The following is a 142627-nucleotide window of genomic DNA, read 5'->3' on the forward strand; positions in this document are numbered from 1 at the left end:
ATTGTGTTACCTTATATATTTTGATGTGTAGAAATGTTTTTTATAAGTTCTATAGACAAATGTTGTAAGCTTGCTAATAAATTGTGTCCCATCCTCCACCTCCTTTTCCCGCCAACGTGTGTGTGTGTGTGTGTGTGTGTGTGTGTGTATATGAACAAAGTTATATAACCTGCTGCAAGGGCTGTGCCCGGACACACACATGATTTGGGTCTGCGAATGCCCCATGTTAGTCATATGTGGCCGGCATAGTTAATAAATCTTCTCCTTTAATAAAACTCCTTAAAATTCATCTGGACTTGGTGTCTCTGCGTGAACCCGCGGAATTGAGGTTTGGGTACTTTACAACATAACAAGATTCTCCAGGTTAAGTAACTTCTTGAATTGGTTCTACAACTCATGATGCCAGGGCAAGCCTATCTGTGTTTGTTGCTGTTGTTGCCTCATGATTACAAAATAGCTGCTGCAGCACCAGACATTTTATTTGTGTTCAAGATAACATGCAGGAGAAAGAGAAGGTGCCAGCTGACCACTTTCCTTTAATCAAGAAAAGCAGAAACCTTACCTAATCCCAGGAAATTTTCACTTAAATCCCCTTCTCCAGAGCTATGTCAAATGTCTGCTCAGCTTTAGAGGAGGATAATAAATTACACATTTAACTTTCTCAGGCTTTTTAAGGGAGGCAGCAAGGAATTGAGGGGGGAATCCTGTTGGTTGAGTCCATTGCTGTCTGCCCTGTCTGTGGTCTTGGTGCCCTTCCTTTTTCAGGAGAAAAGTGTTTTTCAACTTTTTAGGGTTGTGTCTATAGTGCACAGGAGAGAAAAGTCAAGGACAGAATTTAGGTCTGGGGGCAGGAACATGTGGCCATCAGCTATTTTTTCACCTCCTTGGACTTTGGGTTCTAGGCTCCTAAATGAGGTGGTTGAACAAGATGGTGTGTGAAAGTCCTTCTAGCTTTTATGACCTAGCATCACGAAATCACTGTGTGAAGGTCAGAGAGGAAGTAAGAGCAGGGTTGAAGGCAACCTATGTACACACATGCACAGATGTGGATACATTTATAGGCAACATGCATTGAAAAACTTTCCCTCCTTCTGGTCAGGTTGGTGGAGTAAATAAACACTGTACCTGCCTCCTCCCACAACCACATCAAAATCACAATTAAATTATAGAATAACCACCATGAAGAATTCCCTGAAGACAAGCTGAATAGAAGTCCTGTGACTAAGGACACACAGAAGAAACCACATTGACACTGGTGGGAGAGGCAGAGATGCGGAACAGGCTTGTCCCATAACCGCCTGTGGTGGCTGAGAATCTGGAGGGATGTCTCTGCTGCAGGCGGAGGTTCCTCTTGAATAACAAGAGGCATCCTGCCCAGGGTTTCCGTGCTGAGAAGGGAAGTCCTCATAACTTCTGGCCATGAAAACCAGTGGGGACCGTGTTCAAGGGGATTATAGCTGAGTGAGATGGAAAGTGCAGGAGACAGGCATTCCTTAAGGGCCTGCAAATGGACTTACCTGGACTCCCTCACTCTGGTTCTAATGTGGGACAGCAGATCAGAAAAAATCACCACCGACATACAAGGAGAAAATATGTTATCTGGCTTTGGGGTGAGGGCTGGAGAGGCAACTTCCTCCAAGGCACAAAGCTGGCAGAAGCTATTGTTCCTTTGTTACCCCCCCCCCACCCGCCCCATCCCAGTCTGCAAGCACAAGTGGGCATCAAGTTTGAGTCTCCATCAACCTGGATAAACCATCTACCAGCCCTGGTGATTCCATGAGATCCTAACCCATTGAACTTGTGGGCCCATTCAAGACACTTCCAATGGCTTTTCCATACAAATGGCCTGTCTTGGTTTATGTTGCAAATTTTCTTCAAAAATCTCTCAAAGGTTCACAATCCCCAAACAAGAAGTGTCTGGCCTTGGCACAAGTGGCAACCATCTGCACATCACTTTGTAGCTCATACCAGGAGGCCCTATGGAAGGTACAAACAGCAGCTGACTTTGACCTGAACCAGAGCCCCTCCAAGAGGCCCCAGAATCAATATTCTTGGTGGCCAGCTTCAGACCACACCTGACCCCACCCAAAGACCTCCATAAATGGCATAGCCAAAAAGCAGACTCAACAAGTACCAGAGCCCTGCTAAAGTGATTACTGTTCTGTGGGGTCAGCCCCTGCTCAACAGCTCCTCCATTGTAGTCATGGCCAGTCCTCATAGCCACTCAGGTGGAGGGTGAATTCCTCCCACTGATATGCCAACAGCAATCAAGGCTCAAGTACAACAGGAGGGCACATACAGCTCTCACAAAGGACAAACCTAGATCACCTGGCACACCTGGACCTGATGACCAGGAAGATGATGCCACTTAACTCCCTAGGACACCTACTACCATGGGCCACTTTACCAAGACCAAGGGACATAGCAGCTCTGCTTAATACATGGAAACAAATACAGGAGGGCAGCCAAAATGAGAAAATAAAAGAACATGTCCCAGATGAAACAACAGAGCAAAAACCCAGAAAGGAACTAAACAAGATCAAGACAAATAATTGAATGCAGAATTCAAAGCACTGGTTATAAGGATGCTTAATTAACTTGCATAAACAATAGAGGAACTCAGTGAGAACTTACAATAGAGAGAGAAAATATAGAAATGTAGACAGAAAACATAAAAAGGAACCAGTTAGAAATGAAGAATACAATAACTGAAATGAAGAAGAAGGAATCAACAACAGATTAAATAAAGAAGTGAATCAGCAACTGGAAATTCAAGGCAGCAGAAACAACCCACTCAAAACAGCAAAAAGAAAAAAGAGTGTAAAAAAAAATGAGAGTAATTTAAAGGGGCCACTTGAACAACACCCAGCATACCAACATTCTCATCCTAGGGATATCAGAAGGAGCACAGAGAGATCAAGGAATTGAAAAACTATTTTGAGAAGTAATGATGCAAAACTTCTCTAACATGGACAAGGGAATAGATGTACCAGTTTAGGAAGCTGAGACTGTCCCAAACAAGATGAACTCAGAGAGGCCCATGCCAAGACACATCACAATTAAAATGACAAAGGTTAAAAACCCAGAGAGAATGTTAAAGGGAGTTGGAGAAAGACAATTAGTTACCTACAAGGGAGCTCCCATAAAACTGATTTCTCAACAGAAACATTTCAGGCCAGAGGAGATTGGCATGACATTTTAAAAGTGATGAAAAACAAGGACCAAGACTACTCTACCCAGCAAGGCTATCAGTTAAAATGGAAAGAGAGATAAGGAGCTTCTCAGACAAGAGAAAGCTAAAGGAATTCATCATCATCAAACCAGCATTACAAGAAATGTTAAAGAGTCCTCTAAAGAGGAAGACAAAGAAGAAAAAAAGATATAAAATATAAATAATACAATGGTGATAACTACATACTTATCAATAATTACTTAAAATATAAATAGATGAAATGCTCCGATCACAAGACATAGGGCAGCTAAATCGATAAGAAAACAAGACTCATACATATGCTATCTACAAGAAGCACACTTCAGATCAAAGGACACACACAGACTGAAATTAAGGGGATGGAAAAAATATTTTATGAAAAACTGGGATAGCAACTCTTACATCAGAAAAAAATAGATTTTAAAACAAGGGCCACAATAAGAGAAGGACTCAGCAATTCTACTTCTGAGTATTTATTTAAAGAAACCCAAAGCACTAATTCAAAAAAGACATCTACATCCATATACAGCAGGGGTCCCCAAACTACGGCCCGCGGGCCGCATGCGGCCCCCTCAGGCCATTTATCCGGCCCCCACCGCACTTCCGGAAGGGGCACCTCTTTCATTGGTGGTCAGTGAGAGGAGCACATTGACCATCTCATTAGCCAAAAGCAGGCCCATAGTTCCCATTGAAATACTGGTCAGTTTGTTGATTTAAATTTACTTGTTCTTTATTTTAAATATTATATTTGTTCCCGTTTTGTTTTTTTACTTTAAAATAAGATATGTGCAGTGTGCATAGGGATTTGTTCATAGTTTTTTTATAGTTCGGCCCTCCAACGGTCTGAGGGACAGTGAACTGGCCCCCTGTGTAAAAAGTTTGGGGACCTCTGATATACAGTATGTTCATTGCAGCATTATTTACAATAGTGAAGATATAGAGGCAACCTAAGTGTCCATCGATGGTTGAACAGATGAAGAAGTAGTATATATTTACAATGGTATATTATTCAGCCACAAAAAAAGAATAAAATTTTTCCATTTGTGACATTATGAATGGACCCAGAGGATATTATACCCAAGTAAAGTGGGTGAGACAGAGAAAGACAAATGCCATGTGATTTCACTTATAATGTGGAATCTAAAATATAAAATCTATAAACGAACCAACAGAACAAACAAACTCATAGAGGCAGAGAACATTTTGATGGTTACCAGATGGGAGGGAGGCTAGTGGGATGGATGAAAAAGTGTGTGGGGTTAAGGTGTACAAATTGCAAGGACAGTACAAATTATAAAAACAATCATGTGAATATAAAGTATAGCGAAGGAATACAGCCAGTAATTTTATACTTGGCATGGAGTCAGATAGGTACAAGACTAATTGGGGTGATCACTTCATAAGTTATACAAATATCTAACCACTATGTTGTATGCCTAAAACTAATATAATATTGTATATCAACTCTAATTGAAAAATTAAAAATTATTATTTTATTTCTTAAAGTGAGAGGAGGGGAGATAGAGAGACAGACTCCTGTGTGTGCCCCGACTGGGATCTAACCCATCTGGGGCTGATGCTCAGTGCCGAACTATTTTTAGTGCCTGAGGCTAATGTGATCCAATGAAGCTATCCTTGGCACCTGGGCCATGATTAAACCGACAGAACCACTGGCTGTGGGAACAGCCAGAGAGAAGGGAGAGAAGCTGATGATTGCTTTTCCTGGGTGCCCTGATTGGGAATCGAACCTAGGATGTCCATATGCTGGGCCATCGCTCTATCCACTGAGCCACTGACCAGGGCCTAAAAATTATTAAAAAAAAAAAAATTGGAATAGCCATATAAAATAATGTGTGGGGGGAAGAGATGACAAAAATATTTAAATAAATATTTTTTAAAAACATTGATAACATTTTAGATACATTTAAATAAAAGAAACAACAACAAAAATTACTCCCTGAACTGAGTCAACCAAGACAGAAGTGAGAAAGCTTTGGGTTAATGTGTGTTGCAGTATCCACTGGATGGGCAGTGGCCCAGCCTTGGAGATGGCTCCAGCTACTATGGCTGGATCAGAGTGGGGGGAGGAGGGCAGCATGGACCAGCCCCTCACTTTCTGCCATAAAATAACAGGTCAGGGTGGTATCTTGAACTTCCTCTGGCCTCATCCTTCTAACAGCAATAGAAAAATCTACCCTTCATTGAATGAGTGTTTGTTGCTTTTTCTAAAAGCCAAGTCTGGGCCTACAGTGGCGTTTGTCATCTCTAAAAAAAGACATTGTCCTATTCCAAGTATGAGCTCAAATAATATTTTTTAAAGTTTTGCTTTTTAAAATTATTTAATAGTTTGAAGGAATAATACAGGCTTATTATAGAAGTTACTCAGTATAAGAAAAATATAAAGTAAGAATTTGTGAATTTTAAAATTAATTTTCTACATCATCTTGCTATTTAAGAAAGATGGACATATGACTGAAATCACAATGACACCTTTACTTGAAATTGTGCCTTAAATTGTTTTAATTATAATATTTCTTAATATGTACATATAATTGAGCTTAAATTTTTTATGTTGATAATTCTAACACTACTATAAGACCAAAACAAATTTAAAAAACATATTTAAAAACACTACAAAATACAGTAATCAAAATTAAAAAATAATATTAATTTAACTTCAGGAATGATAATGTTTTACTAAAAGTAACTTACAGTATGACTGAGAGGCATAAGGCTTTACTTTTCCAAACATTTTATTATCGAAAAATTTTAAAATGACAGTTGATATACAATATTTATTGTACAACATAGAGGGACATTTATATGACTTATAAAGTTATCACTCCAGTACATCTACCTGGCACCATATGTAGTTATTACAATAATAATATTAGCTGTATTCCCTGTACATCCCTGTGACTGTTTTTATAACTGGCAATTTGTACATCTTAATTCCATCACCCCCAAACCCCTCTTCCATCTAGCAACTTATTAATTTGTTCACTGTATCTATGACTTTGTTTCTGTTTTGTTTGTTAATTTTGTTTTTTTAGGTTCCACATGCAAGTGAAATCACATGGGATTTGTTGTTCTGTCTGACTTAATACACTCTAAGTTGTCCATGTTGTTGCAAATACAAGATTTCATTTCATTTTATGACCAAGTAATATTAGTATACATATACCACTTCTTTATATAATCATCTATTGATGGACACTTAGGTTGCTTCCATATCTTGATTATTATAAATAATGCTGAAATGACCATAGGGATACATAAGTCTTTTAGAATTAGTATTTGGGATTTCTTCAGATAAATACCTAGGAGTGGAACTGCTGGATCATATGGTAGTTAAAGTTTTAATTTTTTGAGAAATCTATATACTGTTTTCAGTCAGTAGTAGTTGTTGTGTGTTGATTTATTGATGATAGCCAGACATTCTAATAGGTGTGAGATGATATCTCAATGTGGTTTTCATCTGCATTTCCTGATGATTAGTGATGAACATCTTTTCAAATGTCTATTGGCATCTGCATGTTCCTCTTTGGAGAAATGTCCTCTGCTAATTTGTTTTTATGAGATTGTTTTATTTTGGTGTTGAGTTGTATGAGATCCTTCCATATTTTGATTGTCTTCATTTTGTTGAAAATTTCCTACACTGTGCAAAACCTTTTTTGTTTGACATATTCCCATTTGTTTATTTTTTCCCCTTTCCTGAGGAGACATATCCCCCCAAAATATTACTAAGAGTATTGTCGAAGACTTTACTGCCTGTGTTTTCTTCTAGGAATTTTGTGGTTTCAAGGCTTACATTGAAGTCTTTCATCCATTTTTGTTTATTTCGTATATGGTGTAGGAAAGTGATCTGGATTTATTCTTTTGCATGTACCTGTTCAGTTTTCCCAACACCACTTACTGAAGAGACTGTCGTTACCTTATTGTATATTTTTGTTTCCTTATTTTTTACTTTTTTGCATCTTTTAATTTATTGTTGCTCTATTTCTACTTTTGATTTTTAACCTTTTAACTATCTTTGTAGTTGGCTGTTCTGCTTTTAATGTGTTTTATTTGTTAGTGAGAATTATTTTTCTGTATTTTTTATTTATATTTTTGATATTTTCTACTTAAAGGTCGCTTTAGCATTTTTTGTAATACTAGTTTAATGGTGATGAACTCCTTAAACTCTTTATCTGTCCTTTGATTCTAAATGAGCGCCTTGCTGTGTTGAGTATCTTGGTTGTAGGTTCTTGCTTTTCATCACTTTGAATATTTTATGCCACTCCCTGCTGGCCTGCAAAGTTTCTACTGACAATCAGCTGACAGTCTTGTGGGAGCTCTCTTGTACATAACTAACTGGTTTTCTCTTGCTGCTTTTAAGATTCTATCTTTGTCCTTAACCTTTGACATTTTACTTATGATGTGTCTTTGGGTTCATCTTGTTAAGGATTCTCTGCTCTTCTTGTACTTGTTTGTTTATTTCCTTTGCCAGGTTAGGAAAATATTCAGTCATTGTTTTTTAAAAAGGTTTTTAAGCCCTTTTTCTTTCTCTTTTCCTTCTGGTACCCCGATGATGCTAATATTGGTACATTTGATGTTGCCCTAGAAGTCCCTTAAACTATCCTTATTTTTATAATTCTTTTCCTTTTTTTGCTGTTCTGGGTGGGCATTTTCTACTACCTTGTCTTCTCAATTGATAATTCAAACCTTTATCTAATCTGCTCTTGATTCCCTCCAATGTATTCTTAATTTCCATTATTTATTTTATTTTTGACTGGTTCTATTTTTCTGGTTTCTATATTTTTGTGAGGTTCTCACTGGGTCCATCTATTCTTCTCCTAAGTTCATTGAGCATCCTTATAACTAGTGGTTTAAACTTGGGATAAGGTAGATGGCTTGTTTCCATTTCGTTTAGTTCTTTTTCTGAAGATTTTTCCTGTGTTTATTTTTTGTTTGTTTGTTTGTTTTCATTTGGGACATATTTCTTTGTCTCCCCATTTTTGCTGCCTTTCTGTATTTGTTTCTATGTTTTATGTAGATCTTCTATGTCTCCCAAGTCCTGGCAAGGTGGACTTACGTAGTAGGTGTCCTGGTGGGTCCAATGTTGCAATCCTCTTAGCCATCGGAGCTGGGTGCTCCAGGTGTGTTTCTTATATGGTTTTGCGTGCCTTCTGTTGTAGTTGACCCTTGACTGGTATTGGCACATCAGCTGGAGTATTCCCTTAGGCTGACTGGCAGTGGGGGCTGGCTATGACTACAGTGGATAGCTGTTGTGCAGGGGCTGACTTCACTGAATGGGAATTACTTTAGCAGGCTCTGGTGCCAGCTGAATCTTCTCATTGGGTGAATCATTTGTGGATTTGGATGGTTGGCACTGTAGTCATCTGAATCTGGTCACCCAGTGTGTTGGATCTGGAAGTTGTTGGGAGGGCTTCAGTGTCGGTCCAGTACAGCTGCTGTTTTTCCCTCGCTTGGGGCTGCCTGGTGGGAACTACAGTTTTCTGCAGTTGTTTGCTGCTTGTGTTTAACTTGAAGGTAGTTGGGTGAGGTTATCCCATGAACTGAGACTGGTTACCACTAATGCTATCTTGGTACCTTTTGATGGGCACCACAATGCTGGCTGAGTTCAGTTGCTTCTTGTGGTTTCTTAGTTGAAGCCATGTTTCAGTCCAACACTGGCTTTAGCTTATGCTAGGCTTGGGACCATCTGCTGGTAGTTACAATGTGAGTTGAGACAGGCTGCTGCTTGTGCTGTGCTTGGGGCTGCTTAGTAAGAGGCAGGGTGAGAAGCATCAACCTGCAGTTGCTTTCACTTTAGTTGTGCATTGATTTCTTCTCCTATGTGCCCTGACCAGGGCTGAGTCAGTGTCCCCTTGCTCAAGCTAGCGACCTTTGGGCTCAAGCTGGTGAGCTTTGGGATCATGTGAACATTTTTTTTTTGTTCAAGTCAGTGACCCCTTGCTGACAAGCCCATGCTCAGAGCTGGTGACCTTGAGGCTTTGAACCAGTGACCCCAGTGTTCTATTTTGATGCTTTATCCACCACGCCACCACTGGTTGGGCCCAAATTTTGATTTTTAATACCATTTTCCAATGAAAGAAATTGGAAATCTTAGAGAAATGACTGATTCTAAAAATGGAGAGAAAAAAATATAAGGTGAGTTTTGGAATTTCTTATGCCAGCAAATTAGAAAGCCTTTTGTGATGGTAAATTTTATATGTCAACCTGAAAAGGCTGTGGTCCCCAGTTATTTGGTCAAATATTAGTCTAGATGCTGCTGTGAGTGTATTTATCAATGTGGTTAACATCTACAATCAATTAATTTCAATGAAAGGGGTTGACCCTTGATAACATAGGTGACATTTATCTTAAAGTTGAAGGCTTTAAGAGCAAAAACTGAGGTTTGTTTTCTTTTCTTTTTTTCTTCTTTCTCTTTCTTTTCTTCCTTCCTTCCTTCCTTCCTTCCTTCCTTCCTTCCTTCCTTCCTTCCTTCCTTCCTTCTTTCTTTTCTTTCTTTCTTTCTTTCTTTCTTTCTTTCTTTCTTTCTTTCTTTCTTTCTTTCTTTCTTTCTTTCTTTCTTTCTTTTTCTTTCTGCAGAAAGCAGTCTGCCTAAAAGTAACATAAAAGTCCTGTGGGCTGCCCTGTAGATTTCCAACTTGCTCATCCCCAACAAGTGTGTGAGCCAAATCCTTAAAATTATATATATACAGAACCAGTCTGACACACACACACACTCACACTCACACTGACACATCTTGGTTCTGTTTCTCTGGAGAACCCTTCTGATACACCTTCAAAGACTAACAGGGGTTTATCAAAAGGACAGAAAGCCAGGTGGAAGGGACTCTTATTGGATAAATAAATACTTATAAGTCCCTAAATTTTAAAATTACTGGTTTATAGTGTTTCATAACTGTTACAATTGAGGAAAATTGGGTAGAGGGTACCTGGGATCTCTCTATATACCACCAGGCAACTTCTTGTGAATTTGTCATTATTTCAAAATTAAAAGTAAAGGAAAAATGGTGGCAAAATACAGACTTCTTTAGAAAAAAATTACAGCAGAGTGTATGAACCTCCTCACACACTTCCACAGACCTCATATACCTCTGGGGCCTACAACCCCAATTTGAGAATCACAGAGGTGAGTGGTGGGGGGGGGGCAGTAGGGAAGGGCTGGGATTAAGCATTATTATGTGCAGGCACTATCTAGGTGAGATCCTGATAAAGTCAGTGGTGCTTGTGGCAGAGGAAGGCTCTTGGTCATAAAAGGGACAAGTAATATGACATTCCTTGCTTTCTCCCAAGCATTTGAGTACATTACACATCTGGTTTTGTTGGGCACTGAGGCTGTGTTGATGAATGAACTGGGGCCTGCTCCTTAGAAGGACATATCATAAAGTAAAAGTAGTGCTTGGGGAGGGGGTCTCAAAGCACAGTCACTGACCCAGCAGGCAGAACTGGGGAGGCTTTCTGGATGGCAGGACTCTGGAACTGGGCCTAGGAAGATGAGCTGGCCTCACTCAGACAAAGAAGGTGGTGCTGGTTGGGCAGAGGGAACAGCTTGTGCCAAGGCCTGGCATGGAGGGTCAGCAGGAGAGGACAGGTTGGTTGAGCCCGGGCATGCAGGGAGAAGAAGGTGTAGAGGTGGGTGGGAGTGGGGCCACCTGGTGGCTGTATATTAATCAAAGGTATTTAGGATTTATTCTAAAACCTGGGAGGCAGTGAGAGGCATGGTCAGAACAATTATGAAGAGGGCAGGTTGGAGGGAAGGGGCCAGAATCCAACCAGCAGGGCAAAGCAGATGAAGTGGGAGTCCTGGAGGAGGCTGAGGGGAGAAGGTTCAGAGGCAGGCAGTGTTGGGGGGCAGAGTGAACCAGGGCTGTGTAGATAAAACACAACTATAAAGGTTTTAGAGACCAGATCAGGCCCCTCCAGAAATTATTGGAAAATGCTTCTTTCTGGCTACCAAACTGTCTCTGTCTGGACATTGGGGCATCTTCTAAGCTCCTGGTCAAAAGCCTGCTCACTGCTTGGGACTGTTTTGTTTCTGCTGATGACTGGAACAAAGGTTAGGCTTTTTGAATGCGTATGTCATGATGTCCCTGCAGGGACCTCCCACCCACTGGAGAGCTGCAGCTGCAGACAGTCTAGACCTCAGGTAAAGGTCCCACAGCTATAGGTATGAGGAAGATGCTCTCCTGCAGAGGTGGCTACATTTGTATCTGTAATTCAAAACTAATTGAAAATGTTTATTCGTGCTCAGGTATTTCTCCCATTTGAGGAAGTCTGGGCAAGAGGCAGCCGTTTGCTGTGTTACAGATGATCATTCACTATGGGTTGTTCATAGAGAATCATCTGTCTCCTTCCAGACTGAGGATTGCTGCTGCTGGGGACCTGTTGCATTCTCCCCTGGCCCCCAGAGTTCAGGGCTGCCTGCTTGGCACCTAGTGCATCCTGATGGGGGCTTTCTCTGCCTGGGAGGCAGGTTCACTCTCAACAGTCTTCTTGGACTGTACAAAACACCTCTCTGCTTTATGCTTACCCTGGGATCTGCATAAACTGGTTACATATATAAACCATATATAGTAATGTACACAGGACGGTATTTGGAATGCTAACTAGGGCTTATCTGCTCCAGCATTTTCTATCACCCCCCCTTCTTATTTTTGACAGATGAACTCTCTGCTCTCATTGCTTCAGGAATGGATTTTTTACTTTGAAAAGCGTCGACCTGTTTATTAAACCGATAGACTGGGGACAGTACCTCAAGCGTTAGTCTAAAGCAAGTCTTCCTTTGGTCAGATCCAAGGGCATTTCATTCAGCAGGATTTCGGGGCACCAGAGGCATTGAGAACATTGATGATGCTTCTAGGTTCTTGAGAGATGCTCTGGCCCTGCCTCTGGGATCAATCCCCAGGAACAGGGAGAGTGAGAAAACCCCCAGCTGGGTTTGAGAGAATCTAAGAGCAGAGTACAGCCACCCTGCAGGAGGTAGGAGAAATGCTGCTCTTCTGTGTGGGAGGTGGGCCTCCAGATGCCTTGGACAGGCATACCTGTGACCCCAGTCTGGAGGGCAAAGCCACACGATTCCTTATGTCTGCCTGCTGGCCTGAGAGGCCGCCAGAATTGGGTGTCTTCAGACCCTGTCACCAAGGATGTTTCTCCCTGGACCTGGAACAGACCTGTGATGCAATCGTATGCGTGACACGCAGACCCAGGCTGGAGAGAGGCAGGAAGGAGCACACTGAGGTGGCGAGACATGGCCAGAAGACAGATGTAAGGACCAGAGCTTTCTAACTCTGGAGAAGTGAAAGCAGAGGGTGGTAGAGACCTGGCAGTGACATAAGCATTTGAGAGATGAGAGTGAAGGAAGTCAATTATTTCTTCACAGCTAGAACTGTGCATTGAGATCTTTCCCACTCCCTATGAGTACACATATTTGCATTCTTTTTTGTATTGTTGTTGTTTAAGAAAAGCATTGCTATTTTGGGGGAAGAACCTATTGAATTGGGCATTGTCAGATGTTTACTCAGAATGAACACAGTCATTATGTTCTGTGTCCTGCTCTGCGACATCTAAATGTGAGAAACATGATTTCATCGCGAGAGTCATGCTGGCCACCTGCACACTGTGAATATGTATTTCTGTCTGCTCTGCTGTACCTGACACCCAGAGGCCCAGTAGCTAGAGCTCAGCCACATCCTCAGTGCTTTCCCCAGCTCCCAGGGCCCAGGAATGAGGCTGCTCTGATAGAAGCTAATTTTAGAAGTAATACAGGTTGTCAGGAAATAAGTGGATTAAGCATGGCCAATGACTTATAAAACTGTAGCACCATACTCACGCTTACCAAACCAAATATGAGAGAGGAAGTGACAAGGATGGGATATAAGAGAAAAGACAAAAAGTCAGGAGACTTTGAACAAATGCCGCTTACCCACTAGTGAGATATCAGCTCCAGGTGTCTCACTCTTGGGTCTTGAGCACCTTCCCTGATCTTGGGTAAACTACTCCCAGAATCAGGCACAGTGGTAGCATCCAACACACATTTAACGGGTGCCTGATCTATGCCTGGCCTCGTGGAGGGCATGGGGGTCGGAGCCTATTAGACCTAGTCCCTGCCACCTTGAAGCCTCAGTCAAAGGCTGTGGTTCTGAAACTGAGCATCATGTACATTCAAAGGCAAGCATGGTTCTGTGCAGGCAGCTGTCATGTCTCCAGCTGGGATCTGAGAAAGAAATGATTCTTTTTCCCCAAAGGAACATAAGCTCCTCCCCCAACTCCGGTCAGCACCAGGCCTGGAGGAACACAGTAGATGCATGCTCACTAAATGTCAGTATTAGGGATTGGCTCCCAAAGTGCCTTCCACCAAATATTACAGAATAACTTTTTGGGGTTGGTGGTTGTAGGTGTATCAGAAAGGCAAGTATATAGGATTCTGAGAAGTACAGAGGAGGGCCACTTAGCCCTGCTAAGGGTTGAAGTAGGCTCTGTGGAGCAGGTGACATGTGAGTAGATCTGAAGGATGAGGAGGGATTGTTAGGTTGCCAGGTGAAGAAATGAGGGGAGAGTTGGGTATGTGCATGCATGTGTTTAGGAAGGACATAGTAAAAGCCCAGCGTGCACAGGTCATCTGAGTTGGGTGGTGCATGCTCAGGGAGGGGGGAAACATTCAACAGGCCCACAGTTAGAATTCTGGTACATAGAATGAACTTGAGCAGAACATGTAGGAGGAAAAGATAGAAAAGGAGAAATTCTCATCATGATGAAAGGAGAAGGAATCTGGTACAAGGTATAAATGGCTCTAGGCAGAGTTCCAGCTGCTCTACATCCTCACCAACATTGGATGTTGTCATTCTTTTTAATTTTAGCCATTTGGAGGAAAGTGTGTAGTGTTAGCTCGTTGTGGTTTTAATTTGTGTTTTCCTAAAGACTAATGAAGTTTAGCATCTTTTCATGTGCTATTGCCATCTGCTTATGTGATCTCTTCAAAGCATTTGACATTTTTTTTAGTGGGTTGTTTGCCCTCTTGCAACAATGATTTATTCTGGCACAAGTCACAAGTCCTTTGTTAGTTATAAGTATCACGAGTAGTTTTTAATCTGAGTGAATTACTCTTCATTTTAATAACGATGTCTTTGAAAGAGCAGACTTTTAGGTTTTAAGAAGTTCCACTTAACAACTTTTAATAGTAGCTCAATATTCAAATATCAATATGCCAAAACTTAGAAATTGTAACTTGTCAATGAAGTCTAGTTTCAAGGAAACGGCTAGTCCTCTTAGTAGTACCATAGCTGGTTGTTTATAAATCAATGAAATTTTAGAAATGCTTAAAGAGGCCTTCTTCCTGGAGAAGTGCCCAGCAGGGTTCCTTTCTTCCTTTCAATAAGGCCTGTTACTCTGGTCTTTCGGACTCCCATGGATTCCAACATTTGGTACCGAAACCCGGGACAGGGTTTGGCCGGCAATCTGTCCCTGTCCCGAACCCGTGCCGGACCAGAAGTTCCTGCAGGCTCGAATGAGGGAAATCTCCAGGATTACCTACAATCAAATGCTTTTCCAACCCCTACTCTAACTACTCCAGGGTGGGGTTCACAAAGGAGGCTCCCAATAGGAATAACAGCAGGAAGTAGCTCCAGAAGATGGCCCGTCGAGGACAAACCTCCTTCCTGAACCCCATATTCTCTCCTTCCCCCACCTCTTTTTCTTTTTATCATACCACAGAGTTGAGAAATGATAGATATATGAATTTACCAGAAATTCCAACTGCCCTTTGGTTGTTCCACCTGGCTGCCTGACCTCACCCTTACTTAATGGAAAATCGCCCCTGAGGCAGAAGAGTTCGAGGAATCTAATCAACCACTCCAAGGAGGAGCATTCCAGAAAGCTGAAACCATAAAACTGCAGAAGGGAACATACCAGAACTTCTGACTCAGTACCCCCTCAGGTTCTCCCAAACCCTATAAAATTCACCTCACAGTCTGTAACCAGTGCCTTTCTCCCTGGAGAAGTGCCTGATGGGGTTCCTTTCTTCCTTTCAATAAAGCCTGTTACTGGTAAAAAAAAAAAAAAAAAAAAAAAAAAATAAATAAATAAATAAATGCTTAAAGAACACACATGTGGAACCCTGTCACTGTCCTTTGTTTAGTAAACTGTATCTTTTTTCATAAAGATAATTAAAGTAAATTTCCAATGAGCCATTAAAGAAGCTAGAGTCTCATTTCTGATGGAAGTCAGCGCTGAGTCATTGAAGGCATGCTGGGTAGAGTTTGCTTCTCTGCAACTCTGCTTAACCCATCTGTGGAGCTGACAAAGATCAGCCCACTGGGTTATACCAGCAAGTAGACCACAAACCAGATTAACTAAGAGACATTTCCTAATCTTCAGAACAGGATATCTTAATAGTGCCCACCATTTACCCAGGCCACTGCACCCTGGGTCAGGTACTGCCTGGGTTACCTTCAATCTTAAACAACAGCCTTGCCTGCTCTTACTGTTCCATTGAAAAGGAGCAGGCAGTGACTGGCCCAAGGTCACATGGCTCATAACAACAGAGCCAAAGACTTCTAGTCTGAGGCCTATGTTGTTGTCATCTTCTTGCTCTACTTACCTGTTAGCCATACCAGAGACCACACTCTGGTCACAGAAAGTTTAAGACTGTAAGAGAAACAAAAGAAAGCCATTTATTTATTTATTTATTTATTGGCTCTTGGAGAGAATTCATTTGTCAGTGGCAAAAGAGAATAAGAGAATACCTTTTTTTTTTTTTTTTCCTGGAAGGCTTGGAAACACCCTGGAGCCAGCTAGTGATTCCCTGACTGGCCAGGCCACTCCTGCAGGGCATGGTTCAACTGGGTCAAGACTGGAGCTAAACATGTAGGTCAATTCCAAACAACATTGTAAACCAATAAGGGAAGCCTAGGGGACATGTCCCCTTTCAGAAGGTCCTCTGGAGTGTCACCCACCCCTCTCTGCCAGGATTCCATAAAAGGACGGCTGCACAGGCACGGAGAATGGACGGGTACAGTGGTCTGCATCAGCTTTAGCACCCATCCTTACCTTTACTCTTAACTCGTACCCCACAACCCAGGTGCTCAAACATCTCGATTTATACAAGATGGTCCTGGCTTATGCCTTCTAGCTGGTGTAACTATTTTTACCCCCCTTGTACTCAAAACTATCTGTTTTGGATATTCTCTATTAATTTAGATAGACCAGGTAGAGACACTCTAGAGAAACTCTAACTTAAAGCTTCATTAGGGCTGTGTTTAAGAAGGACATTTTATGATGACTTATATTAGCCATGACCCTTAAATTGCAAGTGTGTCAGGGGCCCTTCTTAGATGCCATAACATACATGTGCTGCCCTGAGAGAATGCTTCTGGGAAGACAAATCTCCTTCTGGTTCTGCCTGTAGAATCTCCTGGATCCTCCCTGTCTCTCCAACATGAAGCCCAAGGGCCCCAAACCAAGGTGTGATGCCTTTCCGTCCTAAAGCTGGAGCTGGCCAGATACTAAGTGATGTGTGCCTGCTGGTGGACTCATGTTCTCCAAGTCTCTGGGTAGAAAAGTCCCGCTGCTGTTGAACACAGGATTGTTCTGACCATCAAAAAGTATATACAAAAAAAAAATTATTGCTCTTGAAGGCAGAATAAGAATGCTGATGTGGTGTTGGCTCAGAGCCTCTTACTCAATTCTTGAAGAATAGGGGAGAAACATAGGGTGGTGCTCTGTCCTTCCGGGGAAGGGAGCACTGCTCTTTGCCTGTCTAAATTCTTCATGGTTTGAAAAAAGTCCCTTTCCCAGATGTCACAGTTCAGATGCACAGGCACCGCACGCACACCTCTATCTGTGCTCTCTCTTCCTACTATGCCACGTTGTGGTTGCCCAACCAGAGTCTTGGGGGACTGTGTCCTCAATAAAAATAATTATATTTTTAATAGCATTTCTCCCTGATTACAAAATTAATATGTGTAAAATTTGGAAAATGAAAAAAAAAGAGGGATAAAAAACCTCCCCCTGAATTGCTCTACCCAGAGATACCAAACACACTTGGACAGCAGTGGGCAGTACATACTGTCATGCAATTTAATATTCCATGTTTTGTCAACAACATATGACAAGCACTTCGCCATCACCAAAAATTTTATGTGCATTATTGTTCTCATAAACATTTCATGTATGTTTATACTGTAGTTAATCACAGGTGGTAATAGGTCTTTTGCAGATGTCTGAGGGTAGATTGGGTATGTGGGGCCAGGGTTCTGTGCTGTGGAGAGCTGGGGTGCTGGAGGGGCAGAAGGAAAGGCAGGCCAATAATGTGCTCGACACTGGCTCATCTGGTCATTTCTTCCAGCCTTAACATTTTTGGGCTCCCCCAGGCACCAGGCTCCCTCCTTGCTTTTATGTCAATACTGACTTCATGTCTTCAATGACTGGCCTTCAAAGAGCCTCTGATCCCTCCCAGACCTCCCTCTCCCCCTCCCCACCCCACATGGGCATGTACCCCTTGGTACGTGGGGTCAGGAATACTATCTCAATGATTTGATTAACTTTCTTTTTCCCTGGTAAAACTGAACCCATTTATTGATCATTTGAATTGTCCATTTCTACTATCTATCTACCCATTTATATATATAATAGAATCTTAATTTTTAAAAAATGAACTGTAAGAGTTCTACTTTATTTTCAAAAATATTTCCCTAGTTTCTTACACTTGAATTCTTTCGTATATCAAAATTCTTGTCAAAATAGTAATATCTTTTCTTTTTAGTTCTGATAGTAAAGACAATGGACTACCAAGGTAAAAAAAAAAAAAAAATCAAACACTATAGAAAATTACACAGAAGTAAAAATCTCCCACATTCTTACCCCTGGACTGCAAAAGTAGGTTCACAGTGTGAGTGCATGGCACAGTTTATTTCTGTATTATTATTTATTATTAGACATTTTTGGAGCATTTCCTTCCAAACTTTTACCCTATGTGTTGATGGTATTTTTTGAACTTTAAAAAATTTTAATTTTTATTTAACACCAAGCTAACATTTAAAAATATATTTCAATATAATCTCTAATGCTTTTGTGCTTGGAAAAGTCTTTCCAATCTAGAGATCAAACAAAGAATTACATTCTTTAAAGACAAAGCTGTGTGTGTGTTTTGTTAGTTACAAAGGCAAAATAGATTATAAAATACTTAGGAAATAAGGGAAAAAATCAGTTATGTCACCTTGACCTTAACACATCTACTTCCTTTGTGCATGGCTCCTTCAAGTCTCCAAAATTATAAATAATGAGCATTTATAATTATTCTTATGTGGTTGCAAGCATAACGCATGCACAATTTATCTTCTTCTTTCACTAGTAATTATACCATAAGCATTATTTCCATGTTGTTACATGGAAATGTAATGATTGTTAAAAATGACCCCCTCTGGTGGCTGCACCATCTAGTTAACCTTATCCTGCTGAAAACCATGAGAGTTGCTTTCAATTTTTCTGTCAAGTGGTATTTTAGGATACCAAAGACCAGTGAAGCAGACTCTCCCGCTATCCCTGGGGCTGACTGCAATGGAGATGACTTCTGCTCATTCCCTCCTTTGCTCAGAGGACTGCTGGAAGAAGCTGCTCTCAGAGAATGGTTAGAGAAATGACAAACACAAAATGAGGAGAGACTGCGAGGTCAGAGTGTGTTGAGCTTTTAGGAAAAAGCTGCCTTAAAACTCAGGCTGCGCTATCTAGGTTTTGTTTCTGTAACTTACACATTGGCCATGAGTTTATAATAGTAATTTTTTTCTTCTTCTTTTTCCAAGTGAGAGTAGGGGAGATACAGTGACAGATGCCCACATGCACCTGTACCAGGATCCACCCAGCAACCCCTGTCTGGGGCCAATGCCCATCTGGGGCCATGCTTATAAACGAGCTATTTTTAGAGTCTGAGGTGAGGCTCCAGGGACTGGAGTGCCTGGGCCAATGTGCTTCAACCAATGAGCCATGGCTGTGGGAGAGGGAGGGAGACAGAGAAAGAGAGAGAGAGAGAGAGAGAGAGAGAGAGGTGGGGGAGGGGTGGAGAAGCAAACGGTTGCTTCTCCTATGTGTTCTGACTGGGAATTGAACCCAGAACATCCACAGGCTGGGCAGAATCTGTACCACTGAGCCAACCAGCCAGGGCCTATAATAGTTTTGACAAAATGCTTTCCATTCATGCAGTGCTCGGTACTTTTTCTGGGAAGCAGTTCATGGTATTAACTCAGGGCTTTAGTGTAGAAGGGCCTGGGTCTGGAACTCTGTTTATCTGTTGTGACTTTCAGCAGCTGCAGAGCCTCTTTCTGCAGAGTCTGTCTTTTGGCCAAGAGAGAGGGCTGATTAAAATTCTCACTTATAGGTGCTGAGCAGTAATGGGGGGAACCAGGAGTATCCAAATAGTGTAAGGGGGCCTGCCAGGCAGAGGGAAGGGAGAACTAGCTGTGGAACTCATACTGGACCTCTTATCCTTGGGCCTTTTTTCCGCTTGTATAAGGGTCTTGGCTTATGGTCTTTAAGAGCCCTTGCTGCTCCTGTCCACAAACTGCACATTCTCATTCTCATCAGGGCCACCTTGACACTTCTCTCCATTCAGCTCCGCCCACTGTTCCTGAGAACCCTTCCAGGGTGGCAAAGAGCTCTGGCATCCTTCACAGCCCTGACGTGACTTGGGGGAGAGGTGTGGGTAAGATACATACAGGGTGGGGCAAAAGTAGGTTTACAGTTGAGTATGTGAAACAGTTTATTCTTGATTATTTATTATCACATTTTTTCCCCATATGGTCAACTGTTACACCTGCTTCTGCCTCCCCAACCCCCGTATTGATTCACGTTGAATAAGTGTCATTGGTCTGTTGGCAAAGCCAGTGAGTGGTACCCTTATTTTCTCTTTGAATAATGGCCATTAATTATTTTTCTTGGAGCAAGGAAGAGGAGATCCAATGTATAGTAGAAAGCCTGAGAGTCAAACATCTGGTTCCAGGACTGTCTCTGTGCCTCATCTGTAAGGTGGGAGTAACACTTTTATTATTATTAATAGAATCATAATTGTTATTAATTAAAATGCATTTTAATAATAGCACCTACCTCCTGGAGCTGTTATCGAGGTTGAATGCAATAATGCCCGTCCAGGAGGCCCCGACAAAGTGTAAGCCCACAGTGTGCGCTCAGTAATGTTAGGTTGTTAATATTATAGAATAAAAGAACTCTCAGCAAACTGGAAGACTGAGTGAGTGGTTGGATGGGACCAGGCGATTGGAACAGAAATGGGAACGTGTCGCGGAGGGGTCGAGAGAACTCAGATGGAAACCGCTGAGTCTGCGGGAAAGTCTGCCAGAGGAGGCTAAGTGCGCAGCGCGGAGTCAGAGAAGCACCGTGAAGGAGCCGCGGACTCCTGGATTCAGGGGACCAGCATCTATCGCCGCACGTTAGCTCTGCTTTTTGAAAGCACCGTGCTACTCCATCTGGCCTCCTTTTCCAGGCTGTGGGAGCTGGCTACTGGTGAGGAGAAACGGCGCGCGGCGGTGCGGTACCCACGGCTGTCTTATTAGTCCCGGTCGGTCCTGGGAATCCCGCACACGTGCGCGCCGCTCCCTCCGCGCCGGCTGAGGGGTCCACACGTGGGAGAGGCCCTTTAAAGGGCCCTGTCTGGTCGGGTCCAGCGAGAGGGCGGCGCTGGGGGAGGTGCTGACCGCCGCCGCAGGCCAAGCCCCTCCTCCCCTCCCCCTGCTGTCCCTCCCTCGGTCCCCGCGTCGCGCGCTCGCTGGCTGCCCCGGCGAACGCTCCGCCTCCGCCAGTCGGCTGGGCTCTCCAGTGCGCGGCGTGGAGCCGGACTGGAACCGGCGGCCGGGGCTGGGAGCTGTGCGCCCGACATCGGGCGAGGCTGGAGGCGCGATGGCGGAGATGGGCAGCAAGGGGGTGACGGCGGGGAAGATTGCCAGCAACGTGCAGAAGAAGCTCACCCGCGCGCAAGAGAAGGTGAGTGAGCCCAGGACCCGGCCGCCGCGCGGTCCAGATCACCTGCCTCCATTCCCGCCTCGGGGGCCGGTCCTCCCCGGAGGTCGCGCGCTGTTACCCCCCGGACGAGCGCGGCAGAAGGCCTTCGGGGGACCGCAGGCTGTGCTGCAGGTGCTCGAATCGCCCTGTCTCGCCCGACTCATCTGTCTTCTCCCACCCCCGCGGCGGGACCAGAGAGGGCGCCGCTGCCCGCCCGCTCGCCCTCCCGCTCGCCCTCCTTCCCTAGCCACTTTGTGTGGTCGCCGCTCGTCCGCGGAGACGCGGCGGCCCGCGCTGACCTCCGTTGCGTGAGGTCCGGGCTGACCGCGCCCTGGAGGCCGAGGGCCGGGAGAATTGGGACGCGGGGCGCCCCGGCCGTGCAGGCCTCTGCCCGTGTCCCTGTCGGCCGTCGGAGGGCTGGGCTTCCTTTCCCAAGGGTGCCTGCGGCCTGGAAGTTCCGGGGATGCAGCGTTGCGCGCCCCTCGGGGGCTCCGCGTTTCCGGTGCCGGGGGCGGAGTGGCAGTCGCTTTAGAGGCCCACTGCCACTGTAGGGAGCGGCCCGGAGCAGGGCGGCGGGCCGGAGGAGCGAGGAGGGCGCCGCGTGAAACCTGAGCCCCGGGGCCAGGAGCAGCTGGCCGTGGGCGGGGGCCGGAGCCTGACCTCCTGCGGCGCCCTGACTGTTCAGGAAACGTAGAACAGGGGGCGGGGGTCCGCGCTCGCGCGGCCTTGTGTCCCAGGCCATCTCTGCTTTATTGCATTGGATCTTGTCAGGTGCTGACGCCACTTCCCCTGCCTACACAGACTCTGAAATCTGAGATTGCAGAATACGGGCTCTTGCCGGGGTGGTCCTCAGCCCCCAGCCTGGGGCTCAGCCCCGCGCCCTCGCATGTGCGGCAGAGTGGGAACCCGGGGACCCCCGGCTTTCCCTTGCTAGGCTTGTGGCTGTTTATAAACAATGACTTTTTTAGCTGGGACCTGCGGGCTCACTAAGGATGCCGCCATGTGATGGAGCGGGTGCAGGGGGTGCAGGGACTAGAGCTTCCCAGCGTTTCCCTCCGAGTCGTGCTGCTCACCCTGGTGGTCCCGGGCTGAGGAGGTAGATGGCTGTGGGTGGAGGTGAAGGCCCACAGCCAAGCTGTAGATCTGGCCTGCTCAGCTGTCTTCTTCTACCCCTCTCCCTACCCCCCAAGCCTAGAGGACAGATTAGAACCCTATAGGTTGCCAAGGGGTGCTGGGAAGGCTTCAGTCTCTCAGGTGGGGGAGGGCAGATGCACCTGCCCTTCCTCACCCTCCTACTCCCCTTCTGTGTATGGGTAATCCTCCTAGGTGCCTGGAGGCCTAAGCCTGCTTCCTGCCCTTAAGGGACCAGGAGTATGAATGGGAAGCTGAGTGTTAGCTGAGACCTGTTCCCTGCCCCCACACCACTGAGGTCCTCCTCCTTCCTGGGTCCCCTTTGCTCTTCCTGTGTCCCTTTTGCTGTGGTTGCCTTGTCCCTGCAAGCAGCATCTTTGAGTAATTCAGAGGCAATAGGACTGGGCTGTGTCCTACGTCATCACTGACCCCATTGAGCTGCCACCCCTTCCTCTTCAGCTCCTGTTCTGTGGCCACAGGCAGTTGGCTTACAGCTGGTCATCTGTGGATGCTGGCCTTGCCCAAGGGCTGTCCCTTACTGAGCCAGCGCTTCATGGGACTGGAGCAGCTTAATGCTACTGGTGGACAATAGTTAGGAGATGGTCCCCTGTCAGACGGTAGAACAACACAACAGGTTTCCTGGCTGAGTCTTGGAGAGTAGACTTCCTTCTCTCCTCTCCCTTGTTAGCCCAGTGAGTACCTCTTCCCAGGAAATTTGATGTCTCAACCTGCAGGGACCTCTCTCCTCACTTCTCCTGCAGCTCAGGGTCTGACAGAGCCTGAGAGCTGTGATCTGGCTGTCTCCTAGCACCTCTGGTGGTGGCAGGACCATATCTACCTCACAATGTCAGTGGTCTCACAGGAGCCCCTGCTGTCCCACTTGCCTCAGTCAAATCAATGATTAATGTGGTTCCAGTGGTCCAGCTGCCACAGGAACGCATTCCCTGAGCAGGGACAAGCAGTAGCTCAGTCCGAAAGTACCCAGAGGGCGATGGTGTGATCAAGGAAAGTTTGCCTTCTGGTGCTTGCAGCCAGGTCTCCTGTCCCCTCAGTTCAGTGTCTTTCTCTGTGGGTCCTGGCTCAGCCAACCCATCGACCAGCCTGCCTCCGCCACTGCTCTGGTGCTTCCTGAGTGACGGAGCCTTCATCTGGGTGCTGAGTGACTGTGTATGAACAAAAACAAGGGCCTTTGGGGGCTTGGCTTGAGAGCCTTGCCCTGCCTGTGGGTGGGCTGGTTTGTGCTGTGTGCTCCAGTCTTTCCTTCTTTAGCAGATCTTGGCTGGACACATGTCCTGTGGCTGATCCTGGGCTGAACCCAGGGACAGTGGGGGCAGGGAGCATGGTGTGTGTGTCTCAGGTTGGTGTGGAGCTATGGTCATAAGTCCTGTGGCCTGCGCCTGGTGGTGGGAGAACCAGAGAATATATGGGGGGGGGGGGAGGGATCAATGCTGCTCACCTTCCAGCCCCTGGCTGTCCCTGAGTGCCTGGGATGCAGACTGCATGCCTGGAGTTCAGGCCCAGGGTGTGAGGTCATCTTCCCATTGTGTTGGCTTCTTGGACCCTCTATAAATGGCACTGTCCATTTTTGGGCTTCAGTAGAGTGGCTGGGCAGAGCTAACTTAGGGTGGAGCTGGGTCAGATGACAGAGGATTAGAGGTTGTCTGGTTTGGCCCCTTGGGGGGAGGGGATGCTTGTGGAGCAGGGACAGCTGGGGTGGAGGTGGAATCTGGCCTGCTCCCCGCCACCCGCCCGCTGAGGTCCACTGCCCAGAAGTCCTCAAAGACCGTGCATAAGGTGGTTGCTGGCCGTGAGCTGGGGAGCTGGTTGGATGATAGGGAAGAAGGCCCTGCCAGGATGAGAGTGTGCATTCTGTCTGGTGGGACGCCCCTCCGAGAGGGGCAGGGCCCAGGGCTGTCCGTGGACAGAAATCCCTGGCACTTGGGAGCAGATGCTTACTGGAGGGAAGGTGTAATGGGAGGTATTTATAGAGCCCTGACACATGGCCAGGACAGCACCGTGCTCATCTGGTGATCAAGGGCTCGGCCCGTGCCCTCAGTTTAACAGCATCCATTTTGGCCACCTCAGTAGGAGTCCAGCCTTTACAACCAACCCTTACCTTCATGGCAGCCTCAAGAGTAGCCTTGCTACACCGAAGGTCAGGCTCTGGGAGCAGGGAGCCCCCCAGGTCTCCTGGAGGGACTCCGAGGCCCGGGGACCCAGCACTTCCCCCTTCCCAGGCTCCAATCCGGAGGGACTCCTCTCCACCCATATTCTCCTTTTCTCTTTCCCCCTGGTGTCCGTCTCTGTCCGTGACCATCTAGAGATGTCCTGTTCCTCCTGCTCGTCAGTCTTCCACCTCCCTTGGCCTTGCTCTTTCTCTGCGTCCCTGGCCTGCGTACTCTTTTCTTCTGAGCTTGGGCAAGCTTTTTTGCACCTCTGCAGTCTTCAGATCAGCTTCTCCCTGAGCTCTAGTTACTGACTGACATGGTTCATCTTGCCTGAGGACAGAAGGCTCCTGAGCAGGGCATTATCTCTGGGTGGGATGTTTATGGGGGCTTGGTGGACATTTGGCTAAGAAATGTGAGTGTGGGGAAGTTGGAAGCCTGGCCTCCAGCCTCCCCTGAGGCCCAATGGGCCCCATGTGGTGGGTTGAGTGTCTACTGAGTCAAGTCTGCTAGTTCAAAGGAGGGCTCAAAGCAAGGCAAAGGCTGTTTTGCAGAGAAAGTGAGTGCATTGTGTTGCATGGGATGTGGAGATGTTCCATCTGGGACCAAGGTATTGACCAAGGTGTGGGGTCAGTGTCAGGACTGCAGAGGTGTCTGTACACCTGAAGAGAAGGGGAGTGGTATGTCAGGAGTGATGAGGGGGTGCCATAGATTTGGGCCAGATTTGATTAAGTCTTGAATTCGGGGGTATCTTTGTACTTTGTAGGTTCTAGAGAAGTTGAAGCTTGCGCTCTTCTACTGCATTCTAACCCTACCAAGGCCCGATCGTACCTGTTCTCTCTGGCCTCTGGGCAGGCCTTGCCCAGGACTCTGCTGTCTCAGCCCAGCCCGTCCTGTGCATGCTGTGTGAGCTGGACACCATGAGGAGAATGCTTCTGCACCCCTTCCTGTCTTGTGTCAAGACCAGGCCTTGCATGGTTCTTTTTCTATGAGGTTCTGGAATTCCTGGGTCCTACCCTTGATGTTAGGACCAAAGGAGAAGAGAGTGTGTGTAGGGGCTTGGCAGGCAGGTGCTCCTGGGTTCCCTGTTAGTCAGGACCTTGGGCAAGTCATAGGACCTTTCTGAGCCCAGTATCTTGATGTATAAGACAGGAATGATAATGGTTCCTCCTCACATGCTGGGGAGGAAAGCCCTGGACACGTGCCCAGACATAGCAAGTGCTCATGGAATATCAGCTCTGGGGGGGTGAGCAGTGTGAGTGAACCCACATTTGAGTCCATTCTTCCTGCACAGGTACCTCTTCCCAGACTCCCTCCCCCCAGTGTCCATCACAGGCCTCTCTGTAGACAGCTAATCCCCGCTGAGCCCTTGGCTGATCAGGGCTTCTGCTGTCGTCCTGGTCCCGGGTGGTGCATGCATACATGTGTGTGAGAATGGAGAGGGGCGGCATGTGGCGGGGGAGTGAGTCAGACAGTTTCCGGGTAATCTTGACTTACCTGCCCATAAACTGTAGGTCTGGCTCAGTTTACCCTGTCTGGGTTTCACTATGGCCATCAGCCAAAGGATGCTGCTGCTTGTTTATTCATTGGTTCATGAAAGTAATATTGCGTGCCCCCTAGGTGATGGGCAATGTTCTAGGGATGGGGGTCCAGGCCAAACAGAACCAAGCCCCAAACTCAGGAAGCAGATGTCCTAGCTGGACAGTAAAAAAAAATCTGTGGTGTCAGGGATAAGGGCAGTGAAGCAGGGCTGGCCTTTAGCTTTTCCTCGGTGGAATTGGGCTGGTTGCTCCAGCTCTGCCATTCCTGAGCACCCCCAGGGCAGGTGCTGAGGATTCAGGTGTGGCTGTGAGTAGGGGTCCTCTTGCAGCACAAGTGATTGTGTGAAGAGAGGCCGAGTGGAAGCTTCTGGTCTCCAGGTGAGAGGGCACCTGGGGAAAGATGGCTTCCTGTCGGATGTCACCCTTGTATACTCCTTCTAAGGCTGCCTCTTTGGCAAATCTCCTTTTGGGATTAAAAGTGCAAAGAAAAGGACACCAATGTTAAAACCACTCATCAGGGCTCCGATAGAAGGCAGATCTGGGTAGCCTTGGTGGGCAGGGGTTCTTGCCCAGGATGTAGGATGGGGAAGTGGGAGAGGAAGGCTGCAGAGACGGCCCAGCCTGGGAGGGCCATGTGTCAGCTTCCACACCAAGCCACACTGCAGTGTGGGGAGACCGCGCGGGCTCAGCTCTGGGGCTCTGGGTTTGGGTCCCTCCCCACCAGTTGCCACCCCGGGAACATCCTGGCAACCTCTCTGAGTTTCAGTGTCCTTAACTGAAATAAATGGCTGTGTAGGTTAATAAATGGCAGGTTAAATATCATGGAGATTAAGTGGACAGGAGCAAAGAGGAGGGGCCCCTGTTTCCCTGAAGGAGCTGTTTTTGTCTGTGAAAGGGGCACACCTTGTGGGAACTAGGTAGTGCCCAGGGTTCCTGGTGCTTCCCCAAAGTGGTGCCACCTCCCAAAGAGGCCACATGGTTCTAGACTGGGCGGGGAACCTGGCTCCATGCCAAGTCTGGGGACTGGAGAAGAGAAAGGCAGGTTCTCCCTGCCTCAAGGGAACCCTTTGTTAAATATTAACTTAATAGTAATGGTCGTGCTTATGTGTAGCTGCTGAGTGCCAGGTGCTTGGTGAAAGTTCTCATTCTTTTTTTTTTCTTTCTGAAGTTGGAAATGGGGAGGCACTCAGACAGACTCCTGCATGCGCCTGACCGGGATCCACCCGGCATGCCCACCAGGGGGTGATGCTCTGCCCATCTGGGGCGTTGCTCTGTTGTAACCAGAGCCATTTTAGCACCTGAGGCAGAGGCCATGGAGCCATCCTCAGCGCCCAGGCCAACTTTGTTCCAATGGAGCCTTGGCTGTGGGAGGGGAAGAGAGAGACAGAGAGGAAGGAGAGGGGGAGGGGTGGAGAAGCAGATGGGTGCTTCTCCTGTGTGCCCTGGCTGGGAATCAAACCCGGGACTTCTGCACGCCAGGCTGATGCTCTACCACGGAGCCAACCGGCCAGGGCCTGAAAGTTCTCATTCTTATTGCCGCCAGAGAGGTTATTGTGATTCCCATTCAGCAGATGAAGAAACTGAAGCTCAGAGCAGTGATGTGCCTTACCCGTGTGCTCTCCTGGTCAACCGTCTGTGTGGCTTGAGGACATGCAACTAAGAAGAGTGAGACCCTCCTGACCAGGAAGTCTATCTATTAGGAGGGGCCATTTGGCAGATTTTGGTCACTGAAGCCTTCTCTCTTTTTCCTATTAAATGAGATTTGGGGCCCAGTTTCTCCTTGGACCCCACCTAGTATCTAGGCTTACACTTTGGGATGTGACTTTCCCCTTTTGAGATATGTGGTGGGTTCTGGGGTCAAGGGATGGCCTGCAGTTTCCTGATGCAGATCTAAGACTGTGTTCCTGTGTACAAATGAGGCCATGTGGTGTGTGTGTCCCAAGTATCAAAGCTGCGTCCAGTTTATTCAATATAAAAGTACACCCTGTCTCTGATATTGTCTGTCTACTTTTGTTTAAATGTTTATTTGATGAGATGGTGGTAAACTACTTGTTTCTTAACATTCTTGGGAAGAAATAGTCATGCTGTGTGCACGCACTCACATGCACACACACACACACACACACACACACACACACACACTGAGAAGACTTTTAGGTATGAAGTCCAAAAGTCTGGAACCTTCTGCTCTGGGAACTTGCTGTTCACCCCTGTGGCCTGACCACGTGCATGGGGAGGTGACTGTCCTGGGTCCAGGCTGGAGGCAGGCCCATGGTGGCCTGGGGCAAACCCCCTAGAATATCTACTCTGTGAAGCTGGGTACTGCTTTCTGCGGTCACAGTAGTGTCCCCAGCTTGGTCCACAGGTGCTCCATGCAGACCTGTTGCACAGATGCATGGATCGTCAGGCAGCGAGGAGATAGGGGTGGGGTGAGGTAGGTTGGGGGGGGGGGATGGCTGACAGAGGCCCAGGAAGCTCCCTGGGTTCCAGGGGACAGAAGGAGGAAGCTGTGACCACAGGATTTAAGGCCTTCAGAGGGCAGGAGAGGCAGTGGTGAGAGCTAAGATCTTGGATCAGATGGAGGGGCAGACTGCACCCCCGCACTGGCCTTCAGAGGGACAGGCATCCCACGCAGCACCTCCTGCCACAGTGGAGTGGCTCAGAGCTGTGGTGGTGCTGGCCTGAGCCAGGGGCTGCAGTGTTTGGAGCTGGGGACCCTCTGGGGAGTCCTACCTGGCTTTAGGTCACATGCTCGGGCCCTCTGCAGGGTACTCTTCCAACCTGAGAGAGCTTTTAGATGACTGAAGTGTCGGGGTCCCTGACCCGGGGGTTTGCTGGATCCGAGAGTTCGCTGCTGCCCTCACAACCCATGTTGCCCTTTGCCTCTGTTCTCTCCTCCCAGGACTTTTCCTTTCACCCAGCTCCTGACTCAGGTGCCCATGCCACTGAAGGCGGTCAGGACCACAGCATGAGCCAAGGGTGGGATTGGAGCCTGGCAGTGGGGCTGTGGTCTCTGAGCATTGAGAGCTGTCCGTGGTGGCCCAGGGAGTGGGTATTGGTGACCCCAAGCTGTACCCAAGCTTGGGGCAATGGGCTGCGTCCCCACTGCTACGTCCGTCCCCTGGAAGGCCAGTGAGCTGCAGAGACCTCCACCTCTGCAGTTTGAGGTCACCGAGCAGCGAGTCTGGGGCTGAGGGTGTCAGGGAGTGGCTGCAGCTACCACAGGGCTGGAGGGAGGGACTCCACACTAGCTTGCTGGGCTGGGCTTCTGGGCAACCCTGGAGCCCCCAAAGCCCCTTTGTAGGGACATTTTCGCTGGCCCTTGTTTTACATGCCTCAGCCTCTTACACTGAATTATCTCTAGTGGCTGTGATGACCATATGCATGGCCAGTGTCATTCTCTCACTTCTGGCCTGCCCACTGCGGGTGAGGATGGCGCTAAGGAGCTTGAGAAGAAGCTGCTCGGCCTGCACACAGTGCCCAGCACAGCACTGGGCAGTCTAGGGCTGGGTCCTTGGGGCCCTGAAGGGCTTCCTATACATCCCGGGCAGCCCAGGAGGGCAGGTTGGGGGTTGGGGAAGGATCCTCTGGAAGCCTATTGCAAGCGGCTGGGACATGTGTGGAGGGGACTGGGTGGGCTGAGCCTGGGCCTGAAAAGACAGCTGAGGGAGATCAGGCCCTGAGCACCGGGAGGGCCAGCAGGCTCTGTCCCTACCTACCACTGGCCCTGGCCTGCTCACCTTCCTTCCTCAGCTTCGTCCCCCAGTCTGGGCTCACTGAAGATCCAGTGTCTTACTGTCTTGGTCCTCGAAGCTTGAGGAAGGGGAGGAGATGGGGTAATGGGTGAGTCCCAAGTCCCCTGAGGGAATGACCTGGGCCTCAGACAGGTTAGTGTGCAGCCTGGACCAGGCTGGTGCCAGGGGGCCTGGGGAGGGCTGCTGTCCCAGTATTCACCCCCAGCTGGGGTCAGGGGAGGGGGCTGGGTGCTGCCTGTTCCCAGGCCTTGCTGGAAAGGCTGTACCTCCCTCCATTACATGGCTACCCATTCATCTCTCTGTTTGGGGGCTCCACGGTGACACTGAGGAGGCGGTGATACTGACGCGCTTAGAGGGCTTCAGAGCTGGGAGGGGCCATCAGTGGGTCAGTTCACCTCTCTTCAAGGCAGGCCATTGACCAGATGGCTCTGTGGGGTCCCCTGGCTCCAGGATCCAAGCGGGGGAGGCTCCTCAGAGGAGGATGGTTCTTACAGGGGAAGGGAGGGCAGGCCAGCTGGTAGGGATCCAGCCTCTGGGTGAGGAATGTTCAGGGAGTGGCAGCAGCCTGGACAGGAGTCTGGATTTCCACCTGTGACTGTGACTGTCCCTGGAGGAGCCTCAGAGAGGCTGCAGGGCTGGAGGGGGTTGGGCTGACAGGAGAGCCTTCACCAGCCTGGCCAGTTTCTCCAACAGCTCCTGCTACTTTCTTTGGACCCTTCACTCAGTCTGGCCTCTCCCCAGGACCATGGCCAACATGCCTGAGCCCGGGGCGAGCCTGGGCCTGCATTGGGCACTAGGGACAGACCTGGTGCAGGCAGACCTAGGCCAGGACAGACTCCTCAGGGGGACCCCTGCTTCCACCCACCCCATCTGTAGCGGCTCCACTATTTCTCTCTCAGAGCACGTCCTCCACCCCATTAATAACTATCTCAGGCCGGACAGGGTTGATGGTAGCTGAGGTGCAAATCCCAGGCCCCGGAGCACCGCAGCCGGCACGGTGGAGGAGAGATTGAACCAGGAAAGGGAAATACAGTTGACGAGGTTTGTGGTTTGTGCTGCAGGAAGACAGACCTGAACAGAGAAAGGAGTGTGGCCCCCGTGATAACTTGACCTCTTCAGGGCGCTGGCAAACCATGCCTTCCCTGGACCCTCAGTTCATGCTCTGTGGGAATGGGAATAGGAGTTGCTCCCCCTGGGCTTGTGCAGAGGGTCCAGGAGAAGGTGAATGTGTTCAGTGCCTGGTTCTTGGTGGGGGCCATCTTGGGGAAGCCTCCAAGAGTCCACGTCTGTGGACCATCCTGACTTTTATGTTTTGAGCCATGTATCTTTGTGTGCGACAGGATTCTTGAAACTGAACAACTGCATGGCACCCCCCCTCCTTTTTCCTGCACAGGCTGAGGAAGCTAAATCAGGAGGTGGTGGCCTCACTTCCCTGGGGTAGGATGTAGGAGCCTGTGATTGGAGAGGCCAGATGACGGGCAGGGATCTGGGGACGGAGGAGAGGGGTATCTTTTCTTTTCTTTTCTTTTCTTTTCTTTTCTTTTCTTTTCTTTTCTTTTCTTTTCTTTTCTTTTCTTTTCTTTTCCTTTCCTTTTCTTTTTCATTCATTCATTCATTCATTCATTCATTCATTCATGGATGGATGGGGCCTGGTATGTATCAAAAGAGTACAGGCTCCAGAGCCTTGTGCTGAACCCTACCTGGGCCCCAGAGCTTGTGTCCACCAGGGAGCTGGGAAGCCTGAGCTCCTGGGCGGTGAGAGACGGTGAGCTCAGTCCTGCTGGGTCCAGGTAGGTCTGGATGGTTCAGAAGGGGAGGACAATCTTAGCATCTCTGCGGCATTTTATAATTTACTGAGTACCCTCACACCCACTATTTTTCATTTGTCTCTGTCATCTGTGAAGTACTGAGCTCAGGTATTCCCTGGGTGTTTCTCTCTGTCATCACCCCAGTTGGCCCCAAGTTGGTCTTTCCCAGGTGCTGCTGTGCCATCTCTGAACCCATCTGGGGATTCTGAGTGAATGCTTAAGTGTTTTCAAGTGAAAATCAAGTGGGGACAGCCTTTGTGGGGTGCACCTATGGGGTGTGTGTGTGTGTGTGTGTGTGTGTGTGTAGCTTGGGACTCTTGGTTGCCTCAGGAGGCTGGCACACTGGAGGAGACCTTGAACCTGCAGAGTGGGTTCACTTTTGGGATCCCCCAAAGACTCCATGAGGGGTGGAGGGCGGTGGTTTTTGGGTGGAGCTGGCCCAGCTCAGCACTCCCCAGGGAGCCTCCAGGTAGGGGAGAGGAAGGTACCGATACCACAGCGCCCACATCCCACGGAGAGAAAGGGGGGGATCTTAAGGGAGACTTAAGACATGTTAATGGTTGGGAATACAAATTGAATCCTGTGATCTAAACCACAAAAAGAATCCACAATTAATCAGATGTGTTTGCTGAACCTGGGATAGGACCCAAGTATTGTTTTGTTTCTGAAACTTGAACGAAGCGGACTGTATTCATTAGTGTCCTCCCTGCCCTCTTCCCTGAGGACTCAGTGTAGCAGTCTGTCCTGGGAGCAGGCCTGGCAGAGCTGGGATGTCACCATCTTCTCCAGGCACAGCCCTCCTGTTTAGACTGTGGGCTTGGTGGAGGCCACAACCCAGGGTGGCCCTAGGTCCCTTCTGAGGATGTGCAGCACGGCCCTGAAACTGCTGGATCTGAGGGGGAGCCATCCTGGGGCCTGATCCTGGCTTTGTTGGTCTGGGCACTGGGGAAGCTGCCCCGAGGGCGGGGCCTGTGGGGAGGGCTGAGTCAGCGCCATGGGAAGCCTGTGTCAGCAGCAGGGCAGAGCCTGATGCCTGTGTCCAGACTCTGTGCCACTGCACTCATGAGTCACCTTGCCTGCTGTGTGCCCTAAGAGACCAAAGGAGGCCACCGCCGTGTTCTGCACAGTGCCACTCCTGAGCAGGGTGGTGGAGGGGGGGGAGGCCTGAGTGGTCAAATGCTCTCAGCACACCTGGAGTCCTGTCTGATCCAGAGCCTGCTCCTCGTCCCCTCTACCTGGGACTAGGACTAGCTATGTCACCCCTGTCACTTTAGTTTGCTCCTCCATAAAGGGGGGGGGACCATATCTCTCCTGCACCTCGAGCCTTTGGGGGTGGAGGTTGTGACTCTGGCACCACACAGAGTAGGCACTTAATGCCCAGTGAATCGGAGTGTGAGCCTCCTGTGCGTGAGGGGCGGGAAAGGTTTTGCGAAGCATCGTATGTAGCATGGCGGGGCGGAAGGCTCAGAGTCCCGTCTCAGCTCCGCTCTTCTCAAGCCCTTGACCTGCGGCCAGTCCCTTGTCTCCCCTGAGCCTTCATTTCCATATCTTTGAGGGTTAAATGGCAGAACAGTGTCTCCATGTCATACACGAGGACACAAGGTTGGGGCAGCAGTGTGTGGGCCTAATTCTTCTGTGGGGTGGGGTGACCGAGGGGCCTGAGGTGAAAGGGAGGTGTTCAGCTGCACCTGTGCCCCCTCAGTGTGTGTCCTGCTGGGCCATCCTGCCCAAGTCCAGGCCAGCTGGGTCCACTGTCAGCAAAGGAGTCCAGGCCCAGCTTGCGATCCAGATGATGGGGTCTGAAGCCTTAGGGAAGGGCATTGCCCAGAAAGGGCCTTTGAAGGCAAGGGTCCAGGTGCCAGGGTAGACCCCTCCATTTCCCACTATTCCAGCCCTCCACCCTGACCCCCTCTCCCTGTAGGCAGCAGGGATCCTTCCAGCTTGTAGATGATCTGGAAGTGTCCAGAGCTACAGGGTGGGGTGGCCAAGGGGTAGCCTCTGGGCACCCAGGACTGACCCCACTCTGCTATTTTCTGTTTTCCTCCTTTGGCATGTTTCTGTGATTTTTTTTCTTTCTTAAAAGGGACTGGTAACTGTGTGGCTGCTCAGCTTTCCCTAACTGTTAAGCTATGTTTCTCCCGGTAAAGAGGGCCCCCTGGGGAGAAAGGGGACAGTAGGCACGAGCCCCCACCCCCCAGCAGGCAGGAAACGTGTGGTGTTAGCTGTGATTTGGAGGAGGGGCCTCTGCCACCCCTTCCTGTCCTCCCTGCTTAGGATGCGGGGTTAGTAGAAGCAAGCCCAGAAAAACCTATCCCGTTCCCTGGACATTCATTCCACCTGTCGGGAGCTGGAGTAGCCACATGACTTCCCTGGTCTGTTCTTGGTCTCCCCTTGCTCTAATGCCCTCCAACCTTGACCCTTCACCTGTAAGCTGAACAAAGACCCCTTCCTCTTCTAGTCCCTTCCCACTCTCTCCCAGCCTTGGCTCCAGAGAAGTGCAAAGGGGTAGCCCTGAGCTGGAAGTGTGGCCTCCCTGGAACCAGCAAGTCCCTGCCTCTGGTTCTCCATTCACAAAGGGAGGAGTCCCTGCGGTGCCCTCACAGGTCCTGGCAACTTGTGGACCAAGCAGGGCTCAGGCAGGAAAGCCATTAGCACAGCTCCCAGGCAGAGGAGGGGCTGGAGTGACTTCAGGGCCTCCCCCAGACAGCCCTCTTCCCTCTGGGCCATGTGTGGTGCACACTTAGGTGGGGAGGACTGGATGGGTGGGAGCTGTTCAAAGCTGACTCCGCACATCGCACATCGATGGACTCTTACGAATAACAAAAATAACAATAACCAAAATAATAGCCATAAGGTGTTCAGAAAAAAAAAATACCGCAAATCTTGTCTCCTTTTGTTACTATTTAATCTTTCCAATTGCACAGACCTGGAAACGGAGAACTATGGTTGGGATAACGAATGAATAACCTGTTTGCAAGTTTAAGTTGAGCTGCTTAGACAGGACCAGACATATGTAAAGGGCTGAGGGCATCTGGAGGGACACGTAAGTCTCTTTGCTTGGGGCGGGGTCAGGGAAGGCTGCCTGGAGGAGGTGACCTGAAGGGCCAGCATAGTCAGGCGCTAGTAGGGAAGTAGGGTTACCTGATGAAGACTGGGGGATTCCATGGTCCTCCACTGGTCAGACCTTTGCTTAGCTCCCAGGCAAGGCAGGTGGGTATGGGCAGGGCCTCCACCATCCCCTCTCCTGGCCCTGTTCTCTGCTGTGGCCTGGACCTCCTCCCCACAGGCTGTTCTCCCATGGAGCTCAGGAGGCTGGTGATGGGAGGAGGTGGGTGGTCTGGGGGGCAGATTCTAGCCCTGTGTTGATGGCCAGCGTCCAGGACCCTTGGCTGAGAATAGCACCCACACTTGCATGGAAGGGACAGCTGGGCGGGCAGTGACTGTGGAGGTGGCTGTGTGACATCTCTGAACAGGTGGTATTGAGCACTGGGCCAAGGGTGGGGACATGCCTGTCCTTCGGAAGGCCCCACTCAGTGTGACATAGAGGCCAGTGGGTGGCCTGGTCTGTGGCCCTCTCTGAGCCTCTCCACACAGTGGGCTGCGCCTGGACTTGGCTCTGGGATACTGGATATCAGAGGCCATTGGGCTGCTCATGGTGGCGGCTGCTGGTGGTCGGGAGAGGCCAGTGTTTTCTGCTGCTGTTTGGTTTCTGTGGGCCCTCGTCCTATCATTTACCAAAGGGGCAGGATGTGTGTGGGGCTTGCTTGGCCCCACAGAGTGAGGGTGAGGAAGCTGCTGAGGTGAAGTGGACTGGTGTTTGCTCTCAGTGGGAAATGTCCTATGTGAGCCCCAGTGAGTCATGGGGACCAGGCAAGGCAAGTGCGGGCTGGCTGGTGAGGAGGGGAAGGTGGGGCTGGGTGGGAGAGACCGTCGGAGCTTTCTGGGTTGGGTGGGAGGAATCTCAGGTCAATATATAGTCATAGGGCAGGAAGGAAACTGGCCAACTGTCTGTGCTGGGTCCTCCTACCTGTAATACATCCACATGTTCATCTTTAAATCCCCCCTTGACAGAGAAAGCCTGGCTCTGTGTTACTGATGAGGCTCAGGGCTCAGGAAGGTAGGGTTCTCTACCAGGGCAGTACACCTGGGCCTTTCCCACTGATAGGGGTTCAGGGCAGGAGATGCTCTTCCCACCCCGACTCTCCTTCCCTTTCTTGTAGCAGCTGTCTGGACCAGACACTCTGAGCTGGTCACCGCCCTGAGCTGCTTGCTGGAGTGGGTATGACTGAGACAGGTGGGCGGGGAATGGGGAGTGAATGGCAGGAGTCTGATGGTGGGGCCTGTCTTGACCACCCCAGCTCCCCAGGGTCCCTGGCTGGTGTGCCCCCGTCCCTGACATCTCTTTGTACCTCACACTCACCATGAATGATCCCCAGGTATCCCCATCTTGGATGATGACAGCTCCTTCCTTCTCATGGCTCAGGCCCTGGAGTCCCCTTTGCTTCTCTCTTTGTCATCTCTTTTTTGCCTACTCACCACCGCCTTTCACCTGGGTCACTGCAGTCACCTTCCAAACCGGCTGCATGCCATCTTACTCTGCAGTGTGCCCCTACTCAGTGGCCTGCGATCTTTTAAAATCGCAAGTCAGGTCAGAGCTCTTCAGTGTCAATGTCAGAAATATCCAAACCTTTAGAGGGTTTTTATGGATTTATTTGAGCCAAACTGATGGTGTATGCTGGGGAGTGGGATCTCAAGGGTTCTGAGAATGCCAGTTTTGTAGCTTCTGCACACATTTGAAGTTACGGAGGGATGGAAGGATGATTCCATGAAGGTGGGAAATAGCCAGATGGGTATTGGTGATAATGTGCTGTCTTTAGTGTTAATAACCTCTGTGAGGGGCCTTACTTCTGGTGGATCAACGGTGTGCTAACCTAGGTGCGGAGATAACGGACAGGGCTTACTAAAGAAGTTATGTGCCTGGGTTGTGAGTACCCACTATGCCTGCCTGCCCAGTTAGGAATTTATGAGCAGATCACCCTGTCAGGTTGCTTTCCTTAGAACCTCTTTTTTTTCACGCCCCTGTCTTCAGACATGTTGGCCTTGCTCTTTCCGCCTCAGGGCCTTTGCATGTGCTGTGCCCTTTGCTGGGCCAGGTCTCAGAGGTCACTTCCCTGAGCTCCTCCCTAAGAGCAGTACCTCCCTTGCCCCACTCCCCTCTGTGCCCTGCAGGGTTTTTATTGGTAGACTTAGAGTACCACATGCTTGTCCCTTGGAGCATTGGCTTTGTTCCCTGCAGGGCATAGCTAGGCAGTCTGAGGAAAGGCATCCAAGATGAACCCAGGGGACATGGCTCAGTATCTAGAATCGGTGTCCTCTTGGGCTTGACTGTGAAGGGTGAAGTCAGATGGAGACCACCGGGAGGGAGCAGTGGTGAGTGAACAGTGCTTTCATCTACTGGAGAGTGGATTCATTAGGGTGGGTGGAGGGCTAGTTGAGAGATCTGCTTAGTTGGGTGGGGGCAAATCTTGGTCTGGGTGGCTTTGGCCCTTCCCGAAGCCCTCCTCCCTGTGCATCCCTGGTTCTGTGAGCTTGGGGGCGTCCCTGAGGGGAGAGAGCTTATGCTCACCCAGCCAGGGCTCTCAGCACTCCCTTGGGGCTCCAGTGCTGCCTCAGCCTGTGCCCCTCTTGGCAGAGTCCCCCACCCCTGGGCAAGGTGGTGCCTTGCCTTGGGAGCTGAGGGCTGTGTTCACATTCTAGCTACTCAGCACTTGGCTGAGTTTCTTCGCCTGTGGAGCACCTCTTTCTTCTCACGGGACTTGGGGGACACGTGTAAGGCATTTGGACACCTTTGGATTTGTGGCTGCTGCTGTTCTATGACCTCCACCTCACCCTAGCAGCCCAGCCTGGCCCCTCGGAGCACCCCCAACCCATTCCCCACCCTGACTCCAGCCGCTGCTGCCTCTGGTCCTTGTGCTCTGTCTCACGTTGGTCCAGTCATAGAGCCACTTTGGCTTCCTCTGGGGCCTGGGTGGTCCTGCCCTGGCCGGACACAGGCTTATCTGCTGACCAGAATGGAATTTCAAGAACACTGGCAGTGGATGGTGAGAGAAAGGGGGGAGGGAGTCTTCCAGGCTGGAGTCAACTAGAAACTCCTTACCTGGGGTAGGGAGCCTTCCCTTCTACCTGGAGAGATGGATGTGGAGGAGGAGGAGGAGACCCCATCCTCCACATTTCTCAGGGGTGGACTTAAGCCGCCAGCCCTAGGAGGGGTCACCGTAGAAAGGGCCTGGGCTTCTGGGAGGGGGTCATCTCTGCACTTTGGCTTCTGACCACCCAGTCACATTTTGAGGCATTGTGGGGCTGACCGTGCTTTTATGTGTCCAGTTAAGGATGTAAAAGAGGAAACCAAACATCACTTTTTACTCTTGCCAATATTTCATAAAGGAAAGAGAAAGTCACCAAAAGAGGAAGGAGATAATTTTAGAGGTATAGTCTCCCAAGAAACACCCGTTGGCTTCCTCAGGCAGTCAGCTGTTCTGACCAGGAGCTGCAGAAAAGGATGAGGAGTATTTTTGGACTGGTGTCAGGGCACAGCGACTTTCAGTACACAAGGACTTAAAAATAAAAAAGGTATTGCCAAGTGAGGGTGAGGCCTTGGAGCTCTGTTGGGGAGGGGGCAACCCAGCTTCACTTGGCCTGTAGGGACCTGAAAATGTTTTTCTAGTTTTACATGTCATTGTCAAATCTTTGCAAACATCGTACTCTGCCTCACAATCTGCCTCTCTGTGTTGGTTACGTGACAGAAGTGTTGTCTTGACCAGTTCATGTTCTGGAACTCAGCGAGATAGAGCCTGAATCTTTTTGCAGTAAACCCTGGACGCAGCTGCCTGTTTTGCCCGGGTGCCTGGGGATCCCCTGTTTGCGAGTCACACTTGATTTTGGGCTTTGGAATCATCAGGTTTAAGGGTCCTGGTTCTGCCATCATTAGCTTAATGACTTCTCTCTGAGCCTTGGTTTCTTCATCTGTAAAATGGGACTAATAGCACCTCAGTTTGCCCTGGTGATGTGAGACCATGTGTACAGGTGTCAGGGTGGTGGGCCTCCCTCAAGGTGGGTCTTTGGACCAGGCTTTCTGGGGTCCTGTCTTGCTGTGTGATTTCAGTGGAGCTCATTGGAGCTCAGAAGGAGGGGCAGTCAGTATCTGCCACTGGTGTCTGTGGAGAGTTTGTGGGGCTGGGCTTGTAGGTGTGTGGTTGAGAGATGGCATCTGATGTTTCGGGGTCCCCTGTGGAGTGTGAGCCAGGCTTGTGTGGTATTTGCCCAGGGAGGAAGGCAGGATGTCAGACAGCCTGGCCCTAGAGTTAGCCTGGGGGACAGAGGTCCACGGGAGGGTAGGGGACAGAGAGACTGGGGAGGGGACTGAGGCCCCTGGGCCAGGCCTGACTCTCAGGCAGCCCTGTGTGTGTGTGTGTGAGTGTGCCCCAGAGCTGGGGGCACAGCTCTGGGCTTCCACCCTGGGCTTCTGTTGGTTCCCTGTCTGGTTCTTCTCACAGTTTCTCCTAGCCTTTGCCTCTTGCCGGGCTCTGTGGCCTCCTTGCTCTCCCTGCCGCCCTCCTGCTGTACCTGGAAGCAACTAACTGAGGGGCCGCGGGCAGGAGCCTGTGGGGAGGGCGTGTGTGTTTGTGCACAGACAGATGGCGGCACCAGCTGTGTACCTGTGCGTGCTGGGTGCGCCTGCTGCGTGGGCACCGGGAGTGGACTGCGGGGAGCGGCGCGGGGTCCTGAGGACCCAGGAGCGCTTTTGCCTCTGAGGGATGGAATGCAGGCCCTGGCTCTCGTCCAAGGCCAGTGTTGCAATATTTATCTTTCTTAAAAAGTCATCGAGCCTTTGGGAAGTTGTAAGGCAAAGCCTCTCCGTGCTTCAGTAGTTCCAAGGAGTGTTTTGGTCAAAGTCTCTCAGCCATGTGTCCTGAACTTTCTTTCTGGGACCCAGGGCCCTGCTCCCAAGCAGGAGCCTGAGCTGCTGCTCCCTCCAGCTGGGCTGGAGTGGGCCAAGGCTTGGGTGCATGGGCTTGACGCCCTTGCAGGGGGAGCCAGTTCTTTCTGCCCCTCTCTCCATGGTCCCCTTTTAAGTCCAGGGCACTGCATCTGCCCTGGAGCTGCTGACCATGCCAGACTTGTCCCAGGAAGGAGATCACCAGCCTTGAGGGGGAGGCACTGCTGCTCTGAGGGCAGAGTTGCCCAATTCCCTTACATGAGTTAGTTTTCTGGGCTCTTGGGAGGGAGAGGCTGAGTTTCCTGGGCCGGATGAGAGGTGCAGTTACCCACCAGCCCAGGGTTGAGAGCTGTATCCCAGGAGAGGGGCCTGGGGAAAGGACCCAGGAGTTAGAACACCCAGGTCTGGTCCTGGCCAGCCCTGGGCCAGCTTAGTACTTTGTGCCTGTCCTCTGACCCACTTAGAAGCAAGCTGGGAAGCAGGCCCTGGGAGGGCTTGGGCTGCATACAGCTCCTGGCTGTGGTGCCCTGGGCTGGAGCTGCCTGTGCAGGAGCCTGTCCTCTCTGCAGCCCCACCTTGCTCAGTCCCTGCCCCCAGCGGCCTTGACAGGGACACCGTCGTGGACCCACAGGGCACTCGTGGACCCTGTCAGTCTTGTTGGTTTGCCAGCACAGAAGAGACCTGAGCCATACTTGTTATAGCCACCACACGGCCACAGGCCTAACTTTGCTCCTTCTTAGCCATGTGTCCAAATTACTTAATGTATCAGCATTCTTTTTCTTATCTCTGAATTAGGGGTGAGTGTAGCTAGCCCAGGGCATGGCCTGAAGATGAAATGGGATGCCTAGGAGTGAGGACACCCTCTCCTTGTTCACAGCATGAGCACCCTCCCTCTGGAGGGAGCCAGGGCTCCTTGTGGAACCTGTGGATTCTGGGGTGGGCAGGGAAAATATGGGCACACCCTGTAGCGTCTAGTAGTGCTGGAAGGCAAGGAAATGCTTGAAGAGCCATAGGGACATGTCCACAGGCTCGTACTAGCCACATTTAGGGGAGTTGGAGTATTACAAGGAATAAAGATAGTAATAGATTCTAACACATTGAGTGCAAAACATGGTGATATCCCCACCCCTCCTCACAGAGGAACAACCAGGGGGCTGTTCTGTGCAGAATGTTGGGTCACAGGGAGGATGTGATAGATGCCCAGGGGGTGCGCTGGCTCAGGTAAAACTGAGATGTCAGGTGCTTCGCAGACTTTTGTGCGTGAACAGAGCCCTGGGGAGTCTTAGTTCGTCAGGTCTGGGGCCGGGTGTGGAGATGCTGAGATGCTGTTTGTACCAGCCAGACGCCCTGCTGGCTGTGAGGCTGTTGGCCTCTGGACCCCACTTTGAGGAGGGAAGTATTAGAGGCTGGGCAAGGCGCCCTGTGCAGAATCATTGGCCTCAGACACACACAGTGACCATGTACTGCTCCTCAGGGGACTGGCTGATCACCGTGAGGGATGTTCCCATTACAGCAGAGACCTGGTCAGCACTGGCCCCCAGGTGGTCAAGTTCAGCCCGCTACACAGGGCACACCCCCATGCAATGTGACGGGAAGGACACAGCAGCATCTCTCTACTCTTCTTGCCAAAACACATGTTTAATCTGAACTTTATCAAAAAGAGAGGGTCAGGGCAATCTAGAGTGTGGGGGGGTTCCCTGTGGGACTGGTTTGTATCATGAAAGTGTCAGTATCATGAGAGAGAAAACAATATGTCCAATAGTGCATAGTTAATAGGTGTGTGGGGAGTATCTTGGATTAAAGGAAATAAGAGATATGACAGTTCAAAAGCAACATGAGAACCATATCAGATCCTAGATGGAAAAACAACAGAGACATAAGGAACGTTTTGGGAGACAGCTAGGGACACTTGTCCGGGCTGCTTGGTCAGATAACAGCACTAAACAAATACTCAGCATATGGGGTGTGCTCACGGTCCTGTGGGTGGTGAGGAGAAGCACTCGAGTCCTCGGGGAGGGTCCTGATGTCCGCAGCTCACTCGGCCGTGGTTTGACAAACACTTACACGGTCACCCGCACCATCCATGGAGAGAGGGGGCTGCCTGGGCAACTGGCTGGGTGGCGGAGGTCAGTGCATGGCGGGGGGCACATCAGGCAGTTTGTGGTGCTGTTCTTGCAGCTTGTGTTGAGGTTTACATTTCAGACCCAGAGACTGAGGGGTGTATGCAGTGTGGCAGGCCTGCTGAGCTGGGGCTGACCCTCTCCCTAGGCCTGCTGAGCTGGGGCTGACCCTCTCCCTAGGCCTGCTGAGCTGGGGCTGACCCTCTCCCTAGGCCTGCTGAGCTGGGGCTGACCCTCTCCCTAGGCCTGCTGAGCTGGGGCTGACCCTCTCCCTAGGCCTGCTGAGCTGGGGCTGACCCTCTCCCTAGGCCTGCTGAGCTGGGGCTGACCCTCTCCCTAGGCCTGCTGAGCTGGGGCTGACCCTCTCCCTAGGCCTGCTGAGCTGGGGCTGACCCTCTCCCTAGGGCTGCTGAACTGGGGCTGACCCTCTCCCTAGGCCTGCTGAGCTGGGGCTGACCCTCTCCCTAGGCCTGCTGAGCTGGGGCTGACCCTCTCCCTGGGCTCCTTGCTGTTTTGTAGGCACTCCTGGGGCCCTGCCCAGACAGCTCCTGGGTTCCTGGGAGGAGTGTGGGAATGGGCTTAGCCCACTTTCGTGTCAGATCCTTCACAGGGTTGGAGGGGCCCCTGTGGTTCGGAGCCTTCAAGCCCAAGGCCGGCGCTGTGCTCAGCAACCTCTCCAGTGTGGTCTGGCACTCACGCGAGAAGGGCCCCCAGTGTAGGGGCGAGTCAGGAATCCAGGGGCCCGCAGGCAGAGTATCCCATCTTGTTATATCTGCTTGGGGGAGGGCAGCTCTGGCTACTGTGTGGCCTTTGGCTGGATGCCACTGGCCCCCCCCTCACTCTTTCCTGTTGGGGTGTCACTCCCAGAACAGGGAGCTGTGTGTGCCGAGTGACCAGTGGGGAACCTGGCCTTGCCCCTGCCTGCTCATCTGTGTGCTGGCCCCTGTGGGGTGTGAAGGCGCTCATCCTGTTGTGGTCCCCACAGCTCTGCTGGGGGAGCGGTGACGTGGCGCCACCCACCACCCTGCACAGCTCACAGCTGCCTCACTCCCAGACCCAGGCTGACTGAGGCGGTGGCCAGGCAGGCGCTGCAGGAGATGAGGCAGGTGAAGGCCCTCTGGGGTGCAGCGTCTGGGTTTTGGGTCCCTTCGGAGGAGCTGGATGAAGCCCTCCGTGGGTGTGTGTGTGTTGGGGACACTCTGGGTGAGGGGTGGGTGTGAGATACCTCCTGCGCAGCTGTGACAGGTGCTGTGGCTGCTGGAGGATCTCCCAGCTTTCCTGTCTGGCCCGGCACCTGGGGGCAGGGCTGACTTGGAAAAAGGGTCCTGCCTCCCTCGGGCTTCCCTCCTTCTCCCCAGCCTCAGGTCCTAGAACGTACTTACTCCTGCCCTCTGCCACGTCATTCAGATGTGTGCCTATGTCATCACCAATGTGGGGGTCCAGCTTCTCTGGGAGAGAGAGGCCCCAAGAGGGGCTGGCCTGGGCTCCGGGCTCAGCAATTCCAGCAGGGCTGCCCAGTGCCAGCACCACGGTGAGCCTGCAGACCTGCTGATCTACGCAGTGGGCCAGGGAGTGATGTGGGCATGGCAAGGTCTACCGGTTGCTTAGGGACAGCAGGGTTCAGCGCTCTGTCCTGAGTGTGAGACTTTAGGCTCGGTGTCCAGCTTTGTCTGTGCCCACCTGCCATTTGATTGTGGCGGTGAAGACGCACACCTCTGAGGAGGGTGCCTTTGGCGCCTGTGAAGTCTCAGGCTCGGTGGGCAGTAAGTAATGAACTGCTCTTAGTCAAATAAGACTGCCCTGGAGCTCTGCCCCTGTGGGTTTGGTGTGTGCAGCACAGGTGTGCGGAGGCCCATGTTGGTTGGGCCTGTCTGTCCCCCGGGCTGCTCGCTGGCTGGCATGGGGAGAGGACAGGGCTTGGTGGCCGTTGTCCGTAGCATGGACTGTGAGGAAGCCCACAGCAGAGGCTGGGGAAAGACCCCCTTTCTCCATAGCACCCTGGTCACAGGGAGCTCCTGCTGAGCCTGGGCGCTATGGGGTATTAATTTGTGTCTGGTGGGCGTCCTTCCTCTAGGGCTGTCCCTGCTCACAGCCCTATTCAGGGAGGCTGAACTGCGGATGTTGTCGGCAGGTCCCCTCCTGCCGTCAGCTCCTCTCTGCCCCGTGCTGGTTTTCACTTCTGAGGCACTTGAGCTCCACTTCTGTCTGTCTGAGCTGAGGATGTGGTGAGAGGCACCCGGGTGACAGTGACAAGACTTGCTGGACAGCTGGCACTTGTGCTCCTGAACTGGTCCTACTCTCTTCTTTGGGGCTAACAGCAAGTGTAGTGGGGCCTGTGTGTGTGCCTGTCTTCTGTCCCATCTGAAGGTCCTCCCTGTTTGTTGCAAAGGGAGTCATGTGTGATTAGTGGCTGATGTGTGGCGCAGGAGTGTCTGGGCTTCCCTGGTGAACCCCCCTGGACAGAGAGTAGGGATCTTGGCTCTGCCATCAGCCTCTGCTCCCCACCTGACTTCTGCTTGTCCTTCTAAACCCAACTCAGTCGTCCTGCATTCTCTGAGCCCCTTAGGCCAGGCCCCGCTGCTCTGTGGTCTGTCTGTGAGCTTCGCACATGGAGGCCCCACCAACAGTGTGCCGGGTAGACAGAGCAGCAGTGCCACAGCGCCCCTGTCAGCAGGCGAAGAGTGTGTGTGTGTGTGTGTGTGTGTGTGTGTCTCCCCCAGGAAAGTACTGGTGGGGTGGGAGAGAGCAGCCATGGGGCCTGCCCATGAAGAACAGCACAGACACTGGGATGGCTGAGCAGCTTGGAGGTGGCCAGAGGAGGTGGGTTGTGGCCTGGGCACCCAGTGGCTGAGGTGTGGCAGCAGTCCCAGTACGGAGGGTGGGAGATAGGAAGCAGGTAGCAGTCGAGCCTGTGGGGTTCTGCTGGGCTGAGTTGTGTCCTAGCCCTTGCCCTAGGGAAGGTGTGCTCAGATGGTTTTTTCTAGTAAACACACTGGGAGCTCTTTGAGTACAAGCGCCATGTGCCTTCCTTCCCACATCTGTAAAACTGGGGGGGGGGGGGGATTTAAATGAGGATTAAATGAGGGCAAGGCCACCGTGCATTTGCCAAGTCTATTCCTAAGCCTCTGTCCCGTCAGAGGTGGGTCCCTGAGGTGTAGAGAGGTTGAGCCATCAGCCTGAGATCATCCAGAGCCTCCTGAGCTGGTCACACTGCTTCTTTAAGGCTGGGTCTCCCTGGAGCCAGCCTGGAGCACCCAATACCAGACTGGATTAACATGAATGCCTGTTATCATCCTAATTCTGATAGCTACCTCCGAAGGCATGCTTTCTCTGTGTTAAGCTGAGTCCTCGTTATAAATGACCACAAGAGGCAACTGCACGAGAGGAGACAAGCTGAGAGATAGGATATTTTGTTTGAGGTCATGGCTCTACTCTCAAAGCCCATGATTCAGATCAGCCAGTGGCCACCAAGAACATGTTGTGCATCTGTCCTTTGCACAGCCCTGTGTAGGATCTAGAAACAGGGAGGTGGACACTGTCCCTGACCTCAGACTGTTCCGTGGATAGGTCAGGGCCAGAGGCAGACACACGGACACCATTAGTTCCCAGACCCTAAATTCTGCAGAGTGGTATGGGAGAGGGAGAGGGCAGGGGCAGCTTCATGGAAACGGTGTCACCAGAGCAAGGTTTTGAAGGATGAATAGAAGTTTGCAGTATATACATTTATGCCCACGCATACATGAACAGTGTATGCATGTGACTTCTGTCCAGCATCTGGAGATGCCATCAATCTGGACCTGGCGTGAGGGTGAGTTGTCGGGCCTGGGCCCTGATCATGTGAAGGCTTCTTAGGGGCTTGCTATTACTTGAGTCTGTGCTGCTGGCCAGGTACAGAGATGTGTTTTATGGACATGAGCCATAGGTGGGTGCTATGTTCTCTTTATTTTCCAGACAAGACACTTGAAGCAGAGAAAAACAGTAGGAGTCCCTTTTCTCAACGGTCCCCTCACTGCCTGGCATGGTCTTACTGTATGTAGCTGGCCATTTTTAAGCCCTGAAGCGTCTCTGGTGGCTTTGGCTGTCTGAGTGGAGCACACTGCTGTGTCTGGAAACGGGGCTGGCTGTGCTTGTCTGTGTGCACATTGGGGGTCCTGACGGCAGGGACAAGGAGAGGCAGGGTGTAGACAGGGCCACCTCCCTGGTCCCGCAGGCTTGAGGGCTGGGCAGACGTGGACCCTGCTCCCTGGGAGGCTGTGGCTGACTTGGAGTCTCTGCTGATTCCTGGACAGTTTTTTCTGCACATGGGTCCATCTCTGTCTTTGAAGGCAGTGGGCAGCTGATCTGGGTGAGTCACCTCACTCAGCGCGGGCACCTCCACAGCTCCCTGTGTCCATGAGACCAGTTGGAGGTGATTGCCATGGGAGAAGGGGGCCTGTGGGTGTGCCAGTGGCTTTTATTGCTTTCCTCCTCTCATGTGGCTCGGTCCTGGCTGCAGCTCTAGCCCTGTGGACTGTGTCATGACCAGGTAGTGTAGAATGATTTGCAGGATGCTCCCCAAGGCCCACTACTGTCCCTCCTGCAATTCATACCCTCTCTCATTATCCTCTGTGACCCCTAGTTGCCTTGAGAGATTAGAAATTCTCTGATAATGGACCTCATCTTTCGGATCTCCTTGCCTTTGCTGTAAGTTTCCCCCAGAAAGTCCTCTTTGATTGCCCAGGTTAGATGGGGTCTCTACCCTGGGCTCCCACAGGCCCTTGTGTCTCTCTGTCTCTTGGGGTTGGACCCATGTCTGGTTGGTCTCCGCTGCCCCAGCAGGTATGCCCAGGACTGGGCACAGAGTGGGCGCTTGGCGAGGGAAGGCCAAATACACATGATGAGAGAGCAAACCTGAGAGCTGATTGGCCTGCTGTGGCTTCTGGGCCAGTCAGGGGCAGGACGGGTCCAGGATCTGCCCAGAACTGGACACCTCTCAGTCCAGGACTCAAGCCTGAGTCTCGGATGGGCAGCGCTGGTGCTCCAGGCAGTGTGGCCTGTGTCAGGGTCTTTGAAGGGATAACATAACATGGGGGTTACCTGCTGGCCCTTGATAGCTGCTGGGCTGGCTCCGCTGGTTCCATGGGGCCCCGCCCCATTGGATACTCATTCTTGTCCAGTCTCAGCTTCTCCCCTCTGCCTGCCACACCCACTGTCCCCTGTTTCCTTCTCATTGTTGGGCTTTGGCCACTGCTTCTACTGAGCATCTCAGTGTTCCCCCTGTTGCTCAGTGGAGGCCCCTGTCCAGGGCTGCAGATGGCAGCCTGTCTCCCTCTCCCTACAGACCCGCCTCGTCTCACCCCAGCACCCCTTTCTGCGCCCCATCTCTGAGAGTCTTTCTCTGCTGTCCTCTCATGGCCCTCTTTTCTCCTTGTCTCTCCTCTCTCCTCTCCCCGCTCCTCTTCTCTCTCTCATCAGAGAAGACTTTGGGCCTGGAGGGGACAGGACCTGAGGGAGGGGAATCTGGGAGAACCGGACGGGCCAGCCCTTGTGGTCAGGGCTTCTTCTCAGGCCCCTCTCGGGGCTGTGGGTCTCTCTTTGTTCTGCACCTCTGCCGGCTGTGGGCCTGTGTGCTGTGTGTGCTGTGTGTGCTTGTGCCCAGGGTGGCCTGCTGGGCTGTGGGGAAGGGAGCAGGGTGGTCAGAGTGTGTATCTGAGAATCTAGTCAAATTGGGCACTGACTCCCACTGACACAAAGAGCCTGTACCCTGCCACCCCCACCCCCCACCTTCCTCACCTTGGGTGGTGACCTCCTAGTCAGGGGCTGCTCTGCTCCTCCTGGGATTCATGAGCCTTGAGCCCAGGACATGGAGCCATGCAGGGAGGCAGGCCGCCCCTTGCATTCAGCTCACTCTTCAGCCACCAGGGTAGGGGTGGAGCACCCAGGGGTGCAGTGTGACATCAGCAAGGGGGGGCACCTGCTCTTGGTTGCAGCTGCTATAGCAAGTCTGTCCCAGGTTCTCCTCTGGGCTGATGGGAGGCCCTGGAGAGTTGGTGGGGAGGTCTCAGGACTTGATGTACTCAGTCCTGTCCTGCCCTTGGGAGTTATAGCAGCTCTCCTGGTAGTCCCAGGGCCCTGGGCTGGTGGTGTTGGCAGTGTGCCTCCCAGTCAAACCCTGGCTAGAGGGTGGGGAGGGGCCTGAGGCATTGATAACTGGGCGCTCTTGGTTGGGCCAGTCTCTTTCTTGGGTAACACTCTCCTTTTCCCTCTGCCTCTGCAGGTCCTCCAGAAACTGGGGAAGGCGGACGAGACCAAGGATGAGCAGTTTGAACAGTGTGTCCAGAACTTCAACAAGCAGCTGGTGAGTACAGGCAGCCCCTGGCCGAGGGAGCTGATGGAAATGGAACTGTGGCCTCCAGGTGGGAGCTGTCGAAAGCTGAGTTTGTGGAGCAGGGGGTTGGTTTGGGCTGGTGAGGTCACGAGAGACCTGGCACGGGACATGGACTGAGGGAAAGAGGAGAGGTGGGATTATGCACTAGGTTAGGTCCTTGGGAAGGCATAGCAAAAGCAGGGGTGGAGGGTGGAGGCTGGGTAGGAGTCGACAATAGATCGTGGCCAGACACTGAAAAGCCTTGAATTTGTCAAGGCAGAAATAGTGGGAGCTATTTAAGCTTCTTGTAAGGAGCAGGGTTTAAAGTGGGAGCAGAGCAGGTTGGCTCCCTGTGAGCATCGGCTGTGCTTGGTGGTATGACAGGCATTAAGCAAGGCCATTTGTCCTTGGCTTGTGGGGCCTGTAAACAGCACTGTAAAGGCAGTCAATGTCCTTGCTTCCAGCCTGCAGAGCAAACATTGCAGGCTCAGAGAGGTTGGGTGATTTCCCCAAGGGCATCCAAGTGTTGGGAGCAGATTCAGACCTGTACTTATCTGGTTTCACAGATTGCAAGGGACTTTAGGGCAGCCTTACCAAGTTCCTCTGTAGGTCAGGGGCCAGTGACAACCCGCTGGAGCCTGGGGGCAGGGCTTTCTGACCAAAGGCTCTGAATACACTGCCTGGGCTAGGCCTGAATCTGCTGAGTCTAGAATAAACCACTTGCTGTGCCTGAGACAGTAGGAGGGGGTGTGAGAGGACCTTGCTGATTTTCCCTTCCCCAGGCAGGGCCAGGGTAGCAGGAAGGGAGGGCTTCTCTGACACTATAGCTTCTGCAATTTTGCCCCAGTGAGTGACTGATGGAGGTGGAGGCCAGAAGAGGCTGTAGGAGAGGGAAGTGAGGGTAGGGTCTAAGCTCTGCCAGGAAAGGGGCCGGTGGGCTCACACGGAGCTAAGCTGCTCCTGTTCTCAGCGGCCCATTACCTGTTGGGGCTGGGGTAGCAGGGGTATGGGCTTCAAGGAAGCAGATTCCTTGCTCGTCCTGTGGAAGATGAGTCCTAGGAGAGGGGTAGGGCACTTGCTGTCACTCGTTCTCACAGCCCCTCCTGGGCCCACTCAGCTCTGGTCATAGAGCACTGTGTCTTCCATCCCTGCACTGAAACCTTCTGCAGGCCTCTTGTCCCCCTCCGCTCCCCCGAGTGCTGCAAACCCAGCTTAGGCAATCCTGGGCACCACCCAGGGTCCTACAGGTAGGCTAAGCTCGTCTCCTAGTGGCCATCAATAGCCTGTCCCCCAGGACTTGTCCCCAGGAACCACCCAGGCTCTGCTCCAAGTAGGCATTGCTGGCCCTGAGTGAAGACCCTCTGGTGTTGATGCAGAGGCGAGAGTCAGCTGGAGCTGGGTGGGGCCATGCAGGAGGGGTGCCCCTGACCTTAGGCCCACTGGGAAGATGGATCACAGCCTTCAGGCCACCCTTAAGGGGGCAGATGTCAGGGAGTTACGGTGGAGACATGGGTCTCTGGCAGAGCTGCCACCTGAGAGCTGTCCTGGGTATTGGTCCTGGGCTGTGGTGATCTTCTAGACTTCGGAGCCTGGAGAGCAGCCCTGGGGGACAGTGGGTCTAGAACTTTGTCCTCCCCCACCCGCTCCTCAAGCAGTGTTAGAGCTCCATGGAGCTCCGGAGAAGGGCTTTTCAGATACCCACTTGGGGGCCTCGGGAGCCCTGTGGAAGGGAGCACGTGGTTCTGTGCCGGCTGCCCGGGTTCTGCCCTGCAGAGAGCAGCTGGATGGGGAAGGGCTGTGTCTGACCTGGAGATGACTCTGAAGCTGTCCTAGGGACCCAGCTGCAGTTGCATGTGGGTGGCTGACTCTGGGCGGCCCTGTGTACATCTGGGTCCCGCATGCCTGCTCACAGTGTGGTCTTGTTCTGGAGGCACAAGGGGCCCTGGTACAGCCTGACACCCGGCCAAGCGCAGCATCCCATGCCCTGGATGACCCCTTCCTCGGGGTGCAGTGTGCAGGCGTGGCCGCTGGTGGGCAGGGCGTGAGGTGATGGACGGTTGGCAGGAAGACAGGCTGAGTTTGGAAGGGTGATCCCAGTGGATCTGGTCCAGCTTCATTACCTGGCCCACTCCCCTTGACCAACCTTTTCCTCTTGTGTCCCACACCCTCCCTCTTAGCTGGGCCAGTGTGCAGGGAGTCCTGGATATGACCCCCACACTTCTCTGCACTCTGGCTAGGTCGTCCCCTTCTAGAGGTCTCCTCTCAGAGCCGTCGTCCTTGCCTGGCATGGTTCAGTGGGAGCCCGCTGGCCTTGGGCACCACCTAACCTTTGGAAACAAGGTGCCCCCGGCCCCTGCCCATATTTCTGTGCTCCCTGGTCACCTGGTCCTGTCACACTCGTGTGCTGTGCCGTATGTGTGTCCTGTAGCCTCCAGCATCTTGTCCAGGGTGCCAGTGTCTCTGTTTCTCTAATGCTGTTTGGGGCTGAGAATAGTGCCCAGAAGAGACAGACAGGTGCTGACAAACTGTGCTGAGTGTGCCCTGGGCACAGAACTCCCGCTGCAGGGATGCTGCTGAGGACACAGCGGGTGCTCATTGCGGGTGTTTCATCTGAGAGGCAACAGCTGCTGTGCTCTGCGTTGAGCTCTTGACATTCACACTCTCTCTTCTCTAGTCCTGCTGATGGGAAGGAGAACATGGGGTACAGGGTATGCCCCTGGCCTTGCACCTGTTCTCATCTTTCTCTCTGCAGAGTGAGGGCAGCCGGCTACAGAAGGACCTCCGGACCTACCTGGCCTCAGTCAAAGGTAAGGGGCACACCTGGTCTGGGTGTCCCGGACTTCCCAGGATGCCGAGGCGGGGGGGGGGGGCTCCCCAGGTGGAATGGACGTGTCAAGAGCTAGGAAAGGTGTCGGGGGACTTTGGGGAAGGGGCGGGGACTGTTGTGGAGATCCACATATCTGCTGGTGGACCTGCTGTCCCAGGTCCCTGGGGCCCTGGGGCCCTGGCTGCAGCATGGCCCTTCTGCCCTACAGCCATGCACGAAGCCTCCAAGAAGCTGAGCGAGTGTCTGCAGGAAGTGTACGAGCCCGACTGGCCCGGCCGGGAGGAAGCAAACAAGATTGCTGAGGTGAGCTGGGGCAGGTGGCTCAGCCCTCCCACGGGGCCCCACTGGTTTCGGCTGCCGGCCCATTTTATAGATGAAGAAACTGAGGTTTTGAGAAGTCCGCGAGCCTTGAAGAGATGGGGCAAGGGCTGGGGGCAGGGGTGGGGTGACTGGCAGCCCTGGTGGTGCAGTTGTGTGTTCTTGCTCCTTCAGAACAATGACCTGCTCTGGATGGATTACCACCAGAAGCTGGTGGACCAGGCACTGCTCACCATGGACACGTACCTGGGCCAGTTCCCTGACATCAAGGTGAGAGACTGTCTATCTGGCAGCTGTGCAGGGAAATGGGAGAGGGGGCCAGGGATGGCGGGGGCAGTCCTCTTCACTGTGCATTTCATCCTGCAGGGCTGCTCCTGCTGAAGCCAGCCTGCTAACCCCCTGGATTGGGCTTTTCTGAGCTGAGGGAGCTTTAAACCTTGGACCCCTGGGTCTCTGAATTAGGGGAAGTGACCCCGTGGTATGTGAATGTCATGCTACCGTGGAGTCTGTAGGATTGTGTAAGATGTAGTCAAGGGATGTCTGGCCTGGGCATCTGTGCCTAGAGGTGCATTGTGTTAGGCTGGCTGTGCTTGGAAGAGAATGTGTACACACTTGTGCTTGTGCACCGCCCTTCCTCTGGGTGTATTTTTGTGACTATACATGTTCGGGAAGCCTGCTGCCTCCGTGGGCCTGGGTATGTGCTGCAAAGTGTTGGTGTGCCTCCACCAAGGTCGGTGGGATCTTGGGGCTTCGGCCATGGAAGAAGAAGTGTCTGGAGCCCAGGTGCTGGCCATCATGCTGGACCTGATGATGCACAGGGCAGGGGGTGGGGGTCATGCTCCTTGCTGGCCTACTCAGCCACCCAGAGTGGATGCCTCAGGCTCCCAAAGGTGTCCTGTGGGGAGTGGAAGAGAGGCTGATGGTGGTGGCCCTGGAGAAGACAAGCCTGGCTCAGAAGGCACCCTCAGGATTTGGGGGCCAGGCCAGGGAAGAGGCTTGTCTGATACAGCACTGGCTGATGGGTACCGACGAATGGGTTAATATGTGCGAGGAAATAGTTTGACCTCTAGATACAAAAGGACCACAGAGGGCACAGGTTGCTTAGAAGAAGCGAGCTCCTTGCCACCAGAGATGTGGAGCAGCGGTGTCTCAGAATGTCTTGGATGCTCTTGTTGAGCCTGGGGTGTACTGTGTGGGCCCTCTGGCTTCACCTAGTCCCCGTTTGCCCGGGCCCAGCGTGTCAGCACCACAGGAGGCCCTTTGCTGGGCCCTGTTCAGCCCTCCCCTCCCCCGTTTGTCTCCCAGTCACGCATTGCCAAGCGGGGGCGGAAGCTGGTGGACTATGACAGTGCCCGGCATCACTACGAGTCTCTTCAAACGGCCAAAAAGAAGGATGAAGCCAAAATTGCCAAGGTGAGGGCTAGAGAGGGGCCTGGGCAGTGTTCAGGGAGATGGGGGTGGGGAAGGGTGGGGGGAATTCGTGGGCCCAGGGAGCCTCCCTCTGGGCCACCCTCACCTGCACCTTTGTGCCCTGGCTCTCATGCTCCCCTGGTGTGGGAATTCTCAGCCCTCCTTGGATGGGCTTCCACCTGTGACTAGTATGAGTTCCCAGGGCTAAGGTGGGGGGGGGGGAAGGTCCTCGTGGTCCCCTGGGTGAGGGCCCGCCTGTGGCTCAGTCTGTGGTACCTTCCTTGGCCCCTGGCCCCTCTGCTCGCTCTGACACCGCTCTCCGCAAGACGAGCAGGCTTGGGTTTCACCTCGCCCAGCCTGCTGTGCTTTGAGGGAAATTGTGTCAGGTCTGATGTGAGAGACCTTCACATCAGTAGGGTGTACAGGTGGGGTGTACAGCAGTAGAGGTGCACGGGTGGGGGACCAGCGCTTGCCTGGGCCACCAGCTGCATTCTCCACGGAGCCCTGAAGATGAGTGTCCCCACCCTGGGGGGTGGGCAGGATCGAGCTTGCTCAGACCCTCTGCCCCTGCTAACAGCTCTCACATTTTGCTTTGCAGCTGGAGTTCACCCCTCTTTGTGCCCCGCTGGGGACTTCTCTTAATTCTCTCAGCCTGCTGAGAGGGCTGGGTCCCTGGAGGGCCAGCCATCTTGTTTGTCACTGCGCTGAGACGTTTGGACTTGGTGTTTAATATCTGTGTCTCTGTTTCTCTCCCCACTTCCCTCCCGTTTTTTTCCACCCTCCCTTGCCTTGACCTCCCTTCTGCACCCACCCCCCAGCCTGTCTCGCTGCTTGAGAAAGCCGCCCCCCAGTGGTGCCAAGGCAAACTGCAGGCTCATCTTGTAGCTCAAACTAACCTGCTCCGAAATCAGGTGACACTGGCTTCTAACCTTGCACATGCTGGTGCCTCTGGTCTGTTGTGTCCTGTCCTTGTGCTTGCACTGCCCTGGATGGGGAGGGCTGAGCCCTTTCCTGGGTTGGGAGGCAGGGCTGGGAGACTGCTGCTACATATAAGCCCTGAGGGCAGATAAGGAGTGGGTAGAGCCTCGGGGCTCTGGGTGGCGGGGGGCGGGCTCAGGGCTGTTGCTCAGCACCAGGGTCTCTCTGAAATCCCAGTGTCCAGACACCCAGGAGAGCCTGGAGCCCTTTGTCCTCTGTGCGAGCGCCAGCAGGGAGGGACATGATGTCACGAGGGCTCCTGTCCTGACGTATTGACATGTGTTGTTCTTCAAGCCTCATAAGAACTGTGAGGTGATTCTGAATTTACAGAGGAAACAGACGTGCAGAGAGAGGCAGAATCTCCTGCCAGGGTCCCAGAACCGCTTAGTAGCTGAGTTGGAGCTCACATGACTCAAGGCCTGGCCTGTTTTCCTAGCTCCCTGGCCTGATGCTCCATGTAGATGGTCCTGCACAGGAGTCTAGACTCATGGAGACCCTTGGGACCTGTGAGCCCCCATGAAGCCCCTGGAGGGGACATTTGGAGAGCTCTTTAGTCTGGCTGATATGCTGAGACCTGGGGTTGGCCCTTGGGGAGTTCATGGAGGATAGTCTATACCAGGGGTCCCCAAACTACGGCCCGCGGGCCACATGCGGCCCCCTGAGGCCATTTATCCGGCCCCTGCCGCACTTCTGGAAGGGGCACCTCTTTCATTGGTGGTCAGTGAGAGGAGCATAGTTCCCATTAAAATACTGGTCAGTTTGTTGATTTAAATTTACTTGTTCTTTATTTTAAATATTGTATTTGTTCCCGTTTTGTTTTTTTTACTTTAAAATAAGATATGTGCAGTGTGCATAGGGATTTGTTCATAGTTTTTTTTATAGTCTGGCCCTCCAATGGTCTGAGGGTCAGTGAACTGGCCCCCTGTGTAAAAAGTTTGGGGACCCCTGGTCTATACCATGGTGGTCCTGGAGGGCTTCCTGAAGGAGGTTGTGGTGCAGAATTCTATGTGATACTACTACCCTGGCAACACTTCGTCCCTGCTCTTGGAATGGGCTTGGTGTGGCCAGGGGCCACTGGGGGCCATGTCCTGGGAGAGGTCACCTTGTGGTTTTCTCCTGAGTGAAACTGACGTGACTCCAGTACCCTTTCTGGTCTTGGGGTGGCGGCAGCCGGCAGGCCCAACCCAGGGGGTTGGGTTTCTGTCTGGGCAGTGGCCCCATTTATTCTGGGCCCCTTCTGATTTCATCTTCAGCCTACGTGTCCTGAGTGCCTGTGATGTGGACAGTTCTCAGCTCAGCACGGGTGTGTGGCCCAATTTCTAATCTGCCTGCTGCCTGATTTCTCTCAGGCCAAAGCTGTGGACTGATTTTGGAGGGCAGGGGACCTCTGGGTTCTGAGAGAGACAGCTTCAGGTTTTTTTCAGGATACAGGAGGGGCTAGAGGGGGCCTCCTATAGAGTTCAGGGCTTTGGCTGGGGCGGGGGGGGGGGAGTGGGGCGCTGACCCAGAGACAGGGTTTGGCAGGAGGCCAGCTGAACATTTTTATCAGGTAGGATTAGCTGCTGAGAGACTGTGGGGCCTGGGGCGAGGCCTGGGGCTGCTTTTGGGCTCCTGGGGTGAGTGTAGTTGGGGATGCACCAAGAGGGCCCCACACTCCGCCCTTCGGGGAATGACAGGCAGCTAAGCACATGATGTCATCCATGAATGCTGGACTGCAGATGTTTGCCCTTCAGCCACACTGGCTTTTCCGTTGGACTCATTCTTACTGGAGTATATCCCCCTGCGCACCCCCCCGCCCCATCCTGCCTCACCCCTGGCTGGGAGTGGGGGAGCCTTTGGGGTTCCCTGGGCAGCTGGCTGGCTGCGAGCTGGGTATTGGAGGCCTGAGGCTGCCCTGAGGGCTGGCTTGACTTTAGACAAACAGTGCAGCCTCATAGGCTGTGCTCTCCTGAGCTGACCAGCTCCAGGTGTGCCTGGACTAGTTTTGAGCTGTGCTTCACACTTGCCATAGTCTCCCAAAACCTACCTGCAGGGTGCTGGGCCCTGGTGTGTGGCAAGCAGGCCGACTTTGGGTCTGCTGTCCACGTCCGCTCGTCAGTATGTAGCAGAGCCACCAGGGCTGCACAAGGCCTCCTCTGCAGTGGACGGCTCTCCTGTACTCCCTGCCATCCACCCGGCGCTGCTCCACGACCCAGGAAATGAGAGTGAGTCACAGGGAAGAGGATACATAGGTCCTGACCTTCGGGACCTCCAGACTGGAGCCACCCTGTTCTTTGCAGTGTTGCTGGAACATGGGGACAAATGCCTGGCACAGTGGTGAGATGCTGTGTCATTGTTATCGTCATGGTCACGATTGTTTATTGGAGAATTAGGACCAACATGGTGGGGTGGAGATTGAATCCTTAGCGAGAGGAGGTGTCCCACTGCACGGGAGCTGGGACTGTTGAGGCAGGCTCCCGGGGACGAAGGCCTGGAGTCAGACTCTCGGTTGTCAGGTGGGGGAGTATAGGGCAGATATATGGGGAGTCACTCATTTTGTGGGTTTTACAAACTGTCCTCAGTAGCCCCTAATCAGGCACAGGGGTGACCAGACTAGATCTAATTCATCCAGAGGTAGCAAGGCATGCATGTGTAGAGATATTTCTTTTTTTTCTACCTTCTACCTTTAGTTTTTAAATTACATTTTTAAAAGTTAGACAAGGAGCTCAAGCTCCCTTGAGCATATTCCAGCAATGAAGGGAGTTGTAGTCAGAGCAGTGGTGGCCCTTCTGCTCCAGACCTGCCCCCGTCACCAGGCTCAGCTCTGGGCACAGTGGGGACAGGGCTGACTGGGCTGGCGGGCCAGTGTGGTGGGCTTGGGGAGATCTTGTGCTTTGTGGCAATTAAGCATTCTGGCCAGTTGGATGCCTTTGTCAGAGGCCTGAGAATTTGAGGCTGCTGGCAGGAGTTTTCTCCTGGGTGGGACCTGTCACGTTCCTGGGTTGTGACTCAGACCCTGAATTGAAGTCATCCCCTCCCTGAGTTACTGTTTCTAGCAGTGCCCTCCAGAGTGAGCCAGCAGAGCCCCTTCTGGGATGGGGGTCTTGTGAAGCACCCTACCCTTGTCTGGTCCTCCACCATTAGAGGGAGCACCTCCGCTGCCTTTCTCTATATTCTTGGATCTGGGACGGGGCCTCAGTGCTGCTGCCTGGGGGGTGTGAGCAGCTGGAGGGGCAGGGCTGCCTGGGGAAGTGAAGGCCTTGGGAGTGGGCTCAGGCACCATGCCCAGTGGCTCAGCTCTATCTCGTACGGACAGGAGAGAGTGGTAGGGGAGGGTAAAAGAGACTGTCCCAGGGAGGTGACGTGCAGGCTGGTAACTAAGGCTGAGTGGGAGGCAGACTTGAGAAGGGGGAAAGGGTATTCTGGAGGGTATAGCAAGGACAGAGAGCTAGGCAGCAGGCTGACACCAGCTCAGAGGGCTTCACTGTAACTGGGCAAGGCCCTCATATATCTGGGTCTGGGTCTGCCTGTGCCCCAGCACCCCAGACCCTGTCTGCGTCGTCTCATTGTGCCCTACTCATCCCTCGGCCCTGTGCGGGCACGCTTGGGCCAGAGAGAAAGGCTGTCCCTTTTGCCATGGCTGTTTTCCCTTCCCCTCCCTGGAGCAGCCCTTGTGGGTCTGGCTGCAGGGTCCCTGGGGGAGAGGCTGCAAGGGGTGGTCTGTCTGGGTGTCCACATTCATTTGCACATCTGTCTTGCCCAGAGGCCTGGTCTGAGCACACTGGGTGGGAGATTGGGGAGCGGGTCTTGGTGTGTGTGTGGGGGTGGGCCTGGGCTGGCCTGGGCTGGCTGGCACAGAGGCCCAGCAGAGGGAATGACTGGTCCTGCCCCTCAGGCCGAGGAGGAGCTTATTAAAGCCCAGAAGGTATTTGAGGAGATGAATGTAGACCTGCAGGAGGAGCTGCCATCTCTGTGGAACAGGTGAGAGCCTGGAGGGGTTGTAGGAACCCCGGCCTCCTATCCCCAAGGCTGCATGACCAACATGTCGCGTCTCTCTGTCTCTCTGTACCGGGTGCCCAGCCTCTTGAGGCTGTGCTGCTGGTGAGGGTGGCGGGGTGTCAGCATGTGTGTGGTTCTGCTTGCCCGCCCAACCTGCGTGTTCATTTTGTCTCCTCCGTTCCCTGCTGCAGCCGCGTAGGCTTCTATGTCAACACGTTTCAGAGCATTGCGGGCCTGGAGGAGAACTTCCACAAGGAGATGAGTAAGGTAGGCAGGGCCTCTGGGCCTCGCTTCACGCTGCCCAGGTCGGCCTCAGAGGCCCAGCAGGGGCAGACGAGCTCCCTTCTTCCAGCTGAGGCTCTGCACACACCAGTGACCGCTGCACTCCCTCTGGTCCTCAGGGAGCTCTTGTCAGTGTTCTGCCCTGTGGGGGCTGCTGGGCGGCTGGGTCAGCAGAGCCCCGAGGTCCAGCCCAGCCCAGCCTCATCCTACTGCCAGGCCTCTTCTTGCCTGAGCGAACCAGCTTAGACCGTGACACAGGAGCGCCATGTCAGAAGATGGCGGTGGCTTCCCAGTTTTCAGGGACAGTTCATAAATAAGCTACTAGAATTTTCTCAGTTTTTACTGTTTTTTCATGTGTCTTAAGACATTGTAGTAGGTCTGCTTTATCTACCAGAGTCCAGAGTGGGAGAGGTTCTGGTTAGTTTAAAATGCCATGCTGTTTTCTTTTCTTTCTTTTTTTTCTCTTCTTTTCCATGTTAGAGGAGGGGAGATAGACCCCCGCATGCACACTGATCAGATTTCGCCTGGCAGCTCCTGTCTGGGGCTGATGCTCTCTGCCCATCTGGGGCCATGCTTGCAACTGAGCTATTTTAGTACCTGAGGCAGAGGCTCTATGGAGCCATCCTCAGCGCCTGGGGCCGATGCGCTGGAACCAATTGAGCTATGGCTGTGGGAGGGGAAGAGAGAGAGACAGAAGGGGCAAGGGGAGGGGTAGAGAAGCAAATAGTTGCGTCTCCTGTGTGCCCTGACTGGGAATCGAACCCTGGACATCTACATGCGAGGCCGATGTTCTACCACTGAGCCAACTGGCCAGGGTCAAGTTATTTTCATTTTAACTTAACCGGCAGTTATACTGCAAAGCTGAGTTGGGGAGACCAGTGCTGCCAGCTCCGTACCTCTGTCCAGGTGTGGGGGGGTCTGACCTTGTCTCTTGGGCCCAGAGGAATGAAATGATGGTGGTGGACTCTGAGCCTGCCCAGGTAGGGGAACAGGAAGAGTGAGCTGGGGGGCCTGCCCTGGGTCCCCACCCTGAGGATGAGTTCCTGCCTGAGAGGCTGTCCCTCTCCTTCCTTCTTATTTATCTCTTCAAAGACTTGAGATAGCCTAAGAAAATTTGTAAAACAGACGGAGAGAGGTTGTGTTGGGGAAGAAGACATTTATGTAAAGTAGGAGGAAAATTCATGTCTGAGCTTCCTAGTGGCCGACACAGAGGGAGTAATCTCAGCAGTGAGTCTCACCCTGTGCATGGGATCAACTTCCTCTCTCGCCTGTGCACTTGGTGATGTCTCTGACAGAGTGACCTTAACAATTAGGGTCAACAGTTTGCAAAGACAGTTAAAAAATTTTAAGAGCAGTACAAGGTCTATGTGGGATTTATGAAATCCCCACGAGTGGAAAGGAAAGCAGAGCTGGTCCCCAGCGATGGTAACTGAGCGGAGCAGCCCTCCCCGTGTCCCGCCTTGATCTCCCGCATTGGGGTGCCGGTCGGTCCCCAGCTCCCACTGAGGAGGAGCCTCCGCTCCTGGTTTCAGGTAGGGACAGCGGTGCAGGGAGGGGTTTGCAGGGGAGAAACAGGATGGTGTTGGGGAGAGCCGGGCTGCTTGGTGGCTCCAGAGGTCCTCCTCCCTGGTTACTGTCCCCCTGCAGCTCAACCAGAACCTCAGCGACGTGCTGGTCAGCCTGGAGAAGCAGCACGGCAGCAACACCTTCACGGTCAAGGCCCAGCCCAGGTGTGTGAGGCCCACCCAGGCTGGGATGGGGTGGGAGGCGTGGCCGGGCCGGCTGCTGTTGCTCGTGGACGTGTGCGAGGCTGGGATGGGGCTTCTTCCTGTGGTCTCATGGGTTTGGCCATCCTGGTGTGGCCTCCCTGTGCTCAGGGGGACGGGGGAGGGCATGGCCACTTCTCCTACATCTCCCATCGGGAGAGGAGCATGCCTTGGCACTGAGCAGATCGCCTGGGCCTAGGCCTTTCTTGCTCATCTGCTGGAATAGCTGGGGGCCTGTGTAGCTTTGGGAGGGGGTGGGAGGTAACAATGATTCACAAACATGGAGCCTTCTGGAAAGGGAGCTGGGAGTGGTGTCACGTTTCCCTCTTCTGCTCCCAGGAAGCCTGGGTCCTGGGATGGTGGCCTTCTTCACACCCACACAGATACCCTTGCTCCTGCCCTTAGCCCAACCCTGGCCTCTCTCACCTCATGGTCTTGAGCACACGACCCTGTATCCTGACGGGCGAGTGTGAGGGAGGAGGAGAAGGTGCCCCTGGGAAATAGGAGGGAGTCGGGGGTTCTCCCTTTCTGGCCGTTGTGGCACAATGTGGAGAGCACAGGGGACCTCAAGTTTCTGTCAAATGGGGTGACAGTGTCTGTTTCTTGTGGTGATTTGGGTGTTCCCCAGGACAAAGGAGGTTTTCAGTGACTGCCGTGGCCCCTCCCCTGAAAACAGTGATGTGAGGCAGCGGGGCCCCCAGGGGCTGTGGGCTGAGGAGACTGCTGACGGGAGTGGGGGTAATAGAAAGGCTGAGAGCAGCTCCCCAGGTCGCTGGGGGAAGGACCAGCCTCCCCTTGGACTGCACGGGCTGGGTGTAGGGGGATGGGGAGAGCTGTGGCCATCCTGGGCAATGCGTGCCCTCCGACAGTGGACATTGTATGGGGAAGTGGCTGGTCATTCTGAGAGGAGAGGGAGGGGTGTGGAAGCTTGTGAGCCTTCTCTACCCCAAAGGAGGCTGCCTGCCTCCTCGCAGGCCCCGTGCTGGTCGCTGAGCCCTCTGTCCTGGCACTCTGGGTCCTGGAACGTCTGTGGACTGGGCCCAGCCTGAGTGCCCTGCAGCTCGCCAGGCTGTTTTGGGGTGGCACCTCTTTGGCTTGTTTTGTCAGGGCCACCCTAGGGCACCTGGCAGCATGTGAAGCCAGGGGGCCCTGGGACTGGACGACGGTGGCCTGAGGGCAGGGTCAGGCTTTCTTCATGGTCCCTGGGTGTTAGAGGAGGCTTTGCCTCTGCCCAGCCCTTTTATGGTGGGTCGCTGTGCTGTATGGAGACAGGCCAGCCCCACATCCCGTAATTCCCCCAAACGAAGGCCTCCGCGTCCCGTCCATCCCCACAGAAAGAAAACTAAACTGTTCTCCCGACTGCGCAGAAAGAAGAACAGGTACCGGCAGTGAGTGCTGCATTGTGGGGGTGCTCGAGGCCAGCGTGCTGGCTGGCGGCCCTGTGCATGCGCCTCGCGCCCTGCTCTGAGGGCGCCACTAACCCCTAACCCACCTTCCTGGTGTGATGCTGCCCGCAGGGCCGGGGTTGCACTGTGCCGTGGGCGGCCGCGGGCAGGGCAGAGGGCTCTGGGGGTGGATGGTGGGCAGACATCTTGGGCTCAGTGTAGCGCCTTTCTCTGTAAAACTGTGTGCACCGGCTGCGGCCGGACCCAGAGCATTCACAGGTGGACAGTGTCACAGAGAAGGAGGCCTGGGGAGGCGTGGGGAGGGATGCTGCGTGTGGTGGTTCTAAACCTAGTGCCTGGGTACTGTCCTTATGTATACTCTTCAAGGGGGCAAATGCATCCCATGAAACACAAATTTAAAAACGGGGATGGTACCAGCAGTGTCGCCCACACATCTGGGTCCCCTCCCCCAAGTGACTCAGTTACTAGTTTCTATGTATTTTTCCAGACCTGCCCTGTCCAACATGGTGGCCACTCACCTCCTGGGACTGGCCAGTGCCAGCATTTGGAATGTGGCCAGTGTGACTGAGGAGCTGAGTTTTTAGTTTAATTTACGTACAAATTTAACATAGTCACCTGTGGCAAGTGCTAATCTTGGTCAGCACTGCCCTGGAGTTTATGTGAGCACAGACACAGCTGTTCTATTTGCTGCCCTCTGCACCCAACTGAGGTTCATTCACACGGGGTCTGGTTTCTGGTGCTGAATGACATGGCTTAGAGACCTCCCTCTTACCCCAGCTCCTGGTCTGTAGGGCGCTGCCCTTTGTCCACCTGTGTGCCCATGGCCTCGGGGGGGGGGGTTCCCACATTTCCATGGAAGGGCCTGGGGAAGCAAAGGTTTGGAGACAGTGATGGTGTGGTGTGGATGGGAGCATGGTGTGGAGGGGAGCCGGGCTATGCTGGGCATTCTGGTGTAAGTGGGTGGGTATCAGGGTGCAGCTCAGGGGCCTGTGGGGTCTGGCTGAGGCGGGGAGCCCAGCCTGAGCACAGGAGCTGCTGTGTGGTGTGTGGGATGAGACTCACTCTGCCTCTAGGATGTTTGGCTTTCTTCTGCTGGAAAGCTCAGGCCCTCGGTGGGGCTACTGGGCTGCCTCTGGTGGTGGGCTCTCTGGACCTGTCCCTGACCCTGGGGACATGGCTTCTAGCTAAGCGCTGTCCCATGTGCTGCTGCCGGCATGTGTGGGCCATTGTCAGCAGTCCTTGGGCACATGGACATGCAGTTTCGCACACTGCTCTATAGGCGCGCGCTCGTGCGCGCGCGCACACACACACACACACACAGATTTTCATGTACACGGACCCCAGGGCCTTTGTGTGTGCATACACCCTCACACACACCTGCAGGTCTGCACGTCCCCTCTCAGATGTGGGGCCCTCCCTCCACTGGGCTCCCTTCTTTCTTGCCTCCACAGTGACAGCGCCCCCGGAAAAGGGAACAAGAGCCCTTCGCCTCCGCCGGATAGCTCCCCTGCGGCCACCCCGGAAATCAGAGTCAACCATGAGCCTGAACTGGCCAGTGCAGTTATCCCTGGGGCTGCCCTCCCCAAGTCCCCATCTCAGGTACGCACTGTATTTCAGTGGCCTGTCCCCTCCCCTCCTTGCTCCTCTTCCTGCTTTGCTTTTATTCCCCACTCCCCAACCCTTCCCAGTGCTCTGTCTTCTGCCCGGGCCTGGACAGGTTTGGAACCAGAGGGGGCTGAGTCTGGCATTGTTCTCCCTTGGGCCCTGCCTGGCCCAGGCTCCCCTTCATGGCCCTGGCCCTTTCAGGGGCATTCATGACTGTTTCTTTCCTCCTTGGTGTCCCCTGCCTCACTGCAGTGCCCTTTCCCTTCTCTCCCTGCATTGTGGGCAGCTTGACTTCCTCCATCTTACTTTCCGCCCGAGACTCAGGCTCAGGTTCTCAAGAGCGTCCAGGTCTTTGGACGCAGCTGCCTCCCTGGTCCTCACCTTCTCTGTCCTGCACAGGGTCATGCAAGAGAACGGGCACAGTGAGGGTTATGTGAAGTGGGTCAGAGGCCAGGCCCTGGGCTTCCTGTCTGGCCCTCTGGGGAAGCCTAGCCTCTGCCCCCGCTGGGCTTCTCCGGGTTTTTGCAGTCTCCAGTGCTGGGAGGGGAGCAAGTGCAGCATCTGCACAGACCTCAGAGCCAGGCAGGCTGTCTTGGCAGCAGCTCTGCTGGGTTGTGCCGACACCCTGTTGGACACGCTGATTAGGATGAGGATGCTAATAGTGACGAGAGCCCACACTTGAGGAGTAGTTACTCTGGGCTGGACACTGCCAGCACTTTCCCTGTTCTCGTTCCCTGAATCCTGACTGTCACCTGGGAGGCAGATGCTGTGTCAGCCCAGCTTGATAAAGGGGGAAACCCAGGCTGCGGGGTGTGGTGTGACTTGCCTGAGCTCCCACCCCTACAGTGGACAAGTGTGTGACCATTGTCCTTAGGCCTCCTCCGGGCCCTGGCTCTGGGCTGGCCTCCATGGCTCAGCGTGGAGGGACCCTGGGTGTGAGGAGAGCGGAGGCTGGGGTGGGTGGGGCATAGGAAACAGGCAGTTATCTCACCAGCTGGGGAGCCTTCTTGTGGCCATCCTTCCTTCTTCCCTCTTTTCTCTTCTTTCTCTCTTGCCTTCCCCCACCCCTTCTGTCTTTCTCTCTGTGCAGCATGTCTGGACCTCCTACCAAGGGAAGGCAGTAGTCCTGGTGTCTGTCCTGGGGAGTGGTGGCTCTTCTTGCCTCTTCTTCAGTTGACTGGTTGGGGCTGAGGCCTGGGGTGTGACTAACCATGGCTTTGTCTCTATCTCCCCCATTCTCCGCGCTCTGCTGCATCTCCTTGTGCGGCCCCTCACCCACTGTTGACTCACAGCTCCGGAAAGGCCCACCAGTCCCTCCGCCTCCCAAACACACCCCGTCCAAGGAAGTAAAGCAGGAGCAGATCCTCAGCCTGTTTGATGACACCTTTGTCCCTGAAATCAGCGTGACCACCCCTTCCCAGGTCAGCCGCGGCCGCCGCGGCCCAGCTCCCTCCTCTTGCTCTCGTGGGACATGCATGGCCTTCCTCTCTGTCTCACACCCATCTGCTGCCTCAGGAGCCAGGAATCTGGCCAGAGGTCAGCCCTGGGCCTCCCTCACTTCCTGTTCGTCCTTTCATCTGTCATCCCTCATTTATCTCTGAGCATGTGCTGTGGACAGAGTCTGGGACATAGGTGAATGGTCTTAACAGAGATCCTCAGCTCAGCAATGACCTTGTGGTTCCATTGATTCTATGAGGAGAGATGGGGAGCATGGAGCACACCTGGGCAAGTCAGGGAAGGCTTCCTGGAGCAGGTGACATATGCCAGGTGACTAGAAGCAGAGACAGCAGCTTGTGTGTAGACGAGGGGGGTGAGACAGGGGCTCAGGAACTTCTGGAGTTCAATGTGCTCATCAGTGCCCTCAGAGAGCATGCAAGGCCCACTCACAGACAAAAGGAGGCCGGGCAGGAAGGTCGCTGTGGTAGCCCTAGAGCAGGCTGCATGCTGTCAGCGCAGTTGACATGTGGTAGCCCTAGAGCAGGCTGCATGCTGTCAGCGCAGTTGACATGTGGTAGCCCTAGAGCAGGCTGCATGCTGTCAGCGCAGTTGACATGTGGTAGCCCTAGAGCAGGCTGCATGCTGTCAGCGCAGTTCGCTCGGGCCATATGTGCTAACGGCGCCGAGCATGGCGTCAGGCCTCCCAGGCAGGCCCTTGCCACGCAAGGCCTGCTCCCTGAGTGGACTGCTGATCCCAGGCTGTGGGGTGCTGCTGCTATGGGGTTTCCCTGCCTGGGGTGCTCTGGGCTCTGTCTCCTTAGCATTGCCTCAGAGGTCTGGAGGGGAGGGGCAGAGCCAGAAGTTGTGAGTACGGAGGGAGAGGCAGATGGGATCTGAGGACAGTGGTCTCTGCTGAGAGGGCTCGGGGTGAGTGGGCTTCCTTCCAGCCCCTGGGGAGGACTTTGGGTCATAAGTAAGAACTTTCAGTATGGGGTCCTAGGTGGGTGTGGGGTGATGCCCTGGCTCAGGTTCTAGGAGGCAAGGGAGCCCCTGTTTGTAGACGGTGGCTGAGGCTGGCCCGGGGCCCTCCAGGAGCACTGGGGAGACAGTGTAAGACCCCACTCCCCCAAGGCAGTATGAACCAGCACTTACTGCACGGCCTGGTTCAGTTTTCACCCGCCCTCTAGGAAAGGTCGTCTCCATGTGACGGGTGAGTGCAGGCCTGACCTGTAGTAGACCACCTACCCTGAGCGTGTCCATCTCTGCACTCACTGCATGTTGCCCTTGTTGCCCCTCCACTCATTTCAGGGAGCTGGGTGTCTGCCTGGTGGGGGCATAAGTGGACACTGTGGGTGCTGTTGCCTGGGTTTGGGGTGGGCTGGGCACGCCCAGGAAGCTGTGCTGGCAGGCTGCTCTCCTGGGCCATGGTGAGGAGCCTCCTCCCTGTCCCAAGGACAGTCCTGGTGGGGATGGCCTGCTGGAAAGAGGCAGGGAGGATAAGGTTTGCCCTTTGGGCTGGTGACTGTGTCCCCTTGGGGCATGAGGGGGCAGCAGTCCGGGCCTGGATGACATCTGAGAAAGGGCGGGTGGTGGGGCTACTTAGGGGGAGAAATGCCCCCTGCCGGTCAGTGGGGGGCAAGAGAGGCCATGAACCTAGGGTGCCTGGAGCATGCATTCCCTTACAGAAAGAAGGGGATGGGAATGGTGCAGCAATCTCTCTCCCCGTCTCATCAGACAGGGTTTGCCCTAAAGGGAGAGTTGGTGACTGGGACAAGCCTGGGGCAGGGCCGTGGGGACCAGAGCCTCTTGTCTAGGAAGTGAGGCCATGTGGCCTGGGCCCTCTCAACTCTGTGGCTTGGTTCTGAGGGGATGCCTTGTCCCCTCAGCTGTGGGATGGCTGGCACCAAGTTTTCTCGGGCCTGAGGGTCCTAGTTCTCTCCCAACAGGCTACACCTCAGCTGTGCAAAGCCTCCTGGGACACCCCTCCTCATTCTCCAGGTCATGGGTCCTTTATGGAGGGCCTCGGAGGGACAGGGCTGCAGTGTGTCCCCTATCCGTACTGGGCGTCCACTGAGAGCAAGCAGAGCCAGGCTGGGATGGGCTCCTGGGGGCTGCGGCCCTCCCAGGACTGCGTGAGGGAGGGATAGGAGGACACAGGCTGAGCCAGCTCCCTTCCTGGCCCTCATACCAGATGGAGGCAGCATGTACTCTGCGCTCTGGTGCTGAGCTGGCTATCCTCTGCAGGTGGCCTTTTCTCCTACGGTTGTGAGGCCTAACTTCACTGTGGGGCCACTTTTCCCAGCCTGAGCAAGGCCACCACCTCCCAGTCTCCCAGGACTGTCCCTCTCACAGGCACATCCCTGAGCTGCACCCCGACCCACTGAATGATAATCTCGGGGGTGCCTGGGCGGAATCTTTAGTTTGAAACGGGTGCTACAGGTGCTGGGGATGCTGCCTAAATGGTTGAGCTCCTAGGCAGTGTGGCTGTCATTCTGTCCTTGCTTCCTGTGGCTGGCCAGGGGGTGGTTGTCATCACAGTGTGGCCTGTTTATCTGGTGCAGTGAGGGGAGGCTGGAGCCTGTCCTAGGGGCCCTCTGGGTCAGGGCGACCAAGTGTGGTCTTGTCCTATCTTGGGGTTTGTGGTGCAGGGAGTTGCTGGGCGGAGACCAGTGAGGGAGTGGGACCAGCAGGTAGTTGGTCCATTGCCCATGACTGAGGTGGGAACGTGTGCCCGGTTTCTGGTGTGGACGGCGCTGCTGTGTGTGTGAGGTGGAAGTGTCCCTGAGTTGGTGCCTGCTGTGTGCGTTGTGCGATGCTTTCTCCCGTCACTAACTGCCATCCTCCTCTGCCACTGCTGCCAAGTTTGAGGCACTGGGGCCTTTCTCAGAGCAGGCCAGCCTGCTGGACCTGGACTTTGACCCGCTCCCACCTGTGGCGAGCCCTGTGAAGGCACCCATGCCCTCCAGTCAGGTTGGTCTGAGTCTGCCATGACCCATGAACCCACCAGCCCCTTGGCCAGTGGGCTCATGTCTGCCCCCTAGCTGTGTGGGCCATTGTAGGCCTGGGCCTTTGGGGGTCCTGGGGTCACCAGGCTCTCTTCCCACTCACACTCTGGCCCTTGGCCCTTGTCACCTCTTCTGGTCCTGACTGTAGGGGAAGGAAAGAGAGCAGACAGACGCTGGTGAGGGACCCTTGGGAGTAGGGTCAGCTGAGCACTTACTGGGCAGTGTGCTGTCCATCCCAGCACCCTGTGCCTCTGCTGACAGTCGCCTTGTATTTGGCTACTCCCAGGCCTGGGGTTGTCGCCCACTGAGAGGTGTCCATGACTCAGCCCTCCAGGGACCTCAGAGCCTGGCTCTGGGTCTGTGCCAGCTCTGGGCTGGCTGGAGGGCCCTGGGTGGGCATGGAGTAGGGATCACTGGGGGGCTGCTTACCTGCCCCAGCTCTAACTGTGTGCTAACTCTGTCCTTCTCCCTCTACTGTGCTCAGCCAATCCCGTGGGACCTCTGGGAGGTAAGCATGTGTGCTCTGTGCCTGTCCCCTGGGGGGGAGCCGCTCCTCTGCGTAAGCTGGGCCCACTCTTCCTATAGCTAGTCGTCCACAGGTGCATGCACGCTGTGCTCCCATGCACAGGGGCTGGCCACCGCTGCCTGTGTCCATCTGTTCTGCTGCTTCCCTGCTGTGGAGGCACTATGGCCCTAGTTAGGCCCTGTGGGAAAGGGTGTAGTCTGAGAAAGAGGGTCCTTCTTGGTGTGGCCCAGCTGGCACGGCCTGTGAGTGGCCCTGGACAGTGACCAGCGGATCACTTAGGATAAACATGGTATTCTCAGGCTGGGCTGAGGTTGTAGAACTAGGGTGACTCTGGTTGGAGGGTCCTGGCCCTTGAGGAGCTTTCTGTCTGCAGGGGCCACAGGGCGGTGACATCAGGGGGCTCTTGGTACAGAGGAAGGAGGGAGGGAAAGGCAAGCTGAATTAGGTGCCTTCATGAGCAGGACCTGCTGGGCTCATGGCAACATCACCTTGTGGCTCTGACATGGAGGCTCAGGGAGGGTGTGGGACTTGCCCAGTAAGTGGTGATAGCTCCTGCCAGAGCGGTGGTAGGGGTGCTGGTGTGGCAAGTGTGAAAGGGAGGGCAGCCCCGGGTCCTGGAAGCTTGGGGAACTCCTCAGTAGGGATCACTTTGGAGGAGGCCAGGTGTGGTGGGCAGAGCCCTTCTGAAGAGCAGATTTCCGTGGGTGCTGAGCGAGGGGCACATTCACACCTGTTCCTTGGCAGTGGGAGGTTCCTGGAGGTGGACACGGGTGTCCCATCAGGGATGCATCAGTCCCCTGCTGGGCTCTAGCCAGGCGGCCTGCCGCAGGCACCACCTCTCCCCTCTGCCCACACTGGCGGCTCATGCCTGTCTTCTGTCTTGTGCCCTGCCCAACTCCTTGTCCTCCCCACCTCCCACCCCATCATCCCTGGTGGCCGTCACCAGCCCACAGAGAGTCCAGCTGGCAGCTTACCTTCCAGGGAGCCCAGTGCTGCCGAGGGCACCTTTGCTGTGGCCTGGCCCAGCCAGATGGTCGAGCCAGGGCCTGTGCAAGTAAGTGCTCACCTGCCAGCCCCCCACCTGTCCACAGTATCTGGGGGTGTAGCATGGAAGACGAGCCCAGAGGAAGGGGCACAGGATGGACAAGACCACCGTGAGCCTGAGGGTGAAGCCAGGGCCATGAGCTAGGGGCTTGTCCCTGTGTTTGGGGTAGCTGGGGTTGGATCTGCCCCTGTTCCCTTCTCTGAGCCCAGCCTAGCCTCCCAGCGCAGGGCTCTCACGGAGGAGGAAGGAACACATGCAGCTCCCCCTGGTTTGTGGTGGAGACTTCTCAGCATTTCTCTTTTAACCTTCACCCTGCACTAGCCATTTCCTCCTTTCACAGAGTTAGCAGGGTTGAGGGGATTGCTGCCAGAGCTCAGGAGTGGCTGAGTTTGAGTGTTGGCCCAGGGCAGCCTGAATGCAGCCAGGTAGCATCCTCTTGGACTTGCCTAGGCCCTGTCGTGGTGCCCAGTCCATGCTGCGTCCTCTTGCGAGAGCAAGCTGTGAGGGCCAGTGGGCCACATGGGTTCAGGGAGCTGAGGCTGGGCCAGCTCTTGGCTTAGGGGCAGGGCCTGTGAGGGAGGGGCAGGGGTAGCCCCTGGGGCCTGTGCTGGCCTCACACCTGCTGGCACCTTCTCCAGCTGCTCCTCACACCCAGGACCTTGCCTTTCCTCCAGGGACTCCCTGTGTTTTGCAGACACACTGCTCAACTCTAGACACCAGTGGGTGCTGCCCTCTGGCTCCTTCCCTTGTTCTGGTGGCAGTGTCCCAGCATGTGTCTGACCCTCTACTGGGGTTTATGTTGCAGCCAGCAGAGGCCTCGGAGGTGGCGAGTGGGACCCAACCTGCCGTGGGAGCCCAGGAGCCTGGGGAGGCGGCCACGAGTGAAGCAGCCTCCGTAAGACTCAGGGACCGGGGCCCTGGCTTTTTCCCTTGCTGTCTGTCTGCCTGCCTGCCTGCCTGTGCCCCCCAGCTCTGCATCTGGCCTATCCTCCTTGCTTTGTCCGTTTGTCCAGGTCATAGATCCTGCTGAGGAGACTGGAGGCTGGCTGGCCTGGTATCAGGCCCAGACATCCCCTTCCCCTGCCTGTCGCCCCTGTCCTCTCGGGACCCCCTCCTGCTCATGCTGACCTGTGCTCCCTCCCCAGAACTCTCTGCCTGCTGTCGTGGTGGAGACCTTCTCAGCAGCTGTGAACGGCACCGTGGAGGGTGGCAGTGCAGCTGTGCGCTTGGACCTGCCCCCGGGCTTTATGTTTAAGGTGAGCCCCGGTTACTGACCCCACAGCCTGATTGCCGCTGTCAGACAGTGTCGGGGGGGGGGTGTCACCCCCTTCATAGATGAGAACACACAGTCCCGGAAGCTGTGTGATCGGCCCAGAGTCGTCCTGTTCCTCCAGCCCCTGCCACCCACTCGGCACAGTGGTATCTGTGCCCTGGTCCTGCGATGTTCACATGTTCCTGGTCGCTGTGTCGCACATCCCAACAAAGCCAAGCCACTGCAAGGCCTGGTACCCTGCACAGGCTTAAAAGTGGGACCAAGGGCCTCAGGAGAGGGTGCCCAGCTCTCCTACACAACCTCTGCAGGTGCAGGCCCAGCATGACTACACGGCTACCGATACAGACGAGCTGCAGCTTAAAGCTGGGGATGTTGTGCTGGTGATCCCCTTCCAGAATCCCGAGGAGCAGGTGAGGCTGCATTTGGGCAGGGCTGGCAGCGGGGCACGGCCAGCTGGGCAGCAGAGCCCACAGGCTGCCACGCAGCGGGCCTGTCCCCTCTCCTTGCCTGTCCTCGTCTCTCATCATTCGTCGCCCCCCCCCTTTCTTTCCTCCTTCGTCTACCCGTTCCTGCTGCCTTTTCTTCAGACCATCTCCCTTGCTGGCACATCCCTTCTGGTGCTGTTCCCGTTTCTGTCTCTTCTTTCTTTCCTCCCTGTCTTCCTCAGACTTTGTCCTCCCCCCTTTCCTTGGGCTCTGCTGCCTTCTCTGAGCATTCTGCTCGTTTCTCTCTCCACTTCTCCCTTCTCTGCCCCAAAGTTCTCCCTCTGCTGGGATAGGACCCCTGGCTGTCCCTCCATGAACCTTCAGCCCTGCTCACCGCTCCTGGCCTCACGGTGGGCTCCCATTGGCCCCATGTACCACCCCCTCCAGGCTGACCCCATATCCGTCCACACAGGACCCACAGGGACAGTGTAATTTCTAGCAGAACCCCTGAGCAATCCCCACTATGTCTTCAGCTGTTTCTGACCCCAAATGCCTTTCAGAACCTTCTCTTCTTGCTGTCACTTCTCTTTGTTAATGTATCCCTCAGGGTGGGCTCCCTGGAGACAGAACCACCTCCCAGGTTGGGGCAGGCTGCTTTGTGCACAGAGCTATGGCCCTGTGGCAGGACTCTCCTTGTCGGTGTCGAGTGAGCCTTTGCAGGGGGTTGGTGAGGGGCTGGGGGCTCCCATCCTGAGGGTTCTGGTTAGACTGACCCATTTAGAACTCAGCGTGTCCATGTGGTTTAGTTGTCAGGGTGAGAGGGGAGCTGGACTTGGGGGGGTCCTGGGCTGGGCTTTAGGGCACCAGATATGTACGAAGCCATACTGGGCTGGGAAGTTTCTGGGCTGGCACTCAATCTGCTGATTCTCCTAAACTTCAGGTCTCCACTGATCTCCCTCGTGGACTAGCTCTGTGCTGGGTGGGATTTTCAGAAGCAGAATCCTGGTCCATAGCTGGAGTTATCTGGGGTGGGGGGATAGCTGTGGTTCAGAGAAGATATCCATAGGGTTTGTAACAGGCAAATAGTGACACAGAATGAAACAACAAAGACATAAGTGGGTGCCAAGCATAGCCCAACCGCAGGGCTCAGCCACAGGCCAGGTTTATGGCTCCTGCAGGCCCAGGGTCAGGGTCTGGGGCCAAGGAGGCTGTCGTGACCCTGGGAGGGGTCAGGATTAGGCAAAGGTCCAGGTGGAGGGTTTGGTGGGATAGCCTCAGGCCGTTCTAGAAGGTTTTGACTGGTCAGCGCTCAATAGAACTCTCTGGAATTATCTGTAGGAGTCTGGAAGGAGAGCCTCTGTCCTCAGTGATGTGTCCTCTGTGGGCAGCAGAAAGGGAAAGCTTGTTGGCTGGGCCCAAGGGCGTTGCTCAGACCAGTGCCGCAGTCAGTCTACCTCTGCAGAGGGAAGAGGACCTGCCAGAGGGCAAAGAGTTAAATCCACCTGTTGAAGGGCAGATAGCTCCTGGGGCCATTATGTTTGGGTCTGGGAGATTAGCAGGGAATGCTGCCTGGAGGAGGTGTTCTTTAAGGCAGCCTCACAAGCTAGAGGAGGGGACATCCTCCCAGCAGCTCCCCAGCCAGACATACCCCGTAGGGTCCAGGTCTCTTCCTTTCCCACCCCCGTGCAGCCTGGTGCTCTGCCCCCCTCAGGATGAAGGCTGGCTGATGGGTGTGAAGGAGAGCGACTGGAACCAGCACAAGGACTTGGACAAATGCCGGGGCGTCTTCCCTGAGAACTTTACTGAGCGCGTTCAGTGAGGGCAGCGCGGCTGGTGCAGCTCTCTGGATGTGTGAAGAACACCTTTTCCCGAAAAATGTGGTTTTTTGTTTGTTTGTTTTTTGTTTTTGTTTTGTTTTTAAACTTTTGGAAAGCAAAGGAGAATCTAGAGAGACCTACACCAAGAGGTGTTCTCCCAAATATTATGTTGTTTTCCAAAGAGCCTGGTTTCGGCAGGTTTGGTCGAATCACCAGTGCTCCTGAAGCTGCTGTGTTCCCTAGTTGAGTTCCTGGCTGCCTCACCTGTGCCAGCGCCTTTTGTGCCCAGCTGAAGGCAGGACCTTGGGGGCCGCAGAGTCACCGTGCTTGCCTGATGCTTTGGCTGAGCCACCTGGGCAAGGGTACTCCTTTCCTGGCAGCTGCTGTGGGTGGGGTCCTGTCTCTCCAGACACCTCGGGACCCAGACAACCATCTGGCCTGGCCCTGCTCTGCAGACCGTTCTGTGTGCTGTTTGAAAATAAATCTTAGTGTTCAAAACAAAATGAAAAAAACAAAAACAAAACAAAACCTGATGAAAGCACTTGGAGACTGTGTTTATTCTTCTCCCTCCATTCCTGTGCATTGTAACTGGGCTGATCCATGGCTGTTCTACCAACACAGTTCACCCCTGGGGGAACTCCTCTGGGTCAGTGCTCCTGGGCAAGAGGCTGGAGTCTTGGCAGTCCCCCACCAGCTACAGGGCTACCACCACTTCCTTTTGAGTTTGGCTGGGCTCAGCCAGTAGAAGGCTGTAGCCCCTCTCCCCTCTCAGTTTTGCTGGTGGACAGGAACTGGGTGACAGCAGGGAAGATGAGAAGCTTGAAGAACCAGCTGTGTGCCCCGGAGTCTGCTAGGTGCTGCCCTAAGTGGTGTGATTCAATGCATGAGTGAACTGGGGTCAGGAGCCAGATTCCCTTTAGCAGAGGAAGAAACAGGCCCCAGGGGGTGTGGAGGCTTGCAGGGGAGCAGTGAGGCTGGTCTGAACCTGAGCAGCTGGCCCTACCTGGGGAAGCCTGAGCCTGGAGCTCCAGTCCATCCAGTTCATCAAGAAGGCCAGTGCGTCATCGGGAACCTAACCCATGTGCATCTGTGTTCCAGGACAAGTGTGCATCTGACCTCCCTGCCCCTCCACCTCCATGCCCTAGAGCCTGTCCACCACTGCTTACAGCACAAGCGACGTTTGGCTTTCCTCAGCCATTTGGAGACTTGTGGCAGGGGTTGTACCTGTGTATAAATTCGGCCTCCTGAACATTCATTTACTTCCTCACCACTTCCCATGTCAGCACTGCCATCACAGAATTTTTTTCTTTTTATTCAGTGAGAGGTGGGGAAGCAGAGACAGACTTCCTCATACACCCCCAACTGGAATCCACCCGGCAAGCCCACTAAGGGATGATGATCTATCTGCTCATCTGATCAGCCCAACTGAGCTCTTAGTGAAGGTGATGGAGCCATCCTCAACTCCCTCCAGTTGAGCCATGGCTGCAGGAGGGTGAGAGAGAAACAGAGAGAGAGAAGCAAAAGGGGGAGGGGTGGAGAAGCAGATGGGTGCTTCTCCTGTGCACTCTGACCGGTAATCAAACCCGGGACATTTGCATGCTAAGCCAACACTCTACCAGTAAGCTATGGTGCAGTCACAGAAATTAAAGTGTGATTCCTAGCCCAGTGCACTCACAGTTTGGGGGAAGGCAGAACAGCTAAGAGCACAGCAGGGCTGTTAAGGATGTGTGTGCTCAGAGTTCTGCAGACAAGATGCCACTACTCTGGCTTCACATGGGAGGTGTTTGCTGAGCCTTTAGAGGTAATGGGGGTCCCTAGGAGCTGACCCAGGGAAGGCCCATGTTGGGCAGACAGAAGCAAGTGGTAGAGTAGGCAAGTCTGGCTAGGAGGGCATTTACCATCCATAACAGCCAAACTAGCCACATGGCAGGGCTAGATGGAGAGAGATGTTGGGCCAGCACCCTGCTGGAGAGCCAGACATGTGAATGAAGAAATCATCTTCAGAGTTTAGCCCAGTTGAGTCTTTGATGACCTCAACTCTAGGCACCTTCGGACTGGAGTCACCAGCTGATCCCAGTTAACCCACACAATGTTAAGGGGATCATGATAAATTATTGTTTTAAGCCATTAAGTTTTGTGATATAGTTTACATTGCATAACAAAGATAACCCAAATTTTTAAATTTCAAGGTGATATAGGTATTTCTTGGCCACTGAAAATTGAAACTTCCCGAAGGCAGAACCCACATCTTAACCTTTTTGGTATTGCTAACTAGGCCCTGCAGGCTGGACTGCTCACAGAGCACTTTACTGGAAGCCTTGGAATAACAAAAGACACATAAAGAAAAAGGCACGAACTTTGCTAATCTGCCTACAAAATGTAGCCTTCATTTTCTGCTTGTGGTTCCCATGGAATGCGGCCCTATCAGCTCCTGGTCAGTCTCCATGTGACAGAGGCTCATTTTCTTTTTTCTTTATATATTTTTGAAAGAGTCAATACACTTTTTGAATCTAAGTTTAAAATGAAAAGATACAAAAGTCTCATCCTCATGCCTGTCCAAAAACTACTTAGTTCCCCTCCCCAAAGCCTCCAATATTACTGGTTTCTTATGTAGCCTTCTAGAAATATTCGATTGCATACATTTTACACACACACACATGTGTATGCTAGTGTACTATGTACTTTCTTCCTGTAACACTATCGTGATTTTCCTTTTTATTTAAGTGAGAGGTGGAGAGGCATGGAGGCTGGGAGACAGACTCCCGCATGCACCCCTACCAGGATCCACCTGGCAAGCCCTTTACAGGGCAATGCTCTGCCCATCTGGGGCTGCTGCTTTGTTGCTCAACAACCAAGCTATTTCAGTGCCTGAGGCTAGGCCATGGAACCATCCTCAGCACCCTGAGGCCAGCTTCCTTCAACTGATCCATGGCTGTGGGAGAGGAAGAGAAAAAGGGGGGGGTGAGGGTGAGGGGTGGAAAAGCAGATGGGTGCTTCTCCTGTGTTCCCTGACCCGGAATTGAACCCAGGACTTCCACACTTCGAGCCGATGCTCTATGGCTGAGCCAAGAGATTTTCCATATTATTCCTTTATTGCGGCTAGTCATGTATGGCACCACGATTCCTTTTCTATTCTCTTTTTGAGACATTCGTATTACTGCTCATTCTTTGCTATTAAAAACACTCCTATGAATGGATTTATTCAAACAGAATTTCACTATAGTGTGTTTCACAATAATGTATTCCTAGAAATGACACTGTTGTGCCATTTGGCTGTCTGAGGTCACGACTACCATGGGAGATGGGGCCTTTGCAGGAGACACTCCATGCGGGCACTGTATACCCAGAGACAAGAAGGGCACCCAGACATGTCAGTTACAAGGGGTGTAACATCCTTGAGAAGATGTTATCTTTCTCTGACGACCTGAGGCAGGACATGCTGGGTGGGGGTAGGTGGGCTGATGGAGTGCCAAGGGCCAGAAGCGTGAGGAGCCTGGATAAAACACACTAAGTTCTGAAGGGCGAAACCCAGAGTGATTTCCATGTGTAAAACAAAGACTGAGCGAGTTGCTGCCTCTAACCCATCAGGAACTCCCAGTGTCCTGGGAGACGAGACCAGTCTTGGCCTGCCTCGGGCCCAGTTACTGTTACTGTAAGCTCTTGAAAATTTTAAAACCATTGTCTTACTCAGAAAAGATCACTGGCTCAGACTTTTTGCAAAGTCAGACTGGTCTTTCCCTGCACTAGAAGTAAAGGACAAGGCCTCTCCTGCATTGAGGGCAGATAGGCTCATTACTGTAGCTCCTTCCCTCGTAGATCTGGGCAGTGGCTGAGAGATGGCGCTAAAAACAAACGACTCTTCCAGGTTTCGAGGCCATGGTTGCTCTCAGAGCTGTCTTAGTAACCCAAATCCTGCTTGAGCTTCCTGGCCTGTTTTTAAGCTTCTAAGCACGTAAGCACATAATCCTTAGTAGAACAGGATGTTAACAAAGAAGGCAAAAATGGAAAAATGACAGCAAGCCAGCAAACAAAACAGTCTTGAACACAGGACTAACGAGTCTGCTCTCCCATCAAAGGGGTGGCTAGCTGGCTGCGTCTTGCCCTGCGTCAAGAGGGCGTTAGGGCAGCTCACTCTCCCTTACCCCCAGCTCAGACCATCTGTTCTTATTCAGGCACCTTGGGCATAGGGATAGGCTGTGGTGACATACATTTCCATCTGAATCCCCTAATTGGGGCTGGGGCTGTGAGTCTAGTCCCTGGAGGCACTTCCCACACCTTCCTGCCCCCGGGCATGACCTTCTTCTTCTGTTTCTGCATTCCTGGTTTTCCAGTCATACTCAGGTTCAGGACTCTGCACCCACTGGCTCGAGGCGCCTCTGGTCACACTGGCTGAGTCTATGCCCTGGATCTGTCTGGCCACCCCAGGGTAACTGCCAGCAGGAGTCAGACCTGGGAAGTTTCCAGCACCAGCCATAAAGGTGACAATGCATCAGTGACTGTCACAGTATTGTCATCTCTTAAACATCTGTTGAATAAACCAAACAATAACTGGGCTTCACATGGTGTAAAGGAGGGGTAGTCAGGGGTACCATCCACTTTTGTATCTCTGTTAGTAAAATTTTCTAACCACCCACCGGTTCCACAGTAATGGTGATTTATAAAGTAGGGAAGTAACTTTACTTTATAAAATTTATAAAGCAGAGTTACAGCAAGTTAAAGCATATAATAATTACTTACCAAGTACTTTATGTTGGATTTTTGCTAAGTTTGGCAGAATAAATCTTTATAAAACAACTTACTATACTTAAATCTATCTTTTATTTATACTTTGGTTGCTCTGCTATCACCCACCATGAAAGCTGGAATGCCCACTAGTGGGCGGTAGGGACCAGGTTGACTGTCACTGGTAAAGGAACTGCAGAAGGCTAGGTGGAAGGCTGTGTCTCTGAGCAGAGGCCAGGCCCGCCGCCTCTGTTCCCTCCTGACCACTGGGGCTTTGGAGAGCTACGTGTACCTGCGTGTCTCTGCTGTCTGACAGCAGCTGCCAGGAGCTTCTTCAGCCCCTGCTGGGCAGATAAAATATATTATGCTCACTTTGTTAAAGATGGTGCTGCCCACGTGGAGGCTGTTGCCCAGGTGATATTAATGTGTGTTGGGGGTGGGCTAAAGGCAGGCAGAATCCTTGTAGCCTGGGGCTTAGTTTTGGGATTAAGCCTTTCCCACCCTTTTTGATGTGGGGTGGTATAATCCCATCATGCCTCAGAAAAGTGACTTTGTATTAGAGACTTCCCTATTTTGTATATTGGATTAAAGGTTTTGATTTCTACTCTATAAAATGGAGGCAGAACGGGAGCTTACTCTCTCGGTTCCTGAGATTAGCATTGGAGGAGAGAGCAGAGCAGAGAGCAGAAGGAGGCCACATGGAGTAGGCCAGGAGAAGCAGCCAAGATGGCGGAATGTTGAGTGAGAGGCCAGTTTGTGCAGAGAGGAGGAAGGAGATGGGGAACAGAGGTGAATAAGTCTGGTGAGCTAGAAACCTTTGATTCTAGGAAACTCGGATAAGTCAGTAGCTTTGTGAGCACTGAATGTGAGTGGGTTCTGGAGCCCAGTGTGTGTTTTTACTTGCCCGCCGGGTGCAAGCTAGAATTAAAGATGATGGCCCACCAGTTTTTGGCTCTGTTGTTTCTTTACCGACTGTCCGAATCCAATGCGAACCTGCATGGGTCAGGCTGCTGTGATAGTGGCCATGGATACTGGCTTTACAGCCCCCAATCTCCATTTCTTTCCTAAGTGAGGGCATGTGGCAGAGGTTGGAGATACCATGGCTACTGGGCACAGGGCAGAGCTGCCTTCTCTTTTTAAGCATGTGGTTCAAACTGGCCTGTATCTGGACAGGTTTCCTGGGACCTGTAGCCAGAGGGCTGCCTTTTCCAGAGACCTAAGTGGTGGGATGGGGAACGCTTTCCCAGCTCACACAGAGACCTAGGTCTAGATGAAGTTTGGGGTGGTGGAACTGTTGGAGCCCAGTGTGGCAGTCGCCTCATCAGCCTCTGTGAGACAGGGCCTTCTCACCTGACATGTACTGTTTTATGGACTATGCACTCCCACCGATCGTGGCTCAGATCTGTGTGGCTCCTGTTTCCGCCTGGTGCTGTGCGAGGGACATGTGGTCCAGGAGAAAGCTGGAGAGACACAGGTTATGACATTCTGATACCCAGCGGCTCTGTAGAGAAGGTGAAGTCAGTGTCGGGCAGATAAAATATATTATGCTCACTTTGTTAAAGATAGCACTACCCACATGGAAGCCCATTACCCAGGTGATTGCTTGGGATGGGTGTGATTATGTTAATATGTGTTGGGGGAGGGCTTTCTCGCCAAAAGGTTTTAAAAGGAAGAGAGATCACATTGTTCCGGGAGGAGTGATTACATTCTAGAAGCCCATGCTGTAGGAGAGCAGAGAAAGGCCACATAGAGGAAGCCAGGAGAAGCAGCCAAGATGGCAGAGTGCTGAAGGAGAAGCCAGTTTGTGCAGAGTTTGTACAGGGAGAAGGAGACGGGGAACAGAGGTGAATAAGGCTGGTGAGGTAGACACCTTTGATTCTAGGAAACTCAGATAAATCAGTAGCTTTGTGAGCACTGAATGAGTGGGTTTTGGAGCCCAGTGTGTGTTTTTACTTGCTGCCAGGTGTGAGCTACGATTAAAGGTAATGGCCCACCAGTTCTTGGCTTCGTTGTTTCATTACCATCTGTCTGAATCTAATGCGAACCTGCATGGGCCAGGTGGTTGTGATGGTGGCCGCAGCTACTGGCTTTACATTTAGCATAGTCTGTGGCAGGATTTGATACAGTTTGGTATGGAGCCACCACCACCTTTGAGTGGTGGAGTAGAGAACTGGCTGCTGTTATGGTTCTCCATGGCTGTCCTTTTGGGGGGCGTAGGCTGGCTGACTCTTACAGACATGCATGAGGACACCGTGAGTTCTGTGGAAGAGGCTGCCGGGGACCTGCAAACTGAGCAGTGGAAGGAGCTGGAGCAAACGTGGGAGAAAGAGATACTGACCCTGGAGCTGGAGCAAGCACCGGAGGAGAAGGCCAACCAGGTTTGCAAGATTCGCCTGGAAATGGAGCAGATGCTGGAGAAGGAATCACAGGTTCAGGAGTTGCAGCTTGCCCTGGACGTTGTGGAGAGCCAGCAGCAGCAGGAAGCCGGGGCTGCAAGGCCTGCTGAGTAGAAGGCGGCGGTGGCCCGGGGCTCGAGCCTGGCAGCAGGAGCTGATGTTTTCAGTTCCTCTTTGGAGGATGAGGAGAATCAGTCTGGAGTTGCAATCGCAGCCTCTGGAAGGTGATAGCCCAGCAGCAAGGAGTACCTACTACGGCCCTGGTAGGTCTGTGATTTTGGGACATAGGGGTGAATGCCATCATGCTCTCTGGAGCAGAGATGGAAATGCTGACTGCCATTGCCACGTGCTCCTCCTTGGGACAGTGTCATACCTGCCAGGATGGCAGGAATGAGGGGGGTGGCTGAGGCCCCATGTGTGTGAACTGATTCCTGGACTATGACCAGAGTGGGCACTGGCTCCTTTGTTGGATGGACTTACGGATTTTGGACATTGTGAAATACCCTAACTACCCTGACGGGGGTGGGGGCAGCTTTGCTGGAAGTACTCCCCTGCTCCGGGAAGCTTTTCCTATGGCTAGAAAGAAGGCTAAGGACATTTTGTACTTTTGGCAAAGTGCTCAGAGACTGGTGAAGTGTATCTTTGTAATTGTTGAAATTGTATGATTTGTCAGGTTGTTGTAATTTGTGTAATGTGCCTAATTTCCTTGCACAGGGATGCCAGTGATGTAGATTGTGGGTAGTAAAGTGAGCATAGGGGTGGATTGTTGGGCAGATAAAATATATTATGTTCACTTTGTTAAAGATGGTGCTGCCCACATGGAAGCCCATCTGCCCAGGTGATTGCTTGGGATGGGTGTGATTATGTTAATATGTGTTGGGGGCGGGCTTTTGCACCAAAAGGTTTTAAAAGGAAGAGAGATCACGTTGTTCCGGGAGAAAGAGTGATTATGTTCTAGGACCGTGATGGTGAACCTGTGATATGCTTGTCAGCACTGACACGTTTAGCCATTTTCGATGATACGTGGCCGCATGTGGCCACATACCAGAGAAGTATGGGGCCGCATGCCAAAAGGACGTTTCATCTTCGGCTCCTGCATGGCCAGGTGCAGTAGCCGAGGATAAAACATTTGCTGTAGTGTAGACACTCTGTGCCGGAGGTCTGTAGGCCTTTAAAACAACAGAACTCTGGCACAGAGCGTCTAGTTCTGGGACTTCCAGTTAGGCTGTTAGGGGATCTTTGACCTCACTTCTGGCCAGTGGAGCAGGGAGCAGTGGAATGCCACACAGGGGACGCATCTCTGGGGGCCCTGTGATCGCCATTACCAGCAACCACATAACCACAGCAACCATCATCCAATCTACTGTTCTGGGGTGTCGTGGATTTCTAATTGACCATCATTACTGAGATAAGTGAGGGGGAGGTTGGGAGAGGCGAGGGCCTGTGCTATGGGTGCCGTTTCCCATCATTAGAAATAGCGGCAGCCATCTTAATTTACATAAGATGCAACTTGCAGAATTTCAAGACAGCATCTGGGCTCAGGTGTTTGTTGACTTGAGGTCAAAGCTTGAGAATCTGGAAAGGTGCCACTTGGAGAATCAAGAGGAGTGCCACTACGAACAGGAAATTTGGAGTGCCTGGAACCGATTACCAGACACTTTTAGCACCCTGAAAAATATAGCAATGGCTTTACTCACAATTTTTCCCTCTTCGTACTTTTGTGAGACCTTATTCTCAGTGTTAAATAATGTCAAAATCAACAAAAGAAACAGATTGACAGATGAAGTTAGTAGTGCTTGCTTGGGCTTGAAGTGTACAAAATACCAACCTTTATTGAAGATTTAGCCATTGAAATTCAGCAAAAAAAAGTCACTAATAGGCAGGTTAGTTAAAGAATTCCCCCTCCCCCTCACTTATCTTAGTTCACGGCATCCCACACAAGTTAAATAATATCAAGACCAATAAAAGAAACTGACTGACAGATGAACAAAGAAGTCACTAAGCAGGTAAATTAGGTTTTGATTTATGAAATACAATTATATATTACAATTATACATTTTTGTTATTTAAACTATAAATATCACAAAATTATGGTTTTTTTCTTGAAGTGACACACCACTTGAGTTATGCTTGGTTATTTGGCGAATTTTGACACACCAAGCTCAAAAGATTGCCAATCATTGTTCTAGGAGAAGCCCATGCTATAGGAGAGCAGAGAAAGGCCACGTGGAGGACAGGAGAAGCAGCCAAGATGGCAGAGTGCTGAAGGAGAAGCCAGTTTGTGCAGAGAGGAGATGGGGGAACAGAAGTGAATAAGGCTGGTGAGCTAGAAACCTTTGATTCTAGGAAACTCAAATAAGTCAGTAGCTTTGTGAGCACTGAATGAGGGGTTTTTCGAGCCCAGTGTGTGTTTTTACTTGCCTGCCGGGCGCAAGCTAGGATTAAAGCTAATGGCCCACTAGTTCTTGGCTCCGTTGTTTCATTACTGTCTGTCCGAATCTAATGTGAACCTGCATGGGCCAGGAAGCTGTGATGGTGGCCCTGGCTACTGGCTTTACAGTCAGGAATGTGGATAAGCCTCAAGTCTTCACTTTGGAGAGGCACAGTAGGAGAGAAGGAATAAGACAAACAGAGAAAGGAGAGGCAAAGCATTAAAAAAGCGAAAATCTTCGGAGCCTCAGTGAGCCTACTATCTAGATTGGGAAGAGCACTGGGGACATGGGTTGGAGCGTGGCATGAAGTCTGACTTCCCGAGACCAAAGCTTCCGCAGGACAAAGGAAGGGGCAAGGAAAGGGCAGCACTGTCCTATTAAGCAAGCTTTTTCTTATTTTATGCTCATGGAACATTCACCAAAGGGGTGAGAACAGTCTAGCTGCACAGCCAGCTTCTGCCGCTGGCCCTGCTCAGGTAACACTGTGATGGGTGGTTGGGCAGTGGGCAGACCCCGTCAAGGGCAGAGAATTACAGAGCTCCTGCTTCTCTTCCACAAGGTGGACAACTGCCGTCCCTTATTGATCGCTTAGGACACACCAGTTTCTGTACTGAGTTTTGTACTCACCTCTCTTTACTTAGAGCTGGCTTCTGCTTTATGGGCAAGGTTCCACTATTAACCCCATTTTACAGATGAGAACAGTGAGCCCCTGGCTGGAGGATTCCACACTGCCATGTGGACCTGATTAGAAGCCAGGATTCAGAGTACCATTGCTCTTGTTATGAATGAGGTGAGATCCTGTTGTTTATGCTCAAACCCACAGGTCCAAGGTCCAGAGAAAAACATGCTCACAAGTTTTGGGAAAGTCAGAAAAACTGCACTGCCTCCACTCCCAGCTTTGACCACATGCTTTCTGTCCTGCTCTCCTGTCACTGGACCTCCCTTGGCCCCCTGCCCATAGTCATGGAAAAAGGGGTGAACATTTGGGATTGCTCAGAAACATTCTCTTATGTGAGAGAGGTTTTGGGGAGGCAGGAAATAGGGAAGAAAAAATGGAAAATGTTAGAGCAAAATTTGTCCCACCTGCTGGCTGAGAGGCCTCTGGCTTTTAGGTCAGAGGTGGGCAAAGAGGGCAAAACTGGCAGTGTCTGGCAGCTGAGTCTCCTTTCTCTTGGCCTCTCTTCTTCTTTAAGTGCATTGTCCATCCTTTCTAGGGGAAGAGGATGTGACTGCCCGCACACTGCCCCTTAGTGACTGGTGGCCTCTGCTCGGGGTAGCCAAGGCTGCTGAGCAGTGTGGGCTGTGGGGAGGCCCCAGCTGGAAGGTGGCATATGCCCGGGGTGTTAAAACTGCTGTTCAGGGAGTGTGGAGGCTGAGGGGAGGGTGGTCCCACTGCTGAGAAGAGTGGAAGTGAGAGGGGAAGGGGGCCCTTGCTGTGTATCAAGTTGGAGCTCGCAGTAGTGTTCCCCACCTTGTTTAAACCTAAGTATAGTTCTGACAGTGTACTGGAAATGCCACTCCCTGCTTGTGGGCCTTACCTCTGCCTGCGGAGCATCTCCGGCCTGTGTCCCTGTTGGCTAAGGCAGTGATGGACAGGCAGTTGCCACCCGTTCAAGAGGCTGAGCTGAACCAATCGGATTCATTCTCTCAGCTTGAACTTAAATTGAGACACAGAGACAGAGGTTGAAGAGAGTCTGTGGAAGAGGTCATGGCCTCAAAGAGGGCTGCAGAGTGGATGTGGAAGAAAAGTGGGAACAGAGATCCAGGCTGAGGCCAGCTGGTGGAGAGCAGGCTGGAGAATAAGAGCCTGAGAAACAAATGGACATTAGAGGGACAACAGATGGACACTAGAGCTATACCCCATAGGTATAGCTATTCCCTGCGGGAAAGCACCTGGCCACCAGTGGGAGCTGAAACCAGCCTGGAGCCCTCCCAGGCCAGGCTCTGCCCACCAGCGGGAGCTGAAACCAGCCTGGAGCCCTCCCAGGCCAGGCTCTGCCCACCAGCGGGAGCTGAAACCAGCCTGGAGCCCTCCCAGGCCAGGCTCTGCCCACCAGCGGGAGCTGAAACCAGCCTGGAGCCCTCCCAGGCCAGGCTCTGCCCACCAGCGGGAGCTGAAACCAGCCTGGAGCCCTCCCAGGCCAGGCTCTGCCCACCAGCGGGAGGGGTGCCCAAACATGCTCATTCGGGAAGCTGTCCCCCTGCCTTTCCAAGAGAGTCCTGTTCTGTGGATGACCCCACAACCTTCCTTGTGCGTGGTCCCTCTCTAACTGAGGACAGGTGGCCACTGTCTTCCTAACCACTCCAGCCTATTGTCTGTGTCTTACAAGTGAGGAAACCGAGGCTCGGAGACTGGCTGCGGTCACTGTCCCAGGAGATCCTGACTAGCTCCTTGCCTGCAGTTCCATGGGGGGTTTTGAATTCTTTTTAATTTTCTTTTTCTTCTTCTTCTTTTTTTTTTTTTTTTTTTTGGTGAGAGAGAGAGAAAGAGAGAGAGTCAGGAAGGGAGAAAGATGAGAAACATCAATTCTTCACTGCGGCACCTTAGTTGTTCATTGATTGCTTTCTCATATGTGCCTTGACTGGGGGGTTCCAGTGGTGCCAGTGACCCTTTGCTCAAGTCACTGGTCATAGGGTCATGTCTATGATCCCACACTAAGGCCAGTGACCTTGAGGTTTCGAACCTGGGTCCTCAGCATTCCAAGCTGAAGCTCTGTCCACTACGCCACCACCTGGTCAGGCCATAGGAGGTTTTGTAAGTGGGTCTTCCAAGTGAGCAAGTCCAGAAAAATATGGGGTTGGGGAAGTGAGGGGCCCTGGGAGAGGGTGGTGGGGTGGCCCAGGGCTGTGGTGACCCAGTGCCCACTGGTCTCCTGGCATAGCCCCCTGTGCAGGGCTGCAAGCCTCCCCCTGGCTGACTGGCCTCTCTGTCCCCATCTGAAAGGGCCCATGTGCACTGGCGTTTTGGATCTCGGTGGCACCTCTTGGGACAACGAATTTTGGTTACCTTATCCAAAGATGTGCTGCCTTTGGGGCAGATCTGATGAAGACATGACATTGCAATTTCCACTGAGCTTCTTTAACATAGCTCCAGGCTGCTGCGCCAGTCACCACAAGGGAATGCTGCTGACTGACCCAGAGAGACGTCGGTGCCCCAGGTCCTGTGTGTGAAGTGCTGTCCTGTCCAGTGCGGGTGGCTGCTTGTAGTGCAGAGTGGCAGTGTCCACGGTTTCTGGGCAGGTCTTCTTTTTTTTTTTTAGATTTTTTTTTAAATTTTATTTATTCATTTTTAGAGAGGGGGGAGAGAGAGAGAGAGAGAGAGAGAGAGAGAGAGAGAGAGAGAAGGGGGGAGGAGCTGGAAGCATCAACTCCCATATGTGCCTTGACCAGGCAAGCCCAGGGTTTCGAACCAGCAACCTCAGCATTTCCAGGTCAACGCTTTATCCACTGCGCCACCACAGGTCAGGTCGGGCAGGTCTTCTTATAGCACCCTTCTCCTCTGCCTTTGGGAGCTGTGGTGGGGAGGGCGGGGCTGTCTTCTCAGCAGAGCAGAGTCAGAATGGCAGGGACCACCCCTCCTTCTCCTTTCCCTGCCAAAGCCGTGTGTGGGTTTATATATATGTATATGTGTGTTTGTACATATGTACGTGTGCATGTATATATGTGTGTATATATGTGTGTGTGTATGTGTGTTTCTGTATGCATAGGGGGAGTGCTCTGCCCCATTTGGAGGAAAGGCCTGAAGAGAATTGCCTGTGAAGTTTCAATGTGACTCAGGGACATGGGCAAGAAGTCCGTGTCTAATAGCTGAGTGCCAAGCAGAGTGTGCCCTGGGAAGTGCTGGAATGGAAGCCTGTTACGTGACCTGCGGTAGCAGGGCAGCCTTCCACCAGCATCTGCTGTTTCTGGGAGGCCGGGAGGGACCTGGAAGGTTCCATGTTCTCACCATCAAGTACAGATATCTGGAGGTTAGCTAAGGCAAGAGTCAGGGGGCTGCCATGGAAGAGAGAAACCCTTCCCCAAAGGCAGTAGAGGATGGCGGTGTCTAGCAGGGGCCAGGGGAGAAGGTGGGCCAGCCCCTTGCTGAGCCAGAACAGAGGGACTGTCCCCTGTAGCGTGCATCTTCTACAGAAGAACCACAGTTGGCCACAGTGCACAGTGCAAGAGCCCCGAAAGGGGACCACTGTCCTGTGCACACCTGGAGGGGAGGGAAGGAGAAAGCTGTGGCCGAGCAAGGGAAGTGTCTGCCCCGTCTCCATGGTGCTTAGACAGCTCTGTGCAGCTTGACTCTCTGTGCGGAAGGGCAGCAGAGGGAGGGCAGGCTGCCCGCCCCCACTGCCCCTGAAGGCATCTGCCCTGGCGCTGGGGCGGAGGATTGGATTAGTTATCAGTGAGCATGACCACATCTATCTGTAACCAGATTGATCTGAAATGGTCCTGCTGTAAGGAGAGGTCATGAGAAATCATCAAAAGGCCAAAGATGTTGCTTTGGAAAAACCAGATTTCTTCCCTCCTTCCCCTCTTCCTGCAGCCAAGACTCTCTCTTACCACTGAGGAGAGGGGGTACTGAGAAAGAAGAATTGCTACAGTCAGCATACACAGAAAGCTGCAGGTTTGTGTGGGCTCAGTGGAGACGGCTCAGTTTTTACCCACTTTACTTGGGAGTCCTGTTGTGAACCCTTAAAAAGTTGGTAGTGTTTCTGGACTGCTATGGAAGAGCTTGGTCATTGTGAAGCCAGGGCTGGGCTGGGGACTGAAGGGGTACAGAGGCAGATGCTGGGGGAAGTCACCAGCGTGGAGACGGGGAGAGAAATCAGGGTGAGGGGCAAAGTTATCAAAAGGCTCTTCTCAGGCTTGCATTTGTAAGGTCTGGCTTTCTTCTCAAAGAACAGAGGCAAACTAAACCATGCATATGGTGCCCTGGGCCAGACAGAGCATGTTTATGGAATGGCTGGATGTCCAGAGTTGGCCAGAAAGAAGGCATTGGTGAGGAGGCCAAGGTCTGGGGCAGTGGGCGTGGAGAAGAATCATGTGGTCCCCTGGACTGGTCAGCCTGATTCTGGAGAACGGGTGACTGAGGCGGGGTCCCACCAGAACTGGCATCAGAGGACAAATGGTATGGGAACACAGAGAGGGCATGAACTGGCACTCCTGGGTCATGGCATCAGCAGTGACCCACTATTCCTGCATCCCTGTGTGAGGGGCAGCTCAGCTGAGAGCCATGGAGCTGCCTGGGACAGGTGGGGTGCCCCACATCTGTCGCATCTACCTTCTGGGCTGTGGGGTCACAGGTGTTTGAGGACAGGTGTTCTGCCTGCTATTCCCATATTTGTATCCTCCATGTCCTCTGGCCATGACAAGTTTTCCGGCCTTACAGGCTTTTTGGGACAATCTCTCACCCTCTGTTCTGAACCCACAATTACAAATGAACAAGAAAATGCCCCCTGCCCCTATTTGCAGGTCAGCCCAGGGTGTCTGTACCCAGGACTTGCCTCTGGCTGAGTGCCCAATGCACCTGTGAGGTGAGCATAATTGTCCTACCCAGCTACAGGAGTCCAGGACACTCCCAACCACCTACTGCAGATTTACTGTGACTTTATTTAACTCTCCCTGGACCTGTTTATGTTTCATTAAACTCTTTTATCGAGCCTGTTAATTTTCTTCTCTCTGCTGATTTATTCTGGGCCCTACCTCCACTCGCACTCCGTGGCTTCAACCTCAGGGTTTCTGGAGTGTGTCTGCACCTCAAGCCTCAACCAATTGGCAGAGCTGCAGTGGTCCTTCAGGCCCTCTGGTCACCTCTCACACAGCCTTGTCCTCCTAAAGAACCCAGAGGCTGTTTTCATGACACCCCCACTGCTGCCCCGTGCCCTACATTTGTCTTTTAAATGCTTAACTTAGAACAAGGAATCTTTGCTAGTGAACATCAAGCTGCCTTTGGCTAGTGGTAAAGATGTTTTCGGTCAGGGATGCCTTTGAACCCCACTTCTATTGTGTGTGCGGGATACTATGTGACTGTCTATGTGAGGTCTGATCCCACTGAGGCAGTGAGCAGTTTGCAGGACAGCTGGATCAACTTGGGAAATCTGCAGATGACCTTGTGACCCAGTGGGGGTCAGCCAGCTGATGATGGACTACCATTTCTGTGATTGATTTGCAATCACACTTGGGGGCTTTTTTCTTTTCTTTTCTTTTTTTCTTTTTTTTTTTTTCTTCCATTTTTCCGAAGCTGGAAATGGGGAGGCAGTCAGACAGACTCCCGCATGCGCCTGACTGGGATCCACCTGGCATGCCCACCAGGGGGTGATGCTCCTCCCATCTGGGGCGTCACTCTGTTGCATCCAGAGCCATTCTAGTGCCTGAGGCAGAGGCCACAGAGCCATCCTCAGCGCCCGGGCCATCTTTGCTCCAATGGAGCCTTGGCTGCGGGAGGGGAAGAGAGAGACAGAGAGGAAGGAGAGGGGGAGGGGTGAAGAAGCAGATGGGCGCTTCTCCTGTGTGCCCTGGCCGGGAATCGAATCTGGGACTCCTGCACGCCAGGCCGACGCTCTACCACTGAGCCAACCGGCCAGGGCGCATTTTTATTTTTAAAACAACAGATGCCATCTTGGCCTGACCTGTGGTAAAACATAGACCTGGAACACTGAGGTTGCCAGTTAGAAACCTTGGGATTACCTGGTCAAGGCACATGCAACAACTAAAGTGAAGCAATGATGAGTTGATACTTCTTGCTCCCCCCTCCTGTTTGTAAAATCAATCAATAAAAACAAATATATTTTTGCTTGCTCCATTCTTTTTTTTTAATGATTTTAATTTGTGTTTACATAGATGCAAGTGTCCCACCGAATATATCTCCCCACACCCCCTTATTCCCCTCGGCCCCCCCAATACCCCCTACCCCCAGTGCCTTCCCCCTTTCCCTCCAGGATTTGCTGTCCTGCTCTCTATAATGCCGTGTTATGTATATATAATTTCATTAATCTCTTTCCCTTCTCTGATCCCATCTTCTCTTCTACTTTCCCTCTGACCACATTCCCTCTGGTCCCTTTGATCCCACCTCTGTCTCTCTTCTGTTGCTCAGTTCACATTGTTCATTCAATTCCTCAAATGAGTGAGGTCATATGATATTTTTCTTTCTCTGCCTGGCTTATTTTACTTAACATAATAGTTTCCAGTTCCATCCATGTTGTTGCGAAAGGTAAGATTTTCTTCTTTTCCATGGTCCCATAGTATTCCATTGTGTACCACTGCTTTTTAATCCACTCGTCCACTGACAGACACTTGTGCTGTTTCCAGATCTTCGCTATTGTGAACAATGCTGCCATAAACATGGGGGCGCATTTCTCCTTTTGAAACAGTACTATGGTATTCTTGGGGTATATTCCTAAAAGTGGGATAGCTGGGTCAAAAGGTAGTTCGATTTTCAATTTTTTGAGGAAACTCCGTACTGTTTTCCATAGTGGCTGCACCAGTCTGCATCCCCACCAGCAGTGCAGGAGGGTTCCCTTTTCTCCACATCCTCGCCAGCACTTATTCTGTGTTGTTTTGTTGATGAGCGCCATTCTGACTGGTGTGAGGTGATATTTCATTGTGGTTTTAATTTGCATTTCTCTAATGATTAGTGATGTTGAGCATTTTTTCATATGCCTATTGGCCATCTGTATGTCTTCTTTGGAGAATTGTCTATTTATTTTTTTTGCTCAGTTTTTGATTGGATTGTTTATCTTCCTGGTGTTGAGTTTTACAAGTTCTTTATGAATTTTGGTTATTAACCCCTTATCAGACATACTGGCAAATATATTCTCCCATTGTGTGGGTTGTCTTTTTATTTTGTTAATGGTGCCTTTTGCTGTGCAAAACTTTTTAGTTTGATATAGTCCCATTTGTTCATCCTGTCCTTTATTTCACTTGCCGGTGGAGATAAATCAGCAAAAATATTGCTATGAGAGATATCGGAGAGTTTACAGCCTATGTTTTCTTCCAAGATGTTTATGGTTTCACGACTTACATTTAAGTTTTTTATCCATTTTGAGTTTACTTTTGTAAGTGGTGTAAATTGGTGATCCAGTTTCGTTTTTTTGCAAGTATCTGTCCAATTTTCCCAACACCATTTGTTAAAGAGGCTGTCTTTACTCCATTGTATGCTCTTACCTACTTTGTCAAATATCAGTTGTCCATAAAGGTGTGGGTTTGTTTCTGGGTTCTCTGTTCTGTTCCATTGACCTATATGCCTGTTCTTATGCCAGTACCAGGTTGTTTTGAGTACGATGGACTTGTAGTATAACTTGATATCAGGAAGTGTGATAGCAGCCACTTTTTTCTTATTTTTCAGGATGTTGAGGCTATTTGTGTTTTTTTTTGGTTCCATATAAATTTTTGGAATATGTGTTCTATATCTTTGAAGTATGTCATTGGTATTTTAATAGAAACTGCATTGAATTTATAAATTGCTTTGGGTAATATAAACATTTTAATGATGTTTATTTTTCCTATCCATGAGCATGGTATATGCTTTCACTTGTTTGTATCTTTCTTGATTTCCTTTATCAATATTTTATAATTTTCCGAGTACAAGTCTTTAACCTCTTTGGTTAAATTTACTCCTAGGTACTTCTTTTTTTTGTTGTTGTTGCAATAGTGAAGGGGATTGTTTTCTTAATTTCTCTTTTTTTTATTTTAAGTTATTATTATTATTTTTTATAAATTTTTATTCATTTTAATGGGGTGGCATTAATAAATCAGGGTACATATGTTCAAAGAAAACATCTCCAGGTTATCTTGTCATTCAATTATGTTGCATACCCGTCATCCAAAGTCAAGTTGTCCTCTGTCACCTTCTATCTGGTTTTCTTTGTGCCCCTTTCCTCCCCCCTCTCCCTTCCTGTCCTCCCTCCCTGCCCCATAACCACCAAAGTCTTGTCCATGTCTCTTAGTCTCATTTTTATGTCCCACCTATGTATGGAATCATGCAGTTCTTAGTTTTTTCTGATTTACTTATTTCACTCCATATAATGTTATCAAGACCCATCCATTTTGTTGTAAATGATCCGATATCATAATTTCTTATGGCTGAGTAGTATTCTATAGTATATATGTACCACATCTTCTTTATCCAGTCATCAATTGAAGGGCTTTTTGGTTGTTTCCATGTCTTGGCCACTGTGAACAATGCTGCAATGAACATGGGACTGCATGTGTCTTTACGTACCAATGTTTTTGAGTTTTGGGGGTTTATACCCAGTAGAGGGATTGCTGGGTCATATGGTAGTTCTATTTTTAGTTTTTTGAGGAACAACCATACTTTCTTCCATAATGGTTGTACTACTTTACATTCCCACCAACAGTGGATGAGGGTTCGTTTTTCTCCACAGCCTCTCCAGCATTTGCTATTACCTGTCTTGTTGATAATAGCTAATCTAACAGGTGTGAGGTGGTATCTCATTGTAGTTTTGATTTGCATTTCTCTAATAACTAATGATGATGAGCATCTTTTTATATATCGATTGGCCATTTGTATTTCTTCCTGGGAGAAGTGTCTGTTCATGTCCTCTTCCCATTTTTTTATTGGATTGTTTATTTGTTTGTGGTTGAGTTTTATGAGTTCTTTGTATATTTTGGATATTAGGCCCTTATCTGTGCTGTCTTTTGAAAATATCATCTCCCTTTTAGTTGGCTGTCTGTTTATTTTGTTGTCAGTTTCTCTTGCTGTGCACAAACTACTTAGTCTCATGTGGTCCCATTCATTTATCTTTGCCTTCACTTCCCTTGCCTTTGGAGTCAAATTCATAAAATGTTCTTTAAAACCAAGGTCCATGAGTTTAGTACCTACGTTTTCTTCTATATACTTTATTGTTTCAGGTCTTATATTTAGTTCTTTGAGCCATTTTGAATTAATTTTAGTACAAGGGGACAAACTGTTGTCAAGTTTCATTCTTTTGCATGTGACTTTCCAGTTTTCCCAGCACCATTTGTTGAAGAGGCTTTCTTTTCTCCATGGTGTGTTGTTGGCCCCTTTATCGAAAATTATTTAACCATATATATGTGGTTTTATTTCTGGACTTTCTATTCTGTTTTATTGGTCTGAGTGTTTATTTTTCTTCCAATACCATGCTGTTTTGATTGTCATGGCTCTATAATATAATTTGAAGTCAGGTATTGTAATGCCTCCAGCTTAGTTCTTTTTCCTTAGGATTGCTCTGGTTATTCAGGGTTTTTTATGTAGTTCCATATAAATCTGATGATTTTTTGTTTCATTTCTTTAAAAAATGTCATTGGAATTTTGATGGAAATTGCATTAGATTTGTATATTGCTTTTGGTCATTTTGATTATATTTATATTTTCTATCCAAGAACAGGGAATATTTTTCCATTTCATTGTATCTTTTTTGATTTACCTTAACAATGCTTTATAGTTTTCATTATATAGGTCCTTTACATTCTTTGTTATGTTTATTCCTAGGTATTTTATATTTTTTGTTGCAACCGTGAAGGAGATTATTTTTTTTAGCTCATTTTCTAATGTTTTGTTGTTGGCATATAGAAAGGCTATGGACATTTGTATATTAATTTTGTATCCTATGACCTTACTGTATTGGTTTATTGTTTCTAGTAATCTTTTTGTGGAGTCTTTGGGGTTTTTGATGAATAGGATCATATCATCTGCAAAAAGTGAAACCTTTACTTCTTCTTTTCTGATATGGGTGCCTTTTATTTCTTTATCTTGTCTGATTGCTCGGGGTAGAACTTCTAGCACCATGTTAAATAAGAGTGTAGAGAGCGGACAACCCTGTCTTGTTCCTGATTTAAGGGAGAAAGTCCTCAGTTTTATGCCATTTAGTATGATGTTAGCTGATGGTTTATCATATATGGCCTTTATCATGTTGAGATATTTTCCTTCTATATCCATTATGTTGAATGTTTTAAACATAAGTTGTGTTGTATTTTGTCAAATGCCTTTTCTGCATCTATTGATAGGATCATGTAATTTTTGTTCTTTGTTTTGTTGATATGGTGTATTAAATTAACTGTTTTACATATGTTGAACCATCCTTGAGATTCTGGAATGAATCCCACTTGATCATGATGTATTATTTTTTTAATATGTTGTATTCAGTTTGCTAGTATTTTCTTTAGTATTTTAGCATCTGTATTCATTAAAGATATTATTCTGTAGTTTTCTTTTTTTGTACCATCCTTGCCAGGTTTCGGTATGAGGGTTATGTTGACCTCATAAAATGTGTTTGGAAGTATTGCTTCTTCTTCAATTTTTTGGAAGACTTTGAGTAGAATAGGAACCAAGTCTTCTTTGAATGTTTGGTAGATTTCACTAGTAGAGTCATCTGGGCCTGGACTGTTATTTTTGAGGGGGTTTTTAATAGTTTTTTCTATTTTCTTCCTGCTTATTGGTCTGTTTAGGCTTTCTACTTCTTCATGACTCAGTCTGGGAAGATTGTATTGTTCTAGGAATTTATCCATTTCTTCTAGATTGTTGAATTTGGTGGCATATAGTTTTTTATAGTATTCTACAATAATTCTTTGTATATCTTTGATATCTCTGGTGATTTCTCTTTTATTTTGGATTTTGTTTATATAAGTGCTTTCTCTTTTTTCCTCAGTGAGTCTTGCCAAGGGTGTGTAAAATTTTTTGATCTTTTCAAAGAACCAGCTCCTTTTTTTATTAATTTTTTTTATTGTTTTTCTGTTCTCTAGTTTATTTCTGCTCTGATTTTTATTATTTTCTTTCTTTGGCTGGTTTTGCATTGTCTTTGCTCTTCTTTTTCTAGTTCCTTAAGGTGTGAAGTTAAGTGGTTTACTTGGGCTTTCTCTTTTTTTTAAAATTAATTTTAATGGGGTGATATTGATAAATCAGGGTACATATGTTCAGAGAAAACAGCTCTAGGTTATTTTGCCATTTGTTTATGCTGCATTCCCATCACCCAAAGTCCAATTGTCTTTTGTCACCTTCTAACTGGTTTTCTTTGTGCCCCTCCCCTCCTGCATTTCCCTCCCCTTCCTCCCCCCCCATCCTGTAACCCCCGCACTCTTGTCCATATCTCTGAGTCTCATTTTTATGTCCCACCTATGTATGAAATCATATAGTTTTTAGTTTTTTCTGATTTACTTATTTCACTCAGTATAATGTTATCAAGTTTCATCCATGTTGTAAATGATCTGATATCATCCTTTCTTATGGCTTAGTAGTATTCTATAGTATAAATGTACCACTGCTTTTTAATCCACCAGTCTGCAGACAGACACTTGGGCTGTTTCCAGATTTTCGCTGTTGTGAACAATGCTCCCATAAACATGGGGGTGCATTTCTTCTTTTCGTACAGTGCTATGGTGTTTTTGGGGTATATTCCTATCAGTGGGATAGCTGGGTCAAAAGGCAGTTCGATTTTTAATTTTTTTGAGCTATCTCTATACTGTTTTCCACAGTGGCTACATTAGTCTGCATTCTCACCAGCAGGGCAGGAGGTTTCCCTTTTCTCCACATCCTTGCCAGTACTTATTCTGTGTTGTTTTGTTGATGAGCGCCATTCTGACTGGTGTGAGGTGATATCTCATTGTGGTTTTAATTTGCATTTCTCTAATGATTAGTGATGTTGAGCATTTTTTCATATGCCTATTGGCCATCTGTATGTTTTCTTTGGAGAAGTGTCTATTCATTTCTTTTGCCTATTTTTGGATTGGATTATTTGTCTTCGTGGTATTAAGTTTTATGAGTTCTTTATAAATTTTGGTTATTAACCCCTTATCAGACACATTGTCAAATATATTCTCCCATTGTGTAGTTTGTCTTTTTATTCTGTTCTTATTGTCTTTAGCTTTTTCCAGCTTGATGCTTTATCTACTGTGCCACCACAGGCAAACTATTGTCTTTAGCTGTGCAGAAGCTTTTTAGTTTGATATAGTCCCATTTGTTTATCCTATCTTTTATTTCACTTGACTGTGGAGACAAATTGGCAAATATATTGCTGCGAGAAATGTCAGAGAGCTTACTGCCTATGTTTTCTCCTAAGATGCTTATGGTTTCACGGCTTACATTTAAGTCTTTTAACCATTTTGAGTTTATTTTTGTGAATGGTGTAATTTGCTGGTCTAGTTTCACTTTTTTGCAGGTAGCTTTCCAATATTCCCAACATCATTTGTTGAAGAGGCTGTCTTAACTCCAATATATGCTCTTACCTCCTTTGTCAAATATCAGTTGTTCATAAAGGTGTGAGTTTATTTCTGGGTTCTCAGTTCTGTTCCATTGATCTAAATGCCTGTTCTTATGCCAGTACCAAGCTGTTTTTTTAGTACAGTGGCCTTATAGTATAACTTGATATCCAGAAGTGTGATACCTCCCACTCTATTCTTCCTTTTCAAGATTGCTAAGGTTATTCGTGTTCTCTTTTGGTTCCATATAAATTTTTGGAATACGTGTTCTATATCTTTGAAGTAAGTCATTGGTATTTTAATCAACATTGCATTGAATTTATAAATTGCTTTGGGTAATATAGACATTTTAATGATGTTTATTCTTCCTAACCATGAGCATGGTATATGCTTCCACTTGTTTGTATCTTTCCTGATTTTTTTTTAATCAATGTTTTATAATTTTCCAAGTACAAGTCTTTAATCTCCCTGGTTAAATTTATTCCTAGGCACTTTTTTTTTTGGTTGCAATGGTAAAGGGGATTGATTTCTTAATATCTCTATCTGACAGTTCATTGTTAGTGTATAAAAATGCCTCTGATTTCTGAGTATTAATTTTATATCCTGCCACCTTGCTGAATTCATTTATCAGGTCTAGTAGTTTTTTGACTGCGACTTTAGGGTTTTCTATATACAATATCATATCATCTGCAAATTATGATAGTTTTACTTCTTCTTTTCCAATTTGGATGCCTTTTTTTTTTCTTTTTCTTTTCTGATTGCTGTGACTAGGACTTCCATAACTATATTGAATAAGAGTGGTGAAAGGGGTCACCCCTGCCTTGTTCCTGATCTTAAGGGGATTGCTTTTAATTTTTGCCCATTGAGTATGATGTTGGCTGTGGGTTTGTCATAGATGGCCTTTATCATGTTGATGTATGTTCCCTGTATTCCCACTTTGCTGAGAGTTTTGATCATGAATGGGTACTGGATTTTATGAAATGCTTTTTTTTGCATCTATTGAAATTATCATGTGGTTTATGTGATGAATCACACTGATTGATTTGTGAATATTGTACCAGCCTTGCCTCCCCAGAATAAATCCCACTTGATCATGGTGTATAATTTTTTTATATATATTGTTGAATCCGGTTTGCTAATATTTTTTTGAGGATTTTAGCATCTAAATTCATCAGGGCTATTGGCCTATAATTTTCTTTCTTTGTGTTGTCTTTGCCTGGTTTTGGAATCAGAATTATGCTCGCCTCATAAAAGGAGCTTGGAAGTCTTCCTTCCTCTTGAATTTTTTGAAATAGCTTGAGAAGGATAGGAGTTAGTTCTTCTTTGAATATTTGGTAGAATTCACTTGTGAAGCCATCAGTCCCAGGACTTTTCTTTTTTGAGAGCTTTTTGATAACTGTTTCAATCTCATTTGTTGTAATTGGTCTGTTTAGGTTTTCTAATTCTTCCAGATTAATTTTTTGAAGATTATATGTTTCAAGGAATTTGTCCATTTCATCTAGGTTGTCTAGTTTTTTGGCGTACAGTTCTTCATAGTATTTTCTGACAATATTTTGTATTTCTGTTGTGTCAGTTGTTATTTCTCCACTCTCCTTTCTAATTTTATTTATTTGAGTCCTGTCTCTTTTTTTCTTGGTGAGTCTGGTTAAAGGTTCATTGATCTTGTTTACCTTTTCAAAGAACCAGCTCCTGGTTTCATTGATCCTCTGTATTGTTTCTTTAGCCTCTATGTCATTTATTTCTTCTCTGATCTTTATTATTTCCTTCCTTCTACTACCTCTGGGCTTTACTTGCTGTTTTTTTTCTAGTTCTTTTAGATGTAGGGTCAAGTTATTTATTTGAGCTTTTTCCACCTTCTTGAGGTATGCCTGTAATGCTATGAACTTCCCTCTCAAGACTGCTTTTGCTGTGTTCCATAAATTTTGAGTTGATGTATGCTCATTATCATTCGTTTCTAGGAATTTTTAAATTTTTTCTTTGATCTCATTGTTAACCCATTCATTATTTAATAACGTGCTATTTAGTTTCCAACTGTTTGAGTATTTTTCAGTTTTTCTATTGTGGTTGATTTCTAGTTTTATTCCATTGTGGTCAGAGAAAGTGCTCGGTATGATTTCAATCTTCTTAAATTTGTTGAGACCGCTTTTGTTGTCCTAACATGTTGTCTATTCTAGAGAATGTTCCATGAGCACTTGAAAAGAATGTATATTCTGCTGCTTTAGTGTGAAAGGTTCTGAAAATATCTATTAAATCGAGTTGATCTAGTATGTCCATTAAGTCTGCTGTTTCTTTGTTAATTTTCTTTCTTGAGGGTCTATCTAGTTATGTTAGTGGGGTATTGAAATCCCCTACTATTATAGTATTGCTATTGATCTCTCCCTTTAAATCCATCAAAGTCTGCTTTATATATTTAGGTGCTCCTATATTAGGTGCGTAGATATTTATGATGGTTATATCTTGCTGGTGGATTGCTCCCTTTATCATTATGTAGTGACCTTCTTTATCTCTTACTATAGTCTTTGTTTGAAAGTCTATTTTGTCTGATAGAAGTATTGCTACCCCAGCTTTTTTTCATTTCCATTTGCGTGAAATATTTTTTTCCATCCATTTATCTTCAGTTTATGTGCATCTTTTTTTTAAAGGTGTGTCTCTTGTAGACAGCATATGTATGGATCCTGTTTTCTTATCCACGAGCTACCCTATGTCTTTTGATTGAATCATTTAATCCATTTACATTTAAGGTTATTATTGATATGTAATTGTTTATTGTCATTTTATTCTTTAAAATAGTATTCCTCTTTTGCTATATTCTTTTTCTCCTTTGATCTGTTTACAACAGGCCCCTTAGCATTTCTTGCAGCCTTGGTTTGGTTGTAGTGAATTCCTTGAGTTTTTTTTTTTTTTGTCTGGAAAGCTTTTTATTTCTCCTTCAATTTTAAATGATAGCCTTGCTGGATAAAGTAGTCTTGGTTGTAGGCTCTTGTTCTGCATTACTTTGAATATTTCTTGCCATTCCCTTCTGGCCTCAAGTGTTTCTGTTGAGAAGTTGGAAGTCATCCTTATGGGGGCTCCTTTTCAGGTGATAGTCTTTTTTTCTCTAGCAGCTTTTAATATTTTCTCTTTATCACTTAGCTTTTGTATTTTAATTATGATGTGTCTTGGTGTTGATTTCTTTGGGTTTCTCTTTAATGGCGTTCTCTGTGCTTCCTGAACATGTGAGATGTTTTCCTGCTTTAATTGAGGGAAGTTTTCAGCTATAATATGCTTGAACAAAGTCTCTATCCCTTGTTCTTTCTTTTCTTCTTCAGGAACCCCTATGATGCGGATGTTATTTCTCTTCACGTTGTCACAGAGCTCTCTTAGAGTTTCCTCAGACTTTTTTGGTCTCTTTTCTTTTTTCTGCTTTGCTTCCGTGCCTTTATTTATTGTGTACTCTAACTCGCTGATTCGATTCTCAGCTTCATCCATCCTGCTTTTAATTTTTTCCATTGTGTTCTTCATTTTTATATTGCATTTGTCATTTCTGACTGATTCTTTTTTATTATTTCAGTGTCTTTTTTTATATCTGCTATCTCTTTATTTAGGTGTTCGTAATGGCCATCTATTGTTGTTCTAATATCTTTGAGCACCCTAATAATCATTATTTTAGTCTCTGCATCTGGTAATTTGGTAATATCTGATTCATTCAGGTCCTTTTCTGGGGATTTCTCTGGACTCATTTGTCTTGCATTTCTCTGCCTTCTCATCTTCTCTGTGTAAAAGAACATCTTGGCCACTGTAGTCCACTGGGTGTGGCCTCTGTTCCCTAGGTGTGGTCTGTCTGCAGGTCCACCACCCCCTCTGCTGTTGCTGCCTAGGGCGTTTGGGTATGGGCATTGCCGGTGCCTTCCCACAGGGGCTGTTGCTGTGGTTTCTGCCTTTCCTTCATGGGGTGGCTGTGATCACGTGCTCGGTTATACAAGCCTTGGTGGCTTTGGCCTTCCCCCCGTCCCTGTGGGTGGCATTATGCTCAGCTCTGAGGACAGTGGCGAGCACCTTTGCTCAGTTGCGGGTCTCCACCTGTTTCCGTGCTTTCACCCTGCCCTTGTAGGAGGAGCCCGTTCGTGGGACTGCTGCAAGCCTTGGCTGCACAGGCCGGGCGGGACTTTGTGCCCACGCTCAGTAGCAGGACTCTGCCTGTTCTGTGCTTTTGGCTCCACCCCTGTGGGAGGAGCCGGCTCCCAAGTCCGGCCACAAGCCTCGGTTCTCTGGGCGGGGCAAGGCTGTGCTCCTGCGCCCTTGCTCAAGGGACTGTCTCCACCCCTTCCAGGGTTCCTGCCCTTCTCCTTCAGGCTGGATTATAGGCAGCCCACAGCTGGGCTTGACCACTTTTGGACACCGCCTCCTCCTCAGCTGGGCAAGACTGAGCTCACAGCTGGGCCCAGTGGTGGCCAGCTGGCTTCCGCCCTTGCCAACAGAACAGCACTTTTGTGTCCCACTGCCGCCCATCCTCCGACAGCCGTCAGCCGTGTGGGTGTGGGTGCTGCAGCTCAGACCCTAAGACTCACTACTGTCTTCCTGCTACTTCGGTCCTCTCCTCTCTCCCTGTTCCCTGGATCCCCGGGTGAGTGGTTGTGAGATAGGTTTTATGCATGGTCCCTTTAAGAAGAATCCTGGGTCTGAGAAATCAGTCTCTTTCTCACAAACAGTATCTTGACTTGTTTCCAGCTAAATACTGTCCATACGCCTCTTCTAGGTTCTGGGGCTGCAGGCTGGGGCTTTGTTCCTGGGATTCAGGATCCTCCCCTCTCTGCTAAATTTACTTCCCACCACGTGAGTCTCTCCCAGCTGCCGTTCACTCCGGGGAGCTGGACAGCCCTCTCTGTGTTTCCGCTTTTTCTACCAGTCTCAGTGTGGCTTCTTCAGTGTTTCTTGGTTGAAGAGTCCTCTTAGTTTAGTCCAAAGTTGGTTTTTCCAGATAATAGTTCTTAAAAGTAGTTTGTAATCCACTTTGGTTCTGGGAGGTGGGAGTTGGGATGTCCACCTACTCCAGTGCCATCTTGTCTTCCTCCAGCTTTCTTTTGTTTGTTCATATAGACCTGAAGTGATATGAACTTCCCTCTTATTACTGCTTTTGCTGCATCCCAGAGATTCTGATATGTCGAATTGTCATTTTCAGTTGTCTGTATATATCTTTTGATCTCTGAGCTTATTTCTTCTTTGACCCACTCATTTTTTAAAAGTATGTTGTTTAGTTTCCACATTTTTGTGGTTTTTTTTTTTTTTTTACCTCTTTTTTGCAGTTGAATTCTAGCTTCAAGGCTTCATGATCAGAAAATATGCTTGGTACAGTTTCAATTTTTCTGAATTTGGTGATGTTATTTTTGTGGCCCAACATATGGTCAATTCTTGAGAATGTTTCATGTACACTAGAGAAAAATGTGTAGTCTGTCACTTTGGAATGAAATGTCCTGTAGGTGTTTATCATATCCAGTTGCTCTAGTGTTCATTTAAGGCCAATATTTCATTATTGATTTTCTGTTTGGATAAATGATCTAGAGCTGTCAGCGCCATATTGAGGTCTCCAGGTATGATTGTATTTTTGTCAGTTTTTGTTTTTAGGTCAATCAGTAGCTGTCCTATATATTTTGGTGCTCCTTGGTTTGGTGCATATATATTAAAAAGTTTTATGTCTTCTTGATTCAGTGTCCCCTTAATCATTATGAAATGACCATTTTTTGTCTCTGATTACTTTTGCTGTCTTGTAGTCAGCACTGTTAGATATGAGAATTACTACACCTGCTTTTTTTTGGATGTTATTTGTTTGAAGTATTGTTTTCCAGCCTTTCACTTTGAATTTGTTTTTATCATTGTTGCTTAGATGTGTTTCTTGTAGGCAGCATACAGTTGGATTTTCTTTTTTAATCCTGCTAGTCTGTTTCTTTTTATTGGTGAGTTTAATTTGCTTACATTTAGTGTAATTATTGACAATTGAGGGTTCCCTATTGCCATTTTATATATTGCTTTCTGTTAGTTTTGTATCTTCCTTGATTCTTCTCTTTTGTTTTTCTATCATTTGTTTTTGTTTGGTTGTAATCCATACTTCTTTTCTCTGTTACTACCTTTTGTAAGACATGTGCTTCTGTGTTGGTTTTTTCAGGAGTGGTTACCATTAAGTAACGAAAAGGGTTCCTACCATGTTCATTGTAGTACATTATCTCATGAGTGCTTCTGCACTCCATTGTCCTCTCTCCTTTTTTTGTTTTTGTTGTCACAGTTTAAATTTGGTTTTATTGTGTTCTTGGTGGAGCTTTTACTTGTGGTTTTGTTTTGTTTTGATTTTGTATCTGGTGGGAAAACCCCCTTTAGTATTTCCTAAAGTGGGGGTTTTCTGATGATAAATTCCCTCATCTTTTCTGTATCTGTGAATGTTTTTATTTCTCCTTTGTATTTAAAGGATAGCTTAGATGGGTATAGTTTTCTTGGCTGGAAGTTTCTCTCTTTCAGAACTTTAAATATTGGGGTTTACTCTCTTCTAGCTTGTAGAGCAGGGATTTCCAAACTTTTTACACAGGGGGCCAGTTCACTGTCCCTCAGACCATTGGAGGGCCGGACTATAAAAAAAACTATGAACAAATCCCTATGTACACTGCACATATCTTATTATAAAGTAAAAAAAACAAAACAGGAACAAATACAATATTTAAAATAAAGAACAAGTAAATTAAAATCAACAAACCAGTATTTCAATGGGAACTATGGGCCTGCTTTTGGCTAATGAGATGGTCAATGTGCTCCTCTCACTGACCACCAATGAAAGAGGTGCCCCTTCTGAAGTGCGGTGGGGGCCAGATAAATGGCCTCAGGGGGCCACATGTGGCCCACGGGCTGTAGTTTGGGGACCCCTGTTGTAGAGTTTCTGCTGAGAAATCCAATAATAGGCCTTCCTTTATATGTTGTATTCTTCTTTTCCCTGGCTGCCTTGAGAATTTTTTCTTTGTCGTTGGTTTGTGCCAATTTCATTATGATGTGCCTTGGAGTAGGTTTGTTGGGGTTAAGAAAACCTGGTGTTCTGTTTACTTCTTGAATTTGAGGCTTTAGTTCTTTCCACAGGCTTGGGAAGTTCTCGTCTATTATTTGTCTGAATATGTTCTCCATCCCATTTTCTCTCTCTTCTCCTTCTGATATACCTATTATTCTTATGTTACTCTTTTTGATGGAGTCAAACAATTCCTGTAGGGCTGTCTCATTTTTTTTAATTCTTGAGTTTCTCTCTTCTTCTTTCTGTTGTGCCTCAAGTTGCCTTTCTTCTATGTCACTTATCCTGTATTCTATCTGGCCTGTTCTATTAGCTGAGCTTGTTACCTTGTTTTTCAGTTCATGATTTGAGTTTTTCATCTCTGTTTGATTTGTTTTTTTCTTTTTTTTATTTCATTAATTGTGTTTACATAGATTCTAGGGTCACCCCAAATGCATCCCCCTGCCCCCCTATTTCCCTCAACATCTCCCTTGTCACCTTTCCTACAGCACTCTTCCCCCCTTCCCTTCGGGTTTATCCCATTCTATTATTCCCTTTCCCTCTTTGTTCTTTTCCTCTGGTCCCTTTGATCCTTCCTCTGTCTCAATTCCATTCCTCAGTTCTCATTATTCCTTGGATTCCTCAAATGAGTGAGGTCATATGATATTTTTCTTTCTCTGCCTGGCTTATTTTACTCAACATAATAGTTTCCAGGTCCCTCCATATTGTTGCAAAAGGTAGCATTTCATTTTTTTCCATAGCCCAATAGTATTCCGTTGTATATATGTACCACAGCTTTTTAATCCACTCATCCACTGATGGACACTTGGGCTGTTTCCAGATCTTCGCTATTGTGAACAATGCTGCCATAAACATGGGGATGCATTTCTTTTTTTCAGTGGGTGATATGATGTCCTTGGCATATATTCCTATAAGTGGGACAGCTGGGTCAAAGGGCAGTTTTATTTCTAATTTTTTGAGGAATCTCCATATTGTTTTCCACAGTGGCTGCACCAGTCACATTCCCACCAGTAATGCAGGAGGGTTCCCCTTTCTTCACATCCTTGCCAGCACTTATTCTGTGTTGTTTTGTTGATGAGCGCCATTCTGACTGGTGTGAGGTGATATTTCATTGTGGTTTTAATTTGCATTTCTCTAATGATTAGTGATGTTGAGCATTTTTTTCATTTGTCTATTGATCATCTGTATGTCCTCTTTGGAGAAGTGTCTATTCATTTCTTTTGCCAATTTTTAATTGGATTTTTATTTTCCTGGTGTTGAGTTTTACAAGTTCTTTATTTTTGAGAGGAGAGAGAGAGAGGGGGAGAGAAGGAGGGAGGAGCAGGATGCATCAACTCCCATATGTGCCTTGACCAGGCAAATCCAGGGTTTTGAACTGGCAACCTCAGCATTTCTAGGTCGACACTTAATCTATTGTGCCACCACAGGTCCAGCTACAAGTTCTTTATAAATTTTGGTTATTAATCCCTTATCAGATGTATTGTCGAATATGTTCTTCCATTGTGTGGTTTGTCTTTTTATTCTGTTTATATTGTCTTTAGCTGTGCAAAAGCATTTTAGTTTGATATAGTCCCATTTGTTTATCCTGTCTTTTATTTCATTTGCCTTTGGAGATAATTCAGCAAAGATATTGCTGCGATAGATGTTGGTGAGCTTACTGACTAAATTTTCTTCTAGGATACTTATGGTTTCATGATTTACATTTAAGTCCTTTATCCATTTTGAGTTTATTTTTGTTCATGGTGTAAGTTGGTGGTCTAGTTTCATTTTTTTGCAGGTAGCTGTCCAGTTTTTCTAACACCATTTGTTAAAGAAACTGTCTTTACTTCACTGTACGCTCTTACTCCCTTTGTCAAATATCAATTGTCCATAAAGATGTGGGTTTATTTCTGGGTTCTCAGTTCTGTTCCATTGATCTATATGTCTGTTCTTATGCTAATACCAAGCTGTTTTGAGTACAATGGCCTTGTAGTATAACTTGATATTAGGAAGTGTGATACCTCCCACTTTATTCTTCTTTTTCAAGATTGCTGAGGTTATTCGTGTTCTCTTTTGGTTCCATATAAATTTTTGGAATATGTGTTCTATATCTTTGAAGTATGTCATTGGTATTTTCATTGGCATTGCATTGAATTTATAAATTGCTTTGGATGATATAGACATTTTAATGATGTTTGTTCTTCCTAACCATGAGCATGGTACATGCTTCCACTTGTTTGTGTCTTTGTTGATTTGTTTTTTCAATGTTTTATAATTTTCTGAGTACAAGTCTTTAACCTCCTTGGTTAAATTTACTCCTAGGTACTTTATTTATTTTTTGTTGCAATAGCGAAGGGGATTGATTTCTTAATTTCTCTTTCTGACAGTTCCTTGTTCATGTATAGAAATGCCTCTGATTTCTGAGTATTAATTTTATATCCTGCCACCTTGCTGAATTTGTTTATTAGGTCCAGTAATTTTTTGACTGAGATTTTAGGTTTTTCTATATACGGTATCATATCATCTGCAAATAATGATAGGTTTACTTCTTCTTTTTCAGTTTGGATGGCTTTTATTTTTTCTTCTTGTCTGATTGCTGTAGCTAGGACTTCCAGTACTATGTTGAATAAGAGTAGTGAAAGGGGGCACCCCTGCCTTGTTCCTGATTTTAGGGGAATTGCTATTAATTTTTGTTTATTAATTATAATGTTGGCTGTGGGTTTGTCATAGATGGTGCTTATAATGTTGAGGTATGTTTCCTGTATTCCCACTTTGCTAAGAATTTTGATCATAAATGGGTACTGGATTTTATCCAATGCTTTTTCTGCATCTATTGAAATTATCATGCAGTTTTTCTCCTTCCTTTTGTTTATATGGTGAATCACATTAATTGATTTACAAATGTTGTACCATCCTTGCCTCCTCAGAATAAATCCCACTTGATCATGATGTATGATTTTTTTTATGTATTGCTGGATCCGGTTTGCTAATATTTTGTTGAGGATTTTAGCATCTAAATTAATCAGGGATATTGGTCTATAATTTTCTGTCTTTGTGTTGTGTTGCCTGGATTTGGAATCAGAATTAGCTTGCCTCATAAAAGGAACTTGGAAGTGTTCCTTCCTCCTGAATTTTTTGAAATAGCTTGAGGAGGATAGGAGTTAGTTCTTTGAATGTTTGGTAGAATTTACCAGTGAAGCCATTGGGCCCAGGAGTTTTGTTTTTTGAGAGCTTTTTGATAATTGTTTCAATCTCTTTTGTTGTAATCGGTCTGTTTAGGTTTTCTGTTTTTTCCAGATTTATTTTTTGAAGATTATATGTTTCAAGGAATTTGTCCATTTCACCTTGGTTGTTTAATTTTTTGGCGTATAGTTCTTCATAGTATTTTCTTACAATATTTTGTATTTCTGTTGTGTCAGTTGTTATTTCTCCACTCTCATTTCTAATTTTATTTATTTGAGTCCTCTCTCTTCTTTTCTTGGTGAGTCTTGTTAAAGGTTCATCGATCTTGTTTTCCCTTTTGAAGAACCAGCTCTTGGTTTCATTCATCCTCCATATTGATTCTTTAGTTTCTATGTCATTTATTTTTGCTCTGATCTTTATTATTTCCTTCCTTCTACTACCTCTGGTCCTTACTTGCTGTTCTTTTTCTAGTTCTTTTAGATAAAGGGTTAGGTTGTTTATTTGAGTTTTTTCAAGCTTCTTAAGGAATGCCTATATTGCTATGAACTTCCCTCTCAGGACTGTTTGTGCTGTGTTCCATAAATTTTGAGTTATTGTTTGCTCATTATCATTTGTTTCTAGAATTTTTTTTATTTCTTTGATTTCTTTGTTAACCCATTCATTATTTAATAACATGCTATTTAGTTTCCATGTCTTTGAGTATTTTTCAGTTTTTCTGTTGTGGTTGATTTCTAGTTTCATGCCATTGTGATCAGAAAAAATGCTTAATATGATTTCAATCTTCTTAAATTTGTTGAGACTGCTTTTGTGTCTAACATGTGGTCTATCTTAGAGAATGTACCATGAGCACTTGAAAAAAATGTGTATTCTGCTGCCTTAGGGTGAAAGGTTCTAAAGATATTTATTAAATCAAGATGATCTAGTGTGTTATTTAAGTCTGCTCTTTGTATGTTAATTTTCTTTCTTGAGGATCTATCTAGTGATGTTAGTGGGGTATTGAAATCTCCTACTAGTATTATGTTGATGTTGATCTCACCCTTTAAATCCATCAAAGTCTGCTTTATATATTTAGGTGCTCCTATATTAGGTGATTATATCTATGATGATTATATCTTCCAGTTGGATTGCTCCCTTTATTTTTATGTAGTGACCTTCTTTATCTTTTACTATATTCTTTGTTTTAAAGTCCATTTTGTCTGATGTAAGTATTGCTACCCCAGCTTTTTTTTCATTTTTATTTGCATGAAAGATTTTTTCCATCCTTTTTCCTTCAGTCTATGTGCATCTTTTGTTTTAAGGTGTGTCTCTTTGAAACAGCATATATACGAGTCCTTTTTTTTTTTTTTTTTTTTTTTTTTTTTTTATCCAGGCAGCTACCTTATTTTTTTATTGGGTCATTTAAGCCATTTACATTTAAGGTTGTTATTTTTATGTCGTTGTTTATTGCCATTTTATTCTTTAAAGCTGTATTTCTCTTTTGCTATGTTTCCCCCCCACTTTGATCTGTTTACAATGTGCCCCTTAATATTTCCTGCAGCATTGGTTTGGTTGTAATGAATTCCTTGAATTTATTTGTTTCTGAGATGCTTTTTATTTCTCCTTCAATTTTAAATGATAGCCTTGCTAAATAAAGTAGTCTTGGTTGTATGCTTTTTTGTTTTGCATTACTTTGAATATTTCTTGCCATTCCCTTCTGCCCTCAAGTGTTTCTGTTGAGAAGTTGGATGTCATCCTTATGTGGTTCCTTTGTAGGTGATAGCCTTCTTTTCTCTAGCATCTTTCAATATTTTCTCTTTATTGCTTATATTTGATATTTTAATTATGATGTTTCTTGGTGTAGGTCTTTTTGGGTTTCTCTTTAATGGAGTTCTCTCTGCTTCTTGAATTTGTGAGACCCTTCCTTGCATCAATTTAGGGAAGTTGTCAGCTATGATTTAATTGAATAATGTTTTTATCCCTTGTTCTTTCTCTTCTTCCTTAGGAACCTTTATGATGTGGAAGTTATTTCTCTTCATGTTGTCTCAGAGCTCTCTTAGAGTTTCCTCTGACTTTTTGAATCTCTTTTCCTTTTTCTGCTCTGCTTTCATGCCTTTGTTCATCTTGATCTTGCAGATTCAATCCTCAGCTTCATCCATCCTGCTTTTAATTCCTTCCATTGTGGTCTTCATTTCTGATATTGTAATTGTCACCTCTGACTGATTCTTTTTTAATATTTCAATGTTCTTTTTTATACTTGCTATCTCTTTATTTAGGTGTTCATAATGACCATCCATTGTTGTTCTAAGATTCCTTAGCATCCAAACAATCATTATTCTAAACTCTGCATCTGGCAGTTTGTTTATTTCCATATCACTCAGTTCCTTTTTTGGAGATTTCTCTTGTGGTTTCATTTGGATTGCACTTCTCTGTCTGCTCATTATGTCTGTGTGTTTGGGTGTGTTGTTTGTATGGCTGGTTCAGTCTAGGTTTGGTGTTGTCCGCCTCCAATTTTCAGTTGTGTTATTTCTAGGTCTTCTTGGGTTGCCATCAGCTGTTATTTGTAATCCACTTTCGAATTTGGGCTGCTTTGAAGTCTTGATTTGTTTGTTTTCTTCTCACCTGTAGTCTTCTTTACTAATCTCAGCAGGGGGCTTATTTGAAACTGTATCCAGGAATGCCTTGGGTATGTCCTGAGACTCTGAAGTCCTGATCTGCCAGTTACTCTCTCTGGGGGCAGAGTGCTTTCTCTGCTTCAGTAGGGGGAGGGGTTTATCTCAGATCTCTATGGAAACCTGAGTTACTGCCCTTCCTCACCACTTCTTGTTTTCAGCTGTGTCTTGTTGTGCTGAGTGGAGCTGGAGAGATGTCTAGAGATGTATGACCTGGAAGCACTTTAGTCCTGTGTTATGTGGAAGGATCAACCCCTCCCCCAGCTATGGCCACCTCCAGCACTGGATGAGTCAGCTTCTCAGGTCATCCCCTGCCCCTCACTGTCTGTCTCTCTCTCCCTCCTTTCATTTTGGAATATAAGCTAGCCCTTTCAACACACCTCTTTCCCAGGTTCCCAGGCAAGTGGCTGTGAGCAATATTTTCTGCTCTTTTCCTTGGAGTGACAGCCCTTCTGGTCTCTCAGCCTCATATCTCCTTTGTTCTTGTAAGCAGCGGAGACTCACCACTCCTTGGAACTCCCCACCAGGCTCAGTGTGGCTTCTTCTTTGCTCCTTTTGAGAGCTGCTCTTATAGTCCAGAGTTGGTTTTTCATGCTGATTGTTCCTAAATTAATTTGTAATTCAGTTTGGTGGTGTGAGCTGGGAGTCTGTGCATCTGCCTACTCTGCTGCCATCTTCATGATGATTTGTTTTCATAGTTTCAGTTTCCTTGGTTATATATTCTTTGTTTTCATTGAGTTGTTTTTGGAGCTCCCTAAATTGCCTTTCTGTGTTTTCTTGTATATCTCTGAGTATTTTTCAAATTTCTATTTTAAATTCTCTGTCATTTAACTCCAAGGTTTCCAATCTATTAAACTTTTTTTTCTATAGATTTTTTTTCTCATCTACCTATGCTACATCTCTGTCTTTTTTATCCATGATATTCAATTTCCCTTTTCTTAATGGTATCTGAGGGCAGTTTTGTTAATACCATTAATGAGAATTAATAAAGAATAAAAAGTAAAAAAAAAGACAACAATAAAAAATAATTAAAAATTATTATTTTTTCCTTTCCTTCTTTGAGAAAATACCATGAAAAACTGAGAATTATATTATGATAAATGGAACAAAATCTACCTATAATGGAAGGCCTGAGTTTGGGAGAATTGATAAAGGGGCAAAAAAGAGGTAGGGAACCACAAAATGCAAAAAAGGAAAATATTCGGATCAAGAATAAAATAATTTGCTTGTAAATGATAGTCAACTGAGACATATAGTGAAAGGGATAAGAGGGAAACAAGAAAAAGAAAAAAAAAGTATTGTATTAAGTGGAACAAAGACTACATAGAATGGAGAGCTGGGGTTGGGGAGAATGCTAATGAGTTAAAAAGCAAAGTAAATAGCACACAAAATGCCACAAAGAAAAAATGTGAATACAAAATAAAATAATTTGTTCATGAGTGAGGATCAAATGTGAGGAAAAGTAAAGGAGAAAAGAAGAAATTAAGAGGGAGAAAAAAGAAAAAGGGGAAAAAGAAAAAAGAAAAAAAAGGAGAGAGTTAAGGAATTTGGAGTGTAACCCTCATAGAAAGAAAAAAGAGAAGAAAAAAAATTGAAAATGTAACACTTATGGGTAATGTAGTTCAAGATGAAGAGAAAAGAATAAGACAAGCAGAGAATAAAAGGACCAAGGTGGAAGAAGAAGAAAAAATAAAGATAAGAAGATGAAAGAAACAAAAAAAAAAGTGGAAAAAATTATAAAGACTGTTAAAGACTGTGGATTTTTCTTGATTTTGAGAGGTTCTCTTTCTTTTTCTTTCCTCTCCCTCTTCCTGGTCAGTAGCTTTGTACCCCAGGCTCTGCCCCTGTGGCACACTTAGGTAGAGATTTGCAGTTGATGTGTCTCTATGGAGATGTCAAATACTAGACCTCAGTCTTGTTGTTAGTCGGGGCTTGTTAGCATTTGCAGGCTCCAACAATGGGAGAGTCTGTTTTCCTGGAGCCTCTCTCCTAGTCTCTCCTTCCTGAATTAGCAACCTGATGATCCAGCTATAAGGTTGCCGCTGTCACTACCTGGAGATTAAGAGGCTCAAAGAGCTGGCAAATCCCCACTCAGCACAGATCTCTGGGTAAGGCTCTGTCAGTCAGAGCCACCAGCATAGTCAAGTAGGGCTGAGAGCCAATTGCTCTCAAGGTATCTTTCTATGAGCCTCCAGGCATGTCCAGTATGCCTCAGTACTCTGTTGGACCACTCTCCCTAGGCTTTTTGCACTTTGTAACCTGTATTGACTGGGAAGAAGATGCCCTAGTCGCTGCCTGCAGAACAGGAGGTCTTAAAAGCTGCCAAGTCCCTCTTTGTAGTGCACAGCCCTGAGTATGAAAGCTCTGCCAATCAGAGCCACCAGCTTAAGCAGGTAGGGGGGCATGTTGACTTCTGTGCAGTTCCACAGGTATATCTAGTTAAATTTGTCTTAGCATTCTGTGGGATTGCTTTCTGCAGGCTTCTTCCTTGTTAAAAAGCCTACAGCCAATCTTGTCTAACTTCTGCAGTGTTCTCTGAGGTTTGTTCCATAGGAATGTGTTTTTCACCCTGTATCAGCTGACAGGAAGTTGCTCCCACCCCTACGTGCAGAGCAAGAGGGACTAAAAAATATCACGTATCTTGTCTTAGATTGCTGATCTGAGAGAGACCTTGCCAACTAGAGCTGCATAAGCCAGTTGGGCGGTGAGCAGACTGTGCTTTAAGCTAATTTCAGAGATTGAATCCACAGATCTGTTCCAGAGACAGTCTGCAAGCTGCCTGTGCGTCCCTGCCCCTAACGCTTCCGTATTTTTTCCCCCCAGATGTTAACCTGAATGGCTGGGTGACGTGCCCTGCCTGCCTAAGGAAGTCTGGGCATAGGGAAGTTTGCTTTTGCACACTCCCCTCTTGCTGTTGCTGGGGTAGCAGGGACCACACTGAGACTCTGGTTGCAGCCCACACAGAAGCCTCTGACACTGTGCCTCTGTCCGGAAACATGGGCATCCACACCCAGGGCGCTAGGAGGAGCCTCTCGCAAACTGCCTGCACTCACCGACCAGGATATTGGGGGTAATGGAGGCTGCCGCTCGCCAGCCTTTGCCAGGGTCTGGTGCCGGTGTTAGCTCACGTGGGCTGAGTCGCCATGGGCACACTTTTTCCTCTGCTTTGACATCTGTGCCCCAGCCTGGCTCTCTCCATGCCCCCCAGCCCCCACTCTCTCTCAGTTCCAAGTGAAAGCAGCCCTTGCTCATGTTAGTGAGGAAGGCAGAGTGTTCCATTCTCCATCTTATTTCCTTCAGGGTTGATTATATATTTAGCCAACTTTTCACCCAATCATACCTTCTTGTTCAGGGTGTGGCACTTCCAGATGCTCCAGGGATAGATTTTTCTGTCTCTGGTTGTAGAACTTGTTGAAATTTTGGGGAGAGGTATCAGGAGCGCTCCTCAGAGTGCCATTTCTGACATCACCTAATTTTTCTTTTAGTCAGTTCATTGTTGGTGTATAAAAATGCCACTGATTTCTGAATATTGATTTTATATCCTGCCACCTTGCCGAATTCATTTATCAGGTCCAGTGTTTTTTTGACTGAGAGTTTTCTATGTACAGTATCATATTATCAGCAAATAATGATAGTTTTACTTCTTTTCCAATTTGGATGCTTTTTATCTCTTCTGATTGCTGTGGCTAGGACTTCCAAAACTATGTTGAATAAGAGTGGTGAAAGGGGGCACCCCTGCCTTGTTCCTGATCTTAAGGGGATTTCTTTTAATTTTTACCCATTGATTATGATGTTGGCTTTGGGTTTGTCATAGGTGGCTTTTATCATGTTGAGGCATGATCCCTGTATCCCCACTTTGCTGAGAGTTTTGATCATAAATGTGTGCTGGATTTTATCAAATGCTTTTTCTGTATCTATTGATATTATCATGTGATTTTTATCCCTTCTTTTGTTTATGTGTTGAATCACATTGATTGATTTGTGGATATTATACCAGCCTTGTCTCCCTAGAATAAAGCCCACCTGATCATGATGTATGAGTTTTTTCATGTATTGATGGATCTGGTTTGCTAATATTTTGTTGGGAATTTTAACATCTAAGTTCATCAGGGATATTGGGCTATAGTTTTCTTTCCTTTTTTTTGTAGTGTCTTTGCCTGGTTTTGGAATCAGTATTATAGTCATCTCATAAAAGGAGTTTGGTAGTCTTCCCTCCTCTTGAATTTTTTGAAATCCTTGAAAAGGGCAGGAGGTAGTTCTTTGAATATTTGGTAAAATTTACCTGTAGAGCCATCTGGCCCAGGACTTTTGTTTGTTGGGAGTTTTTTGATAACTGTTTCAATCTCATTTGATGAAATCAGCTGTTTATGTTTTCTGATTCTTCTATATTGATTTTTTGAAAGATTATGTGTTTTGAGGAACTTGTCTATTTTGCTTAGGTTGTCTAATTTTATGGCATACAGATCTTCATAGTATTTTCTTGCAATCCTTTGTATTTCTGCTGTCAGTTGTTACTTCTCTCTCATTTCTAATTTTATTTATTTGAGTCCTCTCTCTTTTTTTCTTGGTGAGTCTGGTTAAAGGTTCATCAATCTTGTTAACCTTTTCAAAGAACCAGTTCTTGGTTTCATTGATCCTCTGTATTGTTTTTTTTTTTAGCCTCTATGTCATTTATTTCTGCTCTGATCTTTATTATTTCCTTCCTTCTACTTCCTCTGGGTTTTACTTGCTGTTCTTTTTCTAGTTCTTTTAGATGCAGGGTTAACTTGTTTATTTGAGCTTTTTCTACCTTCTTAAGGTATGCCTGTAGTGCTATGAACTTCCCTCTCAGAACTGCTTTTGTTGTGTCCCATAAATTTTGAATTATTGTTTGCTCATTTTCATTTGTTTCAAGAAAAATTTTGATTTGTTCCTTGATCTCATTGTAAACCCATTCATTATTTAATAACATACTATTTAGTTTCCAAGTGTTTGAGAGTTTTTAGTTTTTCTATTGTAGTTGATTTCTACTTTCATGCCATTGTGATCAGAGAAGATTTTTTGATATGATTTCAATCTTCTTAAATTTGTTGAGACTCATTTTGTGTCCTAGGATGTGGTCTATCCTAGAGAATATACCATGAGCATGTAAAAAATGTATATTTTGCTGCTTTAGGATGAAAGGTTTTGAAGATATCGATTAAATCCAGTTGATCTAGTGTGTTCTTTAAGTCTGCTGTTTCTTTGTTAATTTTTTTCTTGAGGATCTATCCAGTGATCTTAATGGGGTATTAAAATCCCCTACTATTATAGTATTGATGTTGATCTCGCCCTTTATGCCCATCAAAATCTGCTTTATATATTTAGGTGCTCCTATATTAGGTGCGTAGATATTTATATTGGTTATATCTTCCTGTTGGATTGCTCCCTTATAATTATGTAGTGATCTTCTTTATCCCTTTGTTTTAAAATCTATTTTGTCTGATATAAGTATTGCTACCCCAGCATTTTTTTATTTCCATTTGCATGAAATATTTTTTTCCATCCTTTTACTTTCAGTCTATGTGTATTTTTTGTTTTGAGATGGGTCTCTTGTAGATAGCATATGTATGGGTCCTGTTTTCTTATCCATGCAGCTACCCTCTGTCTTTTGATTGAAACATTTAATCCATTTACATTTAAGGTTATTATTGATATATAGTTTTTTATTGCTATTTTATTCTTTAAATCTACATTCTTTTTTTACTAGACTATTTCCCCCCTTTGTTCTGTTTATAGGAGGCCTCTTAACATTTCTTATAGCATTAGTTTGGTTGTAATGAATTCCTTGAGTTTTTCTTTATGTCTGAGAAGGTTTTCATATCTTCTTCAATTTTAAATGATATCCTTGCTGAATAGAGAATTCTTGGTTGTAGGCTCTTGTTTTGCATTACTTTGAATATTTCTTGCCATTTTCTTCTGGTTTCTAATGTTTCTGTTGAGAAATCAGATGTCATCCTTATGGGAGCTCCTTTGTAGGTAATAGACTGCATTTCTCTTACAGCTTTTAGTATTCTTTATCTCTTAAATTTGTATTTTAATTATGATATGTCTTGGTGTTGGCCTTTTTGGGTTCATCCTTAATGGAATTCTTTGTGCTTCTTGAACTTGTGTGACTTTTTTCTTCATCAATTTAGGGAAGTTTTCAGCTATGATTTCTTGAATCAGATTCTCTATTCCTTGTTCTTTCTCTTCTCCTTTAGGAACCCCTATGATGCAGATGTTGTTTCTCTTAATGTTGTCACAGAGCTGTCTTAGAATTTTCAGACTTTTTGATCCTTTTTTTTGGTGCTGCTCTGCTTTGTACTTTCTTTTATTTTTACCTCCAACTTGCTGATTTGATCCTTAACTTCATCCATTCTACTTTTAATTCCTTCCAGTGTGATCTTCATATCTGATATTTTATTTGTCATTTCTGACTGATTCTTTTTTATTATTTCAATGTCCTTCTTTATACTTGCTATTTCTTTATTTAGGTGCTTGTTATGTCCTTCCATTGTTGCTCTAAGACCTTTGAGCATCCTAACAATTATTATTTTAAACTCTGCATTCAGTTTTTTGGTTATTTCCATCTCATTTAAATCTTTTTTTGAGGATTTCTCTTGTCGATTCTTTTGGGTTGTATTTCTCTGCCTTTCTATTTTGTCTGTGTATAAGAAGGGTGTGGCCACAAGAGTCTGTTGGGTGTGGCCTCTGTGTTCTCTACGTGTGGTCTGTTTGCGGGTCCACCACTTCTTCTGCTGCTGCCTCAGGTGTTCTGGCATGGGTATTGCCAGCTCCGACCTGCTGTGGTGGTTGCTGTGGTTTCCATCTCACCTCTGTGGGCAGGACTGTGTTCTTGTGACCTGACTGCAAACCTTGGCTGGCCTGGCCTCCACATTGCTTCTGAGGTTGGGAGTGTGCTCGTACATCTCGGCTACAAGCCCCGGCTGGCCCCCAACCTTCACCTCACCCCCTGCGGGGGAGACTGTGTTCATGTGTTTGGGCTGTAATCCCTGGCCTTCCACCTGCCTCAGCCCCACCTCTGCATGTGGAACTGTGCTCCTGCATCCAGGTTACAAGCCTTGGTTGGCCTTTGGCCTTTGCCCCCCACCCGCAAGTCTCAGCTCATTCCCCATTTTTTGCCTTGCCCATGTGGGTGGGACTGCAGGCCAGACAGCTCTCACATGCCCAGCCCACAGCCGTGGGTTGAAGAGTTTTTGTGCACCCCTTTTGCTGCTGTGGCTGCCCTTGGCCTCTGCCCCCACCAGGCGGGACTGTGCTTGTGCCTGGGCCGCAGCTGTGGTCAGCCCCTGGCTTCCTCCCCTGCTGATGGGACTGTGTTTCTGCATCCTGCCACCACCCACCCTCCAGCAAGCACTCAGCAGTGTGAGGGTGGCGTTGCAGCTCAGACCTTAGCACTCAATACTGTATCCCTGATGACTCCCTGCTTCTAAGCTATTCTTTGCTCTGACTGAAGCAGTAGAGCTTCTGTTTGGCTGGTGACTTGCTTCCCTTTTCTAGTATTGCTGGTTCCAGAAAAAATATTCACTTTAGATTTGGGGAGTGATTCAGCCCAGGAGTTAAGATGGCTGTCCCTCAAAGTGTTTCTCCCTGTGCCTCCTAGATTACACTCTCTTCCTGCTACTCTGGTCCTCTCAGCTCTTCCTGTCCCCCAAAGCCCCAGGTGCGTGGTTGTGAAAGAGTGTTTCTGTGTGGACCCTTTAAGACAAATCCTGGGTCTGAGAAATCTGTCTCTTTCTTGCAAACATTATCTTGGCTTGTTTCACAGCTAAATACTGTCCATACACCTCTTCTAGGCTCTGGGGCTGCAGGCTGAGGCTTTGTTCCTGGGGCCCAGGACCTCCCCTCTTCGCTAAACTTATTTCCCGCCACACGAGTCCCTCTGGGCTGCTGCTTGCTCCCAGGAGTGGGCAGCTCTCTCCATGTTTCTGCTTTTCCTTCCAGTCTCAGTGTGGCTTCTTCAGTGATCCTTGGTTAAAGCATCCTCTTAGTTTAGTCCAAAGTTGGTTCCAGATGATTATTTTTAAAATTAAGTTGTAATCCACTTTGGTTCTGGGAAGTGGAAGTTGGTACATCCGCCTACTCCATCGCCATCTTGCCACCTCCTTGCTCCATTCTTATTTCTGTATCCTGGCACTGTGTTGGGTCCTCAGAGGGTCTGTAGACTCAATAATAAAAATATTAAAAAAGAAAACAAAAACCAAAACAAACTGCAGATGTCATCTTGCAGGGATGCTGATCTCTAACGTGTTCTGACTGAGGAGGTGAGACGTGTCACAGAAGCCTTTCCGTAAATGTATTTAAAACTCTGGTGGTGACATGGCTAAAGGTTGGGCATGACAAAGTTGACCTTCACAATACTTGGCTTCTGATGTGCCTCCTCTGAATGGCATTCTAGAATGAAAGTTTTTCACTGATACTGTTCTGCGCCAGATTAAAAAATATGTATAAAAAAGCCTGACCAGGAGTGGTGCAGTAGGGAGAGCATTGGACTGGGTTGCAGAGGACCCAGGTTTGAAATCCGAAGGTCACCAGTTTGAGCATAGGCTCATCTGATTTGAACAAGGCTCACCAGCTTGAGCCCAAGGTTGCTGGCTTGAGCAAGGGGTCACTTGGTTTGTTATAGCTCCCGGTCAAGGCACATATGAGAAAGCAATCAATGAACAACTAAGATGCCACAACAAAGAATCAACACTTCTCATCTTCCTTTCTGTCTGTTGGTCCCTATCTGTCACTCTCTCTGTATCTCTCTGTCTCTGTTACATACATACACACACACACACACACACACACACACACACACACACACACACACACACAAAATAACATGTAAAAAAGTCCACTTAATTCATTCAATCCATTCTTCCTTGCATATCCAAACTGAGTTCTGGTTGTACCTGGCACATGGCAAAGTGGTTAGATGATTCCATGGTTCAGACACTCTCACCATGCTGCTCATTACATGAGGGCACAGCTTTCCTGGTCCTGTTCTTCTGGGGACCTTCCTCATCTTTTGTTGGTGTATCTCCTTCCCAGTGTCATTGGGAAGTGAGGTTTGTAATTACAAGGGGTCCTCGGGTTACGACATTCTCGACATATGACATTTTGAGTTTATGACTCTGACTCTCATTAAACCTTAAAAAAATTTAGATGTGTTTCAGCTTATGCCATTAGTGTTCCTACAGACTACGTGGGTGAACTAGTTTGGTTGCACAGTGGAAGAATACTCAGTAATGTGGTACATGAGTTGAGGGAGTTGGCGTCCCCTAGTTTGCTTACCCAGGCCAATTTGGACTGTTAAAAGTGCAAGTGTTCTGTTTGTGTTGCTTTGTTTGGCAACATTTTGGCTCTTATCATGGCTCCTAAACAAAAGTCAGAGTCTTCAGATGGAAGTGCTTCAAAGAAGAGGAAAGATATCACAATGGATGTCACAGAGCTACTGGCATCACATGGAGAGGAGCTGCCTGCTGAGGACCTCATTCAGCTGGAGAAGCAACTGATCGAAGAGGAAGAGATACAAATCCCAGAACCCAAGAGATTTACTACCAAGGGTCTAGCAGAAGGTGTTTCTATGGTAGAGGACAGGGTGGCAGAATTTCAGGCTGAGGACCCCAGTGATGACAGATTCAGTAGGTCTACAGAGCTATTTTGGATGCTTGTAATGCTATAGGCAGATTTTGAAAGAGAAGAAGTCATCAACTTTCCAGGCTAGCATGGAACAATACTTTAAAAAGGGAGAGAGGCCTGCAACAGATCCTGTACCCTCTACATCAGCTGCTTCTCGAGAGAAAACACCTGTAGTACAGGTAGAGTCATCACCAATGTCTTCTGCATATTCCTTCCTGATTCAGCTGACCCAGTATCTCCAGTACCTTCTGCAGGTTCTCCTGCCTCTCCAGCTTCCTCTTCCCAATAGGTCACTCTCCCCCACCTTGCAAAGCCCCCTCCTGTGTGCAAGCCAACCACAGGAATAAAGGTAAGGGATTTTTTTTTTACACAATTTTTTTGTCATTTTTTTCTGTTACTACAGTACAGTGTACAGTATATTTACATCCTTTTCCCTTTTTTGTGGCTTAGTTGTGTTTTTATACTCTAGATTATGATTTTAAAACTGTGTTAGGATTAGGTGAGTGACTTAGGCTAGGGTGTGTTTCAACTTACACCAAAATTTGGGAACATCACTGTTGTAGGAACTACATACTCTGTTATCTGACTTATAAAAAAAATTAAAAAAATAGTTTATAAAATGTTTTTAGTGTTATTTTATGTAGAATACTTGTGTATATGTGGCAGAAGGGTTTATGGTAGCTTATTTTACCATTATCACAAAACCAGAAGTTTCCTGCTTCTATTTTCCTAAGGAGAGACATGTGTTGAATGGTAAGGTCATTTTCAATACACAGGCTGACACCTTCTCTACCTTCTTTTCTCACTCCCTCCAAGTTCCCTAAGTCAGAGTGAGTAATACACAATCTTGCACAGAAAGGCGGATTGATCTTCCATCAGAGCTAAGAAGCCCATCTTGACTCCTCCCTTTCTCCATGGTCTCAGATCAGCAGATGCACTCCCCTGGGCCTGGTACTTTTTGTGGCTGTGAGCATCCTCTTGGAGGCCCTGGCCTTGCTTCCTGGCTGTGAGCTCTCTGCAGTGGCCACTGATAGGGTATGGACCATACTCCACTTGTGTGGCAATGTCTGGAGACATGGTGGGTGGAGGCCAGGGAGGCTGCTAAACATCTTATAATGTACAGGACAACCTCCCTCCCCATGACACAGAATTACCCAGTCTAAACCATCAGCAGTGCTGAGGATGAGAAATTCTGCTCTATAGTGGCTTAGGGTACCTTCTACATTGAGGATGGTGCAAAGGTCTCCTCTCTATGGCACTCTGAGTCATTTCTTGTGTGCTTGCTGTCCTTTTTCCTTATAATGGCCTGCCAACCTTGGTTCAACAGGCAAACACTTATTCATTCTTCAAAACCCATCTCAAGTGGGCATCCCCAGCCTTCCAGAACCCTGACTGCGAGTGTAAATGAATCCTTTCTCTCTCTTATTTCTCTCTACCTGGAAAATATTTTGAATACGGTTGGGTTTCAGCTGCACAGTAATTTGTTTCTATTCTGTCTCCTTGTTACTTTTGAGGAGAGAGAGCCTCAGGCCCAAGTCCTTGGGAAAAAAGCCCAGGGAGCTCACCACATTTAGTAGCCAAAATTTTATTTTTTTAAAAGTTAGTGAAAATCATCCTAAACTGGATCATACAAACCCCAGTCCTTCTAAACAGATTCTTCTTGACTTTCATCTTCCAGCACAGGGCCCAACATAGTCATTGTTCCATAAAACACTGTAAATTGAAAGAATAATGAGAAGAAAGGTTTTTTTTTGTTTGTTTTTTTTTTTCAGAGACAGAGAGAGTCAGAGAGAGGGCTAGACAGGGACAGACAGACAGGAATGGAGAGTTGAGAAGCATCAATCATTAGTTTTTCGTTGCACATTGCGACACCTTAATTGTTCACTGATTGCTTTCTCATATGTGCCTTGACTGCGGGCTTTCAGCAGACCGAGTAACCCCTTGCTGGAGCCAGTGACCTTGGGCCCAAGCTGGTGGGCTTTTGCTCAAACCAGATGAGCCCGCGCTCAAGCTGGCGACCTTGGGGTCTCAAACCTGGGTCCTCGGCATCCCAGTCCGACACTCTATCCACTGCGCCACTGCCTGGTCAGGCGAAGAAAGGGTTTTACAAAATGAAAATGGTCAACCAATGGATACATTTCAGGAAAGCATTGGAGATTTTTGTTCCTTCTTAGGTTTGATGTTTTGATCTTTTGATCTTGGTTTTGTGACTTTTCGTGGTCAAATGAAGAACTGTAGCTATGAAGGATTGTGTGTGGCCTTTCCTGGTTGGCTCAGTGGTAGAGTGTTGGCCTGGCATGTGGATGTCCTAGGTTTGATTTTCAGTCAGGGCACACAGGATAAGTGACCATCTGCTTCTCCAACCCTTCCCCTCCCCCTTCTCTCTCTCTCTATATCTCCCTCTTCTCCTCACCTGCAGCCATGGCTCAATTGGTTTGACTGGTTCGAGTGTATCGGCCCCAGGCACTGAGGATGGCTCCACAGAGCCTCTGTCTCAGATGCTAAAAATAGCTTGGTTGTGAGCATGGCCCCAGATGGGCAGATCATCAGCCCCAGATGGGGGTTGCCAGGTGGATCCCAGTTGGGTGCATGCGGGAGTCTGTCTCTCTATCTCTCCTCTTGTCAATTTGGAAAAGAAGAAAAAATAAAAAAGAAAGTGTGTGTGTGTGTGTGTGTGTGTGTGTGTGTGTGTGTGGTCTGAAATGGTAAATGTTGCTAAGTGGCCCCTTCTTGAGAACGAATGGCTCATTTCTTGTCATGCCGAGCAGGTGCAGAGAAAGTGTTTGCCCTAAAGCAATGTGCAATCTTAAATACAGTGTGTTCGTAAAGTCATGGTGCACTTTTGATCGGTCATAGGAAAGCAACAAAAGATGACAGAAATGTGAAATCTGCACCAAATAAAAGGAAAACTCTCCCAGTTTCATACCTATTCAGTGCAGTTCAATGTGGGCTTATGCACAGATTTTTTAGGGCTCCTTAGGTAGCTATCCCGTGTAGCCTCTATAGACTTGTCACTGACTGATGGCCTACCAGAACAGGGTTTCTCCACCAAACTGCCGATTTCCTTCAACTGCTTATCCCACTGAGTAATGTTATTCCTATGTGGTGGCGCTTTCTTATAAACACGCCGATATTCACGTTACACTTTGGTCACAGATTCAAATTTAGCGAGCCACAGAACACACTGAACTTTCCTCTGGACCATCCACATCTTAACTGGAATGGCCGTGGGCTGCTCCACTGTATACACGGTGTTACGTCATCATCTGCGCATGTGCACATGCTGCCACTCATCCTACAGAAACTGGGAGGGTTTTCCTTTTATTTGGTGTAGATTTCACATTTCTATCGTTTTTTCTTGCTTTCCTGTGACTGGTCAAAAGTGCACCATGACTTTACGGACACACTGTATAGATTTACTTAATGAGGGATGAGTCTTGCTAAGTAAAGAAGGCTATCTGTTTTATTCCATAATTTCTGAAGCCCCAACTCTCCTTTGCGGAGGGCTCTGTAAGAATTGTGGACTTTTGCAGAGAAGGGGAATGACTTTCATTCTTATTAACTATTTCTAGGCTGTAGCTGGAGTCAGCTCTGCTTCAGGACTGTTTCTGTGGCTTGAATTAATCCACACAATCTTTATAAGTAGGGAGATAATGTCAGTAACACATGTGGGCTCACACTTGTTCTCTTTCATCATGTTAAGGGTTCAAGCCATGGGAAATGAGGTATGGCAACCTGTCTCACAACAGCAGAGAGAGCCTCAGCAATACAGGAAGACCTTGAGAAAAAAAACTTAAAATCATGTAGAACAAATTACTTTAGTGTGAATAATGGCTGGTTTGGTGGCTTCAAGACCTATGTCTTCCACAAAGTGAAGTTGTCCTATGAAGCCATGAATGCAACAGGGAGAAACTGAGAGGACATTTCCATTTATTAAAAGTGATGGGCATTGCCTGACCAGGTGATGTCTCTATCTCTGTCTCTCTCATGTTAAAACAAACAAAACAAAACAAACAAAAGATAGGCAAATCAGGTTCCACACTGAGTCAGATTTTTAGTTCTGATGCAACTGGTTTTTACTGGGTGCAGATGCTCCCTAAGGAGGGGCAGTTCACCCCAAGGCTCAGTGTTTAGGCACCAAGTACCCATGACATTGGGTATACATGCCAAATGGGATTGAACTCTGGGTATTTTTATTAGGCTGTTGTTTTTATTAGTACTCTGGTTATCTATCACTCTTAGGTTTTGAGTAGTTTATCTGCCTCAAATCCTATTTTTCTCATTATCTACTTTTTTTTAAAAAGTAGTGTACGATTTTGTAAAACCCAAGACTTTTAGAAGCCCATTTTAGCAGAAGTGCTGGTGTCTGCATGGGTCCTGTAGGTGACTCCAGTTGCCCCTTCACACTGCCCTGGAGGGCAGCAGTGTGCCTGGTGCTGCAGATGAGGGACCAAGAAGGCTTAGGGGACTCACCCAGGTGGCTCAGGGGGTGAGTGGTCCAGGTTCCTGTGACTCCTCAGGCTGCCTCAGATGGGGAGGCAGAGGCACTGAATGTGGATAACTTAGTTCAATAAAGTTCAGCTCAGGTCACTTCCTTTCCAAAGTGTACAGTCGTGCCCTTGGCTGGAGCGGCTGGGGTCTGGAGGGGGTTCCAAGCAGAGATGAAGTTGAAGTTGTCAGTTGGCCCAGCAAGTGGCAGGTACTGGGGAAACGAAAGCTTCTTGTTTATAATCTGACACACTGCCAGTTACACAGCTTCAGAATGCTCTGTCGTGGAGAGTTCAGGGCCTTCAAAAGAGGGCACAGCTGGCCTCGCAAAGATCAGATCCCACCAAATTAGAGTTTCACCAGGCTTGCTAGATAAAACCCAGGTTGCCCACTTTTGAATTTCAGATAAACAATAAGTACTTCAGATAAACATAGTATTTTTTTAGTGTAAATACATCCCACGTAACATTTTGGATATACTTATACTGAAAACTTGTTCACAATTTATCTGAAATTCAAAGGTAACTATATATCTTGTGCTTTTATTTGATGAATCTAGCAACTCTGAGCTTCATATCCCTGCAGAGCATTTGAAAAGGTGCAGTTGTCCCTCAAGTAAGTGGTTAGAGGGATCAGAACATTGCAGACTGTGTATCCTGGGAGAGAATTAAGGTGACAACTATAAATGCCACTCATTGAGAGTCTGCCTTGTGTCAGGCACTGGGCTGGGTATTCAGCTGCATTCTCACCTTCTCCTAAAAACCTTAGAAAATAAGCAGTCATCAGACTATTCCTGTTTTACAGATGAGAATGTTGAGGCTCAGAGGATCAGCACCTCATCCAGGGGCTGAACCAGCTGTCTGTTCTCAAAGCTGTGCCACCCTGTCTAGTAAACTGCCCCGATGCAGCTGGGTACACAGGGAACCAGCACTGGCTTGGCTCTGTGCTCCCCGTAGGAAGTCCAATAGGACACATGAGTTGTGCTTCCACAGGGACAATACTCAGGGGACCATTTGGGACTCCTGTTGGAGCCAGGCAGTGTGATGAGCTGGAGGTCCAGGACCGCCATTACATACTCTGCCTTCCAGGGGCAGACTGAGGCTGAGCGGAGGGATGACAGGGGAGGAGAGGCATTAGGTGAGTGAACGGGATGATAAACACCATGGGAGTGCAGACACAGGCACCTGACCTAGCCAGTGTGTGTGCATCTGTGTGGGTGTGGACCTGTGTGCCCAGTCCTGGAACATGGGGTGCCCCTCTCTCCTCTGGGATGTTGACCATAGATGGGCCTTCAGGGCTTAGATTCCTCCAGGCCCTGAAATTTAGGAGGGTATAGAATGTGTCAATTCTAGTTTCAATATAGCTGAACATTTGAGATATCTGGCCATTTTCTTGTAATCTGCCACAGGTGGAGTTGGTGGTAAACAGGGTGGTCCACGGATCTCAAATGTCAGAACCAGGGGACATGCCCTGCTGTTGGTAACAAGGATGACCTTGTTGGGCTGCAAGAGGCTCGTTAAATCCCCCTTCCCTCACCTTGGTCTTCCATCAGTTGAGCAGGAGCTCACTTTGGGCAGGTAAATGTCATAGCCACTACCTGAGCATGCCTCCCATAAGGAATCTGGGCAGACCTGAGAAGTCCCTTCCTTGAACACCCTCTGCTTGGTGTCCTCTGGTAACTTCTGTGATACTCTTTAAGCTGTGGCATTAAAATGTGACTGGTATAACCTTCATGTGCTACAGTTCTCATCTTGCCATGTCATACTCAGCCCTATGGCACTCTCCTCCTGTGGAGACTTGGGAGCTGTTCTCTCTAGTCTATGCTGCCACACAAGACACTTCAAAAGGCTAAGATACAGTGCTTCAGTGGGGGTCCTTGGGTGAGTATTATATCGACAGAGGATATAATGGCACACAGATTTCTCCAAACTGGCCAGTTAGTGGTTACAGTGATGTCATTAGAAGTTAGAGAGGACAGAGATGTGTTTTAGGGAAAGGGAGGGTGAGTTATGGAAGATCTAATGCGCAGAGATGAGGAAGATAGGCAGGTACAGCTGGGACAACCAACCTTTCCTCGAAGCAGCTTGAGAAATGGTGGTTTTGGTTGGCTCCTGGAGGAGAATGGGTGTGTGCTTTAGAAACTTACAGAAGTGGCAGCAGAGGCGGTGATCCAATCATCCATTATGCCTGGGGTGTCAGGACCCTGCTTCCCTCAGCAACTTTATTAATGATCTGAGAGAGAGACCAGAAATGCCTTTGTTAGAGTCACAAATGATTCTGGACTGGGAAGCCTTAGGGACCACAGCAGGGAGGCCTGGCAAATTAATACCCACGTTAGAAGGTTGAAAATATATGGGCAGCAAATAAGAGGAACTTGCCCTGGATGAAAGAAAACCCAGCAGAGATTTAATGACTGTCTGTGCATATTCAGGAGGTAAAAATTCCCCTAGCTAAATCCAGTTCTTTAGAAAGTCTGTGTGGTTTGAAATACTGTTAATAATTTTATTTCAAAAATTTATTTTCCCCAAAATTAATCCACTGCTTGTTTTTTCTCCCTTATGTCAATGTGTGCAGACACTCAACTCATCAAATACAATCCCGGAAAGGAGTGTTATTTATAATTACCTGGGTCCCAAGGTTTCATAAAATCATATGCTGGAACTAACTCATTGAATATATAAAGGGACCTTGGAAATTACAAGCTTCAAGTCTTCATTGCACAGGTGAGACACAGGTTGATCAGAAGCCTTGCCTTGAGTTCTGGGGCTGGCAGGGTTGGCCAGTCTAAGTGGCGCCTGGCTCAGACCACACCAGCATGCCACTTCCTCCTCCATGCCAAGTCATTCTGTCTCATTTTTCCTTCTCCACCCTAAGGAGACCATGAAACCAGGCCAGAATCCCTTCTTAGCAAAGCCTCTTCACTTTTGCGCTTATAAGGCAACAGACTCACCTCCCTTTTCTTTACGTTCACCTGAGTCAATTTTCTCAGGCATGTTTCAGGGGTTTGGGGTACTGGACCTCACTCAGGAATTATAGATAACATGTTGATGTACACTTTGAGTTGTTTTTACAGGGACTAAAAAACCTCTGCTGACTCATACTGACCCAGTTACATAAATGCTAGACTATCTGTCACCAGAGGATTGATGACCAGAAATCCTAAAATATGTCTTTGTAACTCCAGCTCTAACCAGATACCTGAGGGCTGATCACATATTGAATGTGTGATCACATTTAAAACCAACTACCAATAAGTAAATGTCTTTGAGCACTGTCCATTGTCCTTTCAGGGGCACCCATGAAACAAAGCTACTTTTGTTTCACTCACCTCAGTGGCCATGTAATTGGCCATCTGCAGTATTGGGTAACCTGACCCTTGGTATGGTAACAGCCATAGGCAAGTTCTTGATAGCACACAAAGGGAAGTGACACAACTTCTGACACCAAAATGTGTGGGTTTTTTCCTACATTAATTCCGTAACTCTCTAACACTAATTGGGTGCCCAACAATCCAATTCAATCTTCCCACTAACTCCTGGAGTTAGCACAGACTTACATGATAAGGACTTAGTCCAGCAAGACTCAGTCCAACATTTTAGATGCCAGGGCATGTTAACACAGGCAGGTAGCTAGATATTAATAGGGTAAGAGAGCAAAGGGGATTGAACATTATATTTTAATAAAACTAGAAAGCTTGCTTCAGTGGAACAGTTCCAGACACCTCCAAGAGATTGCCCTGCTAAAGAGATAAAGACTCCCTCCCTCTCTTATGTCGTGAGGAAGACTGGTTTTTCCAGCTCCCCAATTCATACCCAAACTGTGGGGGGCAGGTGCTTCTGTGCTTCCACTTTAAAGCATGTGCAGTGGAAGCCAAGATGGCGGCCATAGAGGACTGTCAGTCTAGCCTAGAAGAAGGATCTGGTTGGTTAGTGGGAAGAATCAATGAGCCCATAAAATTTTAAAGAAACTGATTGGTTGGCTTAAGGAAAAGCTAGTCCTTCCAAGCCCACAGCTAAAATTCAGGTTAAGCAAGCTCTTTCTCTTCTTCTTGCTTGGAAATGTGCACTTGCCCCATTCATTCGTGAGTCTTTTGTTTTTATTATTATTATTATTATTATTATTATTATTATTATTATTTTGTATTTTTCTGAAGCTGGAAACGGGGAGAGACAGTCAGACAGACTCTCGCATGCGCCCGACCGGGATCCACCCCGCACGCCCACCAGGGGCGACGCTCTGCCCACCAGGGGGCGATGCTCTGCCCCTCCAGGGCATCGCTCTGCTGCGACCAGAGCCACTCTAGCACCTGGGGCAGAGCCAAGGAGCCATCCCCAGCGCCTGGGCCATCTTTGCTCCAAAGGAGCCTTGGCTGTGGGAGGGGAAGAGAGAGACAGACAGGAAGGAGGGGGTAGGGGTGGAGAAGCAAATGGGCGCTTCTCCTATGTGCCCTGGCCGGGAATCGAACCCAGGTCCCCCACACGCCAGGCCGACGCTCTACCGCTGAGCCAACCGGCCAGGGCTGTGAGTCTTTTCAAGTAGCCATGTGGTCCTAAAAAAATACCGCAGAAGTCAGCCAGCTGTTGGACACAGTGCCAAATGAGGGCACAGCTGGGAACAGGGAGTATGCTAGCCAGACTAGGACTGATTGGATTGAACCACAGCACAGAATCTCTGGAATCTAATTTTCTTCCTGAACCTGATGAAGACAAGACTGGACATTTTCCTGAATGGGACTTATGGAAATAAGACATTGGAAACCTATGATCAGACTTCTATTTAAATGCCAAATAAATCTTACTGTGAAAACCTGACCTTTTTCCAAATGCAGGTCTTGTAAATCCCTTTTCTGTGACTGCATACAAGAACCACGTCTCCACCAGCAACATGCCCACTTATCTTCTGACTGGCTATATTGGAAGTTCCTTCAACTCCCTCTTCAGTTTTTATAACTTGTTAGAATAACTCGCAAAATTCAAAAAAACACATATATTTTTGATTTGTTTTAAGAGATATAATTCAGGAACAGCCAGATAGAACAGATGCACTAGGGAAAATACTGGGGAGCAGGGCCCATGTAGAACATTTATATCTTCTCCCAGCATGCCACCTCTCAGCACCTCTATATGTATTCACCAATCTGGAAATTTTCTGAAACCTGTTGTTAGAAGTTTTTATAAAGGTTTTATTATTCAGGCAAGATGAATTAAATTATTGGCCATGTGATAGAAATTAATTTTCAGTTCTTGTCCTCTTCCCAGAGACTAGGGTGGGACTCAAAATTTTAACTCATGGGTTTCTTTTTCTAGCTACCAGCCCCATCCTGAAGCTCTCTTGGACCCCCTTCACATGAGCCATCTTATTAGCACACAAAACACATTGAATTTTAAAGATGTTAGGAGGAGTTCTGTGCCAAAAACTGGGGACAAAGACCAAATATTTATTTTTTTATTGTATCACAGGCCCCTGAGGGAACTAGGATTTAATAAGAGCTAACTGAAGTGTGGAGTAAGCTGAGCTAGTGTCCCAAGACGGAATGTCCAGAGAAGGAGGTGGTGAGGCTATTTATGGCTAATGAGGAAGAAGGAAAAAAAAATTTTCTGGGAAAAAATGACAAATGACAACAAAGCAGTGATTTGGGAGGGGAAGGGCTTAGTTGCACGGAAATGGAGAGAGAGCATTTGTGATGGGCAGGCAGAGCAAGCAAGGGAGAAAGAAGAACAAGAAAGTGGTCCCAAGATAGCAGAGACCCACGTTCTATGACTGGAATGTGGCTTTCTGGGTAGAAGGACAAGGGGCTAGATATTAGGTTGGTCTTTTGGGGTCTGATTGTGGTTAGCCTAGTCTATTAGGATTTTGGTATCAGAAGGGGTCACTCAGCTGTTGATGAAGGGATGAAGGGTGTGACTTGACAGGGTTAAGTTCTCAGAGGGCTTATATCTGATGAGCTCTGGCAGCACCCTGTGGTGTGGCCCAAGGCTGCCTGAGACTGGAGGGGCATGGGGGGGGGGCTCAAGTAGAATTCCACATTGGAGCTATAGAGCAGAATGATTAAAATACAAAGTTCTCATGATGTCTATGGCTTGTAGAATCTCCTTTTTCTGAGAAGTGCTTTTCCCCACCTACAGAGCCAAAGCCAAGGTGGTCCCAGTGGGTTTGTTTCCATGGTGACCAAAGTGAAAGGATGTGGAAGGCCCTCGGGCATCCCATTTCTGTCAAGACCAAAGATTGAGGGGCTCTATAGAGGGAAAAGAGGCTGGCTAGCAAAGAGAAATAGAAATCAGAAGTTTCTGGTCTCAGGAAGAAAAAAACCGAAGACAAATTCACTTGGAGTCCTGTCTCCTTAATCCATCTGCTTAATCTACCATCAATGGATTTTATGTAATCCTCCTTCTGTTTCCTTCTTTGATTCCAAATACATAAAATACACTGAAAAACTGCCATGTCGAAGAAGCCCATCCTGGACCCACTGCTAGGTACTAGCAAGAGTTCATTAAACCCCACCAACTCTTCACTTTTGCATCAAGTGAAGCTGGTTGAGTTTTCTCTTTGCTTTGCTTGTGGGTAGCAGGTCTGACTTTATTTGAGTTACTTGTAGAAGATCCTGAAGGTGGTGCTAAAAGATAGGAGTTACAACGAGGGGCTGTTTTTAATTTCCGTTGAAACTACTTATTGTGAATCTGAACAAAATATTTCTGCTAAATAAATAAAAGTCTGAAGTTATTTCACTCTAAAGATAAGGGGTATGGACTCCTTCAACCTTGAATTTCAGGTACTGTGAGGTGATTGAGAATCTTTGTGGAGGTGGCTGAAGGAACCACTCAAGACAAGTACTAGCCCCACAGGGAGTTCCAACATGGCTGTAATTAAATAATTGACCTGACCAGAACATGCCCATAATGGCTGGTTACCCGGTACTCCTGAGTTATCACAGTTTTATTAGACAGCCAAGAAGAGAAACTGATCTACTCAAGAAGGTTGAAGAGACTTAGGGAGTGAGAGCCCCTGGCATCTTAACCCTTAAACAGCACCCTTCAATCTACCATTACAATATCCCTAGAAATTTGTTCAGAACCTGCAGATGTCAAAAGAAAAGGAAAATTAACATGCAAAGTTGTGCCTCTGCAGCCCCAAATCACAAGAACCCCAGCCCCCCAATTAATATTTTCATAGGATATATTTATAATTCATAGGGAACCTCCACTTGTAAGTGCCTACAGAAATGGGAAAGTTGAACCAAAAATGATATCAGCTGGAGATGGCCTAAGTGTGAAACTTTTGACACCTACAAATTAATTTTTTCTTTGTGTGTGTGTGTGTGTGTGTGTGTGTGTGCATGTGCATGCACGTATGTGCATGCAGTTAGGAAAAGAGGCTCTAAAATTAAACTCAATGACTGGGAAACCAACCTTGATTGGAAATTAAAAGCTTCTAGACCAGTGGTAGTCAACCTGGTCCCTACCGCCCACTAGGGGGCGCTCCAGCTTTCATGTTGGGCGGTAGTAGAGCAACCAAAGTATAAATAAAAAGATAGATTTAATTATAGTAAGTTGTTTTATAAAGATTTTTCTGCCAAACTTAGAAAAATCTGACATAAAGTACTTGGTAAGTAATTATTATTATATGCTTTAACTTGCTGTAACTCTGCTTTATAAATTTTATAAAGTAAAGTTACTTCCCTACTTTATAAATCACCATTACTGTGGAACCGGTGGGCTGTCAGAAAATTTTACTACTAACAGAGATACAAAAGTGGGCGGTAGGTATAAAAAGGTTGACTACCCCTGTTCTAGGCAAAGCATAGATAAATCTTCTTCCCTATGGGAAGTTAATAAGAAAAAATTTGAGGCTGTCTCTGAACTACAGATAGCTTTGAAGCTGATAAATGCCAACATCTCATTCCTTCCTCATCTGGCTGATTCACTATATCCTTTGCTTTCTGAGCTTCCTTGTCTGGATTTCCTGTCTTCCTTCCCCTTCCATTTTCTCTCTGTCTCTTCCACCACCACTTCCTACTAACCTGGGAAAAAAATGAAAATAGAAAGCCAGACTAAAACCAGAAAAAAACCAGAAATTCTGGCAGCTTTCTGTAGGGAAAAGCCAGTATGGACAGAGGGGAGCCATCAGTGGTATATATTCCTTGGACTAGAACAGAATTAAGAAATCTAACTAAAGTTTTCTTGGACCCTCTTTGGGACCCTGATGGGTGGCAAAGGATTTAACTATTACAACTTATGACCCTGGCTATTCTAATCTCTGTCAATTAATACACCTACTGGTTTCTGAGAGCAAAGCAAGAGAACAGCAAAGTGTGTTTCATGGGGAAACTTGTAGAGAATGTTCTAAACAGAAAGATAGACTGGGGAAAATGTAGAGAATTAGCCCACCGGCTATACTAAGTCATATCTGAGATTTCCATTGGAAAACAGATAGGACCGTGATATGGTAGTGTAAGAGAAAACTGATAAACCAGTGCCAGATTCTTGGAATGTCTTGAAAAAATTTGCAAACAATACTCAGTTCTGTCTCCAGACAGTTTCAATGATTATAAAAATGATCTCTGACTAAATTAAGCTTTTTTTGGGGAGGACGAAATGGAGAGTTTGTAACTCTGATTAAACAACACAAATTAAAATGTTCAACCACGTGTACTGATAAACTTGTAATCTGAGATGATTAATTATTTAAAACTATTCAAAAGAAAGAAAAAGACAAAGCTGCCAAAATCATGAACTTATAGTTCCAGCAATAAAACAATCAGGCTAGATCTCCCCAAAGGTTTTTCAGACAAAGGAAAAAGGGAGTCTGCTTTTACTGTAGAAAGTCAGGTCACCTTAAGAAGGATTTTAGAAAGTGGAAATGGAATTTAGAAAAACAAAAGGAACAGAAACAAGCATAGGGTTTCTCCAATGACTATGAGAAGGCATTTTCCCTTCCTTTTTACTAATACTTTAGGAGAAATTAAAATTACCATTAAAGTTCCTTGAAGATACTTGGGCTATTTTACTCTACCCAATTAAGCTGTCTTCCTCCCAGAGTAAAACTTATGTGCACTTGGTAAAGTGTATGATTGTCTAACCACTATCCTATACATCTGAAACTAATACAAAACAATACTACTATAAACTCTAATACTATGATGAATTTCTTCTCTGTCTAAGCATCTATATATATGGTTTTTCTCTAGTAGATTAATATGAAGAGGTCTTTCTCTTATTTTCCACTAGGTGATGCTGAATCACAAATGTTTTAGCTCTGTGAAATCTCAGTGCTGTCCTCCACAGCGAGATTCTGTTGTTAGTATAGCTATAATGCATGGGGTCGGGAGGGTGGAGTGGGGGAAACAGGCCAGTGTCTTTGTTTGTTTTTTTAGTCTCCTGGTAATGATGACCTCAGAACCCTGCAGGGTCCTCACTATGCCCTGACCCTAGGACTGGTCCAAGAGTTCATTCTTTGCTCAGGAAAAAAAAAGTGATTCTGTAGTACCATCTCTTAAGTTTGCTGATAAAGTGCTCTGCAACCCTACACCAAGGACAAAGGGAGGCTACCTCTGGGAGGCTACAAGGAAGCAGGGCTTTCTGACTTTCTTTCCCTGTCTGGAATGCTGACCACGCAACAACCATGGCTGTGCTTTTGCCTAGGTCTCTGGGCTCAGCTGCGGTTTGTACTGCCCACTCCAGCTGGAATGCCCACTGACTCTGCTTGTCCCAGATGAAGGGAGTGCCAGCCACAACTGGATTTGTCCCCTCTCCAGGATGAGCCCTGCTGTGAGCTCTTGGTTGAAGTGCTGTGTTTGTGGCTTGTCTCAGCCCTTTTCTCTTCTAGCCTTCTTTTTTTTGATCTCACTTGCCTACATTTGGATGTTTTAATGTGAGGATCTCTCAGGCAGGTGTTTGTGTGTTGAGAGGGAAATCCTTTGTTGATTTCAAATTGTTGAAAATTTAAGGAGAAACACCAAACGGATCTCTTACTTTCCCATTTCTATGATGTTCCTTTAATCCATTTTGAGTTTATTCTTGAATATGGTATAAGAAGGTAGTCTATTTTTATTTTTTTGCATGTATCTTCCCAATCTTCTTAGCACTATGTATTGAATAGATTGTCTTTACCTCTTATATGTTCTTGCCTTCTTTGTCAAATATTAATTGACCATATACACATGGATTAATATCTGGGCTCTGTATTCTGTTCCATTGATCTATATGTTTAATTTTATGCCAGTATCATGCTGTTTTCATTATTATGGCTTTGTAAAATAGTTTAATATCATTTAGTGTGATTCCTCCAACCTTGCTCTTTCTTAAGATTGTTATAGCTATTTTTTGTGGTTTTATATAATTATATATATATATATTTTTTTTTTTGTTCTGTGAAATACATAATTTGTATATTGATAGGAATTGCATTGGTCTATAATTTGCTTTGAGTAGTATGGACATTTTAACAATGTTAATTCTTACTATCCACGAATATGACATATGCTTTTATTTATTTGTATATTCTTCAATTTCTTTCCTCAGTGTCTTACTATGTTCTGAGAAATTTTGTTTTTTTACCTTTTTGGTTAAACTTATTCCTAGGTATTTTATTCTTTATGAAGCACTTGTGAATGGAATTGTTTTCTTAGTTTCCCTTTCAGATAGCTCATTATTGGTGTATAAAAATACAAGTGATTTGTAAATATTTATTTTTTATCCTGCTACCTTACTGAATTTACTTATTAAATTTAGTAGTTTCTGGTGAAATCTCTAGGGTTCTTTATATACATTACTATGCCATTTACATATAATGACAGTTTTACCTATTCTTTTCCATTTTGAATGCCTATGTCTTTTTGTCTGATGGCTGTGGTTAAGGGTTCCAGTATTATGTTGAATAACAGTGGTGAAAGTAGACATCTTTGTCTTGCTTATGATCTTAAGGGAAATGCTTAATTTTTTTCTCACTGAGTATGTTATCTGTGAGTTTGTCATAGATGGCTTTTATTATATTGAAATATGTTGGCAGCCTTGTCTTGTTCCTGACTTTAGAGGAAAAGCCTTCATCTTTTCACCATTTAGTGTGATATTAACTGACGATTTGTCATATATGGCCTTTATTATTTTGTGATACTTTCCTTCTATACTCATTTTATAGAGTGTCTTAAACATAAAGTGATGTTTATCATATCAAAGGACTTTTCTGCATCTATTGATAGTATCATATGATTTTTGTTCTTTGTTTTGTTGATATAGTATATTAATCTCTCCACTCTTTTTCAACATAGTACTGGAAGTCTTAGCCAGAGCAATAAGGCAAAAGGAAAAAAATAAAAGGCATCTATATTAGAAAAGAAGAAGTAAAGGTATCACTTTTTGCAGACGACATGATCTTGTATATAGAAAACTCCAAAGACTCCACTGAAAACTATTAGAAACAATAAACCAATGAAATAAAATTGCAGGATACAAAATCAATATACAAAAGTCTATGGCTTTCTTATATGCCAAAGATAAAGCTTAAGAAAATGAACTAAAAGAAACCACACAACCGTTTTTACAATTGCAACAAAAACAACAATAGCAGCAAAATACCTGTGAATAAACTGAAAACTACAAAGCATTATTGAAAGAAATTGAAAAAGATACAATAAAATGGAAAAATATTCCATGTCATGGGTTGGTAGAATCAACATAGTTAATTTAAAATGGCCATATTACTCAAAGCAATATACAAATTTAATGCAATCCCCATCAAAATTACAACATCATTTTTTAAAGAAATAAAACAAAAAATCACCAGGTTTGTATGGAACCATAAAAATCCCCACACAGCCTTGAGGAAAAACAATGATGCTGAAGATATCACACTACCTGACTTCAAATTATACTGTAGAGACATGATAATCAAAACAGCATGGTATTGGCAGAAAAACAGACATACAGAATAGAACTGAGGGCCCAGAAATAAAACCACATATACATGGACAAATAATCTTCAACAAGGAAGCCAAAAACACACCATGGAGAAAAGAAAGCCTCTTCAATGAGTCGTGCTGAGAAAATTGGAAAGCCACATGCAAAAGAATGAAATGATTACAGTTTGTCCCTCTGTACAAAAATTAATTCAAAATGATAGAAGACCTAAATATAAGATCTGAAACAATAAATTACATGGAAGAAAACATAGGTACTAAACTCATTGACCTTGGCTATAGAGTACAATTATGAATATAACCCCAAAGGCAAGGAGAGTAAAGGCAACAATAAATGAATGGGACTGTATCAAACTAAAAATCTTCTGCACAGCAATACTGAGGAAAAACAATGAAGCTGGAGATATCACACTACCTGACTTCAAATTATACTATAGAGCCATGATAATCAAAACAGAATGGTATTGGCAACAAAACAAATAAGCAGCCAAGCAAATGAGAGGTGATATTTACAAACAACAGCTCCAATAAGGGGTTAATATCTAAAATATATAAAGAACTCACAAAGCTCAGCAACAAAGAAGCAAACAATCTAATTAAGAAATGGGGAGAGGACTTGAACAGACACTTCTCCCAAGAAGTCATACAAATGGCTAAAAGATATGTGAAAATAATGCTCCTCTTCATTAGCTATTAGAGTAATGCAAGTCAAAACTATATACAATGAGATACCACCTCACACCTGACAGATTGGCTATCATCAACAAGACAGGTAATAACAAGTGTTGGAGAGGTTGTGGAAAAAAAGGAACCCCCAATTCACTGCCGGTAGAAATGCAAATTAGTATAGCCATTATGTTAGAAAGTATGGTCGTTCTTCAAAAAATTAAGAATAGAACTACCAAAAAAAAAAAAAAACAAAAAAAAAGAATAGAACTACCACATGACCCAGCAATCTCTCTACTGGGTATCTACCAAACAATCTTGCAAACATTGGTACATAAAGACACATGCGCCTGCATATTCATCATAGCATTATTTATACATGTGTTCTGCTTATTGATACTTTCTTTTTTCTAGGAATGATTCATAGGAAACTACCATAGATAATGCTGACTTAATTTGGTTTACAGATGGATCTTATCTGAAAGTTGAGCAGGAAGATTATTGAGCTGGATATGAAATAACTTCCATGGTGGACATAATTGAAAATTTTTATTTACCTGAAATAAGATCTTCTCAGCAAGCCAATTAATTACTCTCAGTAGAGCTTGTCCATTGGCAAAAATCAAATAGCCAATATTTATTTATACTTACAGTTACTATGTCTCTGGTGTAATTCATGATTTTGGAATGTTAATGAATCAGTGAAGCTTTTTAGCTTCCTTAGGGCAGCCTATAAAGAATAAGAAAAAGAACCCCAGATTGTAGATATATTAGATGCCATACAGAAACCAAAACTATCGGCAATTATCAAAATTTCAAGACATTCTAAAGTTGTCATGGAAACCAAAGAAAATTATTTAGTTGACCCTGCAACTAGACAAGCAGCACTAAGGAGACAAATTATTGAGATTGAGAATGTTCCTTGCATCCTATTAAATTAATAAGACACTTTATTGTGTCATTCCAATGGATAGCTACAAAAGAAGAAAAGAAGATGTGGCAACTGAAAGGAGGGACATCTGACCCAGACCAACAGCCATGGTGCAGTGCCACTCAGACCAGTCTTACCTCTGGGGTTCTCAGCTGCATGTCCTTCAACATGTACATGAGCTAATAACACCTTTAGGTCTTGAAAAGATTTCATCTAGTAAATAATATTAATAGAAACCTTCTTTCACTTTAGCTCATAACAGTGAGTAGAGTAGGTGTTCCACCTGTCCAAAATATAACCCAGGAAAAGCACTCCATGGGTCACAGGGCCACGTCCCACTTCCTTTAGGTCCGCTTGAAGTGTGGTAATTGTATTTTATGCAAATACCACCCTGTCAGGGACAGAAGCAGGTGTTAGTTATGATTTGTCTGTTTTCTCACTGGATGGAGGCATTCCCTTACAGGAGTGCAATAGCCTTACTTATAAGTAAATTGTTATCGGGGAAAAAATTCCCAAGCGGGGAATTACCTCCAAGTTATGTAGTGACTAAGGGACTCATTTCACTGGGCAAACAGTGCAATCCATCTGTAACATTTGGCCTATTGTACTGAATTTTCATTGATCTTATCACTCCAGTCCTCTGGGTTGGAGGAATGTACTAATGATATAATCAAAACTCAACTGGCTAAAATTTCATTTCCTTTTAATCTCCATTGGTTAAAGGGCTTGAGATCAAGTCATTTTGGTGAACATAGTCTTTTAGTCACTGGCTGTCCCATGCATCTAGATGAAGAGACATATAAATTAACTTTGCTAAAAGGAGACATTATACATTGTTTTCAAGGATTTATTAACCAGCTTGAACAAACTGACAAATTAATAACTGACTCATTTCACAATGTGCTCTTGGGAAACCAAGATTTAAAAAACCATGGCTTACAACCAGGAGATTTTGTCCACTGGAAAAGTCATCAAATAAAAAACTTTACTATCTCATTGGAAGGAAACTTTTCAGATGTTTTAAAGTAATCCATGTACAGCCAAAGTTAAAGGAATTAACTTATGGGTTAACACCTCATTTCAAAAAGGTGTCTACCCATTAATGGGCATCTACTCCTGTCTCTGATGTGCCTTTGTCTGCAGTGAAGATTAAAGACTTTTCAAGGATGAGGAGCTGCCAATATCAAAGGCAGGCAGCTAACTCATTAGATGAACAAGGCTGTATATCCACACAGTAATAGGTCACTCAGCAACCTCATTTGGGGATGATGCTGGAGTATCAAGGTATTTTTAGTGACTGAGGCTGATGTGCTCCAAAGGAGCTATCCTCATCCCTTGGGGTAATGCTCCAACCAATCAAGCCACCACTTGTAGGAGGGGCAGAGGGAGAGAAGGGGGGTGGAGAAGCAGATGATCACTTCTCCTGTGTGCCCTGACTGGGAATCAAACCTAGGATGTCCATACACCAGGCTGACACTTTCCACTGAGCCACTGGTCAGGCCCTAAAACCTTGCTCTTATATTACCTAATATTAATAATCATTGAAAATATATAAAATATTTTTATATTGTTATTATTGTTCTTAAGGTTTCCTACTAGAAACAATATCTGTCTCCTCAGACCACCTTCCTTATTTGTTATAAAAATTTTACCTTGGGTGCCTGTTACTCTTTCCCATTAATTAGACAATGATATTTTGATTATCCACCATGATAATAAAGTTAACATCTTGTTTGCCACACATTGTTTTTTTTTAATTATTATTATAGCCTAGATATATTAATATAAAAGGCCAATCTTGGGCAAATATCTTCAAACATAACTGCCTGATAACTCTCCTGGTAGAATTATATATGGGATCTAATTTAGATGAACATTATATAGCCATAGGAATGAATAATAAAAAAAGAAAAAAGAAAAACACCTGGATATGATGGAAAAAAAAAAGAAAAAAAAAGAAAAAGGCTTTCAGTAGCCTGCCTGATCTGTTCTTAGATTTACTAAATATGCTCTTGTGGCTGGAGGCCTATAAAATGTGAAATAATTCAATGACTCTCCTTTTTCAGAATAATTGGGATTCCTTGATGAGCAGATATGTCTGTAACTACCCCTCCCTCATTATATCCATACACCTACGAGAAACCCTTAATATCTTGCTCATTTGGGGGTTCCACTACTCACTTAACTATGAAATGGGAAATACAACATTTTTGGGTCCATTTAGTCTATCCCAGTTGCTACCATAGTAGAGTTAATCAATGCCAACAGCATTTCTGGTGGCTCTGACAACAATATTGGCCCTCTATAGGAAATGACAAGGCAATGCTTGAAAGACCAGGGTCTGGCCTTGCTAGTGGGACAATATGAATTTGCAGTTAACAAAGAAGGTTGTTTTTTTTAGGAAAAGACTCTATCTAGAAGGTGATATGGAATGTTATTTGAAGAATGAAAAGGATGGAAGGCAACATGAAAAGATAATGGGCCTAGGCTCAATTAATGGGAAGGACTAACAGACTATAAAAGCTTATGTAAAAACCCAACCACAGGAATGTGCCTGTATCCTACTCAACAGGCTTATTAAATATACCATACTATAAGACAATGGCTGACTCCAAAAGGTGCAAAAGCCCATGTCTGACATGTGTGAGATTCTTTTGGTCCCCTTGGATTTTGGAAAATTTTAAGTGTAAACTGTGATCAACAGCATTGTATCATAAAAACCCAGACACTTTGATTGAATCATAAGCTAATATTTTTTTAATAGTTCAAACTGTTAATATAGGGTCTATTCTTAATAACTCTAGAATACTACTCATGGAAAAGTAAATGGGCTATGTTAAACCACAAATGGGAGCCAGTTTTGTATCAGATTATGAAAATTAAAAAAGTGAATGATTGCATCAGCAATCTATGTAGAATTCTTTTCATCAAAACCTGGCCTATTTTATTTACCTCCTCCTAAACAAAGAAATAAACCATTATATGGTATGTGGGAAAGGAACATTTTTTTATTGGAAAGGATTAGAAAATTCTTCTGTTACACAAAGCAACTTCTATTATAATGACACCAAGTTAACATGAAATATTCTGGGAATATGATGTAGTACTGAGATTACGGGCAAGATAACTTTGTTCAAGGTTAATGAAACCTATGATAATATTGATACTGAAAATTTAATGTATTGGAAAATTCAACTTAAGTCTTCCTCATCATGTCGTTTTTATGGAAATTAATTGACCAGAATAAAAATTGGAGCTTCTGGATCATGAACAGTAGAGAGTCTTCATTCATTTGGTCAAATGCATCATGAGCTACAAATGATAGTAGAAAAAGATGGAAAATATATTATTAGCTTAATAAAAAGTTATGATAACATTATGTAAAGAATTCTTTCATTGGCTGAGTGTTTGTTCCCCTCAGACTGATCCTTGGCTAGTATTAAACATTTTCTGTTCCTAATCTGCAGACAAATAGCACCCTCCCTCTCCAAATCATGATAGCTCAAAGGTGAGAAATAATCTGCAATATTCTTTATGAAGAAAAATAAGGTCTGATACTTCCTATTTACCCATTTTTCCTTTTGAAAAAGTTGGCTTTGACTTTTATCCAAGGTTACAGTGTTTCCCCCCATCCCTCCCAGTGGTCCACAATTCCAGCAAGACAAATGTAGACACTAAGACTTTCTTAGAATGAGCCTTCCTTGTACATTATCTAACCAAAATTGGTCACCAATGCACTTTTCAGATTGATTTGTAACAAAAAAGGGGGATGGTGAGCAAAGTAGGTGTCATGTACTAGACCTGACAATCAGGGGAGGCACACCTGGGGGTCTTACAAGTTCAGAGATCAAAGATAACCACATAGAATGGGCTGAACATAAAAATTCCTAACCAAAATTAGGTCATGGTGGACAGTCATGTCTTAGGCCTGTAGCTTTCTTGATAAGCAGGTTAATCTTTACCTTAAGTAAGTCTGTTTATTGTCCTTGTATATCTGAGATAACATACGTTTGAAATGTCAGAACAGTTTCATTTTCCAGACCCCCGCAGGGCACAAGGACCAGCACCAGATCAAGAGACCACAGAAGCTCTCACTGCTATCTTGTTGCCCACTTACCATCTCTTTAGTGCTATAATGTTAGCTATCCTGGATCATCAAAATAAAGGAAGTATGTGTCTCTTAATTGTGCTTTTTATCCAATCATAGAGATTTTTTAATTGATTTTAATTTATTGTATTTACATAGATTCTAGTGTTGCCCTGAATGCACCCCCCCTCCCCCATATTCCCCTCAACATCTCCCTTGTCCCCCTCCCCATAGTGCCTGCCCCCTTCCCTTCAGGTTTATCCCCTCCTATCATCCCTGTTCCCTCTGTTCTATTTTCCTCTGGCCCCTTTGATCCCTTCTCTGTCACAATTCCATTCCTCAGTTCACAATGTTCATTGGATTCCTCAAATGAGTGAGGTCATATGATATTTTTCTTTTTCTGCCTGACTTATTTCACTTAGCATAATAGTTTCCAGGTCCATACATGTTGTCGCAAAAGGTAAGATTTCCTTCTTTTTCATAGCCCCATAGTATTCCATTGAATACACACACACACACACACACACACACACACACACACACACACACACACACATATATATACATACATACGTACCATTGCTTTTTAATCCACTCGTCCACTGATGGACACTTGGGCTGTTTCCAGATCTTCACTATCATGAACAATGCTGCCATAAACATGGGGGCGCATTTCTCCTTTTGAAACAGTGCTATGGTGTTCTTGGGGTATATTCCTAAAAGTGGAATATCTGGGTCAAAAGGCAGTTTGATTTTTAATTTTTTGAGGAATCTCCATACTGTTTTCCATAGTGGCTGCACCAGTCTGCATTCCCACCAGCAGTGCAGGAGGGCTCCCTTTTCTCCACATCCTCGCCAGCACTTATTCTGTGTTGTTTTGTTGATGAGTGCCATTCTGACTGGTGTGAGCTGATATATCTCATTGTGGTTTTAATTTGCATTTCTTTAATGATTAGTGATGTTGAGCATTTTTTCATATGCCTATTGGCCATCTGTATGTCCTCTTTGGAAAAGTGTCTATTCATTTTTTTGCCCATTCTTTGATTGGATTGTCTTCCTGGTGTTGAGTTTTACAAATTCTTTATAAATTTTGGATATTAACCCCTTATCAGACATATTGTTGAAAATGTTCTCCCATTGTGTAATTTGTCTTTTTATTCTGTTCTTATTGTTTTTAGCTGTGCAAAAGCTTTTTAGTTTGATACAGTCCCATTTGTTTATCCTGTCTTTTATTTCCCTTGCCCATGGAGATAAATCAGCAAATATGATATATTGTTGCGAGAGATGTTGGAGAGCTTACTGCCTATGTCTTCTTCTAAAACGCTTGTGGTTTCACGGCTTACATTTAAGTCTTTTATCGATTTTGAGTTTATTTTTGTGAATGGTGTAAGTTGGTGGTCTAGTTTCATTATTTTGCAGGTAGCTGTCCAATTTTCCCAATACCATTTGTTGAAGAGGCCCTCTTTACTCCATTGTATGCTCTTACCTCCTTTGTCAAATATCAGTTGTACATAAAGGTGTGGGTTTATTTTTGGGTTCTCTGTTCTGTTCTATTGATCTATAAGCCTGTTCTTATGCCAGTACCAAGCTGTTTTGAGTACAATGACCTTGTGGTATAACTTGATATCAGGAAGTGTGATGCCTCCCACTTTATTATTTCTTTTCAAGATTGCTGAGGCTATTCATGTTCTTTTTTGGTTCGATATAAATTTTTGAAATATGTATTCTATATCTTTGAAGTATGTCATTGATATTTTATGAAAAAATCATACACCATGATCAAGTAGGATTTATTCTGGAGGGCAAGGCTGGTACAATATTTGAAAATCAATCAATGTGATTTATCACATAAACAAAAGGAAGGAGAAAAACCACATGATAATTTCAATAGATACAGAAAAAGTATTTGATAAAATCCAGCACCCATTCATGATAAAAATTCTCAGCAAAGTGGGAATATACCTCAACATAATAAATGCCATCTATGACAAACACACAGCCAACATCATACTCAATGGGCAAAAATTAAAAGCAATCCCCTTAAGATCAGGAACAAGGCAGGGGTGACCCCTTTCACCACTCTTATTCAACATAGTTCTGAAAGTCCTAGCCACAGCAATCAGACAAGAAGAAATAAAAGGCATTCAAATTGGAAAAGAAGAAGTAAAACTATCATTATTTGCATATGATATGATATTGTATATAGAAAACCCTGAAGTCTCAGTCAAAAAACTACTGGACCTGATAAATTAATTCAGCAAGGTGGCAGGATATAAAATTAATACTCAGAAATCAGAGACATTTTTATACACCAACAATGAACTATCAGAAAGAGAAATTAAGAAAACTGTTCCCTTTACTATTACAACCAAAAAAATAAAGTACCTAGGAGTAAATTTCACCAAAGAAATTAAAGACTTGTACTCGAAAAATTATAAAACATTGGTAAAAGAAATCAAGGAAGATACAAACAAGTGGAAGCATATACCGTGTTCATGGTTAGGAAGAATAAACATCATTAAAATGTCTATATTACCCAAAGGAATTTATAAATTCAATACAATTAACCAATTAAAATACTAATCATAGTGCTTTCTCCTGCCTCCTCAATTTACCACCAGTGGATTTCATGTAACCCTTCTTATCCCTCCCACCTTTAATTTTAATGTGTAAGATAAGGTGTAAAATTGCCATTTACTGAAGCATTATTTTAGTTCATTGAGATTTTGCTTCCTGGCACTTGTCATTTTGGTCAAATAAACTCTTGTAAGACCTTTCTTGGGATAGGCATTCTCTCCTCAGGTGCCCTTATTAAGAATTCCAGTTATATGTCCATTTTAAGACAGTATCTCTCGAAAAGTTTACACTTAATATACTGTTTAGAACACCAAAAAGATTTGTTTTTGTAGATTGTATTTATTGATATTTATAGTTATTTATAATTTAAAACTGGGATGTTTAAACAAATATTTATTACTGCATTGAAAAATAGCAATGATAAAAGTTTCACAAATCTTTTTAATGATATGCTTCTAGAACAAAGCTGGGTTCTTTTATCTGTTTCTACATTTAATCTGCTACAATGTTGCATACAGATAACTTCTGGAAAATTCCACTGCTTGCTTATGAGAGAATAAGCATAGAAAGGCAAATAATATTTCTGAAAGTGAATCA

At 47.4% G+C, this 142627-nt stretch overlaps 1 protein-coding gene across 21 annotated transcripts; it reads left to right on the top strand.

Moving 5' to 3' along the window:
* The first annotated feature begins 20971 nt into the window (after window positions 1-20971).
* BIN1 (bridging integrator 1) lies at window positions 20972-72724 on the top strand. 21 transcript variants are annotated; one of them, XM_066344913.1, is made up of 20 exons: window positions 20972-21205; window positions 47996-48076; window positions 50838-50892; window positions 51121-51215; window positions 51405-51500; window positions 52536-52643; window positions 53459-53551; window positions 57493-57578; window positions 57788-57863; window positions 59526-59608; window positions 60979-61023; window positions 62502-62649; window positions 63948-64076; window positions 66955-67062; window positions 67582-67605; window positions 68570-68677; window positions 69474-69563; window positions 69814-69924; window positions 70250-70351; window positions 72078-72724. In XM_066344913.1, exons 1-20 carry the CDS (start codon window positions 21122-21124, stop codon window positions 72183-72185), a joined length of 1830 nt encoding a protein of 609 aa, XP_066201010.1. In that variant the 5' UTR covers window positions 20972-21121; the 3' UTR covers window positions 72186-72724. The 21 variants fall into 21 exon arrangements, with proteins under 21 accessions (XP_066201010.1, XP_066201014.1, XP_066201011.1 ...); XM_066344917.1 differs by lacking the exon at window positions 63948-64076; XM_066344914.1 differs by lacking the exon at window positions 60979-61023.
* The last annotated feature ends 69903 nt before the right edge of the window (window positions 72725-142627 follow it).

This window comes from Saccopteryx leptura, chromosome 7 (genome assembly GCF_036850995.1).
Source record: "Saccopteryx leptura isolate mSacLep1 chromosome 7, mSacLep1_pri_phased_curated, whole genome shotgun sequence".
Taxonomy (NCBI): Eukaryota; Metazoa; Chordata; class Mammalia; order Chiroptera; family Emballonuridae; genus Saccopteryx; species Saccopteryx leptura.

What these genes read in the sequence shown, in the direction of transcription:
- BIN1 (XM_066344913.1), top strand. Translation starts at nt 21,122, where the DNA reads ATGGCGGAGATGGGCAGCAAGGGGGTGACGGCGGGGAAGATTGCCAGC. An exon ending in CTGCCATCTCTGTGGAACAG is followed by an intron (nt 57,579 to 57,787) that starts GTGAGAGCCTGG and finishes TCCCTGCTGCAG; the next exon opens with CCGCGTAGGCTTCTATGTCA. An exon ending in TCCCCAAGTCCCCATCTCAG is followed by an intron (nt 62,650 to 63,947) that starts GTACGCACTGTA and finishes GTTGACTCACAG; the next exon opens with CTCCGGAAAGGCCCACCAGT.